General features: G+C 42.4%; 5 protein-coding genes, 1 long non-coding RNA gene and 1 pseudogene across 32 annotated transcripts in view; 5 read left to right on the plus strand and 2 right to left on the minus strand.

The window, feature by feature from the left end:
• Positions 1-567: 567 nt before the first annotated feature.
• ZNF382 (zinc finger protein 382) lies at positions 568-58,525 on the minus strand. 21 transcript variants are annotated; one of them, XM_033225931.1, is made up of 6 exons: positions 34,563-35,579; positions 32,105-32,175; positions 29,667-29,793; positions 28,693-28,785; positions 3,441-4,857; positions 568-834 (listed from the first exon to the last, which is right to left on the minus strand). In XM_033225931.1, exons 2-6 carry the CDS (start codon positions 32,111-32,113, stop codon positions 750-752), a joined length of 1,731 nt encoding a protein of 576 aa, XP_033081822.1. In that variant the 5' UTR covers positions 32,114-32,175; positions 34,563-35,579; the 3' UTR covers positions 568-749. The 21 variants fall into 21 exon arrangements, 8 of the variants coding, with proteins under 8 accessions (XP_033081822.1, XP_033081820.1, XP_033081819.1 ...); XM_033225929.1 differs by having other exon boundaries at positions 29,667-29,818; XM_033225928.1 differs by lacking the exon at positions 34,563-35,579 and adding an exon at positions 34,362-34,411 and having other exon boundaries at positions 29,667-29,818.
• Positions 33,988-41,005, plus strand: LOC117092412. The gene is made up of 2 exons (XM_033225939.1): positions 33,988-34,583; positions 40,922-41,005. The coding sequence occupies exons 1-2, from the start codon at positions 33,988-33,990 to the stop codon at positions 40,926-40,928; spliced, it is 603 nt and encodes a 200-aa protein (XP_033081830.1). The 3' UTR covers positions 40,929-41,005.
• Positions 58,515-87,820, plus strand: ZNF529 (zinc finger protein 529). 3 transcript variants are annotated; one of them, XM_033225935.1, is made up of 5 exons: positions 58,515-58,649; positions 59,450-59,509; positions 77,039-77,132; positions 78,430-78,556; positions 84,938-87,820. In XM_033225935.1, the coding sequence occupies exons 2-5, from the start codon at positions 59,496-59,498 to the stop codon at positions 86,389-86,391; spliced, it is 1,689 nt and encodes a 562-aa protein (XP_033081826.1). In that variant the 5' UTR covers positions 58,515-58,649; positions 59,450-59,495; the 3' UTR covers positions 86,392-87,820. The 3 variants fall into 3 exon arrangements, with proteins under 3 accessions (XP_033081826.1, XP_033081829.1, XP_033081828.1); XM_033225938.1 differs by having other exon boundaries at positions 58,588-58,684; XM_033225937.1 differs by having other exon boundaries at positions 58,602-58,714.
• Positions 87,821-106,387: 18,567 nt separating this feature from the next.
• ZNF260 (zinc finger protein 260) lies at positions 106,388-122,519 on the plus strand. 4 transcript variants are annotated; one of them, XM_033225941.1, is made up of 3 exons: positions 106,388-106,650; positions 109,513-109,736; positions 119,957-122,519. In XM_033225941.1, exon 3 carries the CDS (start codon positions 120,420-120,422, stop codon positions 121,653-121,655), a length of 1,236 nt encoding a protein of 411 aa, XP_033081832.1. In that variant the 5' UTR covers positions 106,388-106,650; positions 109,513-109,736; positions 119,957-120,419; the 3' UTR covers positions 121,656-122,519. The 4 variants fall into 4 exon arrangements, with proteins under 4 accessions (XP_033081832.1, XP_033081831.1, XP_033081833.1 ...); XM_033225940.1 differs by having other exon boundaries at positions 109,513-109,732; XM_033225942.1 differs by having other exon boundaries at positions 109,513-109,713.
• A 12-nt stretch (positions 122,520-122,531) lies between these two features.
• LOC117092414 lies at positions 122,532-126,881 on the plus strand. The gene is made up of 3 exons (XR_004440806.1): positions 122,532-123,214; positions 126,677-126,681; positions 126,825-126,881. It is a non-coding gene; the product is annotated as an uncharacterized LOC117092414 (long non-coding RNA).
• Positions 126,882-129,654: 2,773 nt separating this feature from the next.
• On the minus strand, positions 129,655-131,296 carry LOC117093540 (annotated as a pseudogene).
• Positions 130,573-143,967, plus strand: part of LOC117092416 (zinc finger protein 566) — a 42,611-nt gene continuing 29,216 nt past the window's right edge. For both annotated transcript variants that reach the window (XM_033225947.1, XM_033225949.1), the window contains exons 1-2: positions 130,573-130,723; positions 142,454-142,521. In XM_033225947.1, the coding sequence (XP_033081838.1) occupies positions 142,513-142,521 (9 nt within the window). In that variant the 5' untranslated portion in view covers positions 130,573-130,723; positions 142,454-142,512. The remainder of the gene's footprint in view (positions 130,724-142,453; positions 142,522-143,967) is intronic.

Here is a 143,967-nt window from a genome sequence, read left to right on the forward strand (position 1 = left end):
GTGAGTGGGATGGTGTATGCCTGTAGTCCTAGCTACTTGGGAGGCTGAGGCAGGAGAATTGCATGAGTCCAGGAATTCAAGTCTGCAGTGAGCTATAATGGCATCACTGTACTCCAGCCTAGGTGACAGACTGAGAACCTGTCTAAAAAAAAAAAAGGCAAAGAAAATTTCTGACTTCTTTGAAAGAAATCTTCAAGCAGGATTCTGGAATACAGCCCAATGTTGTTTCACGCCAAAATATAAACCACAGGACCAAATTTTCCTAAGGAGCAGCAGCTCATATGTAAATAGCTTTAGAAAACACAACTTCGGCCAGGCACGGTGGCTCACACTTGTAATCTCAGCACTTTGGGAGGCCGAGGCAGGGGGATCACCTGAGGTCAGGCTTTGGAGACCAGCCTGGCCAACATGATGAAACCCCATCTCTACTAAAAATACAAAAAAAATTAGCTGGGTGTGGTGGTGGGTGCCTGTAATCCCAGCTACTTGGGAGGCGGAAGCAGAAGAATCGCTTGAGGCAGAGGTTGCAATGGGCCGAAATTGCACCATTGCACGCCAGTCTGGGAAACAAAAGCGAAACCCTGTCTCAAAAATAAAAAAAGAAAGAAAGAAAGAAAACATAACTTCATTTAAACTTTCTTTAAAGCGTTCAAAAGTACCTCCTTCACAGACATTCATTAGATTCCATATCTTGATTTCTCTCTGCGCCTTTGTTGAGAAATGACAGCATGGGGTCTTTTGAGGATGGATCACATTATCCACAGCCTTTCTTTGGGGGCTATTTTCATTTTTTTGTGTGTGCAAAATTGGGACGTATATGATGAATATGATTTACTGCCAGAAAATGAGAAAGAACATATATGGACCCCTCAATTGAGTTGTTATTAAGGTATGTAATTATAAGCCAAAAATGCAGCCAAATCCTCAACTGTATTTTATGGTCAGTTTTTCTTCATGCCAAAATCACCTATTAGTAACCACCATATCTTTGCTCATTGACTGCAGAATCCAAATATTTATACCTTTATTTATTTATTTATTTATTTTTGAGACAGGGTCTTGCTCTGTCACCCAGGCTGGAGTGCAGTAGCACTATCCTGGCTCACTGCAACCTCTGCCTCCTGGGCTCAAGTGATCCCCCCACTCAGCCTCCCCAGTAGCTGGGACTACAGGCATGTGCCATCATGCCTGGTTAATTTTTTGTAGAGATGGGGTTTTGGCACGTTTCCCAGGCTGGTCTCAAACTCCTGGGCTCAAGTGATCCTTCCAACACCTTCAAAAGTGCTGGGGTTACAGGCATGAGCCACCAAGCCCAGCCTTATACCTTTATTTTTATTATATGTTAATAGATACTAAAAAATTACTTTTCCCTTTTAATAAAACAATCAAGTTAAATAAAAACTTTTTTATTAAATAAAAAATGAAACTGTTTTTAGTTTAAAAGCCTGACCATTTTGTTGGCCAGGAATTTGGGAAGACCTCAGCTGGGCAGTTCTTGCTTGAGGTCTCATTTGTGGTACCAGTTGGGTATCAGCAGGGTCCACAGTCATCTGAAGGCTTGACTGGATGTCCAAGAGGCTTCACTTACATGGTTGGCAGCTGATGCTAGCTGATGGCTGGGAGCTCAGCTGTGGCTGTTGACCTGGGTGCCTACACACAGACTTCCTAGCATCACAGTCTCGGTATGGCTAGACTTCTGTCATGGAAGAGAGCTCTTCCCAGAGTTAAAAGTCCCTATAATCCTAGCACTTTGGGAGGCCGAGGTGGGCAGATCACCTGAGGTCAGGAGTTCAAGATCAGCCTGGCCAACATGATGAAACCCTGTCTCTACTAAAAATACAAAAATTAGCCATGCGTGTGGTGCTTGCCTATAATCTCAGCTACCCAGGAGGCTGCGGCAGGAGAATCACCGGCACCTGGGAGGCAGAGGCTGCAGTGAGCTGAGATCATGCCACTGCACTCCAGCCTGGGTGACTGAGTGAGACTCTCTCTCTCAAAAAAAAAAAAAAACAAAGTCCCAAGCCCCATTTGTTTCCTTTTAATCTTCCTTTCTTTAGTATTAATTCTTTGATGGTGTAAAAGAAATGAGCAACAGTTAAAGTCACTCTTACAATCATTTCATTTGAAGAGTTCTCATCCTATGTGAATTCCCTGGTGTAGCGTAATATATGAACGATGGCTATAAGCTTTTCCATATTCATCATTTGTACTTGACCAGTAAGATACAGACCGTAGGTAAAGACTATATTCCTCCCCATGCTCCAACTTCAACACACTCACAGGACTTTTCTCTAGTTGGAATTCTCTGATGGTGAAAAAGGGAAATGCTGGATGCCTCTCCTTCTCTAGTAGACTTTTTGCTTTCAAAGAACGCATTAACTGTGGAAACAGCAATCTCACATTTATGACATTTGCCTGGAAGATTTGGGCTGTGACTAAACGTCTTTCTACATCTATTACGTTCATTCACATTCCCAGTTTTCACAATAACATTGATCAAGTTTCCCTGTAGCATGAATTCTCTGGTTTGAACCAGCACCATATTGATAAAATTTATAGCTGTTTCCCTTCAGTGTCAATTATCTCACGTGGTGAAAGTTCTGAATCGTCTGCCAGTATCTGACTGAATACACATATGCACTGACCCAGCGATTCCATTCCTAAGTATATACACAAGAGAAATACATGTATGTACACCAAGACAAGTATGCTCTCAGAAGCATGATTTATTATGACCCTAAGCTGTAAACAATGTAAAAGTTCATCAATAGGAGAATGGATAAATTGTGATATAATCATATAATAGAATTCTATCCTGGATAAAAATAAATAAACTTCTGCCACATGCACTAATGATTAGACTCAGGGACATGATGAATGTAATAAGCCGTACATGAAAGAATGCATGATAATCCAATTTATAGAAAGGTTTATAATATGTAAAAACTAATTTGTAATGTTAGAAGTCAGAATCATGGTCAACTGTGAGGAGGTAACAACTAATTTTTATTTTGTATTTGCAATGAGAAATACAGTTTATACCTCCTTCTTTTAAAGGACCTCTCTACTCACTGTATAGTCCATGGACCGCAGTCAGTTGGCCAACTAGTTATTACTGATTAACAAAAGGATATGTGTTGAAATGGAAAATGTGATTTTCAATGTTTATAACACCTTGACAGAGGAAGTTTTTGTCTGCTGAAGCTAGTAATAAAAAAAATTGGACTTTTTAATTATTTTTGTCATGTAATTTGTCTAATAATATTTGTGTGTGTGTGTGTGTGTGTGTGTGTGTGTGTGTTTTATAGGCTGGCAAATAGTAGGTTACCATGTGGCATAGTACCTTAAACTGTTGGATATTATTATGCTTGCAAGCAACATCATCTACAGGGTTTACTATGACTTAACATTTTTTTACAAAAAAAAGCCACATTACTTACTGAATTCCCATGGTTTCTACCTTGTGAGTTTTCTGATGGACAATGAGGTTTGACTTACAACTGAAGAACTTCCCACACTGTTTACATTCATATGGTTTCTCTCCTGTGTGAGTTTTCTGATGGCGAATGAGGTTTGATTTCCTACTAAAGGCTTTCCCACACTGAGGACACCCATTGGATTTCTCTCCTGTATGTATCCTGTGATGTACAGTGAGGATTGCCTTCTGGCGGAAGGACTTCCCACATTCATTACAAATATAGGGTTTCTCCCCTGTGTGAATTCTCTGGTGGAGAGTGAGGGTTGTCTTTTGGCAGAAGGACTTCCCACATTCATTGCAAATATAGGGTTTCTCTCCTGTGTGAGTTCTCTGATGCACAGTGAGGGTTGTCTTCTGGATAAATGCCTTCCCACACTCATTACACTGATATGGTTTCTCTCCTGTGTGAGTTCTCTGGTGATCAATGAGGTATGACTTCTTCCTAAAGGCACTTCCACACTGAGGACATTCATAGGCTTTCTCCCCCGTATGTGTTTTGTGATGTCTAGTGAGGGTGGCCTTCTGGCGGAAGGACTTCCCACAATCCATACAAATAAAGGGTTTCCCCTCTATATGTGTTTTCTCATGAAGGGTGAGGGCTGTCTTCTGACGGAAGGCCTTTCCACACTGATTGCAAACATAAGGTTTTTCACCTGTGTGAATTCGCTGATGTTCAATGAGGTATGATTTCCTTCTAAAGTTATTCCCACAGTAAGGACAGTGAAAGGGTTTCTCTTCTGTTTGTGGTCTCTGAGGCATAATAAAGACAGACTTTCTGCAGAGGAATTTCCCATATTTGTTGTAGGCAGAGGGCTTCTTTTCCATAAGATTACTTGGATGGACACTGAGGCTTGACTTTTCTATGAAGGCAATTCCATCTTTACTGTAGTCAAAGGTTCTTTCTCCTCTGTGAGCTCTAGTATGTGTAAATAGCATTCCTTTCATCAGGAAGGATTTTTCACATTCATTATGGTCAAATGGTCGCTCTGGAGCTTGAGCCTTCTGATGCTGAATAAGCTCCTGTTTACCACTAAGAACTCTTTCTGTTTGTTTCTGGAGATTCACTGCAGGATGAATTTTCTCATGCTTGGTACTGAGGAGTGATTTCTCCCATCCAGTACTGTCCCCAAACTTCTCTTTTATGGGGCTTATATTTCTAATGACTAGTTCTGAAATATTTTTCAAAACTTTTCCATCAGGTTTATATTCACATAGTACGGTTTTTGAAATACGGTTCTTGCCTAGAGTAAGTGCTTTACTATAAATATTACTTCTCTCCTTAATTAGTTTTTTGTGATTGATGAATATGAGGGATCTAGAATGCCTGTCTTGGTATTCTTTGAACTTCACTAAGACATCTTCAGTTTTCCCATCTTCTTCTAGAAAAGAATACAATTAACACTGTGAGTCTTCACATAAATGCTATGGATTGGGTATACATCCAGACAAACTATGGTGAGACCATCTCACTACTGTGATCTACAAAAAGGCCAGAATAAATTACCTCTTGGTAGCGAAAATGTATAAACACAAATACAAATCTTGCTACTCTGTTAAAATGAAGAAAAACTGGCATAAGCAAAAAACACTCATATCTTTGGCATGTTATAAATATAAGCTGCACTGAGAAGGTATAAGAAACACAAGGATGGCCAGGTGCAGTGGCTCATGCCTGTAATCCCAATACTTCGGGAGGCCGAGGTGGGCGGATCACCTGAGGTCAGGAGTTTGAGACCAGCCTGGCCAACATGGAGAAACCCTGTCTCTACTAAAAATTCAAAATTAGCTGGGCATGGTGGCGCATGCCTGTAATTCCAGCTACTCGGGAGGCTGAAGCAGGAGAATTGCTTGAACCAGAGGGGCAGAGGTTGCAGTGAGCCGAGATCATGCCATTGCACTCCAGCCTAGGCAACAAGAGCGAAAGTCTGTCCCCCCCTACCAAAAAAAAAAAAAAAAAGGCTGGGCGCGGTGGGTCAAGCCTGTAATCCCAGCACTTTGGGAGGCCGAGACGGGCAGATCACGAGGTCAGGAGATCGAGACCATACTGGCTAACACGGTGAAACCCCGTCTCTATTAAAAAATACAAAAAACTAGCTGGGCGAGGTGGCGGGCACCTGTAGTCCCAGCTACATGGGAGGCTGAGGCAGGAGAATGGTGTAAACCTGGGAGGCGGAGCTTGCAGTGAGCTGAGATCCGGCCACTGCACTCCAGCCCGGCCGACAGAGCAAGACTCCGTCTCAAAAAAAAAAAAAAAAAAAAAAAAGGGATAAGTGAGCAGAAGAGAAAGAATGATGAAAGAGGGATTCTCCTCGGAATGGAAGATTCAGAGCTGCTGAAGTGAGCCTACCAAGGGTGCTGAACAATAGGCAATGTGACCAAAAATTATTTAGGAAGAGACAAAAAGCTATACATTATTTATCCCCTCATGACTAAGTAAGTGTTATAAGTGCTTCCAATTATTTCTTCTTCACTTGCATTTAGCCCATGAATGGTAAATGAACTTTCTCAGCTCAATTCAAAGTGTTTACAGAAACATTCGTCTATAGTCTAGGCCCTAGATGTCCATATAACTGTAATTTATTTTCTCTTGAAAGCAGAGAATCTGGAAAACATATTCCCATGAGGAATTATCAAATACACCAAAAGACAAAATATATTTCCAACAGGAATATAATCACTGTTGCGTATACATTTTATATATATATATATGTATTTAAATTCATTTTTATTTTTTTGAGAAAGGGTCTCGCTGTGTCCCCCAAGCTGGAATACAGTGGTGTGATCCTGGCTCACTGCAGCCTTGGCATCCTGGGCTCAAGCAATCCTCCCACCTCAGCCTCCCAAGTATCTGGGGCTACAGGTGTGTGCCACCATATCCAGCTAATTTTTTATTTTTTTTTACAGACGGGGGTCTTCCTGTGTTGCCCCGGCTGGACTTGAACTCCTGGCCTCAAATGATCTTCCAAAAGTTCTGGGATTATAGGCGTGAGCCACAGTGCCCAGAAACTTAGTATTCTGATTGCTGTTACCATCAATTTATTCTGCCAGAGATGGTCAATAATGAAATTCTCCTGACCAACAATTCTAACTTCATTCTTTCAATTTGCCAAATTACTTTTTTCAGCTTTAGGGAAAGATAGGTTTGAGTTTTCCTCCCAATACAGTCACCTACCTTAACTCTGCAATTCCCTGTTGGAGCTGTAAAGGACTGGATTCTTCGATGTATGTGCAGAGCACTGATTAATCTTAATTATTTTTTAAAAATTATTGTATATCTTACTATAGTTGCCTTACTACCATCCATATTTGGGAGGGCAATTTAAAGATGGATTCATCTTACCTATGATTTACATTGTTATTTATAATAGTCCCATACTGGGAACAGCCCAAATATCCATCAAAAGATGAACAGGTAAAACTGTGTCATGTATTATACAACAGAATACTACCACAGCAAGAAGAAGAAACAATGCTGATACACAATGACAACAGGAATGAATCTCAAATATTTTGCAGCGTGTAAGCTTTATGAAAAAGAATACATATCATACAATTCCACTTATGTGCAGTTCTAGGACATGTAAAACTAATCTGTATTGGTAATTGGAGTTACATTGCCTCCCTAAGCATATACCTCCAAGTATATGCTACTATCCAATTTTTCTTAAAGTTTTCATAGTCTTTCCTTTTTTTGGAGACAAAGTCTCACTCGGTCACTCAGGCTGGAGTGCAACAACTGGTCTCAGCTCACTGCAACCTCCACCTCTCATGTTCAAGTGATTCTCCTGCCCCAGCCTCATGAGTAGCTGGGATTACAGGCATGTGCCACCACACCTGGCCAATTTTTGTATTTTTAGTAGAGACAGGGATTCATTATGTTGGCCAGGCTGGTCTTGAACTCCTGACCTCGTGATCCACCCGCCTTGGCCTCCCAAAATGCTGGGATTATAGGTGTGAGCCACTGCACCTGGTCCCCACCCTTTTTTTTTCTTTTGAGACAGAGTCTCACTCTGTCACCCAGGCTGGAGTGCAGTGGCACAATCCCAGCTCATTGCAACCTTAGTCTCCCAGGTTCAAGTGATTCTCATGCCTTGGTCTCCTGAGTAGCTGGGACTACAGGTGTGTGCCACCACATCTGGCTAATGTTTTTTATATTTTCTAGTGGAGATGGGGTTTCACTGTGTTGGCCTGGCTGGTCTCGAACCCCTGACCTCGAGTGATCCACCGCCTTGGCCTCCTAAAATGCTGAGATTCTAGGCGTGAGCAACTGCTCCCGGCTAAGCTTTCACATAGTTTTTCTACCTTTCAGTATCCTGTCTGTCTGAAATTGTAATATAATTATGGTATGGAGCATTCACTTCAAGGTATTTTCCAACAACCTGGGATCTTAACATGATCATTCTATGTAAAGTCCTCGATTTGATAATATAATATTGCTTTCCCAACTAAAACTCATGTTTTTGGAGGTCAATATTTTATTGACAATCTTCTCTAAAATCTTCTGAGTTTACATTTACACACTGTTATCTGAAGTTAGGGGATACAATGCTGGCAGGTACACCTAAAAAGAACTTAGTAGTAAATGATTTCTAAATGGATAAGAAAGATATTTTCCTTGCACAGTATGACAATCAATAAGATAACTACTGAATACCTGGCCTCTGTTACAAGGTGCAGTAAGGAAAGGCAAAAGAGAGGACCTTATTTTGGGGAAATGATGAACCAAATGGAGAAAGAAGTTTCATATAAAACAACTTTGAATTAGGTACCAAATTACTAGATCATATCAGAGGACGTGTCTGCTCACATATTACAGATGTTAAGTAGAATGGGAATGCATAAGAAACAGAAATAGACATAGCCTGGCGGCAAGGTTAAATTCTTTACCACGTTGGCCGGGCGCGGTGGCTCAAGCCTGTAATCCCAGCACTTTGGGAGGCCGAGACGGGCGGATCACGAGGTCAGGAGATCGAGACCATCCTGGCTAACACGGTGAAACTCCGTCTCTACTAAAAATACAAAAAATTAGCTGGGTGCGGTGGCGGGCGCCTGTAGTCCCAGCTACACGTGAGGCTGAGGCAGGAGAATGGCGTGAACCCCGGAGGCAGAGCTTGCAGTGAGCCGAGATTGGGCCACTGCACTCCAGCCTGGGGGACAGAGCGGGACTCCGTCTCAAAAAAAAAAAAAAATTTTTTTTACCTTGCCAAATGAGAGGCCTAACCTTTAACTTCAGTTTCAGGGTGGTAATTTTTAAGGCCTTTGAATGTCATGGCTAATAGTTTATTTGTTTGCTGGGGAGTCTTTGGCTGGCCAGACAGTAACAATATGATTTAGGGTAGGGGTTTTGAGTCATGCAGCAAGCATCAGCTCAGCTTCCTAAGGCACTGGAAACTGAGCTCAGCCACCGGGGCAATCAGGCCTATTTGATGGAGCCCCAATAAAAACTTTGGACACTGAGGCTGTGCTGAGCTTCGCTGGTTGGCAGTACTCTGTATGCATCGTCACACAGTGTTGCCAGGATTGCTATCCCTGACTCCACAGCGATAGGGCGACTAGAAGCTGCAAGTTTGGCACTTTCCCGTACACTGCCTATTTCCTTCTTCCCTTGACTGATTTTAATCTTTTCCTGTAACAAATTGTAACTGTGAGTGTAACAGCTTTCACTGAGGTCCATGGGTCTTTTCAGCAAATTATCAAACCCAGCCAGGTGCGGTGGCTCACACCTGTAATCCCAGCACTTTTGGAGGCCGAGGCAGGTGGATCACTTGAGGTCAGAGGTTTGAGACCAGCCTGGCCAACATAGTAAAACCCTGTCTCTATTAAAATACAAAAATCAGCAAGGCATGGTGGCACATGCCTATAATCCCAGCTACTTGGGAGGCTGAGAATCACTTGAACCTGGGAGGTGGAGGTTGCAGTGAGCCAAGATTGCGCCACTGCACTCTAGCCTGAGCGACAGAGTGAGACTCTGTCTCAAAAAAAAAAAAAATTATCAAACCTAAGGGCAGTCCTGGGTATCCGTGAATTTACAGCTGGTGTCAGATGTAAGGGTGGTCTTGCATGGATTACTGTACTCCCTAACTGCATAGTTGGCTAACTTTGCAAGTATATATGGAACATTTAGTATCCATCATATAAGGAAAGGTCCAGCTGTGATGAATAGAACCAATTACAGTTTTCCCTCATTATCCAATCCAAGGGGACAGGTTCCGAAACCCCTAAGGATACTAAAATCCAAAGATGCTCAAGTCCCTCATATAAAATAGTGTAGTATTTGCATATAACCTATACATCTCCTCCTGTATACTTTAAATCATCTCTAGATGACTTATAATACCTTTTACAATGCAAATGCTATGCCAACAGCTATTATACTATACTGATTTTTTTTTTTTTTTGAGACGCAGTCTCGCTCTGTCGCCCAAACTGGAGTGTAGTGGCTGGATCTCAGCTCACTGCAAGCTCCGCCTTTCGGGTTCATGCCATTCTCCTGCCTCAGCCTCCCGAGTAGCTGGGACTATAGGCGCCTGCCACCTCGCCCAGCTAGTTTTTTGTATTTTTTAGTAGAGACGGGGTTTCACCGGGTTAGCCAGGATGGTCTCGATCTCCTGACCTTGTGATCCGCCCGTCTTGGCCTCCGAAAGTGCTGGGATTACAGGCTTGAGCCACCGTGCCCGGCCTATACTATACTGATTTTTATTTGTATTTTGTGTGTGTGTGTGTGTGTTTGTGTATTTTTTTTCTACTTGCAGTTGGTTGAATCTGCTGATGTGGAAGCTATGAATTGGCGGGCTGATTGTATATGGAATATATTTAGGACTCTTGAACAAACAAGAGATTATCAAAAGTTCTTAGTCACAGACAGAAATACATTTGGAATGACCAAATGAGGTATGATCCTGTCACCCATGAAAATAGAGGGATTTAAATTTCATATTAAAAAGTGTTATCTTTTTAGCATAATGACAGAATAAACTGAAAAAAAAAAAACTAGGGAAAAATCATGGCAAATTCAAAGATTAATTACAGCAGTCCACACCTGAAATGATATGGCTCTCATTTTGGAAGCTGTCAATGGCAAATGAGAATATAAGAAGATGTAAAGATATTTTACAGGGTTCGATAATATAACACATTGTGGAGAGATGATTAAGAAAGTATAACAGAGATGATGGACTAAATTCTATACTACTTGGGCTGATTATGGGAACAAGAAAATACAGAAACAAATAATAATAAATAAGATTATGGGAACAGGCCCAGCGTGGTGGCTCATTCCTGCAATCCCAGCACTTTGGAAGGCTAAGGCGGGCAGATCACTTAAGGTCAGGAGTTCGAGACCAACCTGGCCAACATGGTGAAACCCCATCTCTACTGAAAATACAAAAATTAGCCAGGTGTGGTGGCACGTGCCTGTAATCCCAGGTATTCAGGAGGCTGAGAAGACAGGATCACTTGAACCCGGGAGGCAGAGGTTGCAGTGTGCCCAGATCATGCCATTGCACTCCAGCCTGGGCAACAGAGCGAGACTCCATCTCAATTAAAAAAAAAAAAAACAACATTATGGGAACAAAAGAATAAACAATAGTAAATATAGCAATTATTATTTCTGATATATTGGTAACCAAAAAGGATAGGACAATTGATAGTCATATTCCTATTGGCAGATTAAAATATACCACTAGAGTTGACATGGGAGAAACGGGCTGAAATGTCTATTTGAAAGCCATTCACATAAAACAAGGAAATCAATTTGAGAACTCATCAGATTATTGTAGCTTACAGGACTTTTATAAAGTCAAGAACTGAGAGTGAAGAAAATGCTTTCAGGACACATCAGAGAGATACCAATGAGAGGCCTAATGAAACAAGATTAATTTAGTCAACAAATATTTATTGTCCTAGGCAAGGTACATAAAGGAGATAAAAGCAAACAAGATGTGAAAAGGTACTCAGGGAAATAGGATGAAAATGAGTTAGTATTTTTCACCCAAATCCCACAATCCCCGGCAGATATCAAGAGTGATGCTCAGCATTGTGATATGAAACACAAAAGTTTACTGGAAAGAAATCGTGATCTTGAAATTACCATTTTGGTCCCATGCATATGGATTTTGGTGGTAGGTCTCATGGTGAGAATGGGATGTGAGACTCAGGCAGGAAACAAAGAAATAACCTTTCTTTGCCCAGGGAAAGAAACAGAAGAAAGTGAAAACTATGAGGAAGATAGATATTAAACAATGATTTTTATTTTTCTGATAGGTTTAAGAATGCTCTTTCTTATAAATAGGAGACTACAACAAAAGGAGGAAGATAGATGACAGAAATGCTAAAGAAAGAGAAGAAAAGAAGAAACATTTCAGTGGGGTGTGGTGGTTCATGCCTGTAATCCCAGTACTTTGGGAGGCCGAGGTGGGCGGATCACCTGAGGTTGGGAGCTAGAGACCAGGCTGGCCAACATGGTGAAACCCATCTCTACTAAAAATACAAAAATTAGCCAGGTGTGGTACCGTGCGCCTGTAGTCCCAGCTACTTGGGAGGCAGAGGCAGGAGAATCACTTGAACCTGGGAGGTGGAGGTTGCAGTAAGCTGAGATCGCACCACTGCACTCCAGCCTGAGAGACAAAGTGAGACCCTGACACACACACACACACACACACACACACGCGAAGAAACATCATCTAAATCACCAGTTCCCAAGGTGTGATTCATGAACTTGTAGTACTTGAGTCTCTGATGTTGGAGTAATGGGGATTATGTGCAGGGTAAAAATGATTATTCATTAATAATAACAACACTTCATTTGTCTTTTTTTTTTTTTTTTTTTGCTGTGTTTATATTTGCACTAATGGGGCAAAAGCAATGGTAGGTGTTTCGTTTGTATCCATGGATTTTAATTTACGGTGGTGACTCAGTGACAACAGAGCAGTTAGTGCCATTAAAAGAACAATTTTATGATGTGCATTTCCTGAGGGGAGGGAGCATGCCAGTCTACATGCGAGCCACATAGGGAAGCAGCAGGTTTGGTCGGGAGGCAGAAAGGAGCATGGGGAAAGCCTATGCCAGAGCATTCACGGAGGTTTCTAGGGGAAAGAAAAGGCAGGGCTGAGAAAACAGCTCAGGACTGGCTCCTTTGACTCGTATTGGCAGGCTGTGGGTTCCTGGGGTGGCCTCTGACCGTGGGTGATTTAGGGCAGAGAAAATACTGGCTTAGTGTATGAGAGCTGGATAAAGGAGGTGGTTGGGGTATAAACTTGGAGTTGGTTTTTATATGAAAGGTGAGCTCACTGACAAGCTGTTCACTCTAGGAATTAGCTAACTCTGGGAGGGGCAGTCTTTCCCCAGGTAGCGAGACTCCTCAAAAATGTCAAGACATTGTAAAATATAGAAAATAAAAAAATACAATTAATACCGTGGGTAAAATGCTAGTACGTTAGCTTAAATCAAAATACTGGTACCAAATCTATAATAATAATCACTGCATTTCTAACTGCCACATACTCAGAAAAAAAATGTGTCACTTGAGAATGTTTTTGATAGAGCAGAAAAAAATCATTAATTGTATTAAATTTTCATCCTTGATTATACATCTTTTCAGTATTCTGTGATGACTAAAGAAGTATGCATAGGGCCGGGCGTGGTGGCTCAAGCCTGTAATCCCAGCACTTTGGGAGGCCGAGACGGGCGGATCACGAGGTCAGGAGTTCGAGACCATCCTGGCTAACACGGTGAAACCCCGTCTCTACTAAAAAATACAAAAAACTAGCCGAGCGAGGTGGCTGGCGCCTGTAGTCCCAGCTACTCGGGAGGCTGAGGCAGGAGAATGGCGTAAACCCGGGAGGCGGAGCTTGCAGTGAGCTGAGATCCGGCCACTGCACTCCAGCCTGGGCGACAGAGCGAGACTCCGTCTCAAAAAAAAAAAAAAAAAAAAAAAAAGAAGTATGCATAAGCCAGGTGAGGTGGTTCATGCCTATAACCCCAGAACTTTGGGAGGCCAAGGCAGGAGGACTGCTTGAGACCAGGGGTTCCAGACCAGCCTGGGTAAAACCTATCTACAGAAAAAAAAAAAAAAAAAAAAGCAGGCACAGTACCATGTGCCTGTAGTCCTAACTACTTGGAAGGCTGAGGCAGGAGGATTGCTTGAGCCCAAGAGTTTGAAGTTGCAGTGAGCTGTGATTACACCATTACAATCCAGCCTGAGTAACAGAGACCCCCAACTCAAATACATACATACATACATAACAGTAACAAAATAAAATGAAGTATGCATAAACCACTTCTGTTTGTTAAAACAGAGATCATAAGATTGATGGAGTGGATTCTTTATGGCAATGATACCAAATTATAAATAAGACCTGAGACCATGGCAGCCAAGAACTAAATCATGCACCCCTACACTCAAGCAATAAATTATGTTCTAACTGCCACAAGGCTTTTCTTTCTCTCTAGCAGCTGAACAAGCACTGGCCTGGAGATAAGCAGACTGCCAGATGCTGACTGACACCTCCCTCCCTTCCACAAGCCATAACTACAGCTTTAATTGGAAAAGAGACTGGTTTCAGGAACTTTCTTCTGATAAGTGACATTGACCACAGGTTGGTTCCAGATGGTTTACAGAGACTGTGCAAAAAGTACCTTTGTGCCCTAGGTTTTACTTTCTGACATATAGAACATAATTTCTTTTTGTTTGTTCTTTGAGATAGAGTCTTTTTGTTTGTTTTTTGAGCTAGAGTCTCACTCTGTCACCCAGGCAGGAGTACAACGGCGTGATCTCAGCTCACTGCAACCTCTGCCTCCCGGGTTCAAGTGATTCTCATGCCTCAGTCTCCCAAGTAGGTGGGATTACAGGCGCCCGCCACTATGCCTGGCTAATTTTTGTGTTTTTGTAGAGATGAGGTTTCACCATGTTGGCCGGGCTGGTCTTGAACTCCTGACCTCAGGTGATCCACCTGTCTCGGCCTCCCAAAGTGTTGGGATTACAGGGGTGAGCCACCGCACCTGGCCTAATTTCTCTCTCTCTCTATCTCTCTCTCTCTATATATATATATGTAAAATATATATATTTTACATATATATATATTATTACAGTGAGTGACACCTCGTGTGGCTAATTTTTGTATTTTTAGCCGAGAGGGGGTTTCACCATGTTGGCCAGGCTGGTCTTGAACTCCTGATCTCAGGTGATCCACCCACCTCTGCCTCCTAAAGTGTTGGGATTACAGGCATGAGCTACCATGCCCAGCCTAATTCATATACCTATATATCTTTATACAACTTTTTTTTAGATGAAGTCTGACTCACTCTTTTGCCCAGGTTGCAGTGCAGTGGTGCAATCTCGGCTCACTGCCACCTCTGCTTCCTGGGTTCAAGTGATTCTCCTGCCTCAGCCTCCCAAGTAGCTGGGATTAAAAGTGAGTGATACCATGTCCTGCTAATTTTTTTATTTTTAGTAGAGATGGGGTTTTGCCATGTTGGCCAGGCTGGCCTCAAGTGATCTGCCCACCTTGGCCTCCCAAATTGCTGGGATTATAGGCATGAGCCACTGTGCCGGCCAATTTTACTATATTTTAATGTTAAATCTTCACCTCAAAGGGAACATGGGCTGAATGTAACATGCATGTTTACTCACTATGCAAGCATTTTGGTTTCCTTCATAAATATTCATAGATTCTCCTATAACCTGCTAAATATGTATGAATAGCTCACCGTGTCAGGCACAAATCCTAACCTCTCCTCTTCCTCTCCCAAGCACCTGCGTTTGGTTTTGGCCAGAGGGGCCATTTCTCAACCTGCAGGTTTTAACTTTGTAAGAAATAAAGCTTTCCTTTCCTGCTTTTATAGATCTTATGGTTTTAAGTCCACAAGCTGCATACCAGAGTATATTTTGTAAGGAAAAGTACTAGCTCAATTATTTGAGTTGAGAACTGAATATCTCTTTTTGGGCGAAAGAGCATTTTTACTCTGTAGTACAACTGACTATTATTCATATGTAGGTATCCAGTAGACATTTTCTTGAAAAATGAACGAGATGAACCTGTCACTTCAGAGAAACATCCACTAATATTTGTTGCCAATGATAAAATTTGAGCTTTCAAGTAAAGATGATTCTGTTGGAAAGCTTCAATTTGCTCCTGTGCATCTGTCAGCTTTGTAATAAAGACCTTTCTGATGAGGCTGCTGATGATGTGGGTTTTGGATTTTTTTATATTGCATCTGGAAATATGTCAAACTTTGGAAGACCTGTATAAGTCAGTGAACAGATACTTTCCAAATTACTAAGACACAGTATTACCAAAAAATGCATGGGTAAAATATCCGTTTATTTACTTATTTATTTTTTTGAGACGGAGTCTTGCTCTGTCATCCAGGCTGGAGTGCAGTGGCACTATCTCAGCTCACTGCAAACTCCGCCTCCGGGTTCAAGAGATTCTCCCACCTCAGCCTCCTGAGTAGGTGAGATTACAGGCGCCCGCCACTATGTCTGGCTAATTTTTGTGTTTCTGTAGAGACGGGGTTGGCCAGGCTGGTCTTGAACTCCTGACCTCAGGTGATCTTCCGCCATGGCCTCCCAAAGTGCTGGGATTACAGGCATGAGCCCCAACAGCCAAATATCTATTTAAAGTACAAGACAGACTACTGGATTTTTATGTAACAATGTACGAGAGTTCACTGCAATACAGTTTCTGTATTGGAACTAAGTATTAAGGAAGCACTAACTATTCAGTTTGGGTATACTATCAATGAAGAATATCCATGACAATCTAAAAAGGCTTTAAAAATATTTCTCTTTCCAAACTACATACATGTGTGAGGAAAGATTTTCTTCATATACATGTTGAGTATCGGTTATCTGAAATGCTTGGGATCAGAAGTGTTTCAGATTTTGTAATGTTTTTGGATTTTGAAACATTTGCATTATACTTACCAGCTGAGCATTCCAAATCCCCAAACCCAGGATCCAAAATGTTCCAATGAGCATTTTCTTTGAGCATCACGTGGGTGCTAAAAAAGTTTTGTGTTTTGTAGTATTTCCAATTTGGGGTTTGGGAGGCTCAACCTTATTTCAATATAAACCACGTTTCAATAGATTGCAGAATCATATTTGAAAATCAGCTACCTTCTATTGATCCAGACATTAAATAAATTTCAATCATATAAAACAATGCCATTTTTCTATTTTTTCTTTTAGGAAACAGTTACTGTTTGTAAAAATATGACTTTATGTCAATATATAATGGATTTATTATTGTTTCTTATATTGCGGTTTTTAAATGAGTTAATTAGTGAATATTTTAAAAATTTCTCAGCTGGGTGCAGTCGCTCACGCCTGTCATCCCAGTACTTTGGGAGACTGAGGCAGGTGGATCATGAGGTCAGGAGATCAAGACTATCCTGGCTAATACGGTGAAACCCCATCTCTACTAAAAATACAAACCATTAGCCAGGCATGGTGGCACGTGCCTGTAAGTCCCAGCCACTCAGGAGGCTGAGGCAGGAGAATTGCTTGAACCCAGGAGGCAGAGGTTGCAGTGAGCAAGTTGCTAGGACCCGGGAGGTAGAGGCTGTAGTGAGTCTAGATCGCATCACTGCATTCCAGCCTTGGTGACAGAGCGAGACTCCATCTCAAAAAAAAAAATTTTTTTTTAAATTTCTAATAGTGTAACCAAGTAATCCAGCCTCAAATGTACTTTAAAATGTTTTTTCCTTTCTTGCTTTCAACTTTGAGACACTTTGAAACTCTTTCTCCCTTTCTCACCTGGCACTTCCAGGTGAACAGTGTTTACTTATCTAATTACATGCTTGCTTAGGAATTCCAGGGGCCAATTTTGGCCAACAAAGCAGGCAGCAAGACCCAGCTGCAGAATCCTTCCACCTAGGGGGTTTTACAAATAGCCCACCACTACCAGGCCAAAGTCAGGATGATGCAAACTGGACCTCCTGAAGAGCGATTACTCAAGATGAGCATCGGAACACGACACACAGGCCTGCGCCCTCCTGCACCACCCCCACATATTTCCACACCCTTTCCTTCACAACCCCCTTCACTCAGCCCAAAAGGTAGAGATGGCGTCTTTGAGGCAGAAGCCTTGCCAACTCCCATCTGCTAGCATTTAATCAATCAAGTTGCTTTCCTTTCACCTCTCCTCATTTCTCATGTTTTTGCCCTCTAAGCAGTGAGCAGCTGGACTTAGGCCAGTTACAATATCATACACACAGACAAATGCACACAAAGTTCTTTTAAGTTAATAACTTTAATATTTTAAATATGTCTAAGACTAGAAAGTTTGAGAACTACTGGTCTGGACATCTAGATTTATTTATGTATTTATTATGCATTTATTTATTTATTTTTGGAGACAGAATCTTGCTCTGTCACCCAGGCTGGAGTGCAGTGGCGTGATCTAGACTCTGCAACCTCTACCTCCCGGGTCCTAACAACTTACATGCCTCAGCCTCCTAAGTAGCTGGAATTATAGGTGGGCGCTACCACGCCCAGCTAATTTTTCTATTTTTAGTAGAGATGGAGTTTGCCATGTTGGGCAGGGTGGTCTGGAACTCCTGGCCTCAAGTGATCCTCCCAGCGCAGCCTCCCAAAGTGCTGGGATTACAGACATGAGCCACTGTGCCTGGCTGACATCTAGATTTTGGTAATGACAAAGAAGTTTGTATCAAAACAATCCTCCAGCTGATACAAAAAACAAACAAACAAACAAACAAAACCCACTTATTTGAAGGCACTAAAGCATGACCAAAAGTAGCCAGAAGCTGAAGTGGATGCAATGTTTGAAAGAAAGAAACCACACTGCTTAAGAGCTACATTTAGCCAGGTATATGTTCTCAGTAGTTCAGGCAGCACAGAAGAGATAGATCTCCAAGAGAAAGCATGAGTCACCTGATGGCGGAATCAGAGGTTGGAGTTCAGAGCTACTGTAACTTGAAGACAAAATCTGGGAGTAGAGAAGTCAAAAAAGCAGAGCCCCGAAGTTGGTATAAGCCGCCCTCAAAGCCTCGGTTAACTACATTGCTGCAGGGCAAGACTGCAAGGAGCCCAAAGGGAAAGAACGCTAGCGCCCTGAAGGAACTGAGCAAAGAGTTCAGTGGCTGCTTAGCTCTGAAAAAGAGTTTGCGATTCTAGCCCTGTGCCAACAGGAACCTTGTTAAAATCTTGGTCCCAATACCAGCAAATTGGAAATGTGATATTAAAAGAGAGCAGTTCAGCTGGGCGCGGTGGCTCAAGCCTGTAATCCCAGCACTTTGGGAGGCCGAGACGGGCGGATCACGAGGTCAGGAGATCGAGACCATCCTGGCTAACATGGTGAAACCCCGTCTCTACTAAAAAATACAAAAAACTAGCCGGGCGAGGTGGCGGGCACCTGTAGTCCCAGATACTCGGGAGGCTGAGGCAGGAGAATGGCGTAAACCCGGGAGGCGGAGCTTGCAGTGAGCTGAGATCCGGCCACTGCACTCCAGCCTGGGCGACAGAGCGAGACTCCGTCTCAAAAAAAAAAAAAAAAAAAAAAAGAGAGAGAGCAGTTCAGCATGGATTCATGAAGACCAATATGGGGCAGTCCCTTTCTGGTATTTTTAAACGCACTGAAAATTTTAAAGCAGAGTGGAAAAACAGGCAAATAAAACAAAACATAAGAGCAAAAAATCCTGGTCCATTCATCTTTGTCCTGGGTTAGGTGAAAACAAAACAAAACAAAACCACCTTGGTCTTTCCATTGAGACTCCAGAAGGGCCGTGTTTTAGGAGTAAAGACTGCATCCCAGGACTCAGGACCACACCATAAAACTTCAATCAACTAGGTCCAGTCCTTGGGCATGTCCACCGAAAGGCCCAGTTTTAGCAAGAATTCTGTCAAGTCAGTTTAGCTGGAATTCCCCACTCTCAATATCTGATCTCTCTCCTCACCAGCCCCTGCAGGTGATATCTGATCACCATGACCTGCTTTCAGTAGGAATCCTGGTAGGTCAGCTGAGCAAGATTACCCTATCCACTCAGTAATTTCTCATCACGGCCCCTCTCCCCCAACTATAAATTTCCTCTCTTCCTTATCATATTCAGAGTTGGCCCATTCTCTCCCCACTACTTCAAAACCCCATTATAGCAGTCCCTGAGATCTGCCTTACAAGCGTCAGGATGTTTTTCTTTAGTATTTATAGTAACACAGCTTGGATAGGAACAGATGGATTACTGGACCCCTTGGCATCTCACCCAGAACCCCAAGTGCACACCTTTTGAGCCTTAGTCTTCACTCCTGACTGACCGGGGTCCCATTGGTGAGTCAGACTCCTGGTTCACCACTCTGGACAAACTCCCATTGAAGCTGGTACAACATTTTGATTCCTTAGATTCTGAGCATACTCTAGAGGCTGGGTTAGAATCCTAGGTTCCTCTGTTTATATGAAGTTGGGTTAGAGACATTGGTTTCTTTGTTTAAAAAGTACCTGCTGGGCGAGAGGTCTTTCTTCCTGTGTCTTTCTTTTGGGTGGGAATTCACTTCCTGACTCTCGGGGCTAGAAAATTCTTGACCTGTGAGTCCTCTCTGTTTGATCCTGTTTCTCCCATGGGAACTTCTCAGTTGACTGATGGTGTATGTTTCCCTGTTGGTATATGCTCTGCCAGCTCCCTCCACTTCCTTTTTTTCTTGGCATCACTTTACTAAGGATTCTCTAAACTGGCTCCTGTAAGACCTCTCCTTTCCCACTGCTCCATTCCTCCTTCCTCCTCTCACCACCTCTGATCGTCCCTTCAGTTCCCCTAAATCCTTTGACATGTGGCCCTTCAGAACTCCTCCATCCCTTTGTCCACCCTGCCAGACCTTTCCCTTCCCACTCTAACCCCTACAGTCATTTGAACTTTAGGTGTCCTGCCCCACATTGGGGGCACTCAAGGGGCCCCCAAAAGAAACAGCCTGTGGCTGAGAAGGAAAAAAGGGCTAATTGGAAACAAAGTGGATATTTTATTCACTCAGCCAAGCTTTGGAGACATCCAGATAGCTCAGTTGCACACGTAAAATTTAGTCACAGCTTCCATAAGATTATATAACAGGGAAAATGAAAATCTGAAAATCTCCTCCACAAATATTGGCTAAAAAGCATTAGCCCACACATTGAACAGCTAACCTTGTTCCATGTGTCAGAAACACAATTCAGACAAAAATATAAAGTGGAACAAAGATGAGATGTAACACTATTTTACTGACTCCTGGCTAACATTTTAGAACAAAAGTTATAAGATCTCTGTTTGGGACTGTCTGCCTATGTATGTCTATGCATGTATATTATGTAAATGTGATATTTTCTTACCTCGAGATGGTATTAATTATTTATTTAAACATTTTAGTTATTTAGAGACGAGGTCTCACTGTTGCTCAGGCTGGAGTGCAGCAGTGCATAGCTCTCTGAAGCCTTGAACTCCTGGGCTTAAGTGATTCTCCTGCCTCAGCATTCTGAATAGCTGGATCTACAGGTGCACACCACTGCATTGGGATACATTTTTTTCAGAGACTGGGTCTTGCTATGTTGCCCAGGCTGGCCTCACACTCCTGGCCTCAAACGATCCTTCTGCCTCAGCCTCCTGAGTAGCTGGAATTACAGGTGTGAGCCACAGCACTTGGCCAAAGTATAAAGAATGTATAAACTCCCTTAAAGAGTTTATTCAGCCAGGCGCGGTGGCTCAAGCCTGTAATCCCAGCACTTTGGGAGGCCGAGACAGGCGGATCACGAGGTCAGGAGATCGAGACCATCCTGGCTAACACGGTGAAACCCCGTCTCTACTAAAAAAAAATACAAAAAGTTAGCCGGGCGATGTGGCGGGCGTCTGTAGTCCCAACTACTCGGGAGGCTGAGGCAGGAGAATGGCGTAAACCTGGGAGGTGGAGCTTGCAGTGAGCTGAGATCCGGCCACTGCACTCCAGCCCGGGCGACAGAGCGAGACTCTGTCTCAAAAAAAAAAAAAAGAGTTTATTCAGTGGCCGGGCGTGGTGGCTCAAGCCTGTAATCCCAGCACTTTGGGAAGCCAAGACGGGCGGATCACGAGGTCAGGAGATCGAGACCATCCTGGCTAACACGGTGAAACCCCGTCTCTACTAAAAATACAAAAAGCTAGCCGGGCGAGGTGGCGGGCGCCTGTAGTCCCAGCTACTCCGGAGGCTGAGGCAGGAGAATGGCATAAACTCGGGAGGCGGAGCTTGCAGTGAGCTGAGATCCGGCCACTGCACTCCAGCCTGGGAGACAGAGCCAGACTCCGTCTCAAAAAAAAAAAAAAAAAAAAGTTTATTCAAATTGTTTTAAGATAAAAATGAGTGTTTATGTAAGTGAAATGTTCCTAACACCCCCAGAAATATAGGAACTAACCCAAAGGCCTTTCAAGTTCATGTGACTTGGGGTAAAATTTTGATAACTGAGTTTAATATTGTTGGTTTAATAAAAAGAGGTGCATCTATGAGCACATATTTTTATTCTACTTGGCTTTACTAGTCAAATAAGTTACTATTGTATTTACTATGTTTAAAACTATAAAAACTATAAATTCAACTTAAGAAAAAAGGCACAAATAAACATATACTAAAAATGAATTGTCTGATATCCATTATTTCATATACATCAAACACAGCACAAAAACAAAATAAAACAAACCTATGTATTTTCAGGTTTTCCTGATTTGCTTTTAATTGCCTTTTACTTGTATGTGCTATACAAACAGTTAACAAGGAAATGACTTGAGATAATGGCTAGTTTTGTTTAACGTATTATGAAATTTTCATGAACAATCCAAACAAAATAAATACTATTTGTGTAGGTCAATATAAGTGGAATAAGAGTTTTATAAATAGGCTTTTCCACAGCTGTTTCATAATATCTGCCTAAAAACAGTTTCCAAAATCTTCTTGGTAACCGGTAACCTAAGAGTCATGCTAAGTTAACTAATAGATACTCATTTATAATTTCTAAGATAAACTACTGAAACATTCATTATTGAATATAAGTTTACATTTACATACTTTTGGCTCTTTAATTTTATACAGAATAGAAAGACTAAATATATTGGATCTGTTAAACACTAAAAAATTGTACTATGGGGAAACATGTATTGTTAAAGTTGTGAGATGATGTATTCATAACATTTGCTAATCTGTTACAGAATGCTAGTATGTAGCAGACAATTCACAACTATCTACTTCTTAGTTTACTCTGTTAAAAGGTTACTAATGGTTAACATTATAATCACTATATGTAATTAAAACTACTAAAATTAGGCGGGGGCAGAGGCTGCGGCGGATCACTTGAGGTCAGGAGTTTGAGACCAGCCTGGCCAATATGGTGAAACTCTGTCTCTACTAAAAAAACACAAAAATTAGCTGGGCATGGTGGTGCGCACCTGTCATCCCAGCTGCTCCTCAGGAGTCTGAGGCACAAGAATCGCTTGAACCCAGGAGTCGGAGGTTGCAGAGAACTGAGATCCTGCCACTGTACTCCAGCCTAGGCGACAGAGCAAAAGACTGTCCCCCGCCGCCAAAAAAAAAAAAGAAAGAAAGAAAAAGAAAAAGAAAGAAAGAAATGGTTCATTGCAACCTCTGACTCCCGGGTTCCAGCAGTTCTCCTGCCTCAGCCTCCTGAGTAGCTGGGATTACAAGTGTGTACCACCATGCCCAGCTATTTTTTGTATTCTTTTAGTAGAGACGGGGTTTTGCCATGTTGGCCAGGCTGTTCTTGAATCCTGAACTTAGGTAATCCACCCACCTAAGCCTCCCAAAGTGCTGAGATTACAGGCATGAGCCACCGTGCCCGGCCAACTCTTACTATTTATTTACAATAGCATCAGAAATATTAAAAGCTTAGAGAAAGCCGGGTGCGGTGGCTCATGCCTGTAATCCCAGCACTTTGGGAGGCTGAGGCGGGCGGATCACGAGGTCAGAAGATCGAGACCATCCTGGCAAACACGGTGAAACCCCGTTTCTACTAAAAATACAAAGAAATTGGCCGGGCGGGGTGGCGGGCGGCTGTAGTCCCAGCTTCTTGGGAGGCTGAGGCAGGAGAATGGTGTGAACCCGGAAGGCGGCGGAGCTTGCAGTGAGCAGAGATCGTGCCACTGCACTCCAGCCTGGGAGACAGAGCGAGACTCCATCTCAAAAAAAAAAAAAAGCTTAGAGAGAAACTTAATGAGCAATACTTAAGACTTCTATACTAAAAACAGGAATTTCTTACAGGAATTAGAGAAGCTAACTAAAATGGAAAGCTATAGCATTGCCATGAACCACAGAACTCAATATTGCTAAGAGATTAGTTCTCACTAATAAAAAACCTAGCTGGGAGGCCAAGACGGGCGGATCACGAGGTCAGGAGACCGAGACCACCCTGGCTAACACAATGAAACCCCCTCTCTACTAAAAAATACAAAAAACTAGCCGGGCAAGGTGGCGGTGCCTGTAGTCCCAGCTACCCGGGAGGCTGAGGCAGGAGAATGGCATAAACCCGGGAGTCGGAGCTTGCAGTGAGCTGAGATCCGGCCACAGCACTCCAGCCTGGGTGACAGAGCGAGACTCCGTCTCAAAAAAAAAAAAAAACAAAAAAACCTAGCACGTTTATCTAAAGAAATCAAGAAGTTGATTCCAAAATGAATTTGAAAAGAAAATGACCTAGAATAGCTAAAAGTTGTTTTTGTTTGTTTGTTTGCTTGGTTTTTTTTGAGATAGAGTCTCACTCTGTTGCCCAGGCTGGAGTGCAATGGCACAGTCTTGGCTCACTGCAATCTCTGCCTCCCAGGTTCAAGCAATTCTCCTGCCTCAGCCTCCCGAGTAGCTGGGACCACAGGCATGTGCCACCATACCTGGCTAATTTTTGTATTTTTAGTAGAGATGGGATTCACCATGTTGGCCAGGCTGGTCTTGAACTCCTGACCTCAGCTGATCCGCCCGCCTCGGCCTCCCAACGTGCTGGGGTTACAGGCATGAGCCACCATGCCTGGCCCTAAAAGTTTTTAAAAAGCATAAAGTTAGAGGACTTACTCTAACTGACTTCTAGACTTCTTATAAAGTTACAATAATCAAAGACCAGGTGGTATTGTCAATGCGACTTAAAATATATCCAAGGAAACAACAGATTGTCCAAAAATAGACTGACACAAATGTGATCAATTTTCTCTATGATCATCAGAGTAATTCAGGCAACAAATACTGATGGAACAAACTGATAACCATATAGAAGAATAGACTCTCGAACCCTACTTCACATCATAAAAAAAACATGAGGTGCATCACAGAACTAATCATAAAAAGCAAAATATACAGCCAGGTGCAGTGGCTCACGCCTGTCATCCCAGCGCTTTGGGAGGCTGAGACAGGCAGATGACCTGAGGTTGGGAGTTTGAGACCAGCCTGACCAACAAGGAGAAACCCTGCCTCTACTAAAAATACAGAATTAGTGGGGCGTGGTGGTGCATGCCTATAATTCCAGCTACTCAGGAGGCTGAGGCAGGAGAATCGCTTGAACCCGGGAGGCGGAGGTTGCGGTGAGTTGAGATTGTGCCATTGCATTCTAGCCTGGGCAACAAGAGCAGAATACTGTCTCAAAAAAAAAAGCAAAATATACACAGAAAATACAGAGCACTATCCTCACCATACCTAGAAAAGACAATTATCCTCACTATACTTAGAAAAAGACAAATATTTGTTTGAGAGGTCAAATAATTATAAAAGAAACAATGATTAACTGAAATTCACCAAAGTTAAAAACTTCTATTCCTCAAAAGACACAATTAAAATGAATATGCAAGTCATAGACTAGGGAAAATATTTGTAATACGTACATTGAACAAAAGATGTGGATAGCCACAATATGTAAACAATTCCTACTACTCAAGGAAAAATAGATACTACTTAAATAAAAAATGGATAAAACACTTGAACAGGGCTGGGCGCGGTAGCTCATGCCTGTAATCCCAGCACTTTGGGAGGCCAAGGCGGGCAGATGGCAAGGTCAGGAGTTTAAGACCAGCCTGGCCATGGCCAATATGATGAAACCCCCTCTCTACTGAAAATACAAAAAAGTACCCAGTGTGGTGGCGCACACTTGTAATCCCAGCTAATTGGGAGGCTGAGGCAGGAGAATTGCTTGAACCCAGGAGGCAGAGGTTGCAGTGTGCCAAGACTGCGCTACTGCACTCCAGCCTGGGCGATGGAGTGAGACCCCATCTCAAAAACAAGGAAACAAACAAACGAACAAACAAAACACTTGAACAGATGCCTCTGATATAAAAAGCACGTGAAAAGGTTTTCAATATTATTAGCCGTAAGATAAATCTAAATTAAAACTGCGAAGTTGGCCAGGTGCGCTGGCTCACGCCTGTAATCCCAGCACTTTGGGAGGCTGAGGCAGGTGGATCACGAGGTCAGGAGTTTGAGACCAGCCTGATCAACAAGGTGAAACCCCGTCTCTACTAAAAATACAAAAATTAGCTGGGCATGGTGGCACACGCCTGTAATCCCAGCTACTTAGGAGGCTGAGGTAAGAGAATTGCTTGAACTCAGGAGGCGGAGATTGCAGTGAGCTGAGACTGCGCCACGGCATTCCAGCCCAGGCAACAGAGCGAAACTCTGTCTCAAAAAAAAAAAAAATAAAGGCCGGGCACGGTGGCTCAAGCCTGTAATCCCAGCACTTTGGGAGGCCGAGATGGGTGGATCACGAGGTCAGGAGATCGAGACTATCCTGGCTAACACGGTGAAACCCTGTCTCTACTAAAAAATACAAAAAACTAGCCGGGCGTGGTGGTGGGCGCCTGTAGTCCCAGCTACTCGGGAGGCTGAGGCAGGAGAATGGCGTGAACCTGGGAGGCGGAGCTTGCAGTTAGCTGAAGTGAGCTGAGATCCGGCCACTGCACTCCAGCCCGGGCGGCAGAGCAAGACTCCATCTCAAAAAAAAATAAATAAATAAAAATAAAAATAAAGTAAAATAAAATAAAAAATAACTGCTAAGTTATACAACAAGAATGGCCAAAATGACCAGAATGGCCAAAATGAGCATAAAATGTAGAAAAGAATGTGGGGCAATCAAAATTCTCATACACTGATGATGAAAGTCTAAAATGGTATAGTAGTTTTAGCTACTAAACTACCAAACTAAAATGGTAGTTTCTAAAGAAGTAAAATATGCATCTGCCTTATGAATCAGCAATATCACTGCTAGGTGTTTACTGAAGAAAAATAAACATGTATGTCCACAGAAATATTTTTACAAGAATGACTATAGCAACTTTGTTCATAAACTAAAAACATCCTAAACTAAAAACATCCCAAATGTCTTTCAACAGGAGATGCATAAACTGGTATATTCATACAATGGAAAACTGTTTCACAGTTAACAAACTACTTATGCATGCAGAAGCATGTATAAATCTCTCAGACATGAAGCTGAGTGAAAGAAAGCAGATATGAAAAAGGTTTGCAGGCCGGGCGCGGTGGCTCAAGCCTGTAATCCCAGCACTTTGGGAGGCCGAGACAGGCGGATCACAAGGTCAGGAGATCGAGACCATCCTGGCTAACCCGGTGAAACCCCGTCTCTACTAAAAAATACAAAAATCTAGCCGGGCGAGGTGGCGGGCGCCTGTAGTCCCAGCTACTCGGGAAGCTGAGGCAGGAGAATGGCGTAAACCCGGGAGGCGGAGCTTGCAGTGAGGTGAGATCCGGCCACTGCACTCCAGCCTGGGCAACAGAGCGAGACTCCGTCTCAACAAAAAAAAAAAAAAAAAAAAAGAAAAAGGTTTGCAATAGACAAAATAAATCTATGTTGGTAGACGTCACAACTCTGATTGTCTTAACGGGAGGGACTGAGTTGGAAGAGGCCTAGTGGATCTTAATGGGTTAATGAAACTGTCTTTTATCTTGATTGGAGTGTGAAATACATGGGTTTATACTTCTGTCAGAACTCACAGAAGTTTACACTTTATATCTCCATGTACATTATACCTATAAAACATGGAATAGATTCTTGGTAAGGTAATAGCAGCCAATACTTCCATAAACACAGGTAAACAAGGAAAAGATTTACATGGGGAGTGATATTCATACCTAAAATTTACATTTTAGAAGCATGAAAGTCAGCCATATACAGGCACTTTACAGGTCTCACATCTTTAATACACCACTAATAGGAAGGCTACTATGAAAATATATAAAATAACAAGCGCTGGTGAAGAAATTGTAACTCTTGTACACTGTTGGTGGGAATGTAAAATGATGCAGCTACTACAGAAAACAGTATGGTGATTCCTTAAATATTAAACACAGAATTACTACATTATTCAGCAATTCCACTTCTGAGACTATGCCCAAAAGAACTGAAAGCAGGGACTAAAACTGACATTTGTACACCCATGTTCACAGCAGCAATATTCACGATAGCCAAAAGATGGAAGGAACCCAACTGACCACTGATGGATGAATGAATAAGCAAAATGTGGTATATACATACAACAGAATATTAATCAGCATTAAAAAGGAAGGAATGGATGAACCTGGAGGACATTATGTTAAGTAAAATAAGCCAGTCAGAAAAAGGATAAATACTACGTGATTCCACTTACAAGAGGTACCTAGAGTAGTCAAATTTACAGAGACTGTAAGTAGAATGGTGGTTGGCAGGGCTAGGGGGTAGGGATAAAGGGAAGTTATTTTTATTTATTTATTTTTTTCAGATGGAGTCTCGCTCTGTCACCCAGGCTGGAGTGCAGTGGCATTATCTTGGCTCACTGCAACCTCCGCCTCCCAGGTTCAAGCAATTCTGTTTCAGCCTCCCAAGTAGGTGGGATTCCAGGCGCCCACCACCACGCCCAGCTAATTTTTTGTATTTTTAGTAGAGACGGGGTTTCACCATGTTAGCCAGAATGGTCTCGATCTCCTGACCTCGTGATCCGCCCACTTCGGCCTCCCAAAGTGCTGGGATTACAGGCATGAGCCATCGCGCCCGGCCGTGGGAAATTAATGGGTACAGAGCTTCATTTTTGCAAGATGAGTTCTGGAGATGGATGGTGGTAATGGTTGCACAACAGGCGAATGTACTTGATGCCACTGAACTATATGCTTAAAAAGTTTAAGATAGTATATTTAATGTTATGTGTATTTTACCACAATAACAAAAATAGATCCCTAAAAACATTCAAAGGCATCAACTACTTGACATTTAATATTTACTAGACTTCATTTATAGACTCACCTAGATAGCTGTAACTTGGAAAAATTCTCTGTGTCCATAGCTCTTCTCCTTGTTCCAACTTGCGGATCATATCAGGCTTAGTCATGTGAAACCCTGATGATGGAAAATGAGACTCTTGGTCTAAGCTGTTTCGACCTTAAAACTATTGAAGTTAGATAAAGATACAACTTCAAGGTAGTAAATGAGGTATACATTAATGTCTTACCAAAGTTAATACCTTACACTACACAAGTGATGATATAATCATATTTTCTTTTTTGTTCTTTTTTTTTTTTTTGAGGCGGAGTCTCGCTCTGTCGCCCAGGCTGGAGTGCAGTGGCCAGATCTCAGCTCACTGCAAGCTCCGCCTCCCGGGTTTACTCCATTCTCCTACCTCAGCCTCCCAAGTAGCTGGGACTACAGGCGCCCGCCACCTCGCCCGGCTAGTTTTTGTATTTTTAGTAGAGACGGGGTTTCACCGTGTTAGCCAGGATGGTCTCAATCTCCTGACCTCGTGATCCGCCCGTCTCGGCCTCCCAAAGTGCTAGGATTACAGGCTTGAGCCACCGCGCCTGGCCTTTCTTCTTTTTTTGTTTTGAGACAGTCTCGCTCTGTCACTCAGGCTGGAGTGCAGTGGTGCAATCTTGACTCACTGCCACCTCGTCTCCCAGGTTCAAGCAATTCTTGTGCCTCAGCCTCCTAAGTAGTTGGGATTATAGGCATGTGCCACCAACACCCAGCTAATTTTTGTACTTTTTAGTAGAGACAGGGTTTCACCATGTTGGCCAGGCTGGTCTTGAACTCCTGGCCTCAAGTGATCCACCGGCCTCGGCCTCCCAAAGTGCTGGGATTACAGGCGTGAGCAACTGCACCTGGCAATATAATACTTTCTACTAAAAAAAAAATCACCTCTAATCCCTGAAATTCAAAGTTCTATATGTATCAGGAATTCTTAGGAGTTGTATGACATTGAAAGATTCAGGAGTGCTTCTTACCCACAGATACAAAGTGGCAATAGTTTTCCAACATCACATCCCTGTAGAGGGCCTTCTGAGCAGGGTCTAGTTGCTGCCACTCCTCCTGGGTGAAGTCCACAGTCACATCCTTGAATGACACTGATCCCTGTAAGGGCATACTCTAGTTCATCCTGAAGTGATCGGAAATGTGTGAGAACTAGATATTGAAGACCTAGTACTGACAATGTTTACTGGTCAGACTAGTTTCCTTATTTATGTTTTATATTGTATAAAATTCTCTCTCTGAAAATACATCCATTTGTATTTACTTATAATCTCATGCTAAACATACTGAGATCAAAGTACTTGTCCTGAATGTGACTGGTTGCCTGGTAGACCAAAATGAATAAAACCCTGACCCTGCTCATGAGAAGTTACAGGCTAAGAGAGGGGCATACATGTAAATACATGCACTTAGTAGGTTTTACAGATGCAATGACAGAAATACGTACAAGGTAAAGTGTCACAAAACAAGGAAAAATTTCATTTTGTACTCTGAGGCTTCACTGAGGACATAAAAGTTTTGTACTCACAACGAATTTGTTTTGTAGGAATACAGGGCATCAGCTTTTAAAAATTCATGGGGAGAAAAAAACCAGTTAGTAAATCAGGAAATAGCAAAAGGCACAGTATGTTAGGAAACAGTCTTTGAGCTCTAAGAAGGAAAAGGTATATGGAGGTAGGCAGTGGGGATATTATGACATGATACTAGATTTTTTTTCCTACAGAACAGCGGTCTTAAAGATATACTGAACACATTCCCAACATTGTAGCTATTTATAAACCATCAATAGGCATTTATGAAAATCTACATTGTTAATGATTACTGCTCTTGAATGTAAATTGTTAATATTTTATTTCCTTCCAGTAGACTATCTCGTACATTCTACTGTGATGCATGCCCTACTTTGGGTCTGTTGCTTTAAGGAATATAAAGAACATGAATAAACATAAGTTGACACACATGTTATGTGATAAAAGTTTTGAGGCAATACTCCTGAAGACTAGAAAAGGCTTAATGTATATTAGGTGGGAATGACAATTAAGTAACCATGGTTAGAGATGTCTTCTAGATTAAGGAAGTGTCAGCGGGCTGACAGAGAACAACTGTACCTACATGACCACCATTACAACAGAGATGGTTGTAAATTGGCTGTAGAGTGGAAGAGATACAGGCATGTTATCTGCATAGGCAAATGCATGGCTGCTGGGACTAGAAAGTGAAAATGGGAAACAGAAGAAAATGTAGGCTGGACCAAAGGAAGTAATGAGGTAAACCTTGGAAATGTACTTTAAGTGTCTGTGGAACATACAGGTGGTGATAGTTAGTGGAGGTTGGATATACGGTTCTGATACTCCGGACAGAGGTCTAGAGTGGAGAGGGGTATTTGAGAGTCACTAGAATCACATGAAGTGTAGCCTTCAGAGTGAGTATGATTATGCGTAGAGAAAAAGGGACTGTGAAGAAGAGAACCAATTAGCATTTGAGGAAAACCAATATTGTAAAGGTTGGTGGATGAGCTAAAGAGGAATTTTCTGAAAGATATGAAAAGAGGACAAAGTACTGTTTGACCAACAATAGAATATTTCAAAAGTGGCCTGGCATATGGATTTCCTTCTCCTGCACCAGCATATGAAACATTAAAAGAAACTAAAAAGAAAATAACAAATCTCTAACAACATCAGAACACTGGAAAGGTTTTCACTGGCAGGCCACAATTTATAGGAACGGCTAGCAGACATGAATAAAACGGGAAGATCAGAGAGGAGGAACACAAAACCCGTTTCTTTTACAAGCCTGCAATCAAATTGCTATCCTAAACACTTCACAAAGCAGGACATCTTTCCAGAAACTAATGCTGGGATCTACCACTTCTATCTCCCAACATATCATTGCAAAACCTAGGCTAGCGGAGATAATTAAGGTTTTTCCATGTCTGCTCCATGACTACTCACAACTTAGATCTCAAATCAGCATCAGGACAAGTTAAATTGATTCAAGCCATATATTCCCATTTAAATCAAGACAATACTTTTCTGTTCCAGCAGTTTGTTTGTGAGAAGACTGAGAAAGGAGATGATGAATGATGTACCCAATGAATATGTACAACTAGAAGGTGCGCTTGGGGAAGGCTTAAGTTGATCTGGTTGGAATGGAGAAATTGTGAACAGGGCTGGATATAGGGTGAGGCAGGTGAGGCATCTAGAATGCAAAATTTAGGAAGGCACAGCCCTGAGGGTACCCCTTAAATATTTCACCTCATGCCACTTGCCTGCCTCATCCTAATCTGGCCCTGACTAAAGACTAGTTTCACGGAAGAAAATCCCAATATCTGGGAAGGTTAAAGGACAGGGAAGCTCATGTTCATACACCATGAAAAAAAGTTATTTAAGAAAGAGAGGAAACATCATCTCACCTGAGACATGGCTTTGAGATTTCTAGATGAACCTTCTCTTTTGAGCTCTTCTTTTGGAAAAGGAAATAGTCCTGAGAAAGCAAAGATGGAGGATACATGTATGTGTGAGACCATACTTAACTCAGAACTCCCAGAATTAACTCAGTTAAATCTGCATGAATGTTCACTATTTCAGCACTTGTCCACCCTGCGTACCCTTCAGATGTCCAGGATGGTAGTTAGTGGGAAAACGGACAAATCAGGCTCCCTCACAAACACCAGAAACACAGTCTCTTGGTAAAGTACACAGGATTCTGGGGAACCTGTTTTAACTTCAAGAGAGGGAACGTTGTGTTTTTCCCTCTGCAGCTCTGCCTTCCATCTCCCACTAAACACAGGCTTATTGTGTATTTCCAAATAGCTCTTCTTGGACTTTTTGCCAATTTACACTGACAATAGTGGATGAGAATACCTTCCCAAGCCCTGATGAAGACAGCTGACAACTTTTAAATCTGTGCCTATCTGGTCTATATTGTATTGAGAATTTTTTTTTTTTTTTTTTTGAGACGGAGTTTCACTCTTGTTGCCCAGGCTGGAGTACAATGATACAATCTTGGCTCACCGCAACCTCCACCTCCCGGGTTCAAGCGATTCTCCTACCTCAGCCTCCTGAATAGCTGGGATTACAGGCATGCACCACCACACCCGGCTAATTTTGTATTTTTAGTAGAGTCGGGGTTTCTCCATGTTGGTCAGGCTGGTCTCGAACTCCCAATTTCACATGATCTGCCCACCTTGGCCTCCCAAAGTGCTGGGATTACAGGCATCAGCCACCACGCCAGGCTCGCAAAATAACGATTTTAATTATTACAGTGAGACTGGACTTATTAAAAATCTATCCAATACTTTTTATTATCTTAGCATGCCTAAGGAAGTAGGGAACCTCACTCATATAGAAGTGTAGAAAGTGGTAGTTATGACAGGCACAGTGGCTCACACCTGTAATCCCAGCACTTTGGCAGGCCAAGGTGGGTGGATCACTTGAGGTCAGGAGTTCAAGACCAGCCTGGGCAACATGGTGAAACCCCATCTCTACTAAAAATATAAAAATTAACTGGGCATGGTGGCGCAAGCCTGTAGTCCCAGCTACTCAGGAAGCTGGGGCAGGTGAATCACTTGAACTCCAGAGGCAGAGGTTGCAGTGAGCAGAGATGACGCCACTGCACTCCAGCCTGGGCAAAAGAGCAAGATTTCATCTTAAAACAAACAAACAAAAACAACAACAAAAGTGGTAGCTATGGTAAAAAAAAAAAATTTTTTTTTCCTGCATGACCCCCCATTGGAATGATATTCATTTCAACATATTGGTTTTAGTTAATATGGTGTTTCCAGGTAACGAATCTGGGAATTACAAAAATCACCTTTTCCCCTCTGATACTGTTATCTCTATTTTCTTTGCTAAATTGCTAATTAGTTACAATTTTGGAGGGAAGTTTAATGGCTACTATTCAGATAATCGAATCTTACATAACCAACTAGCCATGGTCATAACAGAGTTCCTCAATCATTCAAATATTTAGGTCACCAAGGCCACAAAACCACCAGAAGTAACAGTAGGCTATAAACACATGCAGAGTCACAGTCAATCAAACATCCTTCAGAGAACCACCAATCTACAGGCCCCACTTGTCATTCACAACCTCAGACAGCAGCTACCACGATTCCAGGCAAAGTCACAATCGCATCCACAAATCACTTTTAATTCTCCACACTCACAGTCTCAAATGCGACTCACACCTAATCTAAAAATAGACACACGCAGAGGAAACCTCGCGCAGCAACACTATTCTGTCTACTTTTCACACAATCGGCCACAACATCCCAAAGAGAGACAAGCACCTAAAATGCAGCAGGTTGGGCGCAGGAGGCCACCCCCATTCAACTCGCGCGCGCGCGCACACTCAGCGCCCGCTCCGCGCTGGGACCCGTCGCCAGCGATGGCGCTTCCGCGGGATCAGAACGGGCAAAATCCCCCTTCGCGTAGCTCGCTCCGGGTCACCCTCAAGGTCACGCCCACGGACCACGCCCGAGGCCCGGCTCGTACAGATCTGAGCGTCTGGATACCGCGGTCTCGGTTCCCTCTTCAGAATTACCAGGCCCGGCTGGGACTCTTGGTTACCTCCCTGGCCTCTCCACCCGGTTCCGCGTCCTTAGACAGCTCTCCCGGAACGGAGCTCCCAGTGCCCTCCTCGGCCTCCCCAGCACCCCTGGCACCCACCAAGCCTCACCCCCGGCCCAGGGTGAGTCGTCTGCGCCTGCGCACTCGCGCGTGGGCCTGCGCTCCCAGGAGTCTCCGGGGCTGCCCGTTAGGCGCCGCGCGGTGCTCGCTGCGGGCGCTCCCCTCCATTTGCACCCACGCCGACTCTATTGCGACGGGGACTACGCTTCTCCCAGGACCCCGGCTCCCTTTTCCGTTAACCTGGTGGTCGTTTTCCATGTGGTGAGTTGAGGTGACCCGGGTCTGGATGAGAGAGGAGCTCACGGCAGGGGACCCGGGTTCCTGGGGGGCGGAGAGGGCTTGTGGAGGCAGAAGCCCCCAGCCTGTGTGCAAGTCACCTGCTGGGGAGGGAGAGTGTGTGATTGTGTTTGTGTGTGCGGTTCTGTGGCTGCGTCCGTGTGTGGTGTGATTGTGAGTGGGCGCGCCTGTGACGGGCCCGGGACGGGTGCGGGGTGTGTGCACAGCAGGTGCACAGCCAGGACAGCCCTGACGGTCCCCGATTGGGTCCGCGGGACCGAGTGGGGGCGAGGCCGTTTTTATGACGGAGCTGAGCGGTGACTGTGAATGTGTCATGCTGTTATCAGTGATCCTGTGATAGCGCTGTTGTGACCCACTGGAGACTGTGGTCAAAACTGGCCTGGTGCAGCTTTACAGTTTGATTTCTGCAGTTGTGGGGCTCGGGAATAGGTGGACAAGATCACCGTGTGGCTTGATCTGTGTCTGTGGAAGACTCCGAGACCTTCTGTTCTAAAGCATGGCCCCTGTCGCTTTCATAATGCATAATGCACAGTGGCATGCAGCCTCGCCAACCTCTGGGGCCAATTTTAAAGTTACGTGGTTTCTTGGAGTTTGTTGTACTGGGATTTTTTTCACTGCCTCAGTCATTTCACCTTATAACCACATTGCACAGTGTGCAGTCGAATGGCTATCGAAAGGGAAGCTGGATATTTGAGATCCAGAATGAAGTTTCCAACTGAAAAAGCACAGCCTTGTGTTTCACAAGGCTGTGTTCTGATATGCACAGCCTTGTGTTTGATATGGAGATGTTAGAGCTGGAATTGCTCCCAAGGCAAAGTCCTGGGAAGATATGATATTGAGGCCCCAGAAGTAGAATTCCTTTCTCCAAAGATGTGTGTGTGTGTGTGTGTGTGATGGAGTTTCACTCTTGTTGTCCAGGCTGCAGTGCAGTGGTGTGATCTCAGCTCACTGCTACCTCCGCCTTCTGGATTCAAGTGATTCTCCTGCCTCAGCCTCCCAAGTAGCTGGGATTACAGGCATGCGCCACCACGCCCAGCTAATTTTTGTATTTTTAGTAGAGACGGGGTTTCACCATGTTGGTCAGGCTGGTCTTGAACTCCTGATCTCAAGTGATCCACCCACCTTGGCCTACCAAAGTGCTGGGATTACAGGTGTGAGCCACCGGGCCTGGCGAAAATACCCTTTTGGAAGCTATGTGGGGGCAAGTTGAATATTGCAGATCCACAGCATTTTCACATCTTGAGAGAGATCAGGATTGTTCTGTTGCCTTTTCTAACCTAGCCTTGTTGGATACAGTGTCATTTCTGTTGTATTGTTTATCAAGGGAGTCCCAAAGGCCTACCCAATTTCAAGAGAAAGGGAAATAGACTGTACCTCTTGAAGGGGTTAGTGGCAAAGTTTGGAAGAGCATGCAGGACCAGAAATGGTGTTATTAGTCTCACTGGAATTTATGGTCTCTGATCGTCCCTGATGCCATTCATGCAGTTCTGGTGTGGATGGTGTCATCCCTTTGCAACCCTAGAGTCGAATGGAGGGAGGATTTTCTCCCTCTGTTATCTCAAGACAGGGTTGAGTGACTTAATTTTAGGTCCAGGTCAGCATTAGCAGAGTGGGGGATGGGCCAGAAACTTGCTGTCTGGACCTTACTTTTAGATTAGGAGGATGTCCGCTTGGTGTCTACATCTGTCTGCTGGACTCCTTGTGGGTGCAGGGTTTTTTATCCAGAATCCCTCTTACCTCCCCCCCATTTTGGAAGCTGAGAGGCATATCTCATCTCATAGGCAGTTTTCCTTCCCCAGCCCTTAAGCTCTGTGGTCTCTGAGCTTCTGCAAAGAGAGGACCCCTGAGGAAGACTGACAAGTTCTTAACCATTTTTAAGCCATGGTTTTGGTGAACTGTCTCTACTTCTTAAACATAGTCATATTTTAGATCATGTAAACATTATCTTGAAATGTCCTATGTAACAGAGTTTTTTTTTTTTTTTTTTTTTTTTTTGAGACGGAGTCTCGCTCTGTCGCCCAGGCTGGAGTGCAGTGGCCGGATCTCAGCTCACTACAAGCTCCGCCTCCCGGTTCACGCCATTCTCCTGCCTCAGCCTCCCGAGTAGCTGGGACTACAGGCGCCCGCCACCTCGCCCGGCTAGTTTTTTTTGTATTTTTAGTAGAGACGGGGTTTCACCGTGTTAGCCAGGATGGTCTCGATCTCCTGACCTCGTGATCCGCCCGTCTCGGCCTCCCAAAGTGCTGGGATTACAGGCTTGAGCCACCGCGCCCGGCCGATGTAACAGAGTTTTAAGAATTTGTCCCCAGTTCCAGTGAGCAATGATGCCAAACAGTCCAAGATTCTCCTAATGGATCCCTCTATTTTCCCATTAATATTTAGCATCCACTATAGGTTCAGCCTTTTTTCGGAACAGTAAAATGAAAGCTCTTGAAGAGGTATTGGACCATCCAAAATATGGTGGAGGGATGATTAAAAGTTGATTTCATTTGATTACAGATTGGGACCTGTCCGTGTGCAGTGGCTCATGCCTGTAATCCCAGCAATTCAGGAGGCCAAGGCAGACAGATCGCTTGAGCCCTGGAGTTCAAGAGTAGCCTGGGCAACATGGCGGAAACTCCATCTCTACAAAAAAGTAGCCAGGTGAGGTGGCACATGCCTGTAGTCCCAGATACCCTGGAGGCTGAGGTGGGAGAGTCACCTGAGCTGGGGAGGTCGAGAGTGCAGTGAGTGGTGATTGTGCCACTGAACTCCAGCCTGGGTGACAGACTGAGACCCTATCTATAAAAAGAAAAAAGAATCTATTCTTTAGGATTTTTAAGTAAATACTTGTGTCATCTAGAGAGGAAGTTTTCTTCTTTGCCAGTATTTACAGCTTTCATTTATTCTGTTGCCTTATTGTAATTGCTAGGACTTGCATTACAATATTGTTTAGCAGTCATAGACAGACATAGATAGCCTTTTATCATAGGAGGATTGTATTTAATATTTCATCACTATATTATAGCTGGAGGTTTTCATCGACTAGCAAACTGAACAAGTTCTCATCTACTTCTAGCTTGCTGAGAGTTTTCATCATGAAGGGATATTATATTTTGTCCGATAATTTTTTTCTATACTAAAGTGATCATGTTTTATTCTCCTTTATTCAATAAATATGAATAAAATTGATTTTTAAAAATGTTAAGCAGAAAACAATGCCATTTCAACATGGCATTGGCCCACATGGAATCCTGCCTCCCAACCAACCCAACTGCTTCTAGCTCAGCACTTCCTATTTCTTGTTTTTTTGTTGTTGTTAAATCTTGTATTAGTGGTTCATTTTGTAACCTTTTTCTTATTTCCAGATTAAATTTGCTACCATTTTATTTGTTTTTTTTTTTTTGGAGACAGAGTCTCACTTTGTAACCCAGGCTAGAGTGCAGTGGCATGATCTTGGCTCACTGCAGTCTCCACCTCCTGGGTTCAAATGATTCTCCTATTTCAGCTTACTGAGTAGCTGGGACTACAGGCATGTGCCACCATGCCCAGCTAGTTTTGTGTATGTTAGTGGAGATGGGGTTTCACCATGTTGCCCAGGAAGGTCTTGAACTCCTGAGCTCAGGCAGTCCGCCTGACTGCCTCCCAAAGTGCTAGGATTACAGGTGTGAGCCACTGTCCCCGGCATTTTTTTTTTTTTTTTTGAGACGAAGTCTTGCTCTGTTGCCCAGGCTGCAGTGCAGTGGCATGATCTCGGCTCACTGCAACCTCCACCTCCCAGGTTCAAGTGATCCTCCCACCTCAGCCTCCCAAGTAACTGGGATTATAAGCATCCACTGCCATGCCCAGCTATTTTTTTTTTTGTATTTTTAGTAGAGACAGGGTTTCACCATATTGGCCAGTCTGGTCTCCCAACTCCCGACTTCAAGTGATCCACCCGCCTTGGCCTCCCAAAGTGCTGGGATTATAGGCATGAGCTGCTATGCCCAGCCAAATTTACTACCATTTTCTTAAGAATTTTTGCATGAGGTTTTTGGTCTGTCATTTCTTTTCTTGTAATATCTTTATCAGGTTTTGGTATTAGGGTAGTACTGGCCTAAAAAAATATGAACTGTCCTGTCCTTCCCTATTTTCTGGAAAAGTCTGTATAAGATTGGTATTATTTATTCCTTAAATTTCTGGTTGAATTATCTGGTAAAACCATCTAGGCCTGGAGATTTCTTTTCTTGATGTAATAAATTCAATTCCTTTTTTTTTTTTTTTTTGAGACGGAGTCTCGCTTTGTCACCCAGGCTGGAGTGCAGTGGCACGATCTCGGCTCACTGCAAGCTCCACCTCTCTGATTCACGCCATTCTCCTGCCACAGCCTCCCAAGTAGCTGGGACTACAGGCGCCCACCACCATGACCAGTTAATTTTTTTGTAGTTTTTAGTAGAGATGGGGTTTCACCATGTTAGCCAGGATGGTCTCCATCTCCTGTCCTGGTGATCCACCTGCCTCAGCCTCCCAAAGTGCTGGGATTACAGGCGTGAGCCACCATGCATGGCCTCAATTTCCTTGATGTATCTGTTTCATCTTGTGTGTTTTAGTAAGTTGTATTTTTTTAAAGGAATTTTGTCCATTTCATCTGAATTCTCAAATTTGTTGACATTAAGTTGTCTATAGTAATTCTTTTTTTTTTTTTTTTTTTTGAGATGGAGTCTTACTCTGTCGCCAGGCTGGAGTACAGTGGCGTGATCTTGGCTCCCTGCAACCTATGCCTCCCAGGTTCAAGCGATTCTCCTGCCTCAGCCTCCCAAGTAGCTGGGACTACAGGCGCACACCACCACACTCAGCTAATTTTTGTATTTTTAGTAGAGATGGGGTTTTACCATGCTGGCCAGGATGGTCTCGATCTCTTGACCTTGGGATCTGCCCACCTTGGCCTCCCAATAATAATTATATTGTTAGACTTCTAATATCTAATATGCTCCTTAGTGATAAGTTATCTTTCATTTCTGATATTAGTAATTTGTCTTTGCAGTTTTTTAGTTGATAATTCTAGGTAAGTTTTTATCAACTTTTTTTTTTTTTTTTTTGAGACAGAGTCTTGCTCTGTTGCCCGGTCTGGAGTGTGGTGGCGCTATCTCAGCTTACTGCAACCTCCACCTCCAAGGTTCAGGCGATTCTCATCCTTCAGCCTCCAGAGTAGCTGGGACTAGAGGCGAATGCCACCGTGCCTGGCTAATTTTTGTATTTTTAGTAGAGATGGGGTTTCACCATGTTGGCCAGACTGGTTTCAAACTTCTGACTTTAGATGATCCACCCGCCTCGGCCTCCCAAAGTACTGGGATTACAGGCATGAGCCATCATGCCCACCCAAGGTTTTATCAATTTTGTTCCTTTTTTCAGAGAATTCACTTTTAGTTTGGCTAATTATATATCTATTTCATTTTTTTTCTCTCATCTTATTTCCTTTCTTCTGGGTATTGAGAGTTTACTTTGCTTTTTCTTTTCTACCCTTTTAAAGTAGAACCTGTAGTTATTTATTCTAGGCCTTCTCTTCTAATATAAGCATTTAAATCCAGAATCTCTACTTTAACTCCATTCCACAAATTTTCTTTTTATTTATTTAGATATTTACTTATTTATTTTTGAGGCAAGGTCTCACTCTGTCACCTGGGCTGGAGTGCAGTGGTGCGATCATGGCTCACTGCAACCTCAACTTCCCGGGCTCAAGTGATCCTCCTGCCTCAGCCTCCCACGTAGCTGAGACCACAGCATGTGATTGCATGCCATTGCATCCTGTTAATTTTTGTATTTTTTGTAGAGATGAGGTTTCACCCTGTTGCCTAGGCTGGTCTGAAACTCCTGAGCTCAGGTGATCCACCTGCCTTGGCTTCTCAAAGTGCTGGGATTATAGGTATAAGCCACCATGCCTAGCCCCACAAACTTTTATATGGTGCATTTTCACTATCAGTTAGTTCAAACTATTTTCTTTTTCCCATTGATTTCTTCTTTAACCTATGGATTATGTAGAAGTGTGTTTAATTTCCAAACATTTGTGTGTTTTCTAGGTACTTCATTGTCAGTGATTCCTAATTTCATTTCACCAAAGAACACATTGTGTACGATTTTCATCCTTTGAAATTCACGGATGCTTTTTTTATGGCCTAACATGTGATCTGTCTTGAATATACCATGTGCACTTGAAAAGCACATGTATTTTACAGTTGTTGGGTGCATTATTTTGCAAAATATTAATTTTATCAAGTTGGTTGCTAATCCATATATCTTCACTGATATTTTTTGTCTTTTTTTTTTTTTTTTTTTTTTTTTGCCAGTTGCTGAGATAGATGTTAAAAATCAAGGCCAGGACTACAGTAAGGCTGAAATCATTGAAGTGCTTGGAGCAGAACTGAAAGAGGTACTTACTAACTTTTAGGGTTGTATAAGTGCAGTGTTGTTTGAAGCTCTATGTGCATTTCTGTAAAGACTGGTCTGGAAAACAGACCAGAGGAAAACATTTTCTTGCTTTTCTGCTCTGCTCTCACAGGAAAACAACAAACACAGTAAGAGTCAACACCAAAGACTTCAGTGACCCCCAGATATGTGGGGATTTCCCCTATCAGCAAGCAAGCAAGCAATCAGTTCTGCAGCAGACACCAACTGCGTATCCTCCAATTTAATTCTGACACTATCTGCCTGGAAATAGCATCAGATCCCTCAGGCTGAGGGCTCAGTCCCTAAGACTGCCATCTCTTCACACACCAGTTGCAAGTGTGGGCCTCTAGAACTTCTGACCAACCGGGCTTCAAGTTGGCGTTCCCAGACATTTACAGTGGCTCATGGCTGGAGGATCACTTGAGGACAAGAGTTCAAGACCAGTCTGGGCAACGTGAGACCTGTCTCAAGAAAATAAAAAGTAAAATTAGCTGGGCATGGAGATACAAGTCTGTGTAGTCCTAGCTACTTGGGAGGCTAGGGTGAAAGGATCACTTGAGTCCAGGAATTCAAGGTTACAGTGAGCAGTGATCTGTGCCATTGCACTCCAGCCTGGGCAACAAAGCGTGATCCTGTCTTAAAAAAAAAAAAGAAAAAAAAGATGGGGTTCTCACAACTTCCTTTTTGGGTTCAATTAATTTGCTGAAGTGGCTCACAGAACTCAAGGAAACACTTATGTTTGCTGGTTTAATATAAAGGATATTACAAAGTATATAGATGAAGAGATGCATTGGGCAAGGTATGGGGAAGGGACATATTGTTGGAAGCACAGAATAGGCAAGACTCCAGAGAAAGTTTCTCTTCTCTCCCCACTTCTTGCTGCCATTGTCTGTTAGGTTTGATCCACAATAGATGGATCTCATTCTCCTTTTCCATTTCCCTCATATTTGTCATGGCCCTTTTGAATCCTGCCATTCACTGTTCTGATTTTCACAGTGCTGGGGGTCATCAGTATGTTCCTGAGGTGGAAGAGCACTCACTTCAGACCAAGGATGACAGAGGTGTGGGGAGCAAACATACACTTAGAGGACAGGGCAGACCAAGTGAATGACAACTCTTTCCATCATACCCACCCTCAAATCATGAGGTACTTATCCACTTTTACCTTTGAATACAGGACTGTGGTTCTCCTATGCAAAGATGGCAGGAAGTGGACGCTAGGAGGGTAAAACAACACTGTAAATCAAGCTCAAGAGATCTCCCTCGGAATTTCATTAAACTACTACCGGAGGTCATATACTAAACTAGTAATCCCTTAAGGCATAAGACATGTTAAAACCACTTTATTGAGCCATAATTCACATACAATTCACCCATTTAAAGAGTACAATTCAATGGATTTTTGTATATTCACAGAGTAATACATTCATCCTCACAATTTTATTTTATTTTGACACAGAGTCTTGCTCTTTCGCCCAGGCTGGAGTGCAGTTGGCTCACTGCAACTTCCTCCTCCTGGGTTCAAGTGATTCTCCTGCCTCAGCCTCCCAAGTAGCTGGGATTACAGGCACACGCCACCACACCTGGCTAATTTTTGTATTTTTAGTAGAGAAAGGGTTTCACCATGTTGACAAGTCTGGTCTCAAACTCCTGGGCTCAAGCATCCCCACAATTTTAGATCGTATTTATCTCCCAAAGAAATCCAGCTCCCCTTTGCTATCACTTCCAAACCTCCATGCCCTCCAGCCCTAGGCAACTGTTAATGTGCTTTTTCTTGACAGATTTTCCTGTTCTGGACATTTCATATAAATGGAGTCATGCAGTATGTAAATCCTTCATGACTAGCTTCTTTAACTTACCATAATGTTTTGAAAGTTCACCCACGTAACGTGTATCATTATTACTTTCTTTTTATGACTGAATAATATTCTAAGATATGGAAAAGGTATGACATCTTGCTTACCCATTCATCAGCTGACGGATGTTTAGGATGTTTCCATTTTTTGGCTACTGTGAATAATGCTGCTGTGAAGATTCATGTGCCTGTTTTAGTGTGGAAATGTTTTCATTTCTGTCAGGTAGACCTGAGGAGTAGAATTGGAGATTATATGCTAACATGATGTTTAACCATTTCAGGAACTGCCAGATTGATTTGCACAGCAACTGGACCATTTTACATTCCCACTAGTAGGGTAGAAGAGTTTTTATTTCTCAACATCCTTGACAACACTTTAAAAAAATTATAGCCATCGTCGTAGGTGTAAAGTATTCATAGTATCTCATTACTGTTTTGTTGTGCATTTCCCTAATGGTTAAGAAGGTCATGGGATTTTTTTTTTTCTTCCCTGAGATGGAGTCTTGCTCTGACACCCAGGCTGGAGTGCAGTGGCGTGATCTTGGCTCACTGCAACCTCCACCCACTGGGTTCAAGCGATTCTCCTGTCTCAGCCCCCTGAGTAGCTGGGATTACAGGCGCTTGCCACCACGCCTGGCTAATTTTTGTAGTTTTAGTAGAGACAGGGTTTTACCATGTTGGCCAGGCTGGTCTTAAACTCCTGACCTCAAGTGATCCACCTGCCTCGGCCTCCCAAAGTGTTGGGATTACAGGCGTGAGCCACCACGCCCAGCCAGTCATGGGATTTTATTATACTTTTATGCATGATAGGAGTAAACAGAATCTGCAAACTCCTCTTTTTCCTTAACATAGAAACCGTATACATATTTATGTCTTCTAGAAAAACAGAGATGAGTTTAAGCATTATCAGGGCAGCGAATTATGACATAAACAACAGGATTTAGGATTACTATTGAAATATGAGGTCTTAAAGACTCCTTTGCACAAATAATACAAATAAGCAAATTATAGACAGGAAAATAGCTCAGGATGATCAGAGGTATCTCTCTAATGACCAGGAGAGTAACGCTGATATTCACTGAGTGTTCTCAATTCAATAGTTTATCATATCAGGTTCCTTCACAGAGTGGTGTCTTTTCCCCTGTAGCTCCATAGGGAGAACACATCTCCTCCATATTTTTAAAAGATTCCTTTTTACTACTATTAGGTGGGTCTGCATCCTTAAGAATTTTACTTGTTTGCATGATGACAAAACAGGACTGAAAAGCTCAATACATATTATAAGGAAATGGAAAATGGAGTCAAAAATTTTTGAAGTTAAAATGTAATAAAGAGCATATAATGTTTTATAGTCATAATGGGATTTTGTGTTCCACACTGGACACTCCTGTTTTTGCCTGCCCTTTGTCACCTCTTCTGCCTCATGATCCACAGTTGGAACCCCTTAAATAATCATGTGGCAAGTAAATCAAGGAACAGTACATACATAGCTTAGAAGATGTAAGCATAAATGTTAAGATGTTGCTTAGAGATCCATAGTTACTGAGCCAGCTAGGAATTAGCTGTGTGGTGATGTTAAGTATCGTTAACCATCACATTCAGTCCTGGAGGTGGCCAGACACCAGAGTCTCCTCATTACCTTCCATCCCACCAAAATCCAGCCTCCCAACGTTGCCACTGCTGAGGAGTATGGAAAGGAGTCATGAGCTAATCACTTAGAAAAATTCATAGTAATCTCTTTTGTATGCATAGTGCCTTACGGTTTACAAAGCAATTTTCCAGCTTTTATTTCAGTTTTGTGAGAAACAGGTAGAAAGACACTAATTTATTGACTACACTGACACTGAATATACTTTGTCTCATTTCATAAAAACTTACTCCCTCCATTTACAGATGAGATGGGTAGAGCAGAAATGCCTGTCTTCATTTTTCATCAGAAGAGAATGAGGCTCAGTAACATTAAGGGATATACACAACTAAAAACAGTGCAGGTGGGGATTGTAGCTAGATCTGTCTGAGCACGGAGCTATGGAACACTGACTGCCCTGCAGCTCAGTTACTCCACATGAGGATGAATCTGGGGTGCTCTGCTGGTCAAGAGGCAGCTCATTTCTATATCCAACTTCGCAAAAACTTCCCACTCATCCATGAGCCCCTGTAAACCTTTAAACTGGAAGTAATGGGAGGGCAGGGAGTGGAAACTGATAGGCCTGAGTCTTTAATTCTTTCCTTCTCGTTTAATATTGGGTTTGTTGTTTCTCTCCACCACAAACTCAGAGAGGCAAGGACCATGCACTTTGGCCACAGCAACCTGATTGACTTACGTGCTGTTCTGGTCAGACTTCATCTTCCAAGAGCTGTCACCAGGCCTCCCCTTAGTTCAATGACCCATCTCCTTCTTCACTTTCTTTTTAATCAGGCTTATACTTGCTGCTTCTTTTATGCTTTGACTTTTATGAGATCAATTAAGTGTTCTTTATTCTCCTTTCCCCTGCACTGGATTAAAAATAAGATATTGTATTGCTTTATTATTGGAAGTTACTCTTAACCTTGCATCTTTGACTTAATGACTAATTGGTATCTCCTTCTTGAGCAATAAAAAAGACCTTAGAATGCTTTAGGTTCTTTCTCTTTCTCTCTTTCTTTCTTTCTTCTTTTTTGAGACAGAGTCTCCCTCTGTCACCCAGGGGGGAGTGCAGTGAGGCAATCTCAGTTCACTGCAACCTCCACCTCCTGGGTTCAAGTGATTCTCTTGCGTTAGCCTCCTGAGTAGCTGGGATGACAGGTGCGTGCTACCACACCCGGCTGATTTTTTTTTTTTTTTTTTTTTGAGACGGAGTTTCACTTTTGGTGCCCAAGCTGAAGTACAGTGGCACGATCTCAGCTCACTGCAATCTCCGCCTCCTGGGTTCAAGCGATTATCCTTCCTCAGCCTCCTGAGTAGCTGGGATTACAGGTGCACGCCACCACAGCTGGCTAATTTTGTGTTATTAGTAGAGACAGGGTTTCACCATGTTGGCCAGGCTGGTCTCAAACTCCTGACCTCAGGTGATCCATCCACCTCAGCCTCCCAAAGTGCTGAGATTACAGGCGTAAGCCACCACACCCGGCCCACCTGGCTGATTTTTGTATTTTTAGTGAAGATGGGGTTTCAGCATGTTGGTCAGGCTGGTCTCCAATTCCTGACCTCAAGTGATCTGCCCATCTTAGCCTCCCAAAGTGCTGGGATTACAGGTGTGAACTACCGCATCCCGCCTCTTTCTATTTTTGTCTGGTGCTTTTGATCTAATTTGTTTTGAAATTCCACAAAAAGTAATCATCATTACTTGGTAAACAGAATCCCCAACATACTCACCAATTTCCTTGCTCATCATTTAAAATTTTATCTCGGGCCGGGCACCGTGGCTCAAGCCTGTAATCCCAGCACTTTGGGAGGCCGAGACGGGCGGATCACGAGGTCAGGAGATCGAGACCATCCTGGCTAACACGGTGAAACCCCGTCTCTACTAAAAATACAAAAACTAGCCGGGCGAGGTGGCGGGCGCCTGTAGTCCCAGCTACTCGGGAGGCTGAGGCAGGAGAATGGCGTAAACCCGGGAGGCGGAGCTTGCAGTGAGCTGAGATCTGGCCACTGCACTCTAGTCCGGGCGACAGAGCGAGACTCCGCCTCAAAAAAAAATAAAAATAAATAAAATAAAATAAAATAAAATTTTATCTCATTCTGTCTTTTGAGTTTTTCTTTTTGCTGATTCAAATCCTTTAGAAATTCTTCCAGTGAGTCTATGAAAAACACCTTTGTCGGAAAATGTCTTTATTTTGCCCTACTCTTAATTGCTACTTTTCCTCTATCACTTCGAAGGTATTATTCTCCTGTCTTCTGACATCTGTGTGCAATCATCTTTCCTTTTAGGTAGCATGTCTTTTCCGTTTTTCTTTTCTTTCCTTGCCTCCCTTCTTTTCAAGATTTCTGTTCTGCATTATCACTGTGATGTGTCTAGGTGTTAGATCGGCTTTCATTATCCTACTTGACACTCATTTTGATTCCTCATCTTAAAATTGACTTTATGGAAAGTTCTAAAACACTTTTTCTTCTGATGCTCCTCCTCCTTTTTCTCCATTTATGACATTCATTAGATGTGTCTTGGGGCCCTTTTATTTTCTTCCATGTCTCTTAGTTTCTCATCTGTCTTTCACTTTTTATCTCTGTGCTGCATTATAGGTAATCTCTTCAGATATATCTTTAAGTTCATTAATTTTGAGCTGTGCTTGTTATGTTCTCTATACTTAAGATCTTTTTTATTTCTAGAAATTCTCTTTGGTTATTTTTTAAATCTATTGATTCTTTTTAGGTATTGTGCTTTCATTCTGAGTTTTTTCCATTTAAAACATTTACTATTCTTTCATATTGTCATATAATATGCAGTTCTTAATAGATGCCAACTTTATTATTTATTTAGTCTGCTGACCCACCTGTGATGGTTATTTCCTTGTTGTTTGTAATTTTTGAGCTCATCTCGGTGGGGCAGAGGTATGCTTTGTTTTTGTTTTTAAGGGTTTTTCATGTGCCCTGGATTGAGAGAGTGTTGAAAACCATGTTACATTTACTTTTGGCTGAGTTGCAGGGGTTTCAGTGGAGCTGAAGCTGGTTCTGTATGTAGGGATTTTTACTTCTTAAAAATTAAAATTTTAGGCCACGTTTCGTGGCACATGCCTGAAATCTCAGCACTTTGGGAGGCCAGGGTGGGAGGATTTCTTGAGCCCAGGAGTTCAAGACCAGCCTACACAACAAAGTGAGACCCTGTCTCTAAATTTTTTTTTTTAATTAGTTGGCCATAGTGGTGCCTACCTGTAGTCCCAGCTACTTGGGAAGCTGAGACAGGACAATCACTTGATACTAGTAGTGAGTCATGATCATGCCACTGGACTCCAGTCTGGATGAACTCCAGTCTGGGTGACAGAGTAAGACCCTGTCTCAAAAAAAAAAAAAATTTAGATACAGACTTTCTGTTTTTCTATTTCATCTTGAGTCAAGAGTTTTGAGAAGCTGTGCTTTTAAAGGAATGGATGAATTTCATCTAAGATGTCAAAGTTATTGGCATAAAATTGGTCATAATTACTGGCATATCATTATACTGTCTGTAGGATCTGTAGTGGCATCTTCATTTTTATTCCTGACATGGGTAATTTGTGTTTTCTTTTATTAATTATGCTTACTAGGAATTTATCAATTTTTTAAATACCTTCAAATAAACAACTTTTTGTTTTGTTCATTTTCTTAATGGTCTGCTTTCTATTTCTACTTAATTGATTTATGCCCATCTTTATTTCTTTTTTTCGACTTTGGGTTTAGCATATAGCATGTTTGTTATTCTTTTTCTAGTTTGTTTAAGCCTTTCTTCATTTTTAAAAGTTGTGGCAAAGTATACATGTAACATAAAATTTACCATCTTAACTATTTTTGAGTGTACAGCTCAGTAGCATTAAGTATATTCCCATTTTTGTACAACCAATATCCACAACTTTTTCATCCTGTAAATGTGAAACTACATCCATCAAATAATAACTACCCTTTTCCCCCTGCCTCCAGCCCCTGGCAACCACCACAAGTAACCTACAGACTCTCTCATTATAGCGTTAATAGCCAAAAAGTGGGAGACCAGTCAGTATCTTTTTGTGATTGGCTTGTTAGAATAATATCCTCATGGTTCAGCCACATTGTAGCATATGTCAAAATTTCCTTCCAAGGCTGAATAATACTACATTGTATGTGTATGCCACATATATTAGTCTGTTTTATGCTGCTAAAGGAATACCTGAGGCTGTGTAATTTATAAAGAAAAATGGTTTATTTAGCTTATGGTTCTACAAGCTGTACAAGAAGCATAGTGCCAGCATCTGCTTCTGGTGAGGCCTCAGGAAGCTTATAAAAATGGCAGAGGGGAAAGGGAGCGCTAGCATGTCACATGGCAAGAGGGAACAAAAGGGAGAGGGAGGAGGTGCCAGGCTCTTTTAAACAACTAGCTATAGGGTGAACTCATATCCATGGGGAGGACACCAAGCCATTCATGAGATCCACCCCTATAATCCAACACCTCCCACTAGGCGCCACCTCCAACATTGGGGGTCACATGTCCACATGAGATTTTGAGGGAACAAATATCCAAATCATATTATCACATTTTGTTTATCCACTCATCCACTGATGGACATGTGGGTTGTACCTATTTCTTGGCTATTGTGAATAATGCTGCTATGAATTTCTTTTTTTAAGTACTTAACATTCCTCTCAACACTGCTTTAGCTGTATCCTTCCAATTTTGACATGCTGTCAAATTTCATAGTTCAAAATATTTTCCCCTTATTTATTCAGTGATCTGCAGATTTAGAAGTGTGTTATTTAATTTCCATGTATTGAGGGATTGAGGGATTGTATAGGTTTCTTTTTTTTTTTTTCTTGAGACAGTCTCGCTCTGTTGCCCAGGCTGGAGTGCAGTGGCACGATCTCGGCTCACTGCAAGCTCCGCCTCCTGGGTTCATGCCATTCTCCTGCCTCAGCCTCCCAAGTAGCTGGGACTACAGGCGCCTGCCACCACGCCCGGCTAATTTTTTGTATTATTTCAGTAGAGACGGGGTTTCACCGTGTTAGCCAGGATGGTCTTGATCTCCTGACCTCGTGATCCGCCCACCTCAGCCTCCCAAAGTGCTGGGATTACAGGCGTGAGCCACCGCGCCCGGCCAGTATAGGTTTCTTATTACTGGTTTCTAACGCACATTCCCTGTAACGTGGCAATCTTTTGAAGTTTATTGTGACTTATGGTCCAGCCTATGGTCTATCGTGGGGATTGTTCATGTACATGAAAAGAATGTACAATTTTTCAATTGTGGGTATAGTGTTCTGTAAACCAACAATTAGGTCATGTTGACTGGTTTGGTTCGCATCTTCTGTACAGTTGTCCCTTGCTATCCACAGGGGACTGGTTCCAGGACACCTTGTGGATACCAAAACCTGCAGATGCTCAAATTTGTTACATAAAATGGTGTACAATTTGCATATAACCTATGCACATCCTTCTGTATACTTTAAACCATCTCTAGATTTTTTGTAATACCTAATACAATGTAAATGCTATATAAACGTTATACTGTATTTTAAAATTTGTATTTTTACTGTCTTTTTTTCCTGAGTATTTGTGCATTGCCATTGGTTGAATGTGCATATATGAAGAGCTGATTATATATACTACTAAGTTTCTTGCCTACAAATGCTATTAATTACTGAGATATAATTGTGGATTTCCAATTATGCTTGTGGATCTGTTTATTTCTTTTGTTCTGTTAGTTTTTGCTTCATGAAATTTAACACTCTCATTATAGGTTCATACCAGTGTACATATTCCTGATGAACACATACAGCCATGTGCCAGGTAACAATATTTTAGTCAATGATGGATACATACAATGGTGGTCCCATAAATTACAGTGGAGCTGAAAAATTCCTGTCACTTGTGGATGTTGTCGTGCAACATTATCACTCAGGTGTTTGTGGTGAGGCTGGTGTAAATAAACCTACTGTGCTTCCAGTTGTACAAAAGTATAGTACATGCAATTATGTATAGTATGTAATAGGTGATAATAATAAATGATTACGTTACTAGTCTATGTATTTATTGTACTATTAGTATTATTATTTTAGACTGTACTCCATCCTTCTACTTATTTAAAAAAAAGAAAAGGTAACTGTAAAACAGCTTCAGGTGGCCAGGCGTGGTGGCTCACACCTGTAATCCCAGCACTTTGGGAGGCGGAGGCTGGTGGATCATGAGGTCAGGAGATTGAGACCTTCCTGGCTAACACGGTAAAACCCTGTCTCTACTAAAAATACAAAAAATTAGTCAGGTGTGGTGGGTGCCTGTAGTCCCAGCTACTTGGGAGGTTGAGGCAGGAGAATGCTGTGAACCTGGGAGGCGGAGGTGAAATTATGCCACTGCACCCCAGCCTTGGCAACAGAGCTAGACTCTGTCTCAAACAAACAAACAAAAAACTTGCCTCAGGCAAATCCTTCAGGAGGTATCCAGAAGAAGGCATTGTTTTCATAGGAGTTGACAGCTCCATGCATATTATTAACCCTGAAGACCGACATTTCAGTGGGACAAGATGCGGAGGTAAAAGACTGTGATACTGATACTCTGGACCCTGTGTAGGCCCAGGCTAAAGCGTGTGTGTCTTTGTTTTTAACAAGAAAGTTTAAAAAGTAACAAACATTTTTAAAATAAAAAATTTTTTAAATAGAAAAAAGCCTATAGAGTAAGGACATAAATATTTTTGTGTTCCTATATAATGTGTCTGTGTTTTAAGTGAAGTGTTATTACAATTCAGAAAGATAAAAAACAGTAAGTTTATAATGTAAAAATATCACAGGAAGCTAAGGTTACTTTATTATTGAAGAAAACTTTAAAAAATAAATTTAGTGAAGCCTAAGTGTACTGCTTGTAAAGTCTACAGTAGTATACAGTAATGTCCTAGTCCTTAGCATACTCACACAACTCATTCAGTGACGTACCCAGAGCTTCAGTCCTGCAAGCTCCATTCATGGCAAATATCTTGTACAGGTGTGCCATTTTTTAATAATTTATGCAGTATTTTTACTGTACCTTTTCTATGTTTAGATACACAAATACCACTGTGTTATAAATGCCTACAGCATTCAATACAGTAATATGCTATACAGGTTTGTAGCCTAGGAGCAATACGCTATACCATATAACCTAGGTATGTAGTAGGCTACCCCATTTCTGTTTGTGTTAGTGTACTCTACGATGCTTGCATGAAATGTGTCACCTAATGACACATTTCTAAGAATGTATCCCTGTAGTTAAGTGACAAATGTATATGCAAATTCCTAATGACCTGCGCTTTTATGATTGTTACCTATCTCCTGCAATATACATTGTTTTGAGGGCTATTATCTGGTATTACTATAGCCATGCCAACTTTCTTATACTAATGTATATCTTTTTCTTGACCGATTTTAAATAGCTTTCTCAGCTTAGAATTTCTTTTTTTTTTTTTTTTTGAGACGGAGTCTCCCTAGTCTCACTCTGTCTCCCAGGCTGGAGTGCAATGGCGCAATCTCAGCTCACTGCAACCTCCGCCTCCTGGATTCAAGCAATTCTTTGTGTCAGCCTCCCGAGTAGCTGGGATTACAGGCGCCCACCACCATGCCCGGCTAATTTTTAGTAGAGATAGGGTTTTGCTATGTTGGTCAGGCTGGTCTCGAACTCCTGACCTTAGGGGATCCACCCGCCTTGGCCTCCCAAAGTGTTGGGATTACAGGTGTGAGCCACTGTGTCCAGCCGCAAATACCCAACTTAATACTACATGTGACTGGGTGCGGTGGCTCACGCCTATAATCCCATCACTTTGGGAGGCCATGGCTGGCAGATCACTTGAAGTCAGGAGTTTGAGACCAGCCTGGCCAAATGGTGAAACCATCTCTACTAAAAATACAAAAATCAGCCAGGTGTGGTGGCACGCTTGCCAGTAATCCCAGATACTACGGAGGCTGAGGCAGGAGAATCGCTTGAACCCAGGAGGCAGAGGTTGCAGTGAGCCGAGATTGCACCACTGTACTCCAGCCTGGGTGACAGAGCAAGACTTCATCTCAAAAATACAAAAAAACAAACAAACAAAATCTCCCCCAGCCGGGCATGGTGACTCATGCCTGTAATCCCAGCACTTTGGGAGACTGAGGCAGGGGGATCACAAGGTCAAGAGATCAAGACCATCCTGTCCAACATGGTGAAACCTTGTCTATACTAAAAATACAAAAAATTAGCTGGGTGTGGTGGTGCACACCTGTAGTCCCAGCTACTTGGGAGGCTGAGGCAGGATGATCACTTGAACCTGGGATGGTGAGGTTGCACTGAGCCGAGATCGCGCCAATGCACTCCAGCCTGGGCAACACAGTGAGACTCTGTCTCAAAAAAAAAAAAAAAAAAACTCCCCCACACCCTTTATTCTTGCTCCTCACTTGAATGACAGAAAAAAAAAAATGGATTGAGTTCTTCATTTTATAAAAAATCTAAGGGAGGAATGAACAAGAGAAAAAGAGTGGGTGGTACTGAAATTAGCGTCCAAAGGCTTAGAATACCATTTATTTTTCCACCAAGACTGAAGGCCTACTCTATTCCTAGGCTCCTGTCACCACGGATCTGTTTCTCTTGTCCTCTCTCTTCTCCAGTGCTTTCCTGAACATAAAGAGTAGACTTTGGCTGAGCGTGGTGACTCATGCCTGTAATCCTAAGCACTTTGTGAGCCCAAGGCAGGAGGATCACTTGAGCCCAGGAGTTTGAGACCAAACTAATGAACAGAAAATTTTTTTTTAAATAGCTGCATGTGGTTGCATGTGCCTGTAGTCCCAGCTACTCAGGAGGCTGAGTGGGAGGATCGCTTGGGCCCAGGAGTTTGAGCCTCCAGTGAGCCATGACCATGCCACTGCATTCCAGCCTGGGTGACTCCATCTCAAAAAAAAAAAGAGAGTACACTCTTCTATCTGATCTTTCAATCAGACTACTCCCATGCCTCTGGTGGGATGGGAGTAGAATGGAGCTGTATAAATGGGACAAGGCCCCCTGGGATATGACTAGAAGGGAAAGAGTGGTGCAACATGACCAGAAGGGGCAAGGAGAACAATGTAACATGGGAGGACCTCCCTCTTCCCATATGCTGTTAATAATAATGTGATCTACCCATTCAACTTAGATACAAAGTAGGGCCGGGCGTGGTGGTTCACACGTGTAATCCTAGCACTTTGGGAGGCTAAGGAGGGCGGGTTGCTTGAGCTCAGGAGTTTTGAGACCAGCCCGGGCAAGGTGGCAAAACCCTGTCTCCACCTAAAATATAAAATTCAAAAATTAGCTGGGTATGGTGGTGGGTGCTTGTGGTCCCACCTACTCAGGAGACTGCAATGGGAGAATCACTTGAGCCTGAGAGGTTGAGGCTGCAGCGAGCCAAGATTGCGCCACTGCCCCCCTCCTCGGTGACAGAGAGACCTTGTCTCAAAAAAAAAATTAAAAAGAAAAGAAAAAGAATCACTCACTAGTAAACTGAGATTTGTGGACATGATGAGGTTTTCCCTTTTATGGGCTCTCCTGAGTACTCACTATCTAGACATCAAATCACTATCTGTATAAAAAAGGTTTGTGAAAGTAATATAATTCAAGGGAATATGTTTCTGTTTATGGGAGTGAAAGGAGTGCTGAGTGATATATCCAATCATTATTATTATTATTATTATCATTTTTGAGACGGAGTCTTGCTTTGTCACCCAGGCTGGAGTGCAATGGCGCGATCTTGGCTCACTGCAACCTCCGCCTCCCGGGTTCAAGCAATTCTCCTGCCTCAGCCTCCTGAGTAGCTGGGACTACAGGCGCATGCCACCACGCCCGGCTAATTTTTGTATTTTTAGTAGAGACAGGGTTTCACTGTGTTGGCCAGGCTGGTCTCAAACTCCTGACCTCATTATCTCTCCACCTTGGCCTCCCAAAGTATTGGGATTACAGGCATGAGCCACCGCGCCTGGCTGAAATACCCAATTGTTAAGTGAACAGTAGTTACAGTTAGAAGGGAAACTTGGAGAAGGCAACATGGTTATCTGACTGGAATAAAAGAAAATGGGGAATCCTGAAGGGGTGGACTGCCCCTCCACATCAGGTGGAATGAGAGACTGAGAAAAGAAATAAGACACAGAGACTAAGTATAGAGAAAGAAAAGTGGGCCCAGGGGACTGGCACTCAGCATACAGAAGACCCGCACCCCAAGCCGGCACTGGTCTCTGAGTTCCCTCAGTATTTATTATCATTCTCTCTACCATCTCGGAGAGGGGGATGTGGCAGGACAATAGGGTAATAGTGGGGAGAAGGTCAGCCAGGAAAACATGTGAACAAAGGTCTCTGTGTCATAGGTAAGTTTAAGAAAAGGTGCTGTGCTTTGATGTGCCCATACACAAACATCTTGGTGCAATAAAGAGCAGTATTGCTGCTAGCATGTCTCACCTCCAGCCCTGAGGCGGTTTTCTCCTGTCTCAGTAAATAGAACGTACAATCAGGTTTTACACCTAGACATTGTATTCCCAGGGAGGAGCAGGAGACAGATGCCTTCCTCTTATCTCAACTGCAAAGAGGCCTTCCTCTTTCACTAATCCTCCTCAGCACAGACCCTTTAAGGGTGTCAGGCTGGGGGACGGTCAGGTCTTCCCCTTCCCAGGAGGCCATATCTCAGGCTATCACATGGGGAGAAACCTTGGACAATAGCTGGCTTTCCTAGGCAGAGGTCCCTGTGGCCTTCAGCAGTGTATTGTGTCCCTGGGTACTTTCGGAAGTGTATTGTGTCCCAGGGTACTTGAGATTAGCGAATGGCCATGACTTCTAACAAGCATACTGCCTTCAAGCACTTTTTTAACAAAGCACATCCTGCACAGCCCTAAATCCATTAAACCTTGAGTCAGCACAGCACGTGTTTCTGCAAGCACAGGATTGGGGCTAGGGTTACAGATTAACAGCATCTCAAGGCAGAAGAATTTCTCTTAGTACAGAACAAAATAGAGTCTCTTATGTCTACTTCTTTCTACATAGACACAGTAACAGTCTGATCTCTTTTCCCCACAGAATCCTATCTCATGCAAGTTTCATGGTAGGCAAATGCTCAGATATCCTGGGGGAAAGACTATTTCAGAAAGGAGAGAAGAAACATTCTCAGCCATAGCTTTTATAATTTGCAGAAAAGGACCCTTGCTGTTTTGGATTCTTTTTTTAAAAATGTGAACAACACAGAGAGAAGGGAGGCAAAAGAAGCCACATGAGGCTGGGTGCGGTGGCTCACGCCTGTAATCCCAGCACTTTGGAGTCTGAGGTGGGCGGATTAAGAGGTCAGCAGTTGGAGACCAGCCTGGCCAACATGGTGAAACCCTGTCTCTACTAAAAATACAAAAATTAGGCGTGGTGGCGAGCGCCTGTAATCCCAACTGCTCGGGAGGCTGAGGCAGGATAATCGCTTGAACCCGGGAGGCGGAGGTTGCAGTTAGCAGAGATGACACCATTGCCCTCCCACCTGGGTGACAGAGTGAGACTCCGTCTCAAAAAAAGAAAACAAAAACAAAAAAAAACATGTGAAACCTCTTACTTTAGAGTTTCTACAACTTGGTTAAACCTGCCTAGTTAACTAATAAACATTTACTATTAAAAATCAATCATTATGCTAGATAGTAACTATTTAGTAATACAGGTTGGGAAGTAGAGAAGAAAGTAATTACACTGTAGGCTCCAGACAGTTTAAAGAAATTTTTCTTTTAAATGAAGTTTGAAATTTGATTTTCACAGTAAACATTTTAATCAGAAAATGACTATTTTAATTACTACAAGGCTGACCTTGTGATTTTTAGTATTTCAAGTACTTTTACTTGGCTTAGAGTGATTTAGGAGGGCATTAAGTCACTCCCAATTTCATCCAGGGGCAAGCAGGGGGTGGTGGGTTGGGGGTGTGTGGGAGGGAACCTCAAATCTATATAACTGTTGAAAGTGGTAGGGATGAAAGTATTTTTCTTCTGTGCTACATATGGAGTCCTCCTCATTTCAACATATTGGATTTAGTTTGTATTTTGTTTGTTTTGTTTCCAGTTATTGCAACCCTGTCATCTAGAAATTATAATTTTACCTCTTAGTTTCCAATGCTTATGCTATTTTACTTATTAGAAACTATCATAATTCTGCAAGCAAAATGACATACACTACACACACAGAGTTCTTCAGTCATTAACATCACTTACATAGTGATCCATTTTCAGTTATCATGTACACACAAAACCATGATAAACAACAATTAGTACAGACACATTGTTTCCTGTGATCTCACCTACTCCAGTAAGCCACAATCCTATGGACCCTACATGACATTCACAACCCTGTTGAGCCCATCTCATAATTCCATACGAACATAGCAAAGCAAACTCAGAAACTACTTATTCCAGTTACACAATCTCACACACAAATCACAACTAATTATTCTAAAAGGCTTATCAGCTTCTTGGAAAGTTAAATGTAAACTTACCAATTACCCAGCAACTTTTCTTCTAAATATCTGCCCAGGAGAAATGGGAAAGTGCCAGCTTTATTCATAACGTATAAAACCTGCCAAATGTTCAACAACAGAAAAATGACTACACAAATTGTGGTCTATTTGCACAATGTAGTGCTGTTCAGAAAAAGAAAACTGAACTACACATGAAATCTCGCAGACATTAGGGTAAACTAAAGGAGAAATATGGAATTCCAGAACTGACAGTTACAGTGACACAAATCAGAACTATGGCTGTCTCTGCTTTGAAACTGACTGCAAAGGACACCAGCAAACTTTCCGGTGCTGCTAGTGTTGTAAACCAAAAATAAAATCCTAAGCACCCCCAGACCATCTGAATGGACTCCTCCTCTTGGCCAGGGCATTCCTAACCTGAAAAACTACTAGTAAAGTCATGATAGAAAGGCGGGGGGCGGGCTGGTCGGACATGCCTCATTATACCCTCCTCCATTTTGGAATTACTGATAAAAAAAAGACCCCAAGTCTGAAAAGAAACATTTACACTCTTTTCTGTGTGAAGCCTGCTACCTGCTATCCTAAGTCTTACGTCAATAACTCTCAACCCATTGTCAATCAAATAATCTTTGAATCTATCTATGACCTGGAAGGCCACCCACCTTCCAGTTGTCCCGCCTTTTCGGAGCGAATCTATATACATTTTACATGTATTTTACTGGTGTCTCATGTTGCCCTAAAAGGTATAAAACCACATAAATCCCGACCACCCTGGGCACAGATTCTCAAGATGTTCTGAGGGCTGTGCCACCAGCCATTGGTCACTCATATTTAGCTCAAAATAAGTCTCTTCAAATACTTTAGAGTTTGAGTCTTTTCGTCAACAGTGTAAAACACGCACTAGGGCGGACACACACACACTGAGCCTCCGCTACCTGCCAGATTCCATTCCGAGGCTTTCTCATAGTGCAAAACGGACAAAAACTCCAAGTCACCCTCCGGTTCACGACCACGGATCACATCCTGAGGCCCCCACATTTAGAAGCCACAGTAGAGCAAAACCTCGCCCGACTCAGGCTCCGAGTTCTCCGTTCGACCCTCCCAGGCCTAAAGCTGGTACCCGCTTCAGGGCCTTCCCAGCCCGGCCCTCCAGTTTCTTCTTCGGCCTCCCTTAGCTTGGGGTCCGGGTTTTCTCCTCGGCTGTACAGCCGGTCCGCGACTCCCTTCACCCTCCGCAGCCCGGGCTTCCGGTTCTTTCCAGAGGTGAGGCAGGGGCCACCTAGACTTCCGCAGCCCCCCACCTCCCTCACGGTCACCCTCGCCCCAACTTCCTGTTCCTCATTCTGCCCTCCCAGCCTGAGTTCCCGGTTACTGCCTCGACCTCACCTTGCCGCCGGGGACCACCAGCCGCCTCTTCCGCGCCAGGACGCGCAGCCGCAGCCTCCGCCGAGGGCAAGGGTCTACGCACCCGGAAACTCCAGAAGTCTGTGGCCTGGTTGCGGCCAACGGGCTCGGCTTGAGCTTCAGAGCGCTTTCGTTGTTGGACTACGTTTCCCACAGGCCCCGGGGCCGCGGATGAACTTTGACCTTTGCATCTCTTTCCGGTGTTTTGGTTATTGAGTTAAGCCTGACTCGGGCCAGGCTGCGGGAGGAGCTTGCGGTGAAGTGTCCCCGCGCTGCCAGGCGAGGTCAGTCCACGTGGAGCCGGGAGCCTCAGGCCTCTGTACGCGGGAGCTGCGGACGATGGTTGCTGGTGCTGTTGCTTGTTATGGCGTCATTGTGGTGTGTGTGTATGTATGTGTGTGTGTGACGAGACCCTAGTGTGTTCCGTGGGTGCTCTTTGATCGGGCTCATAGGACGGTGAGTAGGGGCGGGGCCTATCGTGTGACCCTGGTCTATGGTAACGTGATCGTGTGACAGCACTGTTGTGACTGACCAACTATAAGTATGAACGGGGTAGGGGCTTTTTTTTTTTCTTGAGCCTGTAGGAGTTTGTTTTGGGTAAAACGTCATTTTTCCGACTCTGGGATGTTTGTGATGTAATCTCTTCGTGAGGTCTTACACACACACACGCATATAGATAGATTAGACAGATATGTAGAAGATAGATAGATGATAGATAGATGGTAGATAGATAGATACGATAGATAAATGAAGTTTCCTGGGAAAGGGGAAGGCATAGGTGTAGTGTAGTATTCATTCCTGGGATAACTCCTCTTGCATGAATTTAGAGGCCATTTATACATTAAAGAACTACAGTATGTCCTGAGCTGTGTCCCCTGGAAACTGCTGTGAACTTAAAGAGTACACCTCTAGGCCTTGGTCGTACCTTTTTCTCGGATACAGGGCGGAGTCGACAATATTCTAGTTTCCCTCTTCGATCTGGGTGTGTTTGTTGTGTGTGATGGGCTTTTCTGGTGGTGAACAGTGTGTTCTTATTTAACCAGTCCAGGATGTCATGAGTCCTTTCTCCCTCTTGGTTATGTAGTTCTGCAAGTGAAGGCCCCCTGAAGTGGAAGACAGCATTGGTACTAATGGCCAGCTCAAGGTTAGTTTATTTTTTTGTTCATTTACGTGTCCCTTGGCCTTCCCTTCCCATTTAACAACAAGACCGTAGAGATGGGTCCCCTTGTCCTCCAGTGACTTTCCAAATGCCCATTTCCTTTTCATTGAATATTCACATACCGATTATGTGAATTGAAATCATTCAATTCCCCCATGTGCTTCTTTTTTTCCAAAGGATTCTTATGGTATAGAAATACAACTCCGGGAGGAGGAGAAGTTAAAACATTTTTTTAGAATGTAATTTGTTAAGGAGGAGATGAGTGATTAAGTAGAATAGCACACTAGATACCTTTGATCTTATTTATAGACTTGATTTGCAAACAAATCAAGATAGGAGATGGTAGGTATTAATCAGTAAGTGACAAAGTTGGCTTTGGAGACATCTAGGAGTGGGAATATGATAGGAGTTTTGTGCAGAGAAGGCTATGTCAACAAGGGCAGGGAGTTTTTCCAGAACATTCATGAGGGGATTTAAGTGGTGACAACCAAATCTTGTTTGAGATTTGGCAGTGTTACTGATTCAGACAACATATTGCTATAGATGGTGAGAGGCAGCCTGATACAGTGGTGTTTGAGTCTAAAGCAGCACAGTCTAATACTAATATAATATAAAGCCACTTAGGTAATTTAAAAATTTCCATTAGACAGTTGTTGTTTTTTTTTTTTTTTTGAGACAGCATTTCACTCTTGTTGCCCAGGCTGGAGTACAATGGTACGATCTCTGCTCACTGCAACCTCTGCCTCCCAGGTTCAAGTGATTCTCTTGCCTCAGCCTCCCAAGTAGCTGGGATTACAGGCGCTCGCCACCATGCCTGGCTAATTTTTGTATTTTTAGTAGAGACGGGGTTTCATCATGTTGGCCAGGCTGGTCTCAAACTCCTGACCTCAGGTGATCCACCCACCTCAGCCTCCCAAAGTGTTAGGATTACAGGTGTGAGCCACTGTGCCCAGCTTTAAACACATTTTAAAAAGGAAAGGAAACAGTTGAAGTTAATTTTGGCAATGTATTTTACTTAAACCAATATATCCAAAATATTATTTCAACATATAATGATATGAATACACTGAAGTACTTTACACTCATATCTTTATACCAAGTTTTCAAAATCTGGTGTATGTTTTATTGTTACTGCATGTGTCAATTTGGATGCTAAATTTTCAGTGTTTACGGTGAATTATAGTCCTACCAACACAATAAAGTTGCGTTTAATAGAAAAACATTTATATTGCTTTTGTATTTAAATTTAAGTTAATTAAAATTAAGTGTAATCCTGTGTTAATTAGCTTAGGAAAAGAGAAAAAAATTTAAAATTCAGTTATATGTTCACACTACATTTCAAAGGGGTTAATAGTTACTCATTTTTCCAGTTTACAGTTTCTTGGTATAGAATGTGGACAATAATTATATCAGTGCTTTAGGGTCTTTGTGAAGCCTGGATACATTAATATGGACATAACCCTAGAGAATTTAATAAAGGCATGGCACTTTAAATCCTTATCTGCAAGGGAAGAAAAAGCTGGTTTGTGAAGATTCTTAGTATTCCCCATACATTTTCTGTAAATCAAGAACAATGAAAATATAAAGTTAACTTTGATGGGCACTTGAAATGAATTTTTTAAAAGCCAGATTTGCAAATGTTCTATTAACTTAAAGCAATTTGACTCTTAGGTTCGATGATTTGCTAGAAGGACTCACAGAACTTAGAAAAGCTGTTATGCTCATGGTTATTGCTCATTACAATGAAAAGATGCACATTAAAATCAGCAAAGGGAAAAGTTGCATAGGGCAAAAGATCGGGAGAAACCCGATACAGCCTTCCAGTGCAGTTGCACGGGCAGCACCTGATTCTCCCAGCAACAATGTGCAAATACAGATGTAAAGCATGGCCAACCAAGGAAGTTCTCCTAAGCCATGGTTTCCAGAGTTTTTTGTTTTGCTTTGTTTTCTTGTGGTCTCGTCAGTTTTTTGTTTTTTGTTTTTTTTCTGAGATAGGGTCTCGCTCTCCCGCCCAGGCTGAAATGCAGTAGTGTGGTCACACCTCACCGTAGCCTCTACTTCCCGGCCTCAAGGGATCCTCCCACCTCAGTCTCCCGAGTAGCTGGGACTACAGGCACACACCACGACACCTGGCTAATTTTTGCGTTGTTTGTATAGATGGAGTTTTGCCATGTTGCCCAAGCTGCTCTTGAACTCTTGGGCTGAAGTGATCCCCCTGCCTCTGCCTCCCAAAGTGTTGGAATTACAGGTGTAAGCCACTGCCCTGGCCTGTGTCTGGGGTTTTTATTGAGGATCAGTCATGTGGTCATGAAGATTCTATACACTGACCTTAGCTACTTAGTCAAGCCTATCCAGAAGTCAGATTGGTACAGGTATTTATCATAAACCACATTGTTACAAAAGCTATCTGGCATGGGTAAGACCTCAGATATACATAGACTCTCTTATCAGGCAGGATACTCTAACTGCTCAGAGATTATCTCCCAGGAGCTGGTCAAGGACTATTCTTTGGAATGTACAGGGTTTGACCACTCTAAACCAATTCTTCTTCTTCTTTTTTTTTTTTTTTGCAACAGAGTCTTGCCCTGTCACCCAGGCTGGAGTGCAGTTCTGTGATCTCGGCTCACTGCAACTCTGCCTCCCAGGCTCAAGCAATTCTCATGCCTCAGCCTCCCGAGATGCTGGGACTACAGCTGTGTACCACCACACCCAGCAATTTCTTTTTTTTTTTTTTTTCAGTAGAGACAGGGTTTCAATATGTTGGCCAGGCTAGTCTGGAACTCCTGGCCTCATGTTATCTGCCCACCTCAGCCTCCCTCTGTGCTGGGATTATGGGCATAAGCCACTGTACCCAGCCAGTTTTTTAAAAAATAATTTATTTCTCTTTGTTGATAGGTCATTTTCCTGATTTCCTTTTTAGTTCTTTTTCAGTTTTCCTTTAGTTCTATAAGTATATTTAAGACAGCTTTTACAAAGTCTTTTTCTAGTTAGTCCAATGGTTTTGTTTCTTCAAAGGTAATTTATTTTGCTCCTTTGATGGGACCCTGTTTTCCTGTGTCTTTGTATGCCTTGCAGTCTTTTGTTGAAAATTGGGCATTTGGGCCGGGTGCAGTGGCTCAAGCCTGTAATCCCAGCACTTTGGGAGGCCGAGATAGGCGGATCACGAGGTCAGGAGATCGAGACCATCCTGGCTAACACGTTGAAACACCATCTCTACTAAAAAAAATACAAAAAACTATTCAGGCGACGTGGCAGGCGCCTGTAGTCCCAGCTACTCGGGAGGCTGAGGCAGGAGAATGGCGTAAGCCCGGGAGGCGGAGCTTGCAGTGAGCTGAGATCCAGCCACTGCACTCCAGCCTGGGCAACAGAGCCAGACTCCATCTCAAAAAAAAAAGAAAATTGGGCATTTGAAGCAACTGCTACTTCTCCTAATTTTTGCAGACCGTTAGAGAAGATCTTCACTAATTAGGGCCTTGGGATCATCTCAGGGTGAAAGTCTAAAGTCTTATGTTTTTCCGGGGTCTGTAGCATGCCTGTGCTTGCACCTGTGTATGTGCTTTTACCAGTTTCCCCAATATGCATAACTGCTTTCAAATGCCTTAATTTCCATAGGGTCTCATCCTTGCTTTTTAGGTCCTTGATGTTATATTTTTCCACCGGTAATCGTTTGCTCCAAGTATCCACAGGTGTCCAGGCAATTAAAATATCATTGAGTTTTCCATATTGATCTTATATCCTGCAGTGCTGCTTCACTTATTTCTAGTTTTAATAGTGTTTTAGCTTTGATGCACCACAGTACCCACTGTCCTTTGTGGCTTTTACCTGCCTGAGATCTGAGCTGTGCAGCTTTTTACATGTCAAAACTCAAAAGTCAGAGTGGCTCACGCCTGTAATCCCAGCACTTTGGGAGGCCGAGGCAGATGGATCACTTGAGGTCAGGAGTTCGAGCCCAGCCTGGCCAACATAGTAAAACCCCGTCTCTATGAAAAATACAAAAATTTGCCAGATGTGGTGGCAGGTGCCTATAATCCCAGCTGCACAGGAGGCTGAGGCAGGAGAATTGCTTGAATACAGGAGGAGGAGGTTGCAGTGAGCCGAGATCACGCCACTGCACTCCAGCCTGGATGACGGAGCGAGACTCCGTCTCAAAAAAAAATCAGACAAAAGAGAAACCAGTACCTCAGTACCTCAAGGAGCCCGCAGACAGATTGGCATGTTCCAGATAAGCTCTGCTTTGTTCCTTCTGGCCTGAAGCGGGGAAATGGGAAACTGGGCTGCTTCTTCCAGGCTGCACTAGAGATGGAATAAGGGCACCAGTAACATAATCAACAAAGTCACTACCATTTTGAAGTAGCTTTCTCTTGACTGGGAATTTGTTTGATAGTTACAGTCTTTGAGTGATTTCCAGACCCTTACAAAGATATTTTAGCTAGTCTCTAGTTGTTTTTTAAATGTTTCAATAGAAAATAGGGAATTGAAGCTTCCTCAACTGTCATCTTGCTGATGTTATTCTCATGGTTCTGTTATTATTTTCCTGATGTGTAATGATTTTGAGCATCTTTCCATGTGCTTGTTGGCCTTTGTTCATCTTTTATGAAGAAATGTCTACTGAAATCTTTTGCCAGTTTTTAACTTGGGCTATTTGTCTTTTTGTTGGGCTGAGTTGTAGGAGTTTTTATGTATTCTGGATGTTAAATGCTTATGAGATATATGATTTGGAAATATTTTCTACATTGTGCAGGCTGTCTTATCAGTTTCTTCTATAATGACTTTTTGATGCATAAAAGCTTTTAGTTTTGATAAATCCTAATTTATCAAAATTCTTTTTCCTGCTTGTGCTTTTGGTGTCATCATTTAAGAATCCATTGCCGAATATAGGCCAGATGTGGTGGCTCAGACTGTAATCCCAGCACTTTGGGAGGCAGAGGTGGGTGGATCACTTGAGGTCAGGAGTTTGAGACCAGCCTGGCCTGCATGGTGAAACCCCGTCTTCTATTAAAAATACAACAAATTAGCCAGGCATGGTGGCAGGTACCTGTAATCCCAGCTACTCAGGAGGCTGAGGCAGGAGAATCACTTGAACCTGGGAGGTGGAGGTTACGGTGAGCCGAGACGGCGCCACTGCACCCCAGTCTGGGTGACAGAGTGAGACTCCATCTCAAAAAAAAAAAAAAAAAGAACCCATTGCCAAATACAAGTTCATGATGACTTACTGCTACATTTCCTTTTAAGAGTTTTATAGTTTTAGCTGCTATATTTGGGTCATTGATCTGTTTTCAGTTACTTTTCTTATGTGTTGTTAAGGAATTATGCAATTTCATCCTTTTGCATGTGGATATTCAATTTTCCTGGCACTATTTGTTGAAAAGACTATTCTTTCCTCGATTTCATTAGATTGACAACCTTGTCAAAAATCACTTGACCCTAGTTACACTGGTTTAAATTTTCACCCAGTTCTATTCCATTGATCAATATATCTATCCATATTCAGTGCCCCACAGTCTTGATTACTGTGGTTTTATAGTCAGTTTTGAATTGGGAAATACCAGTCTTCCAGCTTTGTTTTGGCTATTCTGAATCTCTTGCAGTGTCATATGAATTTTTATTTTTTTTTTCTGGAGACAGAGTCTTGCTCTGTTGCCCAGGCTATAATGCAGTGGCGTGATCTTGGCTCACTACAACCTCCGCCTCCTTCAAGCACGTCTCCTGCCTCAGCCTCCCAAGTAGCTGGGATTACAGGTGCCTGCCACCACACCAGGCTAATTTTGGTATTTTTAGTGGGGATGGGATTTTACCATATTGGCCAGGCTGGTCTCGAACTCCTGACCTCAGGTGATGTATCTCTCTTGGCCTCCCAAAGTGCTAGGATTACAGGCATGAGCCACCAGGCCTGGCCCTTTTTGTTTGTTTGTTTGTTTGTTTTGATACAAGGTATCACTCCATCACCCAGGCAGGAGTTCAGTGGTGCAATCACAGCTCACTGCAGCCTCAGCCTTCAGGGCTCAAGTGATCCTCCCACCCTAGCTCCAGCCCCCGACCCCTGCACCCCCCACCTCCCCAACAGCTGGGACCACAAGTAAGCACCACCATGCCTGGCTAATTTTTTTGTATTTTTGGTAGAGACAGGGTTTCACCATGTTGGCCAAGCTGGTCCTGAACTCCTGGGCTCAAGCGATCTGCCTGCCTCAGCTTCCCAAAAGTACTGGGATTCGTGATATGAGCCACTACACCTGGCCTCCTTTTGTTTTTAATTGATTTATTGTACTGTACCATTTTAATTCCCTTGTCATTTCTTTTATATAAGCTGATTGTTTTCTTAGCATGTGTTCTGGAGATTACAGTGAATATTTTACATTTACAAATAACTGGTTTGAATTAATAAACTTTGGTCAGGGAACTCCAAGACCACTTTCAGTTTCACTGACTGCTAGATGGACTCACACAACTCAGAAAAGTGTTGTTGTTGTTGTTTTACCACTAGTGAAAGGATCACATTAAAATTAATAAAAGCTGGCTATTCCGGGGGCCAGAATTTATCTTCTAGGTGTTAGTCAAGGGCTAGAACTTTCTTTGGAATAGGTAAGGTTTAAACATTCCAGACACTACTGCGCTCCAGCCTGGGCAAAAGAGTGAGATCCTGTCTCAAATAAACAAAATTCCAGACTTGTTAAGTCAAAACTGTTGCACACTCCTTAGCTTTAATAGTATATCCAAAACTTGTTCCTATACAGTTCTGCTCCTTTTCATGTTGTTTTGTCACAGATTACATTTTTATACATTGTGTGCCCTTTAACATTGGTTTGTAATGACTGTTTTGTGCATTCATTAGTCTTTTAAATCATATTGGGGAAATAAAAAGGACCTACAAGCCCAAGATGCAATAGACTTTTGTATTTGCCTATTTAGCTACCTTTATCTTTTTTTGTTGTTGTTGTTGAGACTGAGTCTCACTCTGTCACCCAGGCATGAGTGCAGTGGCATGATCTCGGCTCACTGCAACCTCCGCCTCTGGGGTCAAGCAGTTCTCCTACATCAGCCTCCTAAGTAGCTGGGATTATAGGCGTGTGCCACCATGCCCAGCTAGTTTTTTTATTTTTAGTAGAGACAGGGTTTCACCGTGTTGGCCAGGCTGGTCTTGAACTCATGACTTTGTGATTCGCCTGCCTTGGCCTCCCAAAGTGCTGGGATTACAGGTGTGAGCCACCGCGCCCGGCCTGTTCTTCATTTTTGTACGTGGCTTTGAGTTACTTTCTACTGTCTTTTTATTCCAACTTGCAGGGCCCTCTTAGCTTTTCTATTATGGCATGTCTTCAAATGAGGTTCGTCAGTTTTTATTTACTTGGGTATGTTTTAGTTTCTCCTTTATTTTTGTTTTTGGTTTCTTTTTTCAACTTTTATTTTCGATTCAGGGGGTACATTTGCAGGTTTGTTACATGAGTATATTGTATGATGCTGAGATTTGGGGTACAATTGATCTTGTCTTCCAGGTAGTGAACCTAGTACCCAATAGTTTTTCAACTCTTGTTTCTCTCCCTTCCTCCTGCCTCTAGTAGTTGCAGTGTGTATTGTTCCTATATTTATGTCTTTCTGTACCCAGTGTTTAGCTCCCACTTAGCAGTGAGAACATGCAGTATTTTATTTTCTTTTTCTGCATTAATGCTTTTAGAATAATGGCCTCCAGCTACACCCATGTTGCTTCAAAGGACATGATTTTTTCTTTTTTACGTATGGTATTCCATGACATATGTATACCACACTTTATTTATCCAAGCCACTGTTGAGGGCACCTAGGTTGATTCTGTGTATTTGCTATTGTGAATAGTGCTGTGATGAACATGAGTGCATGTGTCTTTTTGGTTAAATGATGTATTTTCTTTTGGGTATGTACCCAGTAATGGGATTGCTGAGTCAAATGGTTGTTCTGTTTTTAGTTATTTGAGAAATCTCCAAACTGCATCCCACAGTGGCTAAACTAATTTACACTCCCACCAACAGTGTATAAGCATTCCCTTTTCTCCGCAACCTCACCAACATCTGTTCATTTTGACTTTTTAACAACCATTCTGACTGATATGAGATGGCTAACTCATTGTGGTTTTGATTTGCATTTCTCTGATGGTTAGTGGTGCGGGGCATTTTAAAAAGTGTGTTTGTTGGCTGCTTGTATGTCTTTTGAGAAGGGTCTGTTCATATTCTTTTTTTTTTTTTTTTTTGAGACGGAGTCTTGCTCTGTCGCCCAGGCTGGAGTGCAGTGGCCGGATCTCAGCTCACTGCAAGCTCCGCCTCCTGGGTTTACGCCATTCTCCTGCCTCAGCCTCCTGAGTAGCTGGGACTACAGGCGCCACCACCTCGCCCGGCTAGTTTTTTGTATTTTTAGTAGAGATGGGGTTTCACCGTGTAGCCAGGATGGTCTCGATCTCCTGACCTCGTGATCCGCCCGTCTCGGCCTCCCAAAGTGCTGGGATTACAGGCTTGAGCCACCGCGCCCGGCCCTGTTCATATTCTTTACCCACTTTGAGTGGGGTTGTTCTCTGCTTGAATTGTTTAAATTCCTTGTAGATTCTGGATATTAGACCTTTGTTAAATGCATAGTTTGTGAATATTTTCTCCGATTCTGTAGGGTGTTTTTTACTCTGTTGATAATTCCTTTTGCTGAGCGGAAGCTCTTTAGTTAGGTCTCACTTGTCAATTTTTGTTTTGTTTCAGTTGCTTTTGAGGAATTAGTCATAAATTCTTTGCCAAGGCTGATGTTTACAAGGGTGTTTCCTAGGTTTTCTTCTAGGATTTTTAGTTTTAGTTCTCACATTTAAGCCTTTCATCAAACGTGAGTTAATTTTTGTATATGTTGAAAGGTACGGGTCCACTTTCATTCTTCTGCATGAAGGGGTGGCCTGCCCCTCCACACTTGTGGGTGTTTCTCATTAGGTGGAACGAGAGACTTGAGAAAAGAAATAAGACACAGAGACAAAATACAGAGAAAGAAAAGCGGGGCCCAGGGGACCGGCGCTCAGCTTACAGAGGACCCACACCGGCACCGGCCTCTGAGTTCCCTTAGTATTTATTGATAATTATCTTTGCCATCAAAAAGATAAGGGAGTGGCTGGACAATAGGATCATTGTAGGGAGGAAATCAGCAGTAAGACATATGAACAAAAATCCTTGCAACATGAATAAGTTTAAAGGAAAATGCTGTGCCTTGAGATGCATATACAAACATCTCCATAAACCTTTAGCAGCATTGCTCCAGCAAGTCCCACCTTATTCCTAAAGGCGGTTTTCTCCTTGCTCAGTAAACAAAGCACACAATGGGTTTTACCCGGAGATGTTCCATTGCCCAGGGACGGGCAGGATTTTTAACCAGCAAGCTGCCTTCAGGTACTTGTTTAACAAAGACACATCCTGCACAGCCCAATATCCATTAAACCTTGAGTCACCACAGCGCATGTTTCTTGCAAGGACAAGGTTGGGGGTAGGGTCACAGATTAACAGCATTTCAAATACGGAACTAAATGGAGTCTCTTATGTCTACTTCCTTCTATATAGACACAGTAACAGGCTGATCTCTCTTTCTTTTCCCCACACTGCATATGCCAGTCATCCCAGCACCATTTATTGAATAGGGAGTCCTTTCCTCATTGCTTATTTTTGTTGACTTTGTCAAAGATCACTCGGTTGTAGGTGCGTGACGTTTTTTCTAGGTCCTCTATTCTATTCCACTGGTCTGTGTGTCCGTTTTTGTATCAAGACCGTTGCGTTTTGGTTACTGTAACCTTGTAGTATAGCTTGAAGTCAGGTAATGTGATGCAACCAGCATTGTTCATTTTGCTTAGGATTGCATTGGCTATTCAAGCCCTTTTTTGGTTCCATGTGAATTTTTAAATAGCTTTTTCTAGTTCTGTGAAGAATGTCCTTGGTAGTTTGATAGGAATAGCATTGAATCTATAAATTGCCCTGGGCAGTATCGCCATTTTAATGATACTGTTTCTTCCTACCATATTTTTCCATTTGTGTCATCTGATTTCTTTCTTTTTTTTTTTTTTTGAGACGGAGTCTCGCTTTGTCGCCCAGGCTGGAGTACAGTGTCCGGATCTCAGCTCACTGCAAGCTCCGCCTCCCGGGTTTACGCCATTCTCCTGCCTCAGCCTCCCGAGTAGCTGGGACTACAGGCGCCCGCCACCTCACCCTGCTAATTTTTTTTATTTTTTAGTAGAGATGGGGTTTCACCGGGTTAGCCAGGATGGTCTCGATCTCCTGACCTCGTGATCCGCCCGTCTCGGCCTCCCAAAGTGCTGGGATTACAGGCTTGAGCCACCGTGCCCAGCCCATCTGATTTCTTTGAGCAGTGTTTTGTGGTTCTCATTGTAGAGATCTTTCACCTCCCTGGTTAGCTGTATTCTTAGGTATGTTATTCTTTTAGTGGTGATTTTAAACGGGATTGTGTTCCTGATTTAGTTCTCAGCTTGACTGTTGTTTCTGTTGTCTTACTCTCAATCTTCTTGCAGCTTTGCAGCTGAGTCACCCATAGACAACTTTCTTAGTCTGTTTGTGCTGCTATAAGAAAATACCTGATTTATGAAGAACAGAAATATATCACAGTTCTGGAGGTTATGAAGTTCGAGATCAAGGCATCATCAGGTTCAACTGTCTTCTTCCAAGGGTGCCTTGATGCTGCATCCTCCAGAAAGGACGTGTGTCCTCACATGCAAAAGGGAGAAGGACAAGGAAGTCTGCATTGAGCTTCTTTTAGGAAGGCTGTAATCCCATTCACAAAGGGAGGAGCCCTCATCACCTCTTAAAGGCTCCACCTTCTAATACTATCACATTGGCAACATCTGAATTTTGGAGAAGACATGTTACATTCTGCCCCTGGACTCCCTCCCCCCATATTCATGTCTTTCTCACATACAAAATACATTCATTTTATTCCAATAGCCCCCAAAGTATTAAAACTCATTTCAGCATAAACTTTAAAGTCAACTTAAAGGGCAGTCTCATCTTGATATCTAAATCATGTGGTGATTCATCCTGAGGCAAATTGCTCTCTAGTTGCGTACCTGTGACACCAAACTAGTTACGTGCTTCCAAAATTCAATGATGCATAAGACAGATATTTCTTTATTTTTCCTTTTTTTTTTTTTTTTTTTTTTTGAGACAGAGTTTCACTCTTTTTGCCCAGGCTGTAGTGCAGTGGTGCAGTCTCGGCTCACCGCCACCTCCGCCTCCCAGGTTCAAGCGATTCTCCTACCTCAGCTTCACAAGTAGCTGGGATTACAGGCATGCGTAAACCATTCCCAGCTAATTTTTTTGTATTTTTAGTAGAGACGGGATTTCTCCATGTTGGTCAGGCTGGTCTTGAACTCCTGACCTCAGGTGATCGCCTGTCTCGGCCTCCCAGAGTGCTGGGGTTACAGGCGTGAGCCACCACGCCCAGCCAGGACAGACATTTCTATTCCAAAACAGATAAGAAAGTATGGGTCACTGGTCCCAAGTAGGTCCAAAACTGAACAGGGCAAATAACAGTAAACCTTAAGCCTGGAGAATAATCATCTTTGACTCCTTGGCACATGTTCCAGACACACTGGGATGGGAGTTGGATCCCAAAGGCCTGAAGGGACCCTGCCACCATGGCTTTGGTGTGCACAGTTCATACTGCAGCTCTCATGGGTTGGAGTCAGGTGACACTGGCTCTCCCAGGCCCATGTTGCATTCTGCTGGCTCTACAGGTCTAGGGTTTGGGGAGTGGCACAGCCTCTATGACTCCACTGGACATTGCCCTAGGGGGGAGTGTCTGCAGTGGCTCTGCGTCTGTAGTGGGTCTCTGTCTAGGTCCTGGGGCTCTCCAAGGCATTACATGCCTGTAATCCCAGCTATTCAGGAGGCTGAGGCAAGAGAATTGCTTGAGCCCGGGAGGTGGAGGTTTTAGTGAGCCTAGATCGCACCACTGCACTCCAGTTTGGGTGACAGAGTGAGACTCTGTCTCAAAAAAAAAAAAAAATCTTTGAAGGATGCCATGCTTCTGTATCTTGTGCACTCTGCACACTTGCAAAATCAGCAGCATGTGGATGCTGAGGTTCACCACTTTGCCCTCCAGAGCCAGGACTAAACTGCACCTGGGCCCACTGGAGCCACAGCTAGGGCAGCCAAGGAGCACTGTGCTGGGATGGGAGGGGCAGAGACTTGAGGCAGCCCCGGGCAGCAAGCCCCATGAGTGCTCTAGGCCCTTCCCTTGAAACCATCCTGCCTTCAAGGCCCTTGCACACTGGGCCTGTGATGGGAGGAGCAGCCTCGAAGCTCTCTGAAGTGCCATTGGATTCATTCTCCTGTTGTCATGATGAAAAGCACCTGGCTTCTTTCTAGCCACACTCTTATCAAAAAGTCACTTGGTCACACCCTTGGTTTACTTTCCTAAATACCTTTTGATTTACATGCTCAGGCTGAGAATTTTCAAATCTCTATGTTTTGCTTCCGTGTTATAAATCCCATCTTTGTATTGTTTCTTCTCACATGTTACTCTAGTTAAGAGAAGCTGAGCAGCACCCTGAACACTTTGCTGCTCAGAGATTTATTCTGCCGAATGTCTTACTTCAGAAACAGCTTCTGATTTATATTGGCTTAATTCAAGTGAGATAGAGAAATGTTACTCCTATATAACTCTGTTTCCTTTCATCTTCTCTTGTAGTAATATTGGCCTTGACATTACATCTACAGATGTTTCGAACTCAACCAATCGTTGTAATTTTTACGTTAAATAAATCTATTTTTTTTTGTTTTTTTTGTTTTTTTGAGACGGAGTCTCGCTGTGTCGCCCAGGCTGGAGTGCAGTGGCGCGATCTCGGCTCACTGCAAGCTCCGCCTTCCGGGTTCCCGCCATTCTCCCGCCTCAGCCTCCGAGTAGCTGGGACTACAGGCGCCCGCCACCGCGCCCCGCTAGTTTTTTGTATTTTTTTAGTAGAGACAGGGTTTCACCGTGTTAGCCAGGAGGATCTCGATCTCCTGACCTCGTGATCCACCCGCCTCGGCCTCCCAAAGTGCTGGGATTACAAGCTTGAGCCACCGCGCCCAGCCAAATAAATCTATGTTTTAAAAAAAAATGAGAAGAAAGGAGAACTTTTATACATTTATAACTTTTATTTTGTCAGTCTGATTTCTCACTTTGGGTTCTCCTCATGAGGTCCAGATGGATTGGAGTTACCATCTGGATTCATTTCCTTAGCCCAGTACAACTTTGCTTTCCCCTGCCGCCTTTGTGTTATTATTAGCAAATATATTACATTTCTGTATGTTATGGCCCCAATAATACATAATATATACATTGTTTCATAAAATTTGTCTATCAGTTAAGAGGAGAAGAGATATATATGTATACTGTCTTTTATAATTGCATAAAATTGCCTTGCTTCTCCTTTTTTTTTTTTTTTTTTTTTTTGAGACAGAGTTTCGCTTTTGTTGCCCAGGCTGGAGTGCCATGGCGTCATCTCTGCTCACCTCAACCTCCGCCTCCTGGGTTCAAGTGATTCTTCTGCCTCAGCCTCCCGAGTAAATGGGATTACAGGCATGTGTCACCACACCTGGCTAATTTTGTATTTTTAGTAGAGACCAGGTTTTTCCATGTTGATCAGGCTGGTCTCAAACTTGCAACCTCAGGTGATCTTCCCACCTCAGCCTCTCAAAGTGCTGAGATTACAGGTGTGAGCCACCGCACCCAGCCTCTTCTCTTTGTTTTTTCATATGGATTTGTATTACTGCCTGGGATCACCAGCCTAAAGAGCTTCCTTGAGTACTTTTTAAGGTCAGTCAGCTAGCAGTAAATTCAGTTTTTATCTGGAAATGTCTTTTCATCTTAAGTTTTGAAATGGTCCTAAGTTTTGAAATATAGGTTTGCTGCATAAGGATAACCACCCCCCTTTGTTTTACTGATACATAATTGACACTTATGTGTATACACACACATACAAGCACACTTTATCTGTCCACCCACTGATGGACACTTAGGTTTCCATACCTTGGTTATTGTGAATAATGCTGCCATGAACAAGGACTGCAAATATCTCTTCAAGTTACTGACTTTGGCCATCCGTGGTGGCTCATGCCTATAATTCCAGCACTTTGGGAGGCCGAGGTGGGTGGAACACGAGCTCAGGAGTTCGAGACCAGCCTGGCCAATATGGTGAAACCCCATCTCTACTAAAAATACAAAATTTAGCCAGGCATGGTGCCACACACCTGTAATCCCAGCCACTCGGGAGGCTGAGACAGGAGAATTGCTAGAACCCGGGAGGCAGAGGTTGCAATGAACCGAGATTGCAGCACTGCACTCCACTGTGGGTGAAAGAGCAAGACTCTGTCTTGGTGCAGGTAGAAAAAAGTTACTGACTTCATTTCTTTTGGCCGTATAGCCAGAAGCAGGATTGTTGGATTGTATGAATGTCCTATTTTTAAGTTTTTGAGGAACCTCCATACTCTTTTACAGAAGGACCATACCAGTTTACATCCCCAACAGTATACAAGGCTTCCCTTTTTTCCATATCGTTGTCAACATTTTTTTTCTTTCTTGTCTTTTTGATAATAGCAGTCCTGTTAGGTGTGAGGTGATATTTCATTGTGGTTTGATTTGCATTTCCCTGATGTTTAGTGATATTGAGCACCTTTTTATATACCTGTTGACCATTTGTATATCTTCTTTGGAAAAATGTCTGTCAGGTTCTTTGCTCATGTTTTAGTTGGATTTTTTTTCTTTTTTTTTTTTGCTATTGAGTTGAATGAATTTCTTATATATTTAGATATTAACCCCTTGTCAGATATATAATTTGCACATATTTTCTCCCACTCTGTAGAATGTCATTTCACTTTTTAAATTGTTTCCTTTATTTTATAGAAGCTTTTTAATTTGATTTGATTTCTTTGTTTTTGCTTTTGTTTCAGGTGCTTTTGGTGTTATATTTTAAAAAATCATTGCAAGACCAATGTCAAGAGCTTCACTATGTTTTCTTCTAGGATTTTTAGAGTTTCAGGCCTTATATTTAAGTCTTTAATCCATTTTGAGTTAATTTTTGTAAGTGGTGTGAGGTGGGGGGGTCACTTCATTTTTTTGCATGTTGATGGATTTAGGATTCTGGGTTGAAGGATTTTGTGTATGTGAGTACTTTGTATATATCATCCCACTGCCTTCTGGCCTTCATTTTTTTCTGATGAGAAATCAGCAGTTAATACTTCTGTATTAGTTTCACTTTGAGCCTGCAGTTTCCTTTTACTGCTTTCAAGATTTTCTCCATTTCTTTCTTTGGATTTCAGTGCTTTTATAATGATGCATCTATGTTTGGATCTCTATGCATTTATCCTGCTTGGTGTTTGTTGAGCTTCCTGGATGTGCAGTTTAATGTTTTTCAATAAATTTGGGAATTTTAAATTCATTATTTCTTTGTAAATTTTAAATGCTTTTTTTCTCTCTCATCTCTCTTCTGGTACTCCTGTTTATAGCAGTGTGCTTAATGGGGTCCCACATTTCTCTGAGATGTTAATTTGTCTTGTTTTCTCTCTGTTCATCAGATTACACCATTGCTATTAATCTATCTTCAACTTTGCTAATACTTCTGCCAGGTCATATCTACTATTGAGTCCTTCTAGTGAAAATTTCATTTCAGTTATTATACTGTGTAACTTCAGAATTTCCATGTTTATTATTGATAATTTGTATCTCTTTGTTGATATTCTCCTTTTGATGCAACATTATGATCATACCTACATTTACTTCTTTAACTGTGGTTTCCTTTGTCTATTTGAATATATATTATAATGTATAATTTGAAGTCTTTACCTGTTTATAATTTGAAGTCTTTGCCTGTTAAATCTGGTTGCTCTCACAAGCAGTTTCTGTTGTGGGCTTCTTTTCCAATGTGTGAATCATACTTTCCTATTTCTTTGCCTATCTCTTGTTTGTGGAAAGTGGATTTTATAGACAGTTGTTGGAACTCCAGTACTTTTGTCCACACCCTCTGCCTCAGGGCTTGTTATTGGTACTTGCTTATTTACTTGCTTAGTGACGGTGATATGGTTTGGCTCTGTATCTCGATTCAAAACTAATCTTGAATTGTAAAAATCCCCACATGTCAAGGGCAGGACCAGGTGGAAATGATTGAATCATGGGGGTGGTTTCCCCCATACTGTTCTTGTGATAGTGAGTGAGTTCTCATAAGATCGGATGGTTTTATAAGGGGCTTCCCCCTTAGCTCGGCTTTCAATCTCTCTCCTACCACTCTGTGAAGAGGTGCCTTCTGCCATGATTGTAAGTTTCCTGAGGCCTCCCCAGCCATACAGAACTGTTGAGTCAATTAAGCCTCTTTCCTTTGTAAATTACCTAGTCTTGGGTGTATCCTTATAGCAGCATGAGAATGGACTCTGGATTGTTTTAGTGAAGTCTGTTCTCACCATGGTGTAAAATCTCTGATGTTGCTCATTGGGAGTACGCCTTGCCTACTTTTACAGACAGCATAAGATAATAGTGGTTTTGACAAGGCTGTCTTTGAACATCTCCCTGACCACCCCAGCTGTTAGCACCTCCGATTGCAACTTACGGCAGTATTACTTTCATAAGTGCCCTGGAGTATACATTTTTTTCACAGGCTAATGTAATCAAACTGGGGCTTTCTTGAGGTCAGTGTTTGAGATTTGTTCTGACAATAGAATGTCTCTTCCCAGGTGGTCTCTCAGTTTCTGTCTGGCAAACAAGCCACCCTACAGTATACCATACATCTCTAATCTATCAACCTCCTCCCAGTTGCCCTTGACCAAAATTTTCAGTTTTTGACATTGCCCTTAGGTTTAAACTTCTCCACATTGTTTTGCAAGTCAATTCAGTTCCTTTGAGGAGCAATACAGAACTCTCTGTTCTATGGCCTACTTCTCCCCCTGGACAAAATCTCAGAGCCACTGTTGTAGTGCTGGAGGTATGGACAATGGCATGCATCTCTCTGAGTGATTCCCCTGCTTTAGGAGCTGAGTGCTTGGTAGATGGCAGATGGGGCGGCAGCCAGGTCTCCCTGGCTTGCCTGTTTGGGCATGGAACACCTGCCCCAGGAGCCAGGGCACAGCAATTGGAAACTCAGTATGCTCAGCAGTACCACATCCAAGTTAAAGCCTACATTTCATGTTTTGGGGCGAGGCAGAGGAAGGGAGTCTTCATTCTTCAGCTGTGCAACAGGTAGGTAACTGGGGCGGAGTGAAAAGTGATAATGTCTCACCCCACCTAGGAAGATAGCTATCCGACTGGGGCAAGGGTTGAGAAGTGGCGAAGAAGCCCCATGCCCTTGGCTATCCTAGCTGGAGCGGAGTCTTTCTCACCGAGGCAGAATGGACAATGGAGGGCTCAGGTTTGGTTCACATAGTCCAGACTTTCAGAGTTCTTAATATGTTTTTGGAGATTTTCGTAAACTAATGTTTCTTCATTTGCCGTACATTCCTAGCACCATTTCCAGAGACTTTAAATTGTGGTTCTTTTTTTAAAAATAATTTTTACAGTTTCATTGGGGATCGTGTCTATGGAGCTCCTCATGCTATCATGCCAGAAGTGGAATTCCCTGACCAGTTCTTTACAGTTCTGACCATAGACCATGTAAGTTACTATTTCTCTTTTCTTTGTGATATTTCTTTTTTCTGATTCTTCCTACCACACACCTCTGTCAAAGAATCTGCACCACAACCCCATACTTTTTCGCTTTCTAGTAAGGGCTGGAGTCTAACAGCATAGTGTCCCTCCTGTGTGCCTCTCTATTTTCCAAAGAATGTTCAACACTCCTGTGTGTTCAGTCCTTTGTCAAGAGCAGATATAAAGAATCCCTGTGCTTTTCCTTGTCATATTCTTGGATAGGGAAAAAGCAGATGGATCTGTTTGATAATTGGGCATACTCTGACCTTCTTCACAGACTTGAGTTTCCAGGTAGATTGGATTTGATGTTGAATGGCCTCAGGTCATATAAAATGATGATGATTGTAGGCGCAGAATTGGAGAAGACCTTGTCTAACCTAAACATTGGAGTATAATTAAGGCTGTTATATTTTTAGCAAGAAAACTACTCTGTAGCCACTAAAAAACACTTACTAAAAACTTTGTTGCTAGAAGTAATAAATCTTATTATATAATGTGAAATAATATGTCACATAGTAATGAACTTGGAGCTACAAGAAATCTTTAATTTTGTTAACACCCCATTTTCAAAGTTAGATATTTTTCTCCTGTAGAGGGGAATGAGGGTATAGAAACTTACATTTATTGATGATTCATGAGGCAGGCACATAGCATGAAATATGCTTGTATATAGTACTTCTTTTAATTTGTAAACTGGTTATTAATTTCCAGACATGGTTGGCTAAATAAGAGATCCCATAAGTATGCAGAAAGATTTCAGTGGATCAAAGGGAGTCTTTAATGATGATAGTCTCTGGCCGGGCGCGGTGGCTCAAGCCTGTAATACCAGCACTTTGGGAGGCCGAGACGGGCGGATCACGAGGTCAGGAGATCGAGACCATCCTGGCTAACACGGTGAAACCCCGTCTCTACTAAAAAAAATACAAAAACTAGCCGGGTGAGGTGGCGGGCGCCTGTAGTCCCAGCTACTCGGGAGGCTGAGGCAGGAGAATGGCGTAAACCTGGGAGGCGGAGCTTGCAGTGAGCTGAGATCCGGCCACTGCACTCCAGCCTGGGCAACAGAGCGAGACTCCGCCTCAAAAAAAAAAAAAAAAAGATGATAGTCTGGTTTGGAAGCACTAATTTCCTTACTTCCTATGTCACAGTCTTCTCCTGGCCTCCTTGTTTACTGTCCAATCCCCTTGCAATAAGGCAATTCATCTTGCCTTTTTCTCAAAAATATTTCCTTAAATTTTACCTGTAATGTACGGGTTTGTTGTTTCAGGAACTGGTGACACTCAGGGATGTGGTCATCAACTTCTCTCAGGAAGAATGGGAATATCTGGATTCTGCTCAGAGGAACTTGTACTGGGATGTGATGATGGAGAACTACAGCAACTTACTCTCACTGGGTAAATTTATGTGCCTCCAATAACTTAGAATATGCTCTCTAGACTATCAGCTGATATTCAGTGAACTCAAGGCCATATTTTGTTTTTCATTTTGTTTTGTTTTGTTTTTGAGATGGAGTCTCACTTTGTCACCCAGGCTGGAGTGCAGTGGCATGATCTTGGCTCACTGCAACCTCTGCCTCCCGGGTTCAAGCAATTCTCCTGCCTCAGCCTCCCGAGTAGCTGGGATTACAGGCGCCTGCCACTACACCCAGCTAATTTTTTGTATTTTTAGTAGAGACAGGGTTTCACCACGCTGGCCAGGCTGGTCTTGAACTCCTGACCTCGTGATTCGCCTGCCTCGGCCTCCCAAAGTGCTGGGATTACAGGCATGAGCCACTGCGACGGCCTCAAGGCTATGTTTTAAGAAACTAGGTGAACTTCTGATTCCAAAGGCATGCTTTCAGTGTTGTTGTATTGCAAATGACATCTCTAACATTCTTCATGATACTCTTACCTTCTCAGGCCCTTCATATAATTTCTACCTTCCTTGATACCAAGGAGCTGGATTTGACTTGTGGGACACATACAGCATATCATTGAGACATTACGGGTTGAGTATCCCTTATCCAAAATACTTGGGATGAGAGTGTTTTGGATTTGGGATTTTTTCAGATTTTGGAATATCTGCATATACATAATGAGACATCTTAGGGATGGAACCCAAATTGAAACACAAAATTCATTTATGTTTCAGGTACACTTTATACACATAGCCTGAAGGCAATTTTATACCATGTTTTTAATAGTTTTGTGCATGAAACCAAGTTTGTGTTAAGTAGTTATGTGTATTTCACTTGTGGCATCATGTCAGTGCTCAGAAAGTTTTGGATTTTGTAGCTGAATTTCAGATTTTAGATTAGGGATGTGCAACCCGTACATTGTGTTTGAGGTCGGAATTGCTGTAAATACTTTATATTCTTACCCACCTTCTGGGAGAACTTTTAAGATACTGTGTGTCCTGATTTGTTATGATTGTTAAAAGAATCTCTACAATTTATATACTGAAGAATTGATAAACAGTTCATATTCATTTCCTCCCACCTGCTTTATGGCTAAAGAACGTTGCATTTAACATTAAATTAGTATTCCACCAAGGACCTTTTAATAGCTCAGAAAGTTAGTTACTTTCCTCTCAGCTTCCATAGTTCTTGCCTTCTACTTGGCCCCTCCTAAGCACTTTAAATAATTGGCTCGTGGCTAGGCGTGGTAGCTCATGCCTGTAATCCCAGCACTTTGGGAGGCTGAGGCAGGCAGATTGCCTGAGCTCGGGAGTTCACGACCAGCCTGGGCAACACAGTGAAACCCCATCTCTACTAAAATACAAAAAAATTAGCCGGGCATGGTGGCGTGTGCCTGTAGTCCCAGCTACTCAGATGGCTGAGGCAGGAGAATTGCTTGAACCCGCTTGAACTCGGGAGGCGGAGGTTGCAGTGAGCTGAAATCGCGCCACTGCACTCCAGCCTGGGCAATAGGGCAAGACTCTATCTCAAAAAAAAAAAAAATGACTCCTTTAATTCTTACAATAACTCTGTGGCATAAGTGCTATTTGTATTATTGTTGTACAGAAGAAGTTGTTTACAACAGAGAGTATTTAGGCACTTCTGCAAAGGCTCCACAGCCACTTAATTACAGAGGAAGGCTTTCTACCCAGGCAAGCTGGCTCCAAAGACAGTATTTTTAACCGTTACACTGCTTCTCCAGACAAAGAATTAGTATAGGTTTAAATAACATAAGACTTTTCCTTACCTGTCTAGTCTCTTTATACGTGATAATTCTGTGGTTACTCTAAGGTGAATGTTTTTCCAGTTCCCTCACAATTCTCTTTTCTGTCTTTTTCATATAATTTTGATTTTATTTAGTAAAACTTTAACCAATTCTCAAAGCTGTATTTTAAAAATTGGTTATAATAAAAAAAATACATTGTTACATTTCTTTGTTGTAAGCAGTCTTCCATTTCGATCCAATTGGGATCACCTTACTGGAGGAAGGGAAGTTGCTCTATAGTATTTATGGGATGTGAAGGAAGACAGGGCCAGGTGAGTGATGGCCACTGAGGGATAGAAAGTCATTGTCAAAGCACAAAGCCCATCTGGTCCAGAAGATGAGCCCCTGGGATTCTGTTGGGAAAATCCCTTCAAAAGCTTATGGGTTTTTATTTATTTATTTTTATTTTTTATTTTTGAGACAGAGTTTTGCTCTGTTGCCAAGGCTGGACTGCAGTGGCACAATCTCGGCTCACTGCAAGCCCCGTCTCCCAGGTTCACACCATTCTCCTGTCTCCGCCTCCCTAGTAGCTGGGACTACAGGTGCCCACCACTATGCCCAGCTAATTTTTTGTATTTTTAGTAGAGATGGGGTTTCACCATGTTAGCCAAGATGGTCTCGATCTCCTGACCTCGTGATCCACCCACCTCGGCCTCCCAAAGTGCTGGGATTACAGGCGTGAGCCACCATGCCCAGCTCAGACTGCTTTTTTTTTTTTTTTTTTTTTTTAAAGCCTGGCACTTGGAGAAGGAAATTAAGATCTGCTTCAATGCCACCGTTTTCCAGTTCCTCTTGTATTTAGACTTACGTATGTGTATATTGACCATAAACAAATGCTCATTCTTATCCTCAATATTTATTCAGTGTCTGCATTGAGACAGATATCAGTACAATGGTGAACAAGACCAATACAGACCCTGCTGTCATGGCATTAACATACTAGTTCTTGAGATGTATAATAAACAAGTAGAGAATATATATAACAATATATGTAAGAATAAAGGGGTAGAGAATGATGGAGAAAGAGCTAATTCAGACAGTGTGGTCAGAAACCAATCTCTCTGGTCTTAATTTGGCAGTTCCTTTTCAGTTTCAACATTAGGTGAATAGAGATTCACCTAATGTTTTTGCAGTTGGAAGTCCTCATTGGAATCAATGTGTTTCAATTTGTCATTCCTTTTATGTTAGTTGCTGTCATGTTCTTTGGTAGACTTTTGTAATTCTAATGGGAAAGGCAAAGAGGCTGTTTTTATTATTATTATATCTTTTATATTACTATAAATAAGTAGCCACCTCAAATGGTGCACCAGAATTTTTCATACCTTCTATTATGTCTCATTATGTTTATTGATGTTATTGGTTCAGTATACATTAGCCCACCAGAGTCTGATTTTTGATGTCCAGCAGTATGAATATTGGATGAAATTTTGATATACTGATACCATGTTTCTTATGGTGATTTCTGTGCACTTTGGCTTTATCCTTTAACCTTTGAATTTATTCTCACTTTTTGTCAAAAGCTTATCCAAGGCTCATTCCATACCCTCCCTATCCCAGACCCAGGCATTGAATTGGATATGAGTACATTTTTCTGGTTTTGTTTAGTTTAGCATGTTGCAGTACATAAACTTTTTTCCCCTCATTTGACTCTTGTATTGTCAAAATGGTGGCACTTTAGCTCCCTCAAGCTATTTTTGTGTCCCTTTGATGTGACCCACTGTTGTAAAACTTTTTTCTTTCTGGTAAAACATTACAGGGTACATCTCATACCTCCCCTGGTCTAGATCATGATCCAGGCCTTTGTTCTAGGATTCCTGGTTTATTATCTGGTTTATTTCAGTAACAAGGACAATAAGGCATGGTTGAGTGTTTGAAAATTTTATCTCATTCCAGGAATTTTTTTCCAACTATTATTGCTTTTGGGGTTGGTTTTAAGTATCTCTTTACCAAGAAATTAATTCATTAGACTACATTTTCAGCTTTATTAGCATAGGAGTCTTACAACATTTTGTGTATGTTTTCATCACATTGCGATTGTTTGCTAATTTCTCACCTTTTCTTTAGGTCATTGTTCTTTTGTCTTTAGTAGGATATATACATTGGTTATTTGTACTTTTTTTTTTAAAAACAAGCATTTAAGTTTTTACTTTTTATGAGACAAATATATTTATGTTCCATAGATATCAGTTAGAAATGTTTTCAACATCATGGTTCACTACAGACTTCGTGATTTCAATTACATTTCCACATTGATCCAACAGTTATTTAGCAGAGAGCCTCTTTTTCTTTTCTTCTTTTTTTTTTTTTTTTTTTTTAAATAAGACATAGTCTCACTCTGTTGCCCAGCTTGGAGTGCAGTGGTGCAATCTCAGCTCACTGCAACCTCCATCTCCCAGGTTTGAGTGATTCTTCTGCCTCAGCCTCCCAAGTAGCTGGGATTACAGGCATGCGCCACCATGCCCAGCTAAGTTTTTTTGTATTTTTAGTAGAGACGGGTTTCGCCATGTTGGCCAGGCTGTTCTCAAACTCCTGACCTCAAGTGATCCACCCACCTTGGTCTCCCAAAATGCCAGGATTACAGGTGTGACAGCCACTGCACCCAGCCTATAGAGAGCTTCTTTATTTCTAACTGAAAGTACTTTTGATTTATTGATACTGGTACTTAAGTCTGGTTTTAATGTTTTTGTCAGATATTGATGCCTGCATTCTTTCATCTTATACATAATTAAATCACAGAAAATTATCCTTGCCCTTTATCATGCAGTGTTTATGTATCACTCTTGAGTTTTCTTCAGGCATTCCCTTTTCTCATTGTTCGCCTCCAGATGATGTCCATAAAATCCTTTGTTACAAAGTACCTTACAGTCTTGTCTACCTAGACCACCTTCTTCATATTACTTTGTTAGCATATTCTCCTTTTCACTCATAAGCCCTTGCTCAGAATTGTGTAAGTCTAACAGTAGTTACAATTATATTCAGATATTATTTTAATATCTGAAATATTATATTTTGGGGAAGTATAGCATTAGTTGACTTTTGGTATAAGAAAATGGAAAGGAATATCTGTAAAAGAACATAAAAGAAAAATAGGGGTAGGTTTTAGAAGGACAGCAGAGTAAAGGTAAATAGGCTGTTGAAGAGAAGTAAATAACACATCCCATCTTGATTGTATTTCTTCATTCCACATGTCAATCATAGCTCTGCATACGACGGAATAAGCAATAATGGTGGGACAATATGTGTAAGTGGAGAAGCAGTTGGAAAATAAATACATATGAATGTTCACCGTATTTATGTATCTTACTGTATGTATCTTACGTATCTTACTGTATATACGTATGTAATCACTAATACAATGTGAGGGTTGGGAGGCATTGATAACTGGCATTATTCTTATAGCTACATAATTATTTTGATAATTGTTTTCTAGTGACTTATCTTTGTATATATACTTTTATTTTTATTTGGATTCATTCAGTGATTTACTTTTCCTCTATTAATTATCATATACTATGCCCTTAGGGCTTGTTATACATTGGCACATGAAAATTTATTACATTTCTCCTTGTGGAATTTAAGGAATAAGGAAGTAAATGGTGTAAAAGTACTGAATACACAACTGAAAATATATATATATGAGGGTAAGGCACTAGATACGGGATTAGAAATGGAAATGAAGTTATTTAGGATCAACTAATATGCCCTTTCTGAGGGTAGGTAGGTATCTTGAGACCTTAACAAAGAAGCTGGCATACAAAGAGACCATTTATGTGAAATGAAATGTCCTGTGGATAGCTCTAAATGATAGGATATTTGTTTTGATCTAGGAGGTGAAAAATGATTAGCAGAATGGAGTTAAAATGAGGTGTTTTGTGTTTTTTTGAGACGGACTCTCACTCCGCTGCCCAGGCTAGAGTCTATGCAGTGGTGCGATCTCAGCTCCCTGCAGCCTCCACTTCCTGGATTCAAGCAATTATTGTGCCTCAGCCTCCTGAGTAGCTGGGACTACAGGTGTGTGCCATCATGCCCGGCTGTTTGTATTTTAGTAGAGGCAGGGTTTCACTATGTTGCCCAGGCTAGTCTCAAAGTCCTGAGCTCAGGTAATGCACCTGCCTTGCCCTCCCAAAGTGCTAGGATAACAAGCATGAGCCAACATGCCCGGGCAAAATGAGGTCTTACAAACTGTACCTTGTTATTATCGTTGGTAAAGTTTATTTTTGGTATAGAAAACCACAAAAGTGTTAGTATATATGGATTATCAAATTTTGATCTGCATTAGCATTATCTCTATAAGATGCTAATGATTAGTTCTACATCTACAGATTTTGATTCTGTTTAACCAACAAGCTTACCAGGTGATGACCAACACACAAATTTCACATCCACTGACTTAATCACAGTCCTCATAATCTTTATGTTCTACTGTTTAATTCTGTGAGCTGTCTTTATCTTTCTCCAAATTTCATAACTTTTTTTAACCAATTCATGTATATGGTGAATTATTCTTAAATTGTCTCTTCTTTTCATAACTTTTATTTTTGTAGTACATGAAAATTATTTTTTCCTTTCTTTCAGATTTGGAGTCCAGGAATGAGACTAAGCATTTATCTGTAGGAAAAGACAGTATTAAAAACACTGGTTCTCAGTGGGAGGTAATGGAAAGTAGCAGGTTACATGGCCTTGAAAGTTCCATTTTCAGAAATGACTGGCAAAGCAAAAGCAAGATTGAAGTACAAGGACCTGAAGTGGGATATTTCAGTCAAATGAAAATCATCTCTGAAAATGTGCCCACTTACAAAACTCATGAATCTCTTACATTACCTCAGAGAACTCATGACAGTGAGAAGCCCTATGAATACAAGGAATATGAGAAGGTCTTCAGTTGTGACTTAGAGTTTGCTGAATATCAGAAAATACATACTGGTGGAAAACACTATGAATGCAATCAATGTTGGAAAACCTTTGGGATAGATAACTCCAATATGTTACAACTGAATATTCATACTGGTGTGAAACTTTGTAAATGTATGGAATATGGGAATACATGTAGTTTTTATGAAGACCTTAATGTATACCAGAAAATTGATAATGAGTTCTACAAATGTAAGGAATACAGAAGGACCTTTGGAAGAGTTGAAGAAGTTACTCCACTTCAAAGAGTTCATGATAGTGAGAAACACTTCGAATGCTCATTCTGTAGGAAATCCTTCAGAGTGCATGCACAACTTACTCGACATCAGAAAATCCATACTGATGAAAAAACTTACAAATGTATGGAATGTGGCAAGGACTTCAGATTTCATTCACAGCTTACCGAACATCAGAGAATTCATACTGGTGAGAAGCCCTACAAATGTATGCACTGTGAGAAGGTTTTTAGAATTAGTTCACAGCTCATTGAACATCAGAGAATTCATACTGGTGAGAAACCTTATGCATGTAAGGAATGTGGAAAGGCTTTTGGAGTATGTAGAGAACTTGCTCGTCATCAGAGGATTCATACTGGTAAGAAACCCTATGAATGCAAAGCATGTGGAAAGGTCTTTAGAAACAGTTCATCCCTGACTAGACATCAGAGGATTCATACTGGTGAAAAACCCTATAAATGTAAAGAATGTGAGAAAGCATTTGGAGTAGGTAGTGAACTTACTCGACATGAAAGAATTCACAGTGGTCAAAAGCCTTATGAATGTAAGGAGTGTGGAAAGTTCTTTAGACTTACGTCAGCCCTTATTCAACATCAAAGAATTCATAGTGGTGAGAAACCTTATGAATGTAAGGTATGTGGGAAGGCCTTTAGACATAGTTCAGCCCTTACAGAACATCAGAGAATTCATACTGGAGAAAAACCCTACGAATGCAAGGCATGTGGGAAGGCCTTTAGACATAGTTCATCCTTTACCAAACATCAGCGCATTCATACTGGTGATAAACCCTATGAATGTAAGGAATGTGGGAATTCCTTTAGTGTTGTTGGGCATCTTACGTGCCAACCGAAAATTTACACTGGTGAGAAATCATTTGACTGAAATAAATGTATAAAGTGGTTTTTTATTTCTCATTTTCACAGGAAAAAACTATGGATGGATTTAATGGGTAATCAAGGCAACTCAGTATCTCCCTCTTTTAAGTCTGTTTTTAGACTTCATGGCCATTCTGTATGTAGATGTAGAATTGCTTAGTCATAGCTGATATATACTTATAGCCTTGTTAGATATTGCCAAATATTTCTCCTTTTTATGTTAAAAAGAGTTTTTTTCCATGAGTTTCTCATCCTGGCATGTTTTGTTTACAATAGTTTTTGATGTTTGCATTATTGTTCTTTTCACTATTCAGTTTTTTAATTGTAATATTACTTCAATATCTTTTCTGCATTGTAATTCTTTGCTTGTGATATCTATACTTATTTTCCTCCAGAGAGTTAGAACTCCTAGATAGAGACAATGTAGTTTTACTTTCTTATTGCTCTTCATTTTGTGTAATGTTCTTGTTTTGTTTTGTTTTGAATGATAGAAGTGTGATCTTTCCATTTTCATCAAATTGTTCACTTCTCTTTAAATTTCTATTTTATTTTGATACAACATGTTCCCCCAAAAATAACATATACATAGGAACTGGTTATATTCCACCATAACACACACACATACTATATATATATATAGTGTATATATACATACAATGTATATAGTGTATGTGTGATGTATACTATATATACTCACACACTATATAACACACTATATATACACATACTATATATGTATATACAGTATATATGTATATATAATATATACAGTGTGTGTGTATATATATAGTGTATGTCTGTTATATTGGAATATAACCAGTTCCTTTAAGCAGTCTTTTTACCCACAGGCTGTACCAACCAGGATCCAAATGAAGAGAACTCTTTTAAATATTTGATAAAATTACTCATCCAATAAGTCTGTTAAAATTTATCATTCTCTTAAATTATGCTTAAATTTGTCAAACACCTTTAAAAGGGGAGGAAAAAATGACCACTGACCTTACATTAAGAGGATTTACAACTACAGCTTCAATTTTTTTTTAATCTATTACCATTATTTTTCTTTTTATTCTCTCTCAGAGTTGCCTTATTAGGTTTGGGCATTTCAACAATCAACAGACCTTCTTTGATTTAACTAACCTCATTTAATTCCAAAATCATCTCTCTCTTAGGACAGCTGACGTGGTTATGCAGTCAGTGAGATCACAAGCCACTGGTTATTGAATTTTTTTTTTTTTTTTAAACTTTTCATTTTTTTTGAGACAGAGTTTTGCTCTGTTGCCCAGGCTGGAGTGCAGTGGCGTGATCTTGGCTCACCTTAACCTCTGCCTCCCGGGTTCAAGCTGTTCTCCTGCTCAGCCTCCCAGGTAGCTAGGATTACAGGCACACGCCACCACGCCTGGCTAATTTTGTATTTTTAGTAGAGATGGGATTTATCCATGGTCAGTCTGGTCTCGAACTCCTGACCTCAGGTGATCCCCCCACCTCGGCCTCCCAAAGTGCGGGGATTACAGACATGAGCCACTGCACCCGGCCTGGTTATTGGATTTATTTATTTAATTTTTTTGAGATAGAGTCTTGCTCTGTCACCAGGCTGGAGTGCAGTGGCGTAATCTCAGCTCACTGCAACCTCCACCTCCCAGGTTCAAGCAGTTTTCCTGCCTCAGCCTGCCAAGTAGCTGGGATTACAGACATGTGCCACCACACCTGGCTAATTGTTTGTATTTTAGTAGACACAGAGTTTCACCATGTTGGCCAAGACAGTCTGTATCTCCTGACCTTGTGATCCACCAGCCTTGGCCTCCCAAAGTGCTGGGATTACGGGTGTGGGCCACCATGCCTGGCCAGTTATTTGATTTTTATAAGAAAATTTTACTATTATTTTCAGACAAATTTATGTCACCATCATTCATTACATTTTAGTTTTTGAAACTGGTGTCTTTCCCAGAATTTGTGTACTCTATAAAGGTCTGAATGATTACCAATATTAAGCAATGTTTTATGTAAGTATTGCTTATTCAAGTAGTTTTAAAAGATATGTAATTGGTGGTTGTTTCATGTCCTACACAGTAAGAACAAGAGTATGTTAACCTTTTTGTCAGGATATTTGCTGTTTCATATCTTTGAAATAGAGTAGTAGCTCTGTTTCTAACTAAATTCTGTTTATGTGACAACACAGCTAATTTACTCTTGGATCCCATTCTACCTTTTTATCTTGAGTTACCATCAGTGCTAATGTTCCTCTTTTGGGTATAGCTCTCCAGGAGAACTTGTCTTATGTTTCTTTGTGTGTGTTTTTTTCTTCCAGCTTAAACAAATTAAAACTACTAAATATCTAAACCTTGTATACAGACATTAAAATTAAAATTAGTGAGAGAAACAAAATATCCTTGTGTCTTGGCTTTTACTTTTTGAAGTCATTAACAAATGATAAATCAATGAATAAAATGTATCCTACTATGTTTTCCTTATTTGTAATTACAGCTATATTTTTATCATATTAACATTTTTCATTTAACTTTGTTATGAACTTAATGGCATTCCACACTTACTCCAAACCATAGTATAATTATCGTTGTGGTATTACTGTTTGGTTTTTACTACAGTTTCTTACTCAAAATATAAAATTTCACCATTCTTTCCATTTTCATTTGCCCCTTTATTCTTTGTGACTTTTCCCTAGCCTGCATAGGAGCTTTATTCTCATATTCAATAGGATAGGATATTGCAGTCTCATCCTGTTTTCTGCTGTCCTGCACCATTAAATTTTCTATGTCCAATTAAGGAATTCTAATTCTATTTAATAGCAACTAATATTAAAGACTAACATATGTATGTCAGGGACAGGCAGAGTCTGTGATTAAGATTTCTGGAGTTATATATAACCCACTGTGCCACCCCCCCACCCCCCAACTTGCCAGAATTCATCCCTTAACCTGCAGTGTGATTGTATTTGGACATAAGGCAATGAGGATGTAAGAATGTGATTCTAATTTGATACAAATGGTGATCTTACGAGAAGAGGAAGGAGAGATGTCTCTCCCTATGCTCACACACAAAGGAAAGGCCATGGCCGGGCGCGGTGGCTCAAGCCTGTAATCCCAGCACTTTGGGGGCCGAGACGGGCGGATCACAAGGTCAGGAGATCGAGACCATCCTGGCGAACACGGTGAAACCCCGTCTCTACTAAAAAAAATACAAAAAACTAGCCGGGTGAGGTGGCGGGCGCCTGTAGTCCCAGCTACTCGGGAGGCTGAGGCAGGAGAATGGCGTAAACCCGGGAGGCGGAGCTTGCAGTGAGCTGAGATCCAGCCACTGCACTCCAGCCTGGGCGACAGAGCGAGACTCCGTCTTAAAAAAAAAAAAAAAAACAAAGGAAAGGCCACATGAGGACACAAGGAGAAGGTGGGAATTTAGAAGCCAAGAGAGCCCTTACCAGGAATTAAACCTGCTAATCCCTATTTTAATTAGAACAGTGAGAAAATAAGTATCTGTATTTAAGCCTCACAGTCTTTGGCATTTCTTACAGCACCCTAAGCAAACTAAGACAGTTGTTGGTACTGAGAAGTGGGTTGCTGCTATAACAAATACCTAAAAATGTGCAAGTTCAAGCTTTGGAACTGGGTGGTGGGCATATAGGCTGGAAGAATTCTGAGGGTGGATACTAGAAATATACATGTAAAAATGATTCTGGGGAGGACTCAAAACAAAATAGAATCACTGGAGAGAAGGCTTCCATTTTAAAGAATACTGTCATGAACGGTATTCATGTTAAAGAAACAGTCATGAACAAAATGTTGGTAGAAATATGGACATTTAAGGCCATAATGGTTTAGTCTCAGAAATGAGGAACAGTTTATTGTAGCAAGGAGCTTGGCTGAATCACGTTCTAGTGTTTTGTGGAAGGTAGCACTTCCAAGCAATGAAACTGAATAGTAGTGGAGATTTCTAATTGTTGAACTTGTGGCTTAGGTTCTCTTTATTGCACATATAAAATAGGAAAGGAGAGAGTTGAATTGAAGGAGGAATTCTTAAGCAATAAGAAACTAAAATGTGAAGATTTGGGAAATTCTTAACCATACTGGGAAAAATGATGAAATGTGTATTTTGCTGTTTTGGGGTAGTGTTGTGTACATGACATGGTTGTTAGATATTGTTAGTTTATAATGTTCTAGTCCTATTTCCTTCTTGATCTTCTGTGTAGATGTTCCATCCATTATTGAATGTGAAGTACTGAAGACTCCCACTATTGTAGAACTGTTTTTTTACAGTTTTTTTTTTTTTTTTGCCTACAACATTTTGTAGTGTTTGCTTCACTTCTTTTGGGGCTCTATTTGGTGTGTTTTTGTTTATAATTATTATATCTTTTGATGCACTGACCATTTTATCAATATATAATGTCTTTTTTTGTCCCTTATAAAAATTTTTGACTGAAAGTCTATTGTTTGATACTAGCATAGCCACCTACCTCTCTATTGCTTAACTATTTGCATGGAATCTTTGTCCATTCCTCTCACTTTCAACCTTTTTACATTTTTGGATTTATGCTGAGTCTCTCGTGGACAGCATATCGTTGGATCATATTTTTTTTTTTTTTTTTTTTTTTTTGAGACGGAGTCTCGCTCTGTCGCCCAGGCTGGAGTGCAGTGGCCAGATCTCAGCTCACTGCAAGCTCCGCCTCCCGGGTTTATGCCATTCTCTCGCCTCAGCCTCCCGAGTAGCTGGGACTACAGGCGCCCACCATCTCGCCCGGCTAATTTTTTGTATTTTTTTAGTAGAGACGGGGTTTCACCGTGTTAGCCAGGATGGTCTCGATCTCCTGACCTCGTGATCCGCCCGTCTCGGCCTCCCAAAGTGCTGGGATTACAGGCTTGAGCCACCACGCCCGGCCTGATCATTTTTTTTTTTTTAAATCCATCTGGCAATCTCTGCCTTTTAATTGGAGAATTTAATCAATATACATTTAAATTAATTGCTTGTAAAGGACTTACTTCTGCCATATTTTAATTCGTTTTGTGTATGTCTCTTTTTGTTTCTTAATTCTCCCAGTATTGCCGCCTTTTGTGTTTAATGGAATTTTTTTTTTTTTTTTTTTTGAGATGGAGTTTTGCTCTTGTTGCCCAGGTCAGAGTGCAGTGGCCCTGTCTCAGCTTGCCACAACCTCCACCTCCCAGGTTCAAACGATTCTTCTGCCTCAGACTCCTGAGTAGCTGAGATTACAGGCATGTGCCAGCACGGCCGGCTAATGTATTTTCAGTGGAGATGGGGTTTCTCCATGTTGGTCTGGCTGGTCTCAAACTCTTGACTTTGGGTGATCTGCCTGCCTCAGCCTCCCAAAGTGCTTACAGGCGGGGAGCCACTGCACCTGGCCGGCATTCATTTTAGTGTATCATTTTGGTTCCTTTTATTTTCTGTACATTTTGTATTCATTTTCTCAGTGTTTACCTTGGAGTTAACACATGTTCTACTTTGAGTTAATACTGCCTTAGCTTCAATCGTTTACAAAAATTCTGGCCCTATACATCTCTGTCCCTCCCCATTTACATTATTATTGACAGGAATTACATCTTTACACATTGTGTGCCTTTGTTTTTTTTTGTTGTTTTTTTTTTTTTAGACGGAGTCTCACTGTCACCCAGGCTGGAGTGCAGTGGTGCAATCTCGGCTCATTGCAACCTCCGCCTCCTGGGTTCAAGTGACTCTCCTGCCTCAGCCTCCCGAGTAGCTGGGACGGCAGGTGCCTGCCACCATGCCTGGCTAATTTTTGTATTTTTTGTAGAGACAGGGTTTCACCATGTTTCTCCAGGCTGGTCTCAGAACTCCTGAGCTCAAGAGATCCATCCACCTCAGCCTACCAAAGTGCTGAGATTACAGGCATGAGTCACCATGCACAGCTACATTTTTCTTTTAAATCATATAAGAAGAAGACAGGAATACATGACAAAAATACAACATTGCTGGTTTTTGTATTTACCTATGTAAATACACAATTATATAGTTACCTTTACCAGTGTTCTTTATTTCTTCCTATAGCTTTGTGTTACTTTCTAGTATCTTTTCATTTCTGCGTGAAACATTTACATTATTTATTTTCACTTCATTATTATTAGAGACAGGGTCTCACCCTGTTGCCCAGGCTGGAATGCAGTGGCACAATCATAGCTCACTGCATCTTCAACCTCCTGGGCTCAAGCAATCCCTCTGATGTAGTCTCCTGAGTAGCTAGGACTCCAGGTACCATGCCTGGACTTTAAGGTGTAGCATCAGAGAGAAACAGCCTTCTAGAGACTACTTAACCACCTCCCATAATTGCATAAGCCAATCCCTTCTAATAAATCTCTTAATATACAGATATAGTATGTATATATCTCTTATTGACTCTGCTTGTCTTATTCAAGCCTGATGGATACAATACCTTTCATCAGGATGAGGAGACACCTTTATTTTCCTACTTCTATTCCTAGCATTTCAAAAGTTGTAAATCACGCATGTATGTGGGACTGTATTCAATAATTTTTGTGTCTATTGAAATCATGTATTTTCAACTTACTTGTATGTTGAGAGCTTATATTATCAATGGGTTTGGGATTCTGTCAGATGCTTTCCTGTTTTTGTTGTTGTTAAGGACTTTTTTGTTTTTTGAGACAGGGTCTCACACTGTTGCCAAGACAAGAGTACAATGGCGTGATCATGGTTCACTGTAGCCTCGACCTCCACGGGTTCAGATGATGCTCTCACCTCAGCCTCTTGAGTAGCTGGTACTACAGTCACACCACCATGCCTGGCTAGATTTTTACTTTTTGTAGAGACAGGGTTTCACCATGGGTCCCAGGCTGGTCTCAGACTCATGGGATCAAGCAATCCGCCTGCTTTGGCGTCACAAAGTGCTGGGATTACAAGCGTCAGCCACTGCACCCAGCCTTGTTCAGGATTTTTGTGTCTATGTTCGTGAGACTCTGTAGTTCATGGTCTGCAGTTTTTCTATTGATATTTATTTATTATATATTTTTTTTTAAGACGGAGTTTTGCTCTTGTTGCCCAGGCTGGACTGCAATGGTGCGATTTTGGCTCACTGCAACCTCTGCCTCCTGGGTTCAAGCTATTCTCCTGCCTTGGCCTCCCATGTAGCTGGAATTACAGGAATCCACCACCATACCCAGCTAATTTTTGTAATATTTTATTTTATTTATTTATTTAGAGATGGAGTCTCTCTCTGTCGCCCAGGCTGGAGTGCAGTGGCACCATCTCAGCTCACTGCAACCTCCGCCTCTTGGGTCCAAGCGAGTCTCCTGCCTCAGCCTCCTGAGTAGCTGGGACTACAGTCGCAAGCCACCATGCCCAGCTAATTTTTGTCTTTTTAGTAGAGGCGGGGTTTCGCCATGTTGGCCAGGCTGGTCATTAACTCCTGATCTCATGATCCGCCCGCCTCAGCCTCCCAACATGCCGGATTACAGGCATGAGCCACTGCACCCAGCCTTTCTTCTGATATTTAAAATCTGCCTTTGGTATAGGCTTAATACTGGCCACATAGTATGACCTCAGAATTGTTTCCTTCTCCTTGTCTTTTTCCTGAAAGAATTTGTGAAGTATTGGTATTATTTTTTCTTTAAATATTTTATAGATTTCTATTTATGGACTATTCTTCATGAAAATTTTAATAAAGTCCTTTTTTAGTTATAGGTCTATTCAAGTTTTGAAATTTCTTCTAGAGTTGGTTCTCGTAGTTTATGACTTATCAGAAATGTTTCCCTTTTATCTAATTTGCCTAATTTGTTAGCATAAAGTTTTAATTTTTATAGGTTCTTGACAATGATTTCCCTTCTTTCATTTCTGATTTTGGTAATTTATGTTCTTTTTTTCCTTGTCAAGTTTGTTGATCTTTTCAAATAAGTACCTTTTGATTTCAGACATTTTCTAGTATGTGTCTTAATGTTTTGTCTTTCTTTGATTGCCATTGTGATCTTTATTGTTTTTCTTTTGCTTGCTTTGGATTTAGTTGCTCTTCTTTTTCTAGCTTCTTTAAGTTTCTAACTTTGCTGTTTCTTAAAAAGTTAAAATCTTAAACTTTCCCACTATACAATTCATCCACATAACCAAAAACCACCTGTACCTCAAAAGCTATTTGTATTAGTTCATTCTTCATGCTGCTATAAATAAATACCTGAGACTAGGTAATTTATAAAGAAAAGAGGTTTAATTGGCTCATGGCTCGACAGGAAGCATGGCTGGGGAGGCCTCAGGAAACTTAAAATCATGGCAGAAGGTGAAGGGAAAGCAGGCACATCTTTCGTGGCCAAAGCAGGAAGACAGAGCGGGGAGGTGCCACACACTTTTAAACAACCAAATCTCATGAGCATTCACTCAGTATCATGAAAGCAGCACCGAGGAGGAAATCTGACCCCATAATCCAATCACCTCCCACCAGGCCCCACTCCAATATTGGGGATTACAATTTGACATGAGATTTGGGTAGGTACACAGACCTGAACCATACCACTATTGGGGAAAAAAAGGTGGCTAGAATGCAGTGGCATGATCTCGGCTCACTGCAGCCTCCCTTCCTGGGTTCAAGTGATTCTCCTGCCTCAGCTTCCTGAGTAGCTGGGACTACAGTTACATGCCACCACACCCGCCTAATTTTTGTATTTTTACTATAGACAGGGTTTCACCATGTTGGCCAGGTTGGTCTCAAACTCCTGACCTCAAATGATCTGCCCACCTCGGCCTCCCAAAATGTTGGGATTACAGGCATGACTCACCACGCCTGGCCTTACATCTGAAAAAATCTAGTTAACATTAAACTTTTACTAGGTAAAACTTATAGGTTTAATTTACATTTCGTTCTTATCAGCGAGGATAATTATCTTTTCACATTATTGTACACTGAAATGTGTCCACCTGTATTTCATGTTAAAGCCCGAATGACTGATGGAACTAGATTTGAAGATAGGACCTTCAAGGAGATATTAAATAGGTTAAATGAAAGTTGTAAGTGTGGGAACCTAATCTGATAGTGTTCTTACAAGAAGAGGAAGAGACACTAGAGATTTCTTTCTGTCCTCCAACACACAGAAGAAAAGCCACGTCAAGACAAAAGCAAATGGCCATCTACAAGCAAGGAAGACAGCCCTTCACCAGAAATCAACCCTATTGGCATCTTTATCTTGAACTTCCAGCCTTCAGAACTATAAGAAAATAAATTTATGTGTTTTTGTTTTGTTTTGTTTTTGAGACGCAATCTGGCTCTGTCACCCAGGCTGGAGTGCAGTGGTGCGATCTCAGCTCACTGCATGCTCCGCCTCCCAGGTTCATGCCATTCTCCAGCCTCAGCCTCCCAAGTAGCTGGGACTACAGGCACCTGCCACCACGCCCGGCTAATTTTTTTGTATTTTTAGTAAAGACGGGCTTTCACCATATTAGCCAGGATGATCTCAATCTCCTGACCTTGTGATCCACCCGCCTCGGCCTCCCAAAGTGCTGGGATTACAGGCATGAGCCGGCCGGGCGCGGTGGCTCAAGCCTGTAATCCCAGCACTTTGGGAGGCCGAGACGGGTGGATCACGAGGTCAGGAGATCGAGACCATCCTGGCTAACACGGTGAAACCCCGTCTCTACTAAAAAATACAAAAAACTAGCCGGCGACGTGGCGGCGCCTGTAGTCCCAGGTGCTCGGGAGGCTGAGGCAGGAGAATGGCGTGAACCCGGGAGGCGGAGCTTGCAGTGAGCTGAGATCCGGCCACTGCACTCCAGCCTGGGCGACAGAGCGAGACTCCGCCTCAAAAAAAAAAAAAAAAAAAAAACAAAAAAAACAAAAAAAACAAAATACAGGCATGAGCCACCGTGCCTGGCCTAAATTTATGTTTTTTAAGCTACTCAGTCTGTGATATTTTGTTATGACAGTTCAAACAGAAGAAAACATGCATACCAAAAAGCCATTTTTTGTTCCTTTTCTATGAACTATCTCTATATCCCATGCTTATTTTCTTTTGGATTATTTTTCCTCCTTATTAGATAGGCAGTACTTTCACTTCATTAAAATTAGCTTTTTCTGGGATATATGTTGCAGGTAAGTTTTCCCAGGCTATCAATTATCTTTTGGAGTTTTAGCATTAATAGTTTTTTGCCAAGTAAAAAAATTAATTTATTATTATTATTATTTTTTTTTTTTGAGGCGGACTCTCACTCTGTCGCCCAGACTGGAGTGCAGTGGCGCAATCTCGGCTCACTGCAAGCTCTGCCTCCCGGGTTCATGCCCTTCTCCTGCCTCAGCCTCCCGAGTAGCTGGGACTACAGGCGCCCGCCACCTCGCCTGGCTAGTTTTTTGTATTTTTAGTAGAGACAGGGTTTCACCATGTTAGCCAGGATGGTCTCGATCTCCTGACCTCGTGATCCACCCGTCTCGGCCTCCCAAAGTGCTGGGATTACAGGCTTGAGCCACCGCGCCCGGCCTATTATTTTTAATTATGGGTTCTAGGATTTGTGTTAGAATGATTTCCATGTCCTGAGGCTAACATTTTTTCCACATTATTTCTAGAACTTTTATGATTTCATCTTTCACATTTGAATCTCTGATCCACTTGGAATAGTAGATATGAAATGTTAAGGACCTATTTTCTTTCCCTCCACAATGGTTACAATATACAGTTGTATATTATAAACGAAGTACTAAATAATCCATATTGTGCCCCTAATTAGAAATGCTGTCTTTATCATGTGAAGAAGAATATACTACCTACTGGGTCTGGAGTTTCTATTCTACTCCACTGATCTGTCTGCTTATCTGTCAGTACCATGCTATTTTAAGACTTTTATTTTGTGACAGGGTCTCACTCTGTCACCCAGTCTGAAGTGCAGTAGTGCAATCACAGCTCACTGCAGTCTTGACCTCCCAGGCTCAAGCTATCCTCCTGCCTCAGCCTCCTAAAGCATTTGGGAAGATGGCTGAGACTACATTATGTGCATGTGTCAACATACCCAGCTAATTTCTGTATTTTTGTAGAGATGGTGTTTCATTATGTTGCCCAGGCTGGTCTCAAAATCCTGGGCTCAAGTGATCGTCCACCTCGGCCTCTCAAAGTGCTTTTAGTGATTACAGGTATGAACTACCACACCCAGCCAAGGCTATTATTTTATGTTTAAACATATGGTAGAGTAAATGTTCTGAATTACTCTTTTTCAGAATTTTCCTGGCTATTCTGTCTGCTATATTGACTTTTTCACATGAACTTCAGAATTAACTTGTCTTTAATAAAACAATTATTAATTTATTAATAAAATAATTATCAGATTTGGATCACTCTAAATTATTACAAATTAAGTTTTTAAATCGCTAGGAGTTTGAGGCATCCTATATTATGCTTTTTCACTTGTTTTCTGATTAGTCCCTCCATATTCAAGTTCTCTTCATAAGGTTATACCAATTCTTGCTAATTATATTCCTTAGTAACTTACATTTTTATGTCTATCATTGCTGGGGTCTTTTACAACTTGTTCAATTGAATCTTCTGTTGTTTTCATATATATATGCATATCATACATATTATGTGTACTATTTGGCATATTTTATATCCAGCCACCTTCTTGAAATTTCTGTTTAAAATTGCTTTCTAGGCCGGGCGCAGTCTAGGAAAAAAAAAACAAAAATAAAAATTAGCCAGCTGTGGTGGCATGTGCTTATAGTCCCAGCTACTCAGGAGGCTGAGGTGGGAGGACTACTTGAGCGCAGGAGGTTGAGGCTGCAGTGAGCCAAGGTTGCCTGGAGTACAGAGCAAGACCCTATTTTTTTTTTTTGAGACTGAGTTTCACTCTTGTTGCCCAGGCTGGAGTGCAATGGTGCAATCTCAGCTTACCGCAACCACCGCCACCCAGGTTCAAGCAATTACCCTGCCTCAGCTTCCCAAGTAGCTGGGATTACAGACATGTGCCACCATGCCCAGTTGATTTTGTATTTTTAGTAGAGACAGGGTTTCTCCATACCAAAAATTGTTTATAGCCAGTTTCTCAAGGATATGTGAGAGGCTGGGACCGCTGAGGAAGAGGACTTTTTGTGAGGTGGGACTATTTTTGGGAAGAGCTGTGGGTGTGTTCTCAGCACGCTGAGGAAAGGAGGTGGATGTTTCCTCCTCTAATCAAACCAAGCAAGTTGACCCGATCCATCCCAGTCCCTCTAATATCCAAAGGGGAGTGTGTTAAGAGAGTTCTTAGGAGAACGTTACCTTTTTTCCTGGCGTTTAGGGGAAACAGAGATAGGAACTTGATTCGCACGTGGTGACAGGATATGGACCATATGGAGTAAGCTGACCTCAGGAGATCTTGGATCCTGTTCTAGAGAACTTCTGGAGAATCAATATGACCCACCAGAAAAGGAGGACCACAGTATGCCTACAGTTAACGAAAGGATTTTAAGTGGCCTCTGTAAACAGGACGTTCTGACAACATGGCCTCCCCTGCAGTTGAAGATCTGCAGCAAGGTATTTGCTTAGAAACCCAGAAAAACGCCTAACAATAAGAAAAAGGGTGAGCTTTGACTATCCGTGAAGGCAGGAGAGAACCAAACACTGATTATAACAATACCAGTTAAGTAAGACCTTTCCTGTCTCTTTTATTTTTTGGGATGGAGTCTTGCTCTGTCGCCCAGGCTGGAATGCAGTGGCACTATCTCGCCTCACTGCAAGCTCCGCCTCCCGGGTTCATGCCATTCTCCTGCCTCAGCCTCCTGAGCAGCTGGGACTACAGGCGCCCGCCACCACGACCGGCTAATTTTTTGTATTTTTAGTACAGATGGTATTTCACTGTGTTAGCCAGGATGGTCTTGATCTCCTGACCTTGTAATCTGCCCACCTCAGCCTCCCAAAGTGCTGGGATTACAGGCGAGAGCCACTGCGCCCGGCCCTTTCCTGTCTCTTACCTTTCTTCCTTCCCCTTCCTCTTCTCCTGCTTTAGGGGAGGCTGAGCAATCTACTGTTGGAGGAAGCTGAGAAGACCATGGAGGGGAAATGGAAGCTGCTCACATATTCCTTTCCTCATTCCTTTCCATCTTTACATAAGATTCAGCTGTAGGAAGAATTCTTAAACAGTTTAAAGTACTAATAATTATAATACACCAGGTATTTCATTTAGCAAATTAAGGCTGATCTTGTCTACTGGATTTTTTTTTTGAGACACAGTCTCGCTCTGTCGCCCAGGCTGGAGTGCGGTGATGCGATCTCGGCTCACTGCAAGCTCCACCTCCCAGGTTCACACCATTCTCCTGCCTCAGCCTCCCGAGTAGCTGGGACTACAGGTGCCTGCCACCACGCCCAGCTAATTTTTTGTATTTTTTTTATTAGAGATGGGGTTTCACTGTGTTAGTCAGGATGGTCTTGATCTCCTGACCTCATGATCTGCCCGCCTCAGCCTCCCTAGATTTTTGACTATAGTGACACTTGCCAGACATTTCATCCAGAGGCAGGAAAAAATACCATCTCACAGAGAAGGGCTGCAAGAGACAATTATGGCAGAACAGTTTTTTTTGAAAATACAAATTTTTTTTTTTTTTTTTTTTTTGAGGCGGAGTCTCGCTCTATCTCCCGGACTGGAGTGCAGTGGCCGGATCTCAGCTCACTGCAAGCTCCGCCTCCTGGGTTTACGCCATTCTCCTGCCTCAGCCTCCCGAGTAGCTGGGACTACAGGCGCCCGCCACCTCGCCCAGCTAGTTTTTGTATTTTTAGTAGAGACGGGGTTTCACCGTGTTAGCCAGGATGGTCTCGATCTCCTGACCTCGTGATCCACCCGTCTCGGCCTCCCAAAGTGCTGGGATTACAGGCTTGAGCCACCGCGCCCGGCCGAAAATACAAAATTTTACTCTGGAATAGGTTAAAGACCTAATTGTGTAAGATAGAACTACAAAGTCAATAGACAAAAATGTAGAAGAATTTCTTCGTGACCTTAGAAAAGAAAAATCTTTTTTTTTTTTTTTTTTCGAGACAGAGTTTTGCTCTTGTTGCCCAGGCTGGAGTACAGTGGCACGACCTTGGCTCATTGCAACCTCCATCTCCCAGGTTCAAGAAATTCTCCTGACTCAACCTCCTGAGTAGCTGGGATTATAGGAGCCCACCACCACACCTGATTTATTTTTGTATTTTTAGTAGACACGGGGTTTCACCATGTTGGTCAGGCTGGTCTTGAACTTCTGACCTCAGGTGATCTGCCCGCCTTGGCCCCCCAAAGTGCTGGGATTACAGGTGTGAGCCACTGCTCCCAGCCAGAAAAATGTTTCTTAAATAATAATACCATAAGCCATACACATATACACAAACACATAACAATATTAAAATAAGTATTTCTATTTAATAAAAAGTATAATAAACAGAATACATAAGAGAATATCAACAGAGTCTAAAACTGTCAGGGAGCTAATATCTAGAAAATGTAAGAAACATTTGCAAATTAACAAGAAAAAAACTAATCCCAATTACATTTTAACAAAAGGTACAAAAGGCAATTTACAAACAAGGAAGCTGAAAAAGCTAACAAGCATAAAAGATTTTCAAAATCACTGGCAATCAGAGAAATGCACATTAATACTACAAAGAAATACTACTTTATAACTTTTAGACTGATAACTATGAGAGAGCTACACAGTGCTGTGTTCATGCAGATGTGAGATATGGAAACTCTCATTCCGTAGTGGTGGAAGTCTGGACTCATACAACCAATCTGGAGAGAATTTGGCACCACTTAGTCAAGTAAACTCATATCCTATGACCCAGAAATTCTGTGGCCTAACAAATTCTCAAACTGGCCCATAAAGGGATATGTATGAGATGATTAATTTCAGCATTTCCTGTGGTAGGAGGGTATGGAGGCAATCTGCATGTCCACTCTCTGGAAGAGTAGGTAGGTAACGTGATCAATGCCTTGAAATAAATGTTTACATAGTAACAGATAATTGTAAAAATATTGTGATTAGTGAAAAAGAACAGGAGGCATTATTTATATAGATTTTTAAAATACATGTATGTAAAATATATGCTTTGTAAGAACATTTTCAAGCATAAAGATCAAATTAATCTTTTTTTTTTTTTTGAGATGGAGTCTCACTCTGTCATCCAGGCTGGAGTGCAATGCCACGACCTCGGGTCATGGGAACCTCCATCTCCCAGGTTCGAGTGATTCTCCTGCCTCAGCTTTCCGAGTAGCTGGGATTACAGGTGCGCACCACCACGCATGGCTAATTTTGTATTTTTAGTAGAGACGGGGTTTTGCCATGTTGGATGGGCTGGTCTCAAACTGCTGAACTCAGGTGATCTGCCTGCCTCATCCTCCCAAAGTGCTGGGATTACAGGCATGAGCTGCCGTGTCCAACAAATGGATCATTTTGAATGAGTGTCTACAGTAGAAGGAGAATGGAAATAGAGTATGGTGTTGGAAACAGATCAACAGAGTCCTTGTAAAGATTAGTGATAAATGAGTCCGATTAACTCAAGTTCAGGTTCAGAGGGTGATTAAAAATATATACATACACATTTATCTTCCAGACATACTTCCTATGGAGTTATGCGTTTAATGTCATTGTTGTTTCCTCTTTTCAGAATTTTTTTGCCCCTAAATTTTTTTACTTGTTTACTCTAACAAGTATCTCTTTAAAAAAAAAAAGAAGTTAAGGGCTGGGTGCGGTGGCTCACACCTGTAACCCCAGCACTTTGGGAAGCCAAGGCGGGCAGATCGCCTGAGGTCAGGAGTTCAAGACCAGCCTGACCAACATGGAGAAACCCTGTCTCTGCTAAACATAAAAAATTAGCCAGGTGTGGTGGCACAAGCCTGTAATCCCAGCTACTTGGGAGGCTGAGGCAGGATAATCACTTGAACCTGGGAGGCGGAGGTTGTGGTGAGCTGAGATCGTACCATTGCACTCCAGCCTGGGCAACAAGAGCAAAACTCCATCTTAAGAAAAAAAAAAGAAGTTAAATATGTACTCTTGTCTCTTTCCTTATGTAATGGAAATGCTTCTAGTATTTCCCTGTTAATAACTCAATTGGCATTTAAGAATCCAAATCTGGCCAGATGCGGTGACTCATGCCTGTAATCCCAGCACTTTGGGAGGCCAACGCAGGCAGATCACTTGAGATCAGGAGTTCGAGACCAGCCTGGCCAATATGGCAAAACTTCATCTCTACTAAAAATACAAATTTAGCCGGGAGTGGTGGTGGGCACCTGTAATCTCAGCTACTCAGGAGGCTGAAGCAGGAGAGTCACTTGAACCTGGGACACGGAGGATATAGTGAGCCAAGATGGCGCCACTGGACTCCAGCCTCGACGACAGAGTAAGACTCCGTCTCAAAAAAAAAAAAAAAACAACAAAGAATTGGCCAGGTGTGGTGGCTCACTCCTATAATCCCAGCCCTTTGGGAGGCCAAGGTGGGCGGATCACTTGAGGTCAGGAGTTCGAGACCAACCTGGCCAACATGGTGAAACTCTGTCTCTACTAAAAATACAAATAATTAGCCAGGCGTGGTGGTGTGCACCTGTAATCCCAGCTACTCAAGAGGCTAAGGCAGGAGACTTGCTTGCACCAGAGGCGGAAGTTGCAGTGAGCCAAGAGTGCACCACTGCACTCCAGTGTGGGTGACAGAGCAAGACTCTGTCTCAAAAAAAAAAAAAAAAGAAAAGAAATATGTATTAATCAAAATTAATAATCAAGTTTACATATGAGAAAAATTCATTATATTTTATGCTCTAGGTACAGAAACTTAATAATCAAAGAAAACAATAATCAAAGCAGTGAATATCTTTCGCCCCACATCAAAAGTCCTATGGATGATGAAGACCTTATACCGAGTTTGAAGAATGTTGCCTTATCATACCCCTTGGCGCACCTCTTCCCTATCCCAGAGGTAGAGTTAACACAGAGTAATCTCAGTAACAGAAACCTAAGGCAATCTGGGCATGTTTCCTCTCTGCAACCAAAAATAAACTAAGTAGCACTGCTATCATGTATTAACTACTTACTATTCTTTCATTAATCAAATACTTACTGAGAGCCAACTATGTGCTAGCCATTGTAAATGCTGAAGATGGAACAACTACAAAAGACAAGTTCCTTCTTTCACAAGCTTGAGTCTAGTTACAATGAAGAAAATTAAAGTGCAACTACACACTTCATGCATAGATAGGTAGAATATACATATTTTCTAATCAAATTGCTTTCACACAACATATATAACTTAAAATCCTCTATTTTCATTTAATATGACATTGTAAACTCTCATCCCCTTTCTTCCATTATAAATGCATGGTTATGGCCGGGTGTGGTGGCTCACACATGTAATCCCAGCACTTTGGGAGGCCGAGGCAGGCGGGTCACCTGAGGTCAGGAGTTTGAGACCAGCCTGGTTAACATGGTGAAACCCTGTGTCTTCTAAGAATACAAAAATTATCCGGGCGTGTTGGTGCATGCCTGTAGTCTCAGCTACTCAGGAGGCTGAGGCAGGACCATCGTTTGAATCCAGGAGGCAGAGGTTGCAGTGAGCTGAGATTGTGCCACTGCACTCCAGACTGGGCAAGAGAGCAAGACTCTGATAAAAACAAAAAACAAAAAACACATGGTTATGAGATAGCTGCTCTGCATGTAGCACGATATCCACATTCCACACAGAAAGGGGGAAAAGAATGGATGCGCACCGAGCCTACCCCACACCATCCCCACACCTTTAAAGAACTGCCTGAGGGGCCAGGCGCAGTAGCTCATGCCTGTAACCCCAGTACTTTGGGAGGCTGAGGTGGGTGGATCACCTGAGGTCAGAAGTTCGAGACCAGCCTGGCCAACATGGTGGAACCTTTGCCGCTACTAAAAATACAAAAATTAGCCAGCCATGGTGGCAGGCGCCTGTAATCCCAGCTACTCAGGAGCCTGAGGCGGGAGAACTGCTTGAAACTGGGAGATGGAGGTTGCAGTGAGCCGAGATCATGCTACTGCACTCCAACCTGGGTGACTGAGTGGAGACTCCGTCTCAAAAAAAAAAAAAAAGAAAAAAAGAAAAGAACTGTCTGAGAAGCCCAATCTAAGAACTTTAACTTACCTCAACAGGAGAAGCTAGAACATGTAGAGTTTGGGTTTTCTTGGTTGGTTTTCTGTTTGTTTTTCTTTATTTAAGCAGAGCAAACAAACAAGATCAGGACTTTTATAGCAATAAAGAAGGGAATGGATATTGGGTTAGCCACATATGTGGCAAAACAATGAACAGTATCTACAATTTAATATATTCTTAAATAGCTTTCAATTATGTAGGAAGTTAAAATATCACTTATAACATTAGATACATGTCAATATGTGCATATACAAATATGTGTATTTGTATGTACATGCATATATATCTACATATGTATACAGGTAAAACCAAACTAGGCATACATGATATACTGAACCATTTGCTATATTAATAAGAGAAAATTAGGAAGATATTTCCAAAGAGAAACATAAGATTCCAGGTTACTTGATAAGTCCTTTTAGGCATTTGCTAAGAAAAAAAAAAAATCAGCCGGGCACCGTGGCTCATGCCTGTAATCCTAGCACTTTGGGAGGCCAAAGCGCGCAGATCACGAGGTCAGGAGCTCGAGACTAGCCTGGCCAACATAGTGAAGCCCCGTCTCTACTAAAAATACAAAGAAAAAAAAAATTAGCCGGGCGTGGTGGCCGGCACCTGTAAGCCTAGCTACACGGGAGGTTGAGGAAGGAGAATCGCTCGAACCTGGGAGGCAGAGGCTGCAGTGAGCCGAGATCGCCCTACTGCACACCAGCCCGGGTGACAGTGCAAGACTCCGTCTCAAAAAAAAAAAAAAAAAAAAAAAAAATCATGTCCTAGAAAAACAAAGCATTTCAGGAACAAAGAGAAAACTTCAAGGCACCTTAAACATGGCTTTTAGATATCACAACCATTATTTCCTCTCCTCTGGGGAACCTCTCTTGGAGGACATAAATGAGAAGGGAGAAGACAATACACCTCCCCTGGGGCCCAAATGACAACGCCAGAGCTTACTCTGCGTTCCCCTCCCCCGCCATGGGAGGGCTATCAGAGGGAACTGGGGCTTCCAACTCAAACTCAGCGTCATAGAAAAATCCCCTTTACTATCACGGGACCGAGGTGTCTTCTGCTCTCATATATGACTATGTGTGACATCTGGTCAAAGACACACACACACACAGTCTCAACTCCACGCACACACAGTGCCTGACAGTCACACACCCACCACTGGATACAAAGTCACAAGCACCCACCCTCCATATTCCCACACAAGGACAGAGTCACAACTACACAAGTACGAAGCCCCCTAGATCTGCACACAGACGAACATATGGTCACAGAGTCACAATCACACATCCACCGCGGGCACACAATCACAGCTAACCCACACCCTCACACAGCATTACAGTCACACATTAACAGTCCTAACCCAGGGACTCACGGGACACCCACAGAGTCCTACCCACATCCGTACACAAGGTGTCAGTCACAATCACACACACCCTGTGCTAGGACACACAGTCACAAAACCACAATTTCACAACCGCCCTTCCTCGGCCCGTTCTGCCTGAACAAACTTAATACTCAGTCTCAAGCCCCGCACCGGATTCTAGACGCTTCACCTCCAACCTCCTCCGGATCCTGTAGTCTCCGAGCCGACCCGCTCAGAGCCCCCGACCCGCTCAGAGCCCAGCACCTGGGTGGCTTGCACCTCTCCACGGAGTCGCGGGAGTCGCGAGGGGAGGGACCGAGTGCGCGGCGCCTTCAGGGAAATGTAGTTCAGCGCCACGCCCACGATGGGTAAGATGGCGCCCGGCTTGACCCTAGCCAAAGGGATTACCCTCATTCCCGAACCGTGTCTGAGAGTCTCCTGGGGGTCCTGGCTTAGTATCGCACCGTGGCTCTTACATGAAGTCAGTACAGCGTGTTTAAGCTGATCTTACACCTGTGGCACACCACTACCCAGTCCCAGGGATCGAGTAAACTAAGACTCGGCCTTACACCCCGCCCCGGCCAGGGAGACAGTCCCATAAGCTCTAGCAGAGGAAAGAAAGTTCGCGCGAAAAGCGGACTCAAACCGCTGAACCTTCTGGGAAAAGTAGTCTACCCTCAAAAGAGTGGCACGGAAGACGGGCCAAGATCTGTAGATTCCGTCCGGTTCTGATCCTGGGCCTGGCCCAGCCCAGATCTCTGGGAGCCCTGCCCGCACGAAGGAGTGCGCAGGCGCGGACTCTCCGACTAGCCATGGTGGTCTTTGTCTGCCGGTGAGTTGGGTTTCGGCTCTGTGGGACTTGAGTTTCTGGACACTGAAACGGGCCAGGGACGCTGGAGGGGAGGATTTGCAGTGCCTGCGATGGGGCTGGGGAGTGTGGAGGGGAGGAATCGCCTTCTGTGATGTGCGGTGATCAGAGCTTGTGTGGCTGGGGGCAGGGGTACAGTAGGAAACGGGTGGTTCACGGGTGGGTGACCGAGGGTGTGAGGGAGTGTTGAAGGTTGCAGAGTTAGTGAGAAACTGGTTCCAAGTTTGTGAGGATGGACAGATGGCTTTGTGAGGTAGTAACCTCTAAGCCTCACTTTTCTCATTTCCAAAATAATAAAGATGCGTTTTCTGGAAAATAGGAAAGGGAAAAGGCTAAGGAATTGAGCGGATAAGTACTTTTAAACGTGATCTTTATATAAAAGCAGACCTATTGTGGAGTAGAAAACAAAATCAGCATTACCTTTCCATTTTTTTTTTAAAGAGGAAAGATTTCCGAAAAACTTGTTACTGGATGCCTGTACAGCCAGTAGGCATTGACTTTTCTTAATACTTTGGAGAAACTTTGGTGCAGTTGCTTAGAGAAACCCTGAACTAAGGAATATCTTTAAGAGTTTCTAAGGAATATCTTCACTAGTTTCCACTAGTGCAGACAGCACAGAATTGGGAAGCTACTTGTCCTGCCTTTAGTGCAGAGGTCAAGAAACTCCCTAGTTCGTCAATGAGGGCAGCATTGACTGCTAATCTGACTCCTAATTTAATCAGGGTTTCCCCAGCCTTTTGTAAATATAGGGGAAATTTTTTTCTTCTATATATAAAGATAGAAGTATTCTATCTTAAAGTATCTTGTCACACTTATTCTTAACATATTTTTCAATAAAATAAAAAAGTAACAGTGTTAATAGTTTTGAAATATACACAAAAAGTAAAAGATACAAAGAAGACAGGACTTAGTTTCTGCTTTTCCCCTAACTATATATTGGTGTTTCTAAGTTTCTGGCCTTGATCATCTTTTCACCTCTAAGTACTCCTATCAGCAACAACATTACGCTGCCATGGCTTCATCTAATGCAGTGACTGATAAATATCTGTTTCTACTGGAGGCTTGTCCTGAGCTGCTGATCCATATTATTTAATTGCCCAATGTACAGTCCACCTGGAAGTTGCACCGGAACTTCAAGCTCTTTATGTCTAAAGTGTCATACTGATAGCTCCTTCTTCCTGCAGTCTGCCTCCATCTATTTCCCCTCTGTACCTGTTTCAGCAGTTCATAGCATGGGCTAGCCAGGTTCTAAGTCTCTTACATCTTAGAGAAGGCTTCTGAGTAAGTTTTCTCCTTTCATTTGTTATATCCCATGACAAATTGTAAACCAAGTTTTCTTAGCACACATAATCATAAATGCATATGTTTGCTGAATCAGTGAATGAGCATGCAGTCAGCCCTCTGTGTCTGTAAGTTCTGCTTCCACGGATTCAACAAACATGAATCATAACTGTTGTTAAGCTTGCGATGGTTGTGTCTGTACTGTACATGTACAGATTTTTTTTCTTGTCATGATTCCCTGAACAATATAGTACAACAACTATTGACCAGGCATTTACGTTGTATTAGGTATGATAAGTAATTTGGAGATAATTTTAAAGTATATGGGAGGATGTGCATAGGTTATATGTAAATATACTTCCATATACTTTTTTTTTTATTTTTTTGAGATGGAGTCTCATTCTGTTACCCAGGCTGGAGTACAGTGGTGCAATCTTGGCTCACTGCAACCTCTGTCTCCTGGGTTCAAGTGATTCTCCTGCCTCAGGCTCCCAAGTAGCTGGGGTACAGGTGTGCACCACCATGCCCAGCTAATTTTTAAATTTTTGGTAGAGACAGGGTTTCAGCATCTTGGCCAGCCTGGTCTTGAACTCCTGACCTCAGGTGGTCCACCTGCCTCAGCCTCCCAAAGTGCTGGGATTATAGGCATGAGCCACCGCGCCTGGCTTTATATTTAAAGTATAAGGGACTTGAGCATCTGCAGATTTTAGTATCCACAGTGATCCTGGAACCAATCCCCTGTGATATCAAGGGAAGACTATTATTATAGGATACTTACTATATTTAACTTCTAGTTAATCTAAGTAAAATATTAGTCCTCTAAATTTTTTAGAGCTCTGACTTATAAATACCATCAGAATAATTTCCTGTATTTTTTCCATATCACTCAAGGTTGGTTACTTCATATTTATGAGAAAAGTGTTACGGGGAAAAATTATATTAAAAAATGTGACTTCAGTCAGGAGCAAGGTCACAAGTGACACCTGCTCCAAGGAACCTGTACAGGTTGTGATTGTGGATAACTCTGGCATCTTAGACTCTCATAGTTTCTCTGTGTAACCTAAATTCTGAAAATAAAGTCCCTTCTGTTTCTCATTTTTGAAATGTTTAGAGCTTTTTTTTTTCCTTCCTTGAGACGGAGTCTCCCACTGTCGCTTAGGCTGGAGTACAGTGGCGTGATCTTGGCTCACTGCAACCTCTGCCTCCTGGCTTCAAGTGATTCTCTTGCCTCAGCCTCCTGAGCAGCTGGGATTACAGGTGCCCACCACCACGCCTGTCTAATTTTTGTGTTTTTAGTGAAGATGGGGTTTCACCGTGTTGGCCAGGCAGGTCTTGAACTCCTGACCTCAAGTGATCTGCCCACCTCGGCCTCCCAAAGTGCTGAGATTACAGACGTAAGCTTCCGTGCCCAGCCTTTGAAATGTGTAGAGCTTTTGAATGGCATAATGGGTCTGGCCTGAGATGCTATGTACAAATACTCTTTTTCTACTTGCTCACATGTAGGTCAAAGCCAAAGAGTCATCATTACTTTGTTCTTTTTCACAGGCTTGCTTTCTTGTACATCCTCAGGAGCTGCAAAACCTCTTAGAGTTCTAAGGGCTCTGCCTGAATTTTGGGATGCTGCCTTGTTCCCCAACCGTAACATCCAAGTCCAGTGTCATTTTTCTTCTCACAAGTTTAAAGTCAACACTTAAAAGAAGGACAGCAACAGATGATTGAGAAAGAAATGTGAAGAAGGTTCTCTGTGTGAGTAAGCAAGAACTTGGTAGGTATGAATGGGATAAAGATTTACTGCAGTTATTCAGTGAGAGTTTGCAGCCTCAGCCTCTGAGTTGTTGTGGGTTTTTGTTGTTGTTGTTGTTGTTGTTGTTGTTTTGAGATTTTCATACTAGCCTTTGTCTTTTAGAGTGACTATTGCTGGGAGTTCTTTAGATACCTAAATGACATTTCCAGACCATCTTCCTGAATCTATGCATCCCTTTTATCAGATTCTAGAGAGCTGATTGCTCTTCTAAACGCTGTTCTGGATGCCAGTCACTCTACATCATTTGCAGTCTCAGTTTATGATTTTTTACAGCCTCAATTTCACTTTTCTTCCTTTCACTAACATTCTCCATTTTTCACTTTTCCCTGTATGCCTAGATGCATTTCCTTAAGCATTCAGTCCTTCATAGATCTGTTAGCTTTCAAAAACTAGCATGTAAGCTCTTTTCTTTAAAATGTAGTCTTTCGGCCGGGCGCGGTGGCTCAAGCCTGTAATCCCAGCACTTTGGTAGGCCGAGATGGGCGGATCACGAGGTCAGGAGATCGAGACCATCCTGGCTAACCTGGTGAAACCCCGTCTCTACTAAAAAATACAAAAATTTAGCCAGGCGAGGTGGCGGGCGCCTATAGTCCCAGCTACTTGGGAGGCTGAGGCAGGAGAATGGCGTAAACCCGGGAGGCGGAGCTTGCAGTGAGCTGATATCGGTCACTGCACTCCAGCCTGGGTGACAGAGCAAGACTCCGTCTCAAAAAAAAAAAAAAAATGTAATCTTTCTATGTACAACTATTATGTATCAATAAAAAAAATTTCGAAAACTAGCAAGTAGATTCTCTACGTTTTAACTTTCTGTCATTCTTTCTCCTTCCATTGTTATATTCCTCAGAATTGAATTTTACTTCCTTACTCTTGTTTTCTTTGTCTTCCTACCTCCAGCCATCATAGTCCAACACTGTGTCACCTCCTGCTTTTTAACAATATTGCAGGCTTGGGGATTAGTGCTGACTTCCTATTAGTTCATTTCGCTGTTAATTTTAAAAAGAAATAATAATGGCTGGGCTCGGTGGCTCATGCCTGTAATCCCAGTACTTTGAGAGGCCGTGGCAGGCATATCACGAGGTCAGGAGTTCGAGACCAGCCTGACCAACATGGTGAAACCCCGTCTCTACTAAAAGTACAAAAATTAACCTGGCGTGGTGGCACACGCCTGTAATCCCAGCTATTCAGGAGCCAGAGGCAGGAGAATCACTTGAACCCAGGAGGTGGAGGTTGCAGTGAGCCGAGATCAGGCCATTGCACTCCAGCCTGGGCGACAGAGTGAGACTCCCATCTAAAAAAAAAAAAAAAAAAACTATTATTATCAAAATGTAATATATATACTTGATAGAAAATTGAAACAATTGGGTATGTCTCTTCATTCCTCGCCTTCAATTCCCTGTTCCCCAGAAGCAGCCACTGTTAACAGTGTCTGCTATATGCTTCTAAATGTTTTTATGAGGATACAAAAAGGCTTTCAATTAGAGCAGTGACATGATTTGACTATGACAAGGTTACTGTGGCTGCTGTGTTGAGAATTGTAAAGAGGTGAAAGCTAAAATAGCAAGACTGTTAAGGAGGCTGTTAAATAATTCAGGCAAGACATGTGGCTTAGACCTTGGTAGTCACAGAGAGGATTGTCCAAAATAGCCAGTAAGCACGAGGTTATAAAGACTGTGTAATCTGACAGAAAGAGAAATGTTTTTTGAGCAATAAGGAGAATGAGATTGCTATTTGAAGAGATGAGAAGAATTTGAGAAGAGCTGGTTTGGGAGCTGGAGCAAGAGTTTGAATAGGGGCAGGGTAAGTGAGATCACTATTAGACATCCAAGTGGCAATGTTGAGTAGTCAGTTGGATATTTGAATTGGTTGTTGAGGAGAGAGGTCCAGGCTGGTGATTAATATTTGTTAGGCATCTCAGATTCATGATACTTAAAGCAATAAGAAGTGCACTAATCACAGTAAAGCTAAGTGACTATAATAAACCTCAACGTGCCAGTTTAAGGAATGTAGGAATTGATTTCTTGGTCACATAACACTCATGTGGTGAATAGTCTGGATTTGCATGCTAGCTTTGGTGCTTATGGTCCCTGAAGGATATGGATTCCTCCCAGGTTCTCTCTTTATTATCTGGTTGTGGTTGGAGCTGGATCAACAATGCATCCTGGTTTCAGCCAGATAGAAGATGGAGGAATTGCTACTCTAGGACCAGAGTTCAGCAAACTTTTTCTGTAAAGGGCCAGATGGTTAATGTTTAAGTCTTTGTAGGCTACAGGGTCTCCATTGCAGCTACTCAACTCTAGCGTTATACTGTGAAAGTAGTCATGGACAAGAAAATAAATAAAGATGGCCATGTTCCAGAAAGACTTTTAGTTTGTCAACCTTGTGATGTTTTTGTTTTTGTTTATTATATTTTATTTATTTATTTATTTATTTATTTATTTATTTTGAGATGGAGTTTCACTCTTGTTGCCCAGGCCAGAGTGCAATGGTGCGATCTCGGCTCACTACGACCTCTACCTCCCAGGTTCAAATGATTCTTCTGCCTTGGCCTCCTGAGTAGCTGGCATTACAGGAACACATCACCACGCCCAGCTAACTTTTTGTATTTCTAGTAGAGACAGGGTTTCACTATGTTGGCCAGGCTGGTCTCTGAACTCATGACCTCAGGTGATCCACTTGCCTCGGCCTCCCAAAGTGCTGGGATTACAGGCGTGAGCCATCAAACCTGGCGCCAACCCTTGTTTTAACAGGTCACTATTTACACAGAATACAATTAAGAGTTTGCTTGCCATTAGAGCATTTTGACTTCTATTTCGAAAGCTTTTATTTTTTTATTTTTTTGAGATGGAGTTTCACACTGTCACCCAGGCTGGAGTGCAGTGGCGCGATCTTGGCTCACGGCAACCTCTGCCTCCCAGGTTAAAGTGATTCTCCTGCCTCACCCTCCCAAGTAGCTGGGAATACAGGCGCCCACCACCACGCCTAGCTAATTTTTTGTATTTTCAGTAGAGACGGGGTTTCCCTGTGTTGGCCAGATTGGTCTCAAACTCCCGACCTTGTGATCTCCCTGCCTCAACCTCCTAAAGTGCTGGGATTACAAACGTGAGCCACTGCACCTGGCCTTATTTTATTTTTTGAGACAGAGTCTTGCTGTATCACCCAGGCTAGAATGTAGTGGTACAATCTTGGCTCACTGCAACCTCTGCCTCTCGGGTTCAAGCGATTCTTTTGCCTCAGCCTCCTGAGTAGCTGAAATTTACAGGTGCCCACCACCATGCCTAGCTAATTTTTATATTTTTAGTGGAGACAGAGTTTCACCATGTTGACCAGGCTGGTCTCGAACTCCTGACCTCAGGTGATCTGCCTGCCTCATCCTTCCCAAGTGCTGGGATTACAGGCATCTGCCACTGCACCTGGTCCTGAGAATATTTTTTAAACCATGGGATAAATGTTGAAGGAAACTTTTTTTTTTTGAGACGGAGTCTTGCTTTGTTGCCCAGGCTGGAGTGCAGTGGCGCTATCTCGGCTCACTGCAAGCTCAGCCTCCCAGGTTCACTCGATTCTCCTGCCTCAGCCTCCAAGTAGCTGGGACTACAGGCGTGCAACACCACGCCCGGCTAATTTTTTGTATTTTTAGTAGGGACGGGGTTTCACCGTGTTAGCCAGGATGGTCTTGATCTCCTGACCTCGTGATCCACCCACCTCGGCCTCCCAAAGTGCTGGGATTACAGGCGTGAGCCACCGTGCCCGGCAAAAGAACCATTTTACTTGGCATTCTGATGATGTTTTCTAGTTTAGTTCAGCATTGTCATTTACAGTGTTAAAAATTCAATTCTGATAAGTGTGTGAAGGATGTAGGGTTTTAGTTACAAAGGAGATGTAATTTTGAATTTTGTTTTGGATTGTTTGGAATATAAGTAGCATAAGTCCTGATCTGTTATGCATCATACCAATTTTCATGAATTTTTTTAAAGTAATTGGAAAACTTAAAATAAATAATACCACTATCTAATCAAAGTTTAGTAAAATTCGCATACTAAGCCATCTATGCCTTGGGCTTTAAGGAGCAAGAGCTCTATTTTTCCCTTCTTTCTTTTTTTTGAGACAAGGTCTTGCTCGGTCTCCCAGGCTGGAGTGCAGTGGCATGATCACAGCTCACTGCAGCCTTGAGCTCCGAACTCAAGTAATCCTTCCACCTCAACCTTCCGAGCAGCTGGGACTACAGGCGCCTGCCACTGTGTCCACCTAATTTTTAAATTGTTTGTAGAGACAGGGTCTCACGGTGTTGCCCAGGCTGGTCTTTTTTTTTCTTGCTCTGTCACCCAGGCTGGGGTGCAGTGGGGCTATCTCGGTTCACTGCAACCTTTGCCTGCTGGGTTTGAGTAATTCTTCTGCCTCAGCCTCCCAAGTAGCTGGGACTACAGGTGCCTGCCACCACGCCTGGCTAATTTTTTTTTTTTTTTTTTGTATTTTTAGTACAGACTGAGTTTCACCACATTAGCCAGAATGGTCTTGATCTCCTGACCTCGTGATCTGCCTGCCTTGGCCTCTCAAAGTGCTGGGATTACAGGGGTGAGCCACCGTGCCTGGCTGCCCAGGCTGGTCTTGAACGGCTGGGCTCAAATGATCCACCTGCCTCGGCCTCCTAAAGTTCTGGGATTACAGGTATGAGCCACCACACCCAGCCCTATTTTGTTCTATGTTTATTTTTCTGTTTAGGTTTTCTGTTTTTTCTGGTTTCAGTTTGTATAGGTTATACTTGCTAAGTTTTCTATTTGCATGGGGTTTAACAAAATAGTCTGTACTATCCTTATTTTCTATCTATAGTTATTTCCAAATATTTTTCTTTTTTGCGCTTCTTTTAAGTTTTTCCCTAAGAATCCATTCATGAATTTATTATTTCTCTTTTTCTGTTTGTAATACATTTATTTTTCTTATTTTTACTAATTTTCTGTTTTTCTTTTTCTTTTTCTTTTTTTTTTTTGAGACAGAGTCTCACTCTGTTGCCCAGGCTGGAGTGCACTGGCACAATTGGCTCACTGCAACTTCCTCCTCCAGGGTTCAAGCAATTCTCCGGCCTCAGCCTCCCGAGTGGCTGGGATTACAGGCGCGCACCACCACACCTGGCTAATTTGGTATTTTTAGTAGAAATGGGGTTTCACCATGTTGGCCAGGCTGGTCTCAAACTCCTAACCTCAAGTGATCTGCCCACCTTGGCCTCCCAAAGTGCTGGGATTACAGGCGTGAGCCACCACGCCCAGTGTGTTTTTCTTGTATTTGCTTTTTCTTATGTTAATTACTTTGAGTGCTTATTTTACTACTTTTTTAAAAATGATGCAAGCATTTATGCTAAAACTTCATTCTCCAAGCATTTTTTAAAAATATGTTTTATAGGTTCTGTCATACTTTGTTTTCATGAATAATATTTCTAAATATTCTGCAATTTATTTTAATTTTCTCTGGCCAAGGGTTTGTTCAAACCAGTAGATTTTGAAATTTACAAGTGAAAGGTTTTGTTTGTGTTCTATCATTTCTATGTGTTGTGTTTTGTTTTTGTTTTTTTGGTCAGAGTATTTTGTCCATCCTTTACTACTTTGTGGAATAATACTATATGGGCTGATTTTAAGAATGTTCTTTGGGCATTTAAAAAGGTGGTTTATAATCTATTTTCAAGATATAGGATAAACTGATTAATAAAATATGTTATAAATGTGTATACATTTTTCTTTTGATATATATTGTATTTTATGGATTTGAATTCAGAGGTTGAGAGTGGTTGTTTTCTCTGTTATTAACAGGGTTCTGAAATGGTTACCCCCAGTATGTTATACTCATAGTTCCCCTTCTGACTTCTGATACTAGTAAGATCACTGCTTTTTTATTAAAGCATTTGTAAGTATTTACATAATTATAACATTGTAAGCATTGTTGACTGGTAAACCAAATGATTTGCTCTGATTTTGTTTGATTTCTTGTATAACCTTTTGATTTTCTTTGAGTTAATATTTGCCTCTTTGTTTTGTTTGCTTAGTTTTCCATTTTTGTGTTTTGGTTCTTCCCAAGCTTTCAAATAGAACTGTAAAACCTAGAAGTCTAGGTTGGAAACAACTTATTGTCAGGATTATCCATTGTCTTGCAATCTGATGCCTTTTTGATGTGGTATGTCTTTTTCTTTTATTTCCTTTTATATGATAAATACTGTTTTGGAACATTTAGGATTCTTTTTTTTTTTTTTTAATGACAAGGTCTCACTCTTGCCCAAGCTGGAGTTCAGTAGCATAATAATAGCTCACTCCCCTGGGCTCAAGACATCCTACCATCTCAGCCTCTCCAAGTAGAAGGGAGTACAGGTATATGCCACCACACCCAGATAATCTTTTTTATTTTTTAGTAGAGACAATATCACACTGTGTTGCAAAGGCTGGCCTCAAAGTAGGATCCTCTTTTTATCCCTAGCTGAAATTTTGTATTGATGTGCTTTTGCTGGGATCTTTTTTTTTTTTTTTTGAGACAGGAGTCTCGCTGTGTCGCCCAGGCTGGAGTGCAGTGGCGCGATCTCGGCTCACTGCAAGCTCCGCCTCCCGGGTTCCCGCCATTCTCCCGCCTCAGCCTCCGAGTAGCTGGGACTACAGGGGCCCGCCACCGCGCCCGGCTAGTTTTTTTTGTATTTTTAGTAGAGACGGGGTTTCACGGTGTTAGCCAGGAGGGTCTCGATCTCCTGACCTCGTGATCCACCCACCTCGGCCTCCCAAAGTGCTGGGATTACAGGCTTGAGCCACCGCGCCTGGCGCTGGGATCTTTTTAAATGGAATGTTCTTTGTACTCAATGGGCCTGTTGAATATGTAGACTCATGATTTGTAATTCTGGGAAGTGTTCTTTGTTAGTTCTTTGAAAATGTCCTGTACTAATTTTTACTCATACTTTCTTTGGAACTCCTTTAGTAGATGTTGAACCTTCTAGATTCTTCCACTAACCCACTAATGTTCCAGTCATTATACTCTTTTTTTCTCCCTTCTTCCATTCTTCCTTGTTTTACTCTAGGAGATTTTCTAGACTTTCTTTCCCCAACATATTGAATTTTTAAGATCAATTTCATATTGTTTATTTCTAAAAACACCTCTTTATAAAATACTGTTAATATTTCATTGTAGTGCTAATAGTAATCTCCTGACTTTCCATGATATTAATTATAGTGTTACATGAGTGAGTTTTTCTGCTCTTTGCCTTGTATTTTGTTTGATCTGGCTTTGATGTTAGGGCTTTCATCAAATGTTTTCTGATCTTTAGCTCTACATTAATTTGTGTACATAAGTGGGGCTTGTAAATGGTGGTTTTCACTGTGCATCAATCAATAATATAGATGTTTCTTTAGATGGCTTTTTTTTTTGTTTTGTTTTTGAGACGGAGTCTCGCTCTGTCGCTCAGGCTGGAGTGCAGTGACCGGATCTCAGCTCACTGCAAGCTCCGCCTCCCGGGTTTACGCCATTCTCCTGCCTCAGCCTCCCGAGTAGCTGGGACTATAGGCGCCCGCCACCGCGCCCGGCTAGTTTTTTTTTTGTATTTTTTAGTAGAGACGGGGTTTCACCATGTTAGCCAGTATGGTCTCGATCTCCTGACCTCGTGATCCGCCCGTCTCGGCCTCCCAAAGTGCTGGGATTACAGGCTTGAGCCACCGCGCCTGGCCTCTTTAGATGATTGTAAATGTTAATATCTGTAGGTGTTCTCATGGTCCTCTCATTTTTTCAGAAAATAATTCTTCTGAGCCGAGTGCAGTGGCTCATGCCTGTATTCCCAGCACTTTGGGAGGCCAAGGCGGGCGGATCACGAGGTCAGGAGTTCAAGACCAGCCTGGCCAATATGGCGAAACCCCATCTCTAACTAAAAATACAAAAATTAGCTGGGCGTGGTGGCAGGCGCCTGTAATCCCAGCTACTCAGGAGGCTGATGCAGGAGAATCCCTTCAACCCGGGAGGCAGAGGTTGCAGTGAGCCAAGCAGCACTCCACTGCCCTCTAGCCTGGGCAACAGAGCGAGACTCCGTCTCAAAAAAAAAAAAAAAAAACGAAAGAAAATAATTCTTCCATCATCTGACACCTAGCAACCACTAGCATTCTCAAAATCTAACAGTAGAGGAGCCTCTGTTACATGTATAAACTTTTACTCATTCTTCTCTTCTTACTATGCTGCTCTCATTACTTTGCTGGTTGTCACTCAATTTGGAGCCTCTTAGTTTTGTCTGGATGATAAACTTCACATTTCTGTCCAGCTAGGAGAGTTCAGGGCATTAGCTGGTCCTTTCACAGTCATTTTGTAAGCCCTGCCTTCCACTGTTGCCCAGTCTCTCCACTGATAGAGCCTATCTGTCAATATCTGTATTACAGACCTGTGAAGCTGGCACCCACATCTGCTGGCTTTTTTTTAAACCACTCAGTTCTGCTGTTAATTTACAGTTCTCTATTTGCTTTCTTTCCAAAATTTCCTAATACTTTTTTTTTTTAGAGATAAGGTCATACTCTGTCACCTAGGCTGGATTGCAATGGCATGATGATAGCATACTGCAGCCTCGAAGTCCTGGGCTCAAGCTATCCTCCTACTTCAGCCTCCCAAGTAACTAAGACTACAGGTGTGTGCTACTGCACCTCCCTAATTTTTTTAATTTCTGTAGAGATAAAGCCTTGCTGTGCTGCTTAGGCTGATCTCAAACTCCTGGCCTCAAGCAGTCCTCCAGCCTTGGCATCCCAAAGTGCTGGGATTACAAGAATGAGCCACTATCCCTAGTCCTCCTAATACTTTTTGTCCACTGATATCCTCTTAACTTTTTTAGTTCTTAAAAGTGTGTGTCCCCTTTCACCCTTTACTGTCATTTTAATGGTGTTTTGGGAAGACATAGAAATAAGCACCTTATTTAAAATTTTCTGTTCATTTTATTTTTGTCCTGTCTTCCTATGCTCTCCCAGTCTTTTAAGTATTTGTCCTTTCATCCTGTTTCTCACCTATTTATGTTTTAAAGACCGAGTCGGCTGGGCACAGTGGCTCACACCTGTAATCCCAGCACTTTGGGAGGCCGAGGCAGGCAGATCATGAGGTCAGGAGATTGAGACCATCCTGGCTAATACTGTGAAACCCCGTCTCTACTAAAAATACAAAAAATTAGCCGGGCGTGGTGGCGGGCGCCTGTAGTCCCAGCTACTTGGGAGACTGAGGCAGGAGAATGGCGTGAACCCAAGAGTTGGAACTTGCCGTGAGCCGCGATCACGCCACTGCACTCCAGCCTGGGTGACAGAGCAAGACTCCGCCTCAAAAAAATAAAAGGCCGAGTCCTGCTCTGTCACCCAGACACTGGCACAATCATAGCTCATTGCAGCCTTGAAATCCTGGGCTTAAGCAATCTGCCCACCCCAACCTCCTCAGTAGCTAGGACTACAGGCACCATACCTGGCTAGTTTTTAAATTTTTTATGGAGACGGGAGTCTCACTATGTTACGCAGGCTGCTCTCAAACTCCTGGCCTCAAGCAATTTTCCTGCCTCACCCTTCCAAAATGCTGGGATTACAGGTGTGAACCATCATACCTTGCCTTATTTTCTCTCATTTTACTGATTTATGAAGCGTGCTGGGTTACATTTAAAAGCAGTTAAAATTACACATACCTGGGAATGTTATCTGTATTTGAACTTTATTTTATAATGAGACTAGGCTTGGATAAAGAATCTATTTTACAGCCATGCGCAGTGGCTCATGCCTGTAATCCCAGCACTTTGGGAGGCTGAGGCGGGCAGATCGCCTGAAGTCAGGAGTTCCAGACCGGCCTGGCCAACATGGAGAAACCTCGTCTCTACTAAAAATACAAAAATTAGCCAGGCGTGGTGGCGGGCTCCTGTAATCCCAGCTACTCCGGAGGCTGAGGCATGAGAATCGCTTGAACCCAGAAGGCAGAGGTTGCCGTGAGCCAAAGTCGCGCCATTGCCCTCCAGCGTGGGCAACAAGAGCAAAATTCCATCTCAATAAAAAAATCTGTTTTACAATAACACATTTCTGAAATCAGATTAATAATGGGAAACTTCAAAGGTGTTAGTGATGTTACGTTGATGATAATGATAACCTAATTTATTGGATGTTTATTACGTGCCAGGCGCTATATATTTTATTAACTCTTTTTCAATGATGATTTTTTTGTACTTCCTTTTAGAAGAAGCCTGGGAAGTTTATAAACAGATAAAGACGCAACATGAAAGACTTGTAAGTTAAGTCTCATCTTTCTCTGTGAAAATACAGACTGAGGAAAAATTTAGGAAACAAAGTATTTCCTCTGAACACAGTCATTGATTCTTCAAGACTACCCTACTGCGTATGGGACTCAGTTTAAAACAGTTTGAAACATAATTTATAAATAATTTATACCTAAATATGAGAGAAGCTGTATAAGAACCATTAAGAATATAAAGAGAATGTTACATTTTATCCCTTTTTGTAATCATCTCATCTCAGGGTAATCAATGTGAGAAAAGTCTTCCATCATAAATTTAACTTCATTAGATACCCGAGAATTAGTATTGAAAATACACCCTATGAATTTAGTGAATGTGGGAAAGCTTTCATCATTATTACATCTTATTTGATACTAGGGAAATCTCCTGATTAAATTCACATGCATGATAGGCATGTTGGAAAGTCTTCAGCATGAATCAGATCTCCTTCAGCATGATCAAATTCATACTGGAGAACCTTATGAATGTAATGAATGTAGAAAAACCTTTAGCCTGAAGCAGAACCTCATAGAGCATAAGAACATGCATACTGGAGAGAAATCTCATGAATGCACTGAATGTGGTAAAGTGTGCTCTCGAGTCTCATCCCTTACTTTACACCTTAGAAGTCACACAGGAAAGAAGGCATATAAATGTAATAAATGTGGAAAAGCCTTCAGCCAGAAAGAAAACTTCCTTTCTCATCAGAAACATCACACTGGAGAGAAACCTTATGAATGTGAAAAAGTCTCTATTCAGATGCCAACCGTCATCAGACACCAGAAAAATCATACAGGAACCAAACCCTATGCATGTAAGGAATGTGGCAAAGCCTTTAACGGCAAAGCGTATCTCACTGAGCATGAGAAAATTCATACTGGAGAAAAACCATTTGAATGTAATCAGTGTGGAAGAGCCTTCACCCAGAAGCAATACCTCGTTAAACATCAGAACATCCATACTGGAAAGAAGCCCTTTAAATGTAGTGAGTGTGGAAAAGCTTTTAGCCAGAAGGAAAACCTCATTATACATCAGAGAATCCATACTGGAGAGAAACCTTATGAATGTAAAGGGTGTGGGAAAGCTTTCATTCAGAAGTCAAGCCTCATTAGACACCAGAGAAGTCACACAGGAGAGAAACCTTACACATGTAAGGAATGTGGAAAAGCCTTCAGTGGCAAATCAAATCTCACTGAGCATGAGAAAATTCATATTGGAGAGAAACCCTACAAATGTAATGAATGTGGAACAATCTTCAGGCAGAAGCAATACCTCATTAAACATCACAATATTCATACAGGAGAGAAACCCTATGAATGTAATAAATGTGGAAAAGCCTTCTCTCGAATCACATCACTTATTGTACACGTGAGAATTCATACGGGTGATAAGCCTTATGAGTGTAAGGTCTGTGGGAAAGCCTTCTGTCAAAGCTCATCTCTTACTGTGCATATGAGAAGCCATACAGGTGAGAAACCCTATGGTTGTAATGAATGTGGGAAAGCCTTTTCTCAGTTCTCAACCCTTGCTCTGCACATGAGAATCCATACTGGTGAAAAACCTTATCAGTGTAGTGAATGCGGGAAAGCTTTCAGCCAAAAGTCACATCACATTAGACACCAGAGAATTCATACTCATTAAAGTTCTCTATGAATGCCTTGGATTTAGCAAAACGTTCAGCAGATTTTACACTTAGTAGTGTGTTGGAAAATTCATTTTACATTAAAGTGACATGAATGTCGGAAGTCCTTCAGCAGTAATTCAAAACTTAAATACTGTGATGTTTAATAAGTATTATAGTATAAAGAAAACCCGTACCCCCAAAACTCCCACAACAAGCGTTATCGATGCTGTACTTCTAGGAGTATTCTCATTAAAGTTAGGATCTAGTCATGGACACTACTTAATGTGTTCCTGGAAGGCCTACCAGATGCATTAAGAAATAGATAGGAGACAGATAAGGTTTTGAAATTAAGAGACAAAATTATCATTTTTGTGATATGTTTTGCTACATATATGACTTGTAAAACTAGAATCATCAAAATTATGTGTCGTTGAAGCAGTCAAACTGAAACTGAGACAGAATATTGAATTCAGAAATATATGCATGAATATATGGGGAATTGGTAATTGATAGAGGCGGTATCCCAAATTGGTGGGGAAATCATTTAAAAATGGGGATTATTTAAAAAGTAATTGACTCTTCATATGGAAAAATAATAGATCTTTCCCATCATCATACGTTAAAATATTTTTCTTATGAATTCTAAAAGTACTGAAGACTAAAATGCAAAAAGCAATACTTAATACTCTAACAGTTTTATAAGAAAATGTTTTTAAAACCTTAGGGCAGGAAAGAATTTCTAAAACATTCCAGAATACCTGGTAGTTCCACTCTTGAGTATGGTAGTCCCCTATTTTCTCCCATCCAAGTACTAACCAGGCCCGACCCTGCTTAGCTTCCGAGATCAGACGAGATCGGGCGCGTTCAGGGTGGTATGGCCGTAGACGGTAGTCCCCTATTTTCTGCAAGGGATGGACTCAGAACCCCAGTGGATACCTGAAACCCAGATAGGACCAAACTCTATGTCTATGTTTTTTTCTTATCTATACATACCTATGATAAAATTACTTTACACATTAGACACAGCAAGAGATTTAAAACAATAATAAATATAATGGCACAATTATAACAATATGCTGTAATCATAAAAGTTATGTGAATATGATCTTTCTCAGAATACCTTATTGTACTATTCTCAACTGTTTATGAACTGTGGTGACAACAGGTAACTGAAACCATGCAAAGCAAAGCTGTGGATAAGGGGGAACTACTATATATATGCATATACCCAAGAAACACACGAACACAGGGAGTCACATACTGGTCTGTAGCTGTATAATTCATTGCACCATGAGTTACAGTAGCCAGAAATTGGGAAACAAATGCCTGTCTCTTGTGAAATACATGAATAAAATGTGACATAGTAACATAGTAGAATACTCTCTAGCAGTTAAGTGACAAATTAAGTCTATATATTAACAGAAAGATTAAAAAAAAACATTCAAGTGAAGAAAAATGATGAACATATTGTAATGATGCTTCTGTGAATTTGAATAAAATCAACACTAATCAGCCCTAGTACTAAGCATGGTTATGGATAAATTATGTAAAACTAAAGAATGGATTGAAAGGATATGTATGTACTCAATTCCCAAAAGTGGAGTGGTTACCTCTAGGAAGAAAGGAGGTAGAAGGGAAATGTTACCAAGCATGGTAGTTAAAGGATACTTCAATTTTGTATCTATTTCTTATTAAAAAGAAATAAACATGCTAAGTAAACTAACAAAATGTTAATTCTGGGTGGTGGTAATATTTGTGTTCATTCTATCATTCCTGTTATTTATTTCCTTAAACTTCTGAAAATTAAAAAGTCCAGAAAGGAATGAGGAACGTATACATGAAACATTATAATGGACTTACATTCCTAGTCAGATACTAATATTCTATAGAAGATATTTCTAAAATCATATGAAATAATTTTTTTGTTTTTGAGACGGAGTCTCGCTCTGTCGCCCGGGCTGGAGTGCAGTGGCCGGATCTCAACTCACTGCAAGCTCCGCCTCCCGGGTTTACGCCATTCTCCTGCCTCAGCCTCCCAAGTAGCTGGGACTACAGGCGCCCGCCACCTCGCCCGGCTAGTTTTTTCTTTTTTTAGTAGAGACGGGGTTTCACCGTGTTAGCCAGGATGGTCTCGATCTCCTGACCTCGTGATCCGTCCGTCTCGGCCTCCCAAAGTGCTGGGATTACAGGCTTGAGCCACCGCGCCCAGCCGAAATAATTTTTAATTGGGGTGGCAACTTAAATGCAATTAAACTAACTCGTGTCACAAGAGTAATCTTTACATAATCTGTATGTAGTTCTAATCTGTATATAGTCTTGGAGGTTATGATTTGCCACAGGTTGATCACATACATTTAAAGATCATATTATTAAATAATATATGCACAGACGTGGAGAGAATTAGTTTTTACTAAAACATTTATCAGAAATTTTAATACTCTCCATAACCAGTATTAGCATTATAAATTAGCCACTTTTAAAATGAGAAAACTGTGTCACTCTTAACTTTTTTATAAGCCATTGAGTAAAACATTAACTCCTGGATTTCAGCTTCACTTTTAACTTGCAGACTAAATTTCTTTCACAGTTATGTCAGACACACCCAAGTCAATCCCAACCCCCTTGTTACCTTGGGAAGACAGTGCTGAAAAAGGAGATCTTCCACCTGAACAGTGTTCTCTTATTTGAAGTAAATCTTTTTGAGAATTTCTGTTTACTTGATTTCCTTCCACAATAAATTCACAGAGAAAACTAAATGATTTTTTTTTTTTTTTTTTTTTTTTTGAGACAGAGTTTTGTTCTTGTTGCCCAGGCTGCAGTGTAATGGCACAATCTCGGCTCACTGCAACCTCCGCCTCCCAGGTTCAAGTGGTTATCCTGCCTCAGCCTCCTGAGTAGCTGGGATTACAGGCGTGTGCCACCACGCCCGGCTACTTTTGTATTTTTAGTAGAGATGGAATTTCACCATGTTGGCTAGGCTGGTCTTGAATTCCCGACTTGAGGTGATCCACCTGCTTCGGCCTCCCAGAGAGCTGGGATTACAGGCATGAGCCACCACGCCCAGCTAATTTTATATTTTTAGTAGAGACGGTGTTTCTGTAATGTTGGTCAGGCTGGTCTTGAACTCCTGACCTCAGGTGATCTGCCCACCTCAGCCTCCCAAAGCACTGGGATTACAGGCATGAGCCACCATGCCTGCCCTGATATTTTTGAACGATTATGAAAATGAGTATACAGCATTTAAACCTTAGACTGATTTTAAATATATCAATTTCTTTTAAACTCAATATAATGTTAATATTACTATAGCACTTATTAGCGTTTCTGGAGGTTGGTCTTGAGATAAGATTAAAAATGACAGTTGTTGATTTTCTGAGGTAATATACCCAAAGAAAATATTTGTATGTCTACATGAATCTAAACTATTCTGTCTTCTTCCGTTCCTCATTTTGCTTTAGTTAAATAATCTTTCATATTTTGTAAGTGTTTTGCCCATGGGCTTGTGTGGCCTTGAAGTCACCAGAATAACTAGGACTCAAATTCAGACCAAACCAGGAGGACTATCTTTTTGTGCCTTGAGTTAGCCATGGTCCTGGATCCAGCAAAAAGAATAATTATGATGGTCAGAGTAAGATGAGCAATTGCAATGTAATATTCTGTAATATTGTATACTGTAAATGTATTCATCTGCCCCCTTGTTTACTCACAGTTTGCTTATTTGCCACCGTAAGAAATGCTACAATAAAAATTCGTGTAATCACCCCTTCAATTTCAGTTGTTTTTATTTCTGTGGGTCAGATTATAGGGAAGGGATTGGTAGATCAAGGGATGGATGTTATTTTAAAATTTTTAATAGGTGTTGTCAGAATCAGGTCCAAAAGAACAACATATCCTCTGGCCCTGCAATAGATCCTATGATGCTACTTCATTGTATGCTTCTTTGATGAGTATAAATCTCACTTGCTCCCAGATTTGCTTCTTTGAGAGTTTTCATAGTGTTAGCTCATTTTTCTATAGGATTATTTATCTTTATGCCCCCCTTTTTCTTTTCTTTAGTTAAGGTCTGGCTCTATCGCCCAGGCTGGAGTATTGTGGCACAATCTTGGCTCACTGCAACCTCCACCACCCAGGCTCAAGCCATCCTCCCACCTCAGCTTCCCAAGTAGCTGGGACTATAGGCATGCGCCACCATGCCTGGCTATAGTTTTCTTTTCTTTTCTTTTCTTTTCTTGTTTTTTTTTTTTTTTTTTTGAGACAGAGTCTCACACTGTTGCCCAGTCTGGAGTGCAATGGCGCGATTCCGCTCACTGCAACCGCCGCCTCCTGGGTTCAAGCGATTCTCCTGCCTCAGCCTCCCGAGTAGCTGGGACTACAGGCGCACACCACCATGCCCAGCTAATTTTTGTATTTTTAGTAGAGACGGGGTTTCACAATGTTGGCCAGGATGGTCTCAATCTCTTGACTTCATGATCCGCCCACCTCAGCCTCCCAAAGTGCTGAGATTACAGGCATGAGCCACTGGTGCCCGCCCTAGTTTTCTGTTTTTTGTAGACAGGATTCATCATGTAGCCCAGGCTAGTCTTGAAATTCTGAGCTCAAGTAATCCACCTACTTTGGCCTCCCAAAGTACTGGGATTACAGGCGTGAGCCATCGCACCTGGCTATTTTATATTAGTGTATTTTTAATATAAAAGCTAAATATTTAGACCAATAATTGCCTTTTAATTATAGCCAATTGGTCACACACAAAATTTATTGCATAAATTTATCCTTCATGAATTTTATAGTTACACGTAGTTAGGCATAAACGAGGCAGGTGAGGGCTCTCTGCCCACCCAATAGGAATGTCAGGTAATGGTTTGGCAGTTTTGACATTGCCTCTTGAAAAATGATAATTCTGCCAGGTGCAGTACTCACGCCTATAATCCCAGCACTTTGGGAGGCCAAGACAGGCGCATCATTTGAGGTCAGGAGTTCAAGACCACCCTGACCAACATGATGAAACTTTGTCTCTGCTAAAAATACAAAAATTAGCCAGGCATGGTGGCATATACCTGTAGTCCCAGCTACTCGGGAGGCTGAGACAGGAGCATTGCTTAAACCCCGGAGGCAGAGGTTGCAGTGAGTTGAGATCATACCATGGCACTCCAGCCTAGGTGACACAGCGAAACTCCATCTTAAAAAAGAGGCCGGGCGCCATGGCCCAAGCCTGTAATCCCAGCACTTTGGGAGGCCGAGACGGGTGGATCACGAGTTCAGGAGATCGAGACCATCCTGGTCTACACGGTGAAACCCCGTCTCTACTAAAAAATAAAAAAACTAGCCGGGCAAGATGGCGGGCGCCTGTAGTCCCAGCTACTCGGGAGGCTGAGGCAGGAGAATGGCGTAAACCCGGTAGGCGGAGCTTGCAGTGAGCCGAGATCGCGCCACTGCACTCCAGCCTGGGCGACAGAGCGAGACTCCTCCTGAGTAGCTGGTATCACAGATGTGCGCCACCACGCCTGGCTAATTTTTGTATTTTTAGTAGAGATGGGGTTTCACTATGTTGCCCAGGCTGGTCTCAAACTCCTGACCTCAGGTGATCCACCCACCTCAGCCTCACAAAGTGCTGGGATTACAGGCATGAGCCGCCGTGCCTGGCCCAGTTAATAGTTTCAACTATGTAAATCATTACACTAGATTCCCACTCACCATTCTCATTGCCAGCATTTCTGAACTTAAGTTGGCTCTGGAAATTCTCCAACCATAGTGAATCCTATTTTCTATGACCCCATAAATATTGGGCCTTGTTGTGATATGTTAGAATATGAACCCGTGGTTGGGAAAGGCGGTATCATATATGCAGTCTTTCTACCTCTACGTGGCCACATAAGAATGACATCTGACCTGGAACATTTCCTCACCAAGAAATACGGATCCCACATGGGTTGTGCAATGTGTTTGTGTTTTAAGCTAAGTGATATTACAGAAGAGTCAAAAAGTTTTTAAAATTTTGAACGTTTATAAAGTAAAAAAGTTACAGCAAGGAAGGGTTATTATGGAAGAAAAACTTTAAATAAATGTAATGTAGCCTAAGCGATAAAGTCTAGAGTGGTGTACCGTAATGTCCTAGCCTTCACATTCACTCACCTCTCATCGACTCTCCAGAGCAACTTCCAGTCCTGCAGCCTCCATTCATGGTAAGTACCCTATACAGGTATACCATTTTTTACTTTGTATGCTGTTTTTTTACTGTACCTTTTGTGTGTTTAGATACATAAATACCACGGTGTTCTGTGGGCGGCAAGCCACCCAGGTGCTGAGGCAAGAGACTGAGGGCACGAGCTGTTCCAGTATAATAAGATATATAAAATAACAAGAGTTATACTAGATATAGATCACAGATATGATTATATATATCACTAATCATTAGTTTGTAGTAATTACACTTTATTCAAATATTATAATAATCCTCACTCTACAATCATAATCTAGAAAAACATCAGGCCATACAGAGATAGGAGCTGAAGGGACATGGTGAGAAGTGACCAGACACAAGAGTGTGAGCCTTCTGTTATGCCTGGACAGGGCCACCAGAGGGTTCCTTGGTCTAGCAATAATGCCAGCGTCTGGGAAGATGCCTGTTACCAAGCAGACCATGGTCTAGCGGTAGCGTCAGTGCCAAGGAAAAGCACCTGCTACTTAGCAGACCAGCAAAGGGAGTCTCCCTTTCCCTGGGGGAGTTTAGAGAAGACTCTACTCCACCCTGTCTTGGGGAGGGCCTGGCATCAGTCAGGCCCGCCCGCAGTTATCCCGAGGCCTAACCGTCTTCCTGTGATGCTGTGCTTCAGCGGTCACACTCCTGGTCCGCTTCCATGTTCCATCCTGTACACCTGGATCTGCCTTCTAGATAGCAGTAGCTATCTAGCACTTTGCCAGGCCAAGGCGAGAGGCTCGCTTGAGGCCAGGAGTTGGAGACCAGCCCGGGCAACATCATGAGACCCTAACTCTACCATACATACATACATACATACATACACACATACAAAATTAGCCAGGCATGGTGGCTGGCACCTATAAGTCCTAGCTACTCAGGAGGTTGAGATGAGAGGATCACTTGAACCCGGGAGAGGGTGGGGCCGGGGGCCGGGCCTCGGCTTTGTGCGGCGGTGGAGGTGAGATTGAACGTGTGCGCTTGCGTCTGTGTGGAGGTGTGTGGTGAATGATCGCGCGATTGTGACAGGCTGCTCTTGTGATGAGTGTGTTTCCAACGCTCACACCGTGTGCAGCACGGCCTCGGAGACTGTGGCTGCTGGTGTGTAAGTCTGAAAGTCTCTGATATGCAGAAATAGTGGCGCAAGCTGTCTTCTCTCTCTCTCCGCCTCAGCTTCCAAACAGGGAAGCGCCCCCTGTCCAGTGGACACATGACCTTACCTATCATTGGAGATGACTCACACTCCTTACCCTGCCCCCTTGTCTTGTATCCAATAAATAAGAGCGCAGCCTGGAATTCGGGGCCACTACTGGTCTCTGCCTCTTGGTGGTAGTGGTCCCCTGGGCCCAGCTGTCTTTTCATCTCTTTGTCTTTATTTCTACGATCTCTCATCTCCGCACACGGGGAGAAAAACCCACAGACCCTGTGGGGCTGGTCCCTAAAGTGTTCCAACTGTATTCAGTACAAGTACCGTATTCAGTACAGTAACATGCTGTATAGCTTTGCAGTCTAGGAGCAACAGGTTATACCATACAGCCTAAGTATTCAGTCAGCTATACTGTCTAGGTTTGTGTAAGTACACTCTATAATGATGAAATCATTACACAATGATGAAATTGCCCAACAATGCATTTCTCAGAATGTATTCTTTTTTTTTTTTTTTTTTGAGACCGAGTCTCACTCTGTCACCCAGGCTGGAGTGTTGTGGCGCAATCTCGGCTCACCGCAACCTCCGCCTCCGGGGTTCAAGTGATTCTCCTGCCTCAGCCTTCAGAGTAGCTGGGACTACAGGTGCGCACCACCACGCCTGGCTAATTTTTGCATTTTTAGTATAGATGGGGTTTATGCCATGTTGCCCAGGCTGGTCTCGAACCCCTCAGTCTCCCAAAGTGCTGGGATTACAGGTGTGAACCACCGCACCCGGCCAAAATATATCCTTATTATTAAGTTATGCATGACTGTGTATACAATATCTTTATAGGTCAAAAGCAGTCAAATATTGGCCATAAGATATACTTGGTCCAAGTACACAAATAATTGCAGAAGGAGAAAGTGAAACTCCTCTTACTTCCTGTTGCACTCATTTATCACAAAGCACGCAGAAGTCAGATTAACATCTGCCCTTTGCAATTTCACACTCCTCTCTTTCTGCCTCTCCAAACCTGTCCCACGTTTGGCGATTCCTTTCCTTCGACCTCCCCCATCACTTCGCAGGTTCCTGGTCTACACCCCTTCTGCCTCCCCAGTTTTAAGTCTCACAACCTCTGGTCCCATAACCCCTCTGCACTAAGGAGCACTAAAAGGCCAAAACTGCAACCCGGGATGTTTGCGCCTGCGCACTCTGGACGCACAGCACTCAGGCCTGCAGCGCAGCGCCGGCTTATCTGTGAGAGCAATTAAGATGACTTTCGGAGGGTCCAACCGCCTTCCCAGCTCCGAACTACATCTCCCAGAAGGCTCAGCTGTGCGATTATCTTTCCGTGCAGACTTGTCCTCCTTCTGAGGCTGTCCAGCGCCTGGGGGCAGTAGGACGGGTCCGGGAACTAAGCCCATCTCAAACACGTCGGAGTGGCTTTCTTTGGGGGCCAAGGCCCGAGCCTGAGCCGGGGCTCCGTGAGGCCTATGGGGAGTGAGCGGTTTGATGAGGGGGGCGATCCTTTCGCCTGGGCTGACGCTAGGCGCGGACTGCTAGCAATTCTGACAATCGGGAGCCATCTTGTCCGGCCTTGATACGTCTCTGATTACGTTTCTCAGAGGACTCCTCGGCAAGACTGTATTTCTCGCGGGAATGCAGCATCCAAGTCACGCGTTGGCGGGACCCTGAGGGCTTTACCAGCAACTACCCCAGTGCTGTGGAGGGTTCTGCTGCTTCGGAAGCTTGTAAGGCCAGAGGTGAGGAACCCGGGAGAGGGCGGGGCCGGGGGCCGGGCCTCGGCTTTGTGAGGCGTTGGAGGTGAGATTGAAAGTGTGCACTTGCCTCTGTATGGAGGTGTGTGGTGAATGCTCGCGCGATTGTGTCAGGCTGCTCTTGTGATGAGTGTTTCCAACGCTCACACCGTGTGCAGCACGGCCTCGGAGATTGTGGCTGCTGGTGTGTGTGAGAGGGAGCGAGACCACGTGCGGCATTGTGTGTGCGGCTGTGGGGAGCTGGTGTCTGGTTGAATGTTACTGCGTTTGTCCCCGTAGTGGTGTGCGACTGTGTGCTGTGTGACTGTGCGGCAGAGTTCAGGTGGGGATACCTGCGAGTAACTGCATGTTTCTATCTGTGTGTGTGGCTGTGGTTAATGTGTGATCGTGACTGTGACCGGGTACAGGTGTGCGCCGACAATGTGGTTGTGAGAATGTGGTTGTGACTGTGAATGTCTCTTCGGTAAGTGTGCACTTGTGCTTATGTGACCGATGGAGGCCCTCCGTGTGCGACCCTGTTGCTTTGGGCGTGGATTGTCTGTAGCTGAATGTCCCCATAGTGGGGGTGTGATCAGGTTTGTGTGACTGGATAGACTTATCAGTGTGAGATTTTATCACTTAAGTATACTTCTCTAGGCATTATACTCCAGTTTTTCCCCGTTTTAAAACTTTATATTAATGTTGTCATACTGTCTTTGGTTTATTTTTACAATTCTGTGAATCATTTCTATTAGATAAAATAGCGGTTAATTCAATTTCTTTGCTATATTGTATTCTTGCTTTTGAAGTATACCACAGTTATTCATCCTTTCTAGTAACGATGCCCATATTAGTTATTTATAGTTTTTTATTTTATAAACAGCACAACCACAAACATTCTTTCACACAGGGTACACATGCTTATTTACCGGCAGAATTGCTGGTTCATATATCTTCCACTTTACTAAACGGTGTCAAAATATATACCAGAGTGGCTGCACAAATTTGTAGTTGAACAGCAATGTTCGAAATATCTTATTGCTCCTTATCACTACCAAAACATAGTTCTAGGAGTTAAAAAAATGTTTTTAGACCAGGTGTGGGGGCTCATGTGTGTAATCCCAGCACTTTGCTAGGCCAAGGCAAGAGGATCGCTTGAGGCCAGAAGTTGGAGACCAGCCTGGGCAACATCGTGAGACCCTAACTCTACCATGCATACATACATACATACATACATACATACATAAAAAATTAGCCGGGCATGGTGACTGGCACTTATAAGTCCTAGCTACTCAGGAGGTTGAGATGAGAGGATCGCTTGCGCCCAGTGCTTTGCAGCTGCAGTAAGCCATGATCACACCACTGCCCTTCAGCCTGGGCAACAGAGCAGGAGGCTGTCAATAGCTACATAGATAGAGCCTATATAAAGTGTACAAATCTTTTTTTTTTTTTTTTTTGAGTCGGAGTCTCGCTCTGTCGCCCAGGCTGGAGTGCAGTGGCCAGATCTCAGCTCACTGCAAGCTCTGCCTCCCGGGTTTTCGCCATTCTCCTGCCTCAGCCTCCCAAGTAGCTGGGACTACAGGCGTCCGCCACCTCGCCCGGCTAGTTTTTGTATTTTTAGTAGAGACGGGGTTTCACCGTGTTAGCCAGGATGGTCTCGATCTCCTGACCTCGTGATCCGCCCGTCTCGGCCTCCCAAAGTGCTAGGATTACAGGCTTGAGCTACCGCGCCCGGCCAAGTGTACAAATCTTAAGTGTACAGCTGTGTAACACTCCTAGATCTATACAAAGAACTTTGCCAGGACCTGAGATGGTTCCCTCATGACCCTTCTCAGTAATTTCTCCCCCGATCAACTATTGAGAATTCTATCATCATTAACTAGTTTTACCATTCTTTTTTTTTTTTTTTTGAAACAGAGTCTTGCTCTTTTTTTTTTTTTTTTTTTTTTTTGAGACGGAGTCTTGTTCTGTCGCCCAGTCTGGAGTGCAGTGGCACAATCTCGGCTCACTGCAAGCGCCGCCTCCCGGGTTTACGCCATTCTCCTGCCTCAGCCTCCCGAGTAGCTGGGACTACAGGCGCCCGCCATCTCGCCCGGCTAGTTTTTTGTATTTTTTTAGTAGAGACGGGGTTTCACCGTGTTAGCCAGGATGGTCTCGATCTCCTGACCTCGTGATCCGCCCGTCTCGGCCTCCCAAAGTGCTGGGATTACAGGCTTGAGCCACCACGCCCGGCCTGAGTCTTGCTCTTGTTGCCCAGGCTGGAGTGCCGTGATGTGATCTTGGCTCACTGCCACCTCCACCTCCTGGGTTCAAGCGATTCTCCTCCCTCAGCCTCCTGAGTAGCTGGGATTACAGGCACCCAACCATCATGCCCGGCTAATTTTTGTATTTTTAGTAGAGACAGGGTTTCTCCATGTTGGCCAGGCTGGTCCTGACCTCAGGTGATCCGCCCGCCTTGGCCTCCCAAAGTGCTGGGATTATAAGCATGAGCCAATGCATCTGGCTGTCTTACACATTCTTGAACTTCCTGTATATATGCAGTTCTACAGCATGTACTGTTTTGTGCCAGGCTTCTTTTGTTATATATTATGTTTGTGAAATTCATTCATGTTGTTCACCATAATTGTACTTATTTCTCATTACGTTGGGGATATATTGTAGTATATGAGTCGATTACATTGTGAATGGATATTTGGGTAGTTTCCAGTTTGGGGCTATTACAAATGATGCTGCAGCTGTGAACACTCTCCCCTGTTTTTGGTGAACACATGAAGGCTTTTCTTCTGGGTTGATACTTAGGAGTGGCATTGCTAGCTCATAGGGTAGGCTAATGTTTAATAGTTGCTACCACGCTCTCATGTGGGTGTTCCAGTTGACACTCCATCCAGCAATGTGTAAGAGTTCCAGTTGCTTCATATCCTCTCCGTAATTTGGTAGTGTTAGTCTTTTAACTATTTTATTCGTTGTGTGGTACAGTTTCATCATCGGTTTTTGTTTTGTTTTGTTTTTTGAGACAGAGTCTTGCTCTGTTGCCCAGGCTGGAGTGTAGTGGTGTGATCTCAGCTCACTGCAAACTCCGCCTCCCAGGTTCAAGTGATTGTCCTGCCTCAGCCTCCTGAGTAGCTGGGGTTACAGGTGCGCGCCGCCACGCCCAGCTAATTTTTGTATCTTTAGTAGAGACGGAGTTTTACCATGTGAAACTTCTGCCTGCCTCAGCCTCCGAAAGTCCTGGGATTATAGGTGTGAGCCACTGCATCCAGCCTCATCATAGTTTTAATTTGTATTTCCTTGATGTGAAATGATGTTCAGCACCTTTTTGTATTTTTACTGGCCATTTGTATATCCTCTTTTTTTTGTTTTTTTTTGTTTTTTTTTTTTGAGACGGAGTCTCGCTGTATCGCCCAGGCTGGAGTGCAGTGGCGTGATCTTGTCTCACTGCAAGCTCCGCCTCCCGGGTTCACGCCATTCTCCTGCCTTAGGCTCCCGAGTAGCTAGGACTACAGGTGCCCGCCACCACACCCGGCTAATTTTTTATATTTTTAGTAGAGATGGAGTTTCACTGTGTTAGCCAGGATGGTCTGGATCTCCTGACCTTGTGATCCGCCCACCTCGGCCTCCCATAGTGCTGGGATTACAGGCGTGAGCCACTGTGCCCAGCCCCAGTGTATATCCTCTTTTTTGTGTCCACTTTCCCCTTTTTAATTTTTTAAAAATATTCCTCCCTCCCTTCCTTCTTTCCTTCCTTTTTTTTGAGACAGAGTTTCCCTCTTGCTGCCCAGGCTGGAGTGTAATGGCACACTCTCAGCTCACTGCAACCTCCGCCTCCCAGGTTCAAGCAATTCTCCTGCCTCAGCCTCCCAAGTAGTTGGGATTACAGGCTTGTGCCACCACGGCCAGCTAATTTTGTATTTTTAGTAGAGACAGGGTTCCATCATGTTGGTCATGCTAGTCTCGAACTCCTGACCTCAGGTGATCCAACCACCTCATCCCCCCAAAGTGCTGGGATTACAGGTGTGAGCAACCACGCCCCACCTAAAATTTTATTTTCATATTGTGAACATAGTATAAGGAATTTGCAAATACTTTTCAGGTGCCACAGTACAATGATGAAAACCAGGAAATTTATGCTGATAGGAAGACTCTTAATTAAATTGGAGACCTTTTTCACATTTTGTTAAATTTTCTTTACTGTTTCAGGATCCAATCCAAGGTCCTACATCGAATTATCTTGTTTCATCAGTCTCCTTCCATCTGTGAGAGTTCTTTAATCCTTTTTATCTTTCAGGACTTTGACCCTTTTGAAGAGTACTGGCCAGTTATTTTGGAAAATATATATTTTTTTCTCTTTCTTTCTCTCTCTTATTTTTTGAGATGGAGTCTCTGTCACCCAGGCTGTAGTGTAATGGCACGATCTTGGCTCGCCTCCTGGGTTCCAGTGATTCTCCTGCCTCAGCCTCCTGAGCAGCTGGGACTATAGACATGCACCATCCTGCCCAGCTAATTTTTGTATTTTTGGCAGAGACGGGGTTTCACCATATTGGCCAGGCTGGTCTTGAACTCCTGACCTCGTGATCTGCCTGCCTTGGCCTCCCAATGTGCTGGGATTACAGGCCTGAGCCATCGCGCCCGGCCGCTTTTTTTTTTTTTTTTTTTTTTTTTGAGACGAAGTCTCACTCTTGACCCCCAGGCTGGAGTGCAATGGCGCGATCTCGGCTCACTGCAACCTCTGCCTCCCCGGTTAAAGCGATTCTCCTGTCTCAGCCTCCCAAGTAGCTGGGATTACACGTACCTGCCACCACCCCTGGCTGATTTTTGTATTTTTAGTAGAGATGGGATTTCACCATGTTGGCCAGGCTGATCTCGAACTCCTGACCTCAGGTGATCCGCCCGACTTGACCTCCCAAAGTAGTGGGACTACACGTGTGAGCCACCGCACCCAGTCCTGGCCACTTTTTTTTTAATAGACAAGGTCTTCCTCCATCATCCAAGCTGGAATGCGAATGCGAATGCAGTGGCATGATCATGGCTCACTGCAGCCTTAACCTTTAGGGCTCAAGCAATTCTTCCACCTCAGCCCCTGAGTAGCTGGAACTATAGGTGTACACCACCACTCCTGGCTATTTCTTTTCTTTTCTTTTCTTTTTTTTTGTAGAGATAACATGTTGCTATATTGCCGAGGCTGGTCTTGAACTCCTGGTTTCAAGCTATCCTCCTGCTTTAGACTCCCAAAGTGCTGGGATTGCCACATCCGGCCTGTAGAATATCTTTCAATTTGGGTTTGCCTGATGTTTCCTTATGGTTAGATTTAGACCGTGCAGTTTTGGCAAGAAGATCACAGAAATGACGTTAAACTCTTCTCAGTGTGTCACATCAGGAGATATATATATTAGTATATCTCATTGACAATGTTAACTTTGAAAACTTGGTAGCAATGTTGTTTGCCAGATTTCTCCTCTGTAAAATTACTATTTTTCCCACTTTATTTAATAAGTATCTTGTGGGGAAATAATTTGAAACTATGCAAAAATCCGATTTCTCATCATGCTTTCTCACCCATTGATTTTAACATTCATTGATAATTTTTACCTGTAACAATTATTACTGTGATGTTTGCCTAGTGGTGATTTTCTCCTTCTATCATTTCTTCCACTTTGATAATTTAAATTCTACTATAAGGAAGAGCTGTCTCTTCTTCCTCCTGTTAAAGTGAACTAAATATGGCCTGAGAAGGACTTTGTATTTCTATATCTGAGTCCTTACGGATGAACTGTATCCTAATAGGTAGACAGAATTGGAAACCTAACTTGTGTGCCTGTAACAATAGTATGTGCCTGTAACAAGCTGAGTCTTGACCAATCCCAGCAGCAATACTTCAACCACTCATACACTGCTGAGTGTTCAAACTGTGTTAAATAAGGCAAACACCGTCCGGGCACAGTAACTCACGCCTGTAATCCCAGCACTTTGGGAGGCCGAGGCAGGCGGATCACCTGAGGTCAGGAGTTGGAGACCAGCCTGACCAAAATGGTGGAATCCCATTTCTACTGAAAATACAAAATATTAGCCAGGTGTGGTGGAGTGTGCCTGTAATCCTAGCTACTCAGGAGGCTGACACAGGAGAATTGCAGTGAGTCGAGATCACTCCATTGCACTCCAGCTTGCGCAACAAGAGGGAAAATCCATCTCAAGGAAAAAAAAAAAGGCAAACACCAACTTGTAACCAGTTGAGCTGTTTGTCCACCTCACTTCTGATTTTTATATGTCACTTCCCTTTCTTTTTGTTTATAAATGTGTTCTGACCACAAGGCATCCCTGGAGTGCCTCTGAATCTGCCGTGATTCTGGAGGTTGCCTGATTTGCGAATCGTTCATTGCCCAATGAAACTCCTTTACATTTAATTCAGTTGAAGTTTTTCTTTTATCCTCATCTGTTTATTCAATTACCTACCTATGGATTCATGGACATTTATTTTATTCTATTCTCTATGATTATTATTTATTTATTTTGCTGTTGAAAATTTCCCAGATTTGGCCATCAGAAGCTCCTTAAGTTGGCTCTTGTGTCCTTTCCAATGTGTGATCTTTTTTTTAAAGCTTCCCCTGGACCCCGCTTTCTGGCACCATAAGATGTTCCAGGCTCATCTTGTATCTTCCCTCTTCCATCTCTGGGCTCAGCAATTTCTCCAAGCAGTGTTAGTTTTTTGTATTGGAGAATGAATTTATAAACCAAGATCTGGGCACTTGGTGTGCTTATTACTACTGGTGTGTCTTTGCTCTGGTTCTGGTCAGTGGAGACAGTGAGAAAATACACAAATGCCTATACACACGTTTATGTCTATTTTTTTATATGTTAAAAACACACCAGTTTACACTCATATGTTCAGTTCTATTCCAGTACCACAGGATTTTTTTTCCCCAAGAACTATGAAATATCTGAGATTTTACCCTAGTTGTAAGCTAGTAAGTTAGCTTGTCAGTATCACAGATACGTTCAGAAGGCATTAGACTTCTGAGTCAGAGACAAAGGATGCTTTGTTGCTCATGGCAATCTTCAGAATATCTACATTCTCCTGGCACTGATTCAGTCATACACCCAGGATTATGCAAAATACACAGGTATCTGTGTGTTCCCTTGACCCTAGGAAACCTGAATTTTTTTTTTTTTTTTTTTTTTTTTGAGATGGAATCTCGCTCTGTCGCCCAGGCTGGACTGCAGTGGCCGGATCTCAGCTGACTGCAAGCTCCGCCTCCCGGGTTTACGCCATTCTCCTGCCTCAGCCTCCCAAGTAGCTGGGACTGCAGGCGCCCGCCACCTCGCCCGGCTAGTTTTTTGTATTTTTTTTTTTTTTTAGTAGAGACGGGGTTTCACCGTGTTAGCCAGGATGGTCTCGATCTCCTGAGCTCGTGATCCGCCCGTCTCGGCCTCCCAAAGTGCTGGGATAACAGGCTTGAGCCACCGTGCCCGGCCATAAACCTGAATTTTTTATAATGGGTAGTTAGAATGCCTACCCTTTGCTGTAGAAGGAGATGGACTCTGTCTTCCAAGGCTGTTCACTGTATAAACAACTTGGCGAAATAGTGCAGAACAAAAGCACTTAGTACCTCTGCTTACAAGATACGCAGAAACATGCAAGACCCGTGGAGAACTGTCTCCCATCAAATTTAGCCATTTCCTTGTTACTTCATTTTCCAACAGAGAGAAACCTGCTTCTCAGAATCAATAACTAGCTCTATCCTAGAATACATGCAGATTAGTTCAGAGTTGCTAACCTGGACCTGTGTAAAAAATAAATTTACTAACTACAGTAGAGAATCTCTGTGTAGCTCTTTTCTTTAAGCTTACAGTATATAGTAAAAAACATCTTCCAAAGTTACTCAATTTAGTTATTTTCTTTTTTTTTTTTTTTTTTTTTGAGGCGGAGTCTCGCTCTGTGGCCCGGACTGTAGTGCAGTGGCCGGATCTCAGCTCACTGCAAGCTCCGCCTCCCGGGTTTACGCCATTCTCCTGCCTCAGCCTCCCGAGTAGCTGGGACTACAGGCGCCCGCCACCTCGCCCGGCTAGTTTTTTTTGTATTTTTAGTAGAGACGGGGTTTCACTGTGTTAGCCAGGATGGTCTCGATCTCCTGACCTCGTGATCCACCCGTCTCGGCCTCCCAAAGTGCTGGGATTACAGGCTTGAGCCACCGCGCCCGGCCAGATCCTTAATTTCTCTTACCAATTTGTTGTGGTTGTTAGCAGCATTTTTTGCTAGCTTTATACCTGGGTATTTGATGTTTATTATCGAAACTGTGAATAGTATTTACATTTTTAAAAAATTTTCCAATTATTACTAGAAATGCAATTGATTTTTGTCTATTGGCCCTATATGAGACCATGTTATTTAATTCACTTGCTAATTTTAAGAGTTTATTGATTATTTAGGATTTTCTATGTCTGCAACTTATCATCTGTGAATAATGATAGTTTTATTTCTTTCCTACCAATCTTTGTACCTTTTATTTCTTCATCGTGCCCTATTGTACTGACCAAGCCCTCTAGTACATTGTTAAAAAGAAATGATGATAATACACATTATTCTTTTTTTCCTGGATTCAGGGGGACATTTTTCAGTGTTTCAACATTAGGTGTAATATTAACTCTAGGATTTGATATTTTCCTACATACAAGCTAATACATTAGCCTGTTTCATGAATGCTGGCAGAAACATGAGATTCCTAGATCAGAGACAAAGACTTTATTACTCATGGCACAGCAAGCAGCATAGGCATCAGTGTTCATCAGTTCCTCTTTCTCTCAGCTCCCATGGGGACAGCGTGAGGGTCTATATGGATGCTATTCATGCAGTGCACGGGCATAGCCACTGAGGAACACTGAGCCTGGATAATCCATTGCTTTTATAGTCAGCAGTAAGCAAGCCTGCTGTTTGTGCTCTTATCTCATCTCTCAAGGTTATCAGCTGCATAAATAACCCTGGGAAATGAGTAGTTAGAATCTTGCATTCTAGGCATACCCAGCAAGATGCCTAAGAATGTGAGAGACCCACGGTGACTGTCTTTCCCAACAGTAGGTATTTTGTAGATGCTACTCATCAAGTTGAGGAAGTTTTCTTTCTCATTTCGTAAGACTTTTTTTTTTTTTTTTTTTACATTAATGAGGGCTGAATTTAAAAGAGAGGAGCAGATACCCCGATGCAAAAATTCAGCCTGGTAGGCTGCCCTCGGGGCAAAGATGAGGAGTGTTGAGAATGCAACAAGCATGGTGTGGAGCTGTTGAAGTGGGAATGTTTCATGCCATCTTGCTTGGAAGGTACAGCATTTGAAGACATCCCTTTAACCCGAGGAAGGCCAGGAGGAGAGACCAGAAAGGGGGGCTTAAAGTGAGCACTGTAGAAGAAGGAACTCTGTTTCCAGATCTTTCTGGATAATTTTTGACTCTTTAGTATCTAGCACAATTCCTGGCTGTTATATATCATAGGCTATTTGGTTGATAAAAGAATACTAAGAGCTTAACATGTAGCAGTAATAATAATAATATCAAAGGGTGCATTTAGGTTTTAAAGAAGAGACACTTGTATTCCTTTGGTATTCATCTGGGGAAATGCAGTGAGTGAGTGCCTGTGAGTAGAGGAAACCGTTAGGTAATTGACAACATGGTGCTACTTTCTGAGTGGTCAGTTTTACATGAAATAATTGATGAATTGTTTAATGATCAAGAAGCTTGGTGCATAGAGAATAATAGTGCTCTTTATAGTTTGTATAATTTTAAGTTTCTTAAGTTCTTGTAGCTAATAAGCAAAACACCAGAGTTTTCGTAAACATTTAAATATCGAGCACTACTTCAGTTCTTCCCCTTAAACAATGTAGTCTTCCTTTAGTATTTTAGTATAACTTATTCTTTCGGGCACTTTAAATGTCTTAAAGTGAAGATGTTTATAAATAATACACACAAGGCTGGGTGCGGTGACTCACACCTGTAATCCCAGCACTTTGGGAGGCCAGGGTGGGAGGATCACCTGAGGTCAGGAGTTTGAGACCAACCTGGCCAACATGGTGAAACCCCCTCTCTATTAAAAATACAAAAATTAGACGGACATGGTAGCGGGAGCCTGTAATCCCAGCTACTCAGGAGGCTGAGGCAGGAGAATACCTGGAACACGGGAAGTGGAGGTTGCAGTGAGCTAAGATCCTGCCACTGCACTCCAGCTTGGGTTACAGAGCAAGACTCCGTCTACAAGAAAAAAAAAAAAGAATAACATACAATTGGCCAGGTGGGGTGGCTCACACCTGTAATCCCAGCACTTTGGGAGGCCAAGGCAGGCAGACCACTTGAGGCCAGGAGTTGGAGAACAGTCTGGCCAACATGGTGAAACCCCATCTCTACTAAAAATACAAAAGTTAGCCAGGTGCGGTGGCGCACGCCTGTAATCCCAGCTACTCAGGAGGCTGAGGCAGGAGCGTTGCATGAACCCAGGAGGTGGAGGTGGCGGTGAGCAGAGATCGCACCATTGCACTGCAGCCTGGGCGACAGAGCAAAACTCTTGTCTCAAAAGAAAAAAAAGAATACATAGAATTGTTACAAGTTTATTGCTACACTTACACCTAAAAGCTATTCTAAAACATCAGTGATGTGCGTTTAGTTCATTTCTACATTACTTTATACTTTTTAATTCCTTCCTATTGTTACTGTTTTAATTTTAGTATCTTCCTGAGGTTTCAGTAATATTATTTTTTATTTTCTGGGTTTCAATTCTCTTAAGTCAAGGCCGATTAACCCCAAAAGTCTTCTCAAACTAAGCAAAGGAGTTGTTTTTTTGTTAGCACTTGCAACGTGATTGTACAATCCGAGCACATTGAAAACTGGTTTGACCTAGGTATGTCCAAACTTAAAATGTGTATAATCTTTGAGCAATTATACTTTTAGGAATTAATTGTGAAGAATTCATCTACGAGTAAAATGATACATGCACAAGAATATTTATTACAGCACTGTTTGTTACAATGAAAAACTAGAAAAAGCCTAAATGATGATTGGCCACAGATTGGTTAAATAAATTAAGTTATGGCCAGGTGCGGTGGCTTATGCCTGTAATCCCAGCACTTTGGGAGGTGGAGTTGGGCGGATCACAAGGTCAGGAGATCGAGACCATCCTGGCTAACACAGTGAAACCCCATCACTACTAAAAATACACAAAATTAGCCCGGCTTGGTGGCACACCCCTGTAGTCCCAGCTACTCAGGAGGCTGAGGCAGAAGGACGTGGAGGTTGCAGTGAGCCGAGATTGCCCCACTGCACTCCAGCGTCGGGGACAGATGGAGACTCTGTCTTAAAAGGAAAATAAAAAAATTAAGTTATATCCATTTAATGGACTACAGTGTAGCTATTAAACCAGTTATGTAACACAGTATATACTCATTGGGACCTCATTCCAAGATATATTAAGTAAAAATAGCAATGTGTATAAGTAGTGTATATAATATGAGTTAAAAAAATCTTTATATGTGTGTATGTGTGTGTATATAAACATATATTCTCCAAGCCATGTTGAGTTGCCCTAATCCATCCTGTTCCGGTTATAGTCTGGTATCTTTGAAGCTAGGGATGATAGAGGCATTTGCCCATTCTCGTCACTGATACCCTGCAAGCATTTCTGAAGCATGAACAGAAGGGAAATGATCATTCTGGGCCAGGAGCTGTGAGGAAAGTGGGGTCTTATCTATCTTCTTTTGCCTCTCCCAGCTCTACTCTTCTCCAAAAGAAGAGCCAAGAGAAGGTCCTTTTCTACAAATATCAGAGCCATGGCTCAGGTGAGATACTGTTTCCTTTTGCTCAGATAGAGTGATTTTTACCTCTAGTACCTGTAAACATTTGTTTTCCTCATTATGATGCTTTTTGATGTTAGAAAAACAATACCTTTCAGAAAGTTTGGTTATGAGCAATGCCGGAATTTTGCTGTAAAGGAAAGGATCTCTAACAGGCCAATTCATAGAAAAAAAAGAATTGATTAGATAATCATTCTTAGAAACTTTACACTCCCCCCCCCCTTTTTTTTTTAATTTGAGGTGGAGTCTCGCTCTGTCTTCTAGGCTGGAGTACAGTGGCACAATCTCGGCTCACTGCAACCTCTGCTTTCCAGGTTCAAGTGATTCTCTTACTTCAGCCTCCTGAGTAGCTGGGATTACAGGCGCCCACCACCACACCCAGCTAATTTTTGTATTTTTGGTAGAGATGAGGTTTTGCCATGTTGTCCAGGCTGGCCTCGAACTCCTGACCTCAAGCGATCCACCTGCCTCAGCCTCTCAAAGAGCTGGGATTACAGACATGAGCCACCGTGCCCAGCAAAAAATTTATATTCTTAACTCACAGTTATGTATTAGTCAGCCAAGTGGTTGAATAACAGATTTCTCTGAAGAAGTTTTAGTTTAGATAAATGTCCATCAGAAAATCCCCTATCAATGTCATCAAGAATACTTATTTCTTTCCATAAAGAGATTAAGAATTATGTAATGTAAAAATGGTCTGACCCAGATCAGGTGTGGATAATTTTTTTATACTGGTTTCCAGGGCCCCCTGTCAGGAAAAGGACATGCATTTCCTCCTAAACAACCCCAGTCTCCTCTCCAGTTACCCCCGCTTTGAAACAATGTTTACATACTCGTTTACAAAGTCCTTCAGCATCTCCTATCTCAGGCTTCTACCGAAAATCCTGATAGGACAGAAGGGTGTTCCCCACATTGAATTAATATGAATCTAATTTGCTTGGACAGTGATTTGATGGGATGAAAATAAGTAATTAGGGGCATCTTGTAGGGAAAAGCCCTCATTAGCTCCGTAGACCTGGGTTTTCCAATAAGAAAATACATGCTGTGGTTTTGTTTGATTTCAGTGCTAGTACATGGCAAGGCCTCCTGGTTAATGAGCCTTTTATGTTTGAGAGTGTGACTAGTGGTTCGTACAAAGCTCTCACACCTCACTAAGCATCCATGAAAAATTGATGTCAGTGGCCAAACGTGGTGACTCACACCTGTAATTCCAGCATTTTGGGAGGTTGAGGCTGGTGGTTTGCTTGAACCCAGGTGACTAGCCTGGGCAACATGGCAAACCCCATCTCTACAAAAAATACAAACATTAGCCAGGCCTGTTGGTGCGTGCCTGTAGTCCCAGCTACTCGGGAGGCTGAGGTGGGAGGATCACATGAGCCCAGGAAGTCATGGCTGCAGTGTGATGTGATCATGCCACTGCACTTCAGCCTG

This window comes from Trachypithecus francoisi, unplaced genomic scaffold (genome assembly GCF_009764315.1).
Source record: "Trachypithecus francoisi isolate TF-2019V2 unplaced genomic scaffold, Tfra_2.0 Lachesis_group12, whole genome shotgun sequence".
Lineage (NCBI taxonomy): Eukaryota > Metazoa > Chordata > Mammalia > Primates > Cercopithecidae > Trachypithecus > Trachypithecus francoisi.

Excerpts from the sequence above, each read along its gene's own strand:
- LOC117092412 (XM_033225939.1), top strand. The coding sequence starts at position 33,988 with ATGCAGCAGGTTGGGCGCAGGAGGCCACCCCCATTCAACTCGCGCGCG.
- ZNF529 (XM_033225935.1), top strand. Across the intron at positions 77,133-78,429 it reads CAGTTCTGACCATAGACCAT|GAACTGGTGACACTCAGGGA; the intron begins GTAAGTTACTAT and ends TTGTTGTTTCAG. Across the intron at positions 78,557-84,937 it reads CAGCAACTTACTCTCACTGG|ATTTGGAGTCCAGGAATGAG; the intron begins GTAAATTTATGT and ends CCTTTCTTTCAG.
- ZNF260 (XM_033225941.1), top strand. The coding sequence starts at position 120,420 with ATGATAGGCATGTTGGAAAGTCTTCAGCATGAATCAGATCTCCTTCAG.
- ZNF382 (XM_033225929.1), bottom strand. The coding sequence starts at position 29,805 with ATGCCCTTACAGGGATCAGTGTCATTCAAGGATGTGACTGTGGACTTC. Across the intron at positions 4,858-28,692 it reads TCCAAGTTACAGCTATCTAG|AAGAAGATGGGAAAACTGAA; the intron begins GTGAGTCTATAA and ends ATTCTTTTCTAG. Across the intron at positions 835-3,440 it reads GTAGAAACCATGGGAATTCA|TAAATCATATTCATCATATA; the intron begins GTAAGTAATGTG and ends ATTTTCTGGCAG.